Here is a 144,179-nt window from a genome sequence, read left to right as displayed (position 1 = left end):
ATCACAGAGCTGCAAGGTGAAAAGGGCAGGTCTGTCCTTTATCTCTAGGATCTTTCCTTCTATCCCGCATTCTGCCATGACCCAAGTTAGAATCGGAAGAGGCCACCAGGATCAGCTGGTCCAATTCTCTGCAATCTGCACCAAAACCATTTCTTTATTTAGTCCAGTATTTCTCAACCATGGTAACTTTAAGATGTATGGACTTCAACTCCCAGAATTCCCCAGCCAGTATGCTGACTGGAGAATTCTGGGAGTTGAAGTCCACACATCTTAAAGTTACCATGGTTGAGAAACATTGGACTTCCAGGGGAGGTTTGGCGAATTGAAGGTGGCTCCACAAAAGCGGAGCCAATGACTGTGGCAAAGACAAAGGAACTGGTGAGTAGGCTGGTTACTTGGAACCTCTCTGGATAAGGAAATGATGGGAGATTGCCCACATGTGCTCCAGATGGGTATTTCTGATGAGGAGACCTCAGGACAGTGGTTTTCGGTGGGTTTGAGCACCTGGAGACAACATGATTAGCCATCTCGCTCACAACTGCGGTGGAGCCTTTTAAAGGATACTAAGATCACAAACCTCACTTTCTAATCATTTTCAGAAATTGCCTATTAACCATCTTAAAGCTAGTAGAGGCCTTCGGAATGACAATTTTGAAAAGTCTTCATTAGGTGACTTTATCTTCAACTCTGACCAAAAGAAAAATTAATTATGAGCTTAAGAACTTTAAAGAATTTGAAATAAATAGCAAAAAGCTAAATAAGATTTTGATCTAAGAAAGTTATAAATGGATTAAGGGTCCAGGTAAATTTGGAATATTGATTTTTTCCATAAGTTTTTGGAATTAACTATAAAAAATAAACAGTGTCTTATGGGAAACAGACTTATTTTGGCTATCCTGCTTATTGTAAGTCATAATAAAGATGTGTTGGTTTTAGAAACTGGACACTAGAGTGGATTAAAGATTCTAAGGAGAAGGAAAAAAAATACAAGCCTGTTCCTGATGTCGGTTAACACTGGGACTTACAAAATGACATAAAATGTTGTAACATTGGAAACATTAAAGGAGATCCTTGAAGAATGGAGCCAGAAATTAGTAACTACAGTATCAACATGCCAGTAATGCTGTCTGCTTCTATGGATTAACTGTGTCCCAAAGATGTTAATGAAGGAATGACAGATGTAGAACAAATTTTATCTGACAAAACAGAGAAAATACCAAAAGTGAAACTACAAATGACAGGCCAAGAGAAAGATTTGGAAAAGGACCCTTTACTGGATATACAAAAGAAACTGGCTGAAGTTCTAAAATTAAAAGGGAAATACAAATGATACATCAAGAGAATGACTGGAAAATGTTTTCTTACTGGATCTATAAAAGAGGCTTGTTAAAGCCTTGAAGAAATCTGTGTGATGGGATAAAGAAGAATTGAAGAGAAATCAAATCCTACAACAATATTTGATTGAATTAAAGATTAAGACTGTTAGAAGTAAACGTTGGTTTATTTAATCAAGGTTAAATAAGACAATTTTTTTTCTTGCAAACTTCTGGCAACCCTTTATGGACTTTTCGCTGACACCAGGATCGAAAAGTTGATGTTTTATGGATTTGCTTATAGATAAGGGCTGGGATATGGGATGAAGAGATACCTGTTTGTAACCTTATAGGGGTGTGAAGAGTTATTAAATTTGTTTATTCTTGTGGTGGTGAAGGTTGGAAGAAATTTCTTTATGTATTTCTTTTATTTTTCTTTATTATATTCTTTCTTTTCTTTTTCTTCTTTCTTTTTCTTTTTTCCTGCACTTTTTGTTCTTTTTTTCCATTCTCTTCTCTTTCTCTAAGTTTAGTTTGTATTAGTTTTTACTATTGTAATTAACATTCTTAATAAAAATTATGTTTAAAAAAAACCAATGATTTAGTCTTTTATTTATTTACGATATATACTAGTGTATAAGCCCATCCGCAGATAAGCTGTCCCTTGGATTTTTAACCAAAATGCCATGAAAAATGTGCCACTCATGGATAAGCTGACCAAGGGTCAGCTTATTTGTGAATGGTGCTTAAAAAAAGTAGTACCGTATATACTCACGGATAAGCCTAGTTGCGGATAAACCAAACCCATTTGGGGGGGGAGGTATATTTTGGCACCTAAAATTCTCATCTGCCAATATATATGGCAATACAATTTAGAAGCCACCTGACTCCAAATGGGTCTGGGTGGTTCATAGTTAGAAGAAAGTAAAAACAAAGAAGAAACAGATCACAGGCAAATTCCACACAACAATAAAAACATCCTCAGGGGTTCAGCCACTGCTCTGCCCCAAGTCCTGGGAGAAAAGCCAAGTTTTTAAGTGACTGTGGATGTCAACAGGGTGGGAGCCGTGTGGATCTCTGGGGAGATGCGTTCCAGAGAACAGAGAAGGCAACCTTCCTGTTTTATTCAAGGGAAAAACCATCCATGAAAAGCAGCTGTCTAGCCCGTTCTCAACACACACACCTGAGATGGAGAGCCCACAACTCTGATGGCAGGCTGTTCCTCTGCTGTCTAGAACTTAACTCACAGGGAGCATACCCTCATCCAGACTCATTTCAAACACATCCAAAGTTCATATGTTACTCCTCATTTCACTGGGTGATTGGTTCCGCTGTAGAATTATTTTATTGTTAGGCAGATTTTTTTTTTGTAACATTCAGTTGCAATCCTCCATTTTCCTTCTCACTGGAATTGCTTCCCATTGTGCAATTCCAGTCCATAGTATCTGCTTGGTCAGTTACTCCTGATATGTTGGAGTTAGGTTTTACTGTGGTGATCTTTAGTAGAGTGTGATGCGTTAACAGAAGTATTCAATGTACCAGCCTGTTTGGTGTGAATATAGCTATTAGAAGAGTGAATTATGCTAAAAAGAGACGAGAAGAATGATTCAGACTTTATTTGGTTGTTAGGCCTTGCTGTGTGATGCATTGTTAGAAGAACAGCAACAGAGTGTTGGAATTATGAGGGATCAACTCAGCATTTTTTCATAAGCATAACGGGGTCGCTCTAGCAAACGCATCTCTATTGTGCGTGTGGGATGTCACATGGGTCACCTGATTTCCACTTCCTCCTCCTTCTTGGGCTTGGGGATTAACAATCTCCATTACCCTTCTGGCACACATGCAAGCAGGAGGTGCTGCAGGAATGCAGCCCTCCCACAACCATCTTCTGCTACCAAAGGACCAGTGATGATTAAGTGCTTTCTACTATGAACCTACCTGTATCCAGATCTACTGAAAGTAAGCTATCTCTATTTTCTTCATCTAACTACAGTGCAAAGACTGAATTTATTTCTGAATGTAATTAAGCTTAATGTGCAAGTTCTCTTTTGGTTCATGCTTCTACTCAGCAAGATTGCTGTTAGCTGCTTGGAGTTCTTTTGTTAACATTTAAAAAACTCCATCACAGAGCACCCCAGATGAACTTCTAGATAAAATATTGGCAAGACATCAATCTCATCCAGATGAATTGTCCAGATGACCTGGAAGACTAGAAGTTTCTTGGGGTTTCTCCATCAACTGCTGCTGTTGACCTGGGTCTCACCTTGTTGGACTTCTTTGCTTCTATCCCTGCTCTTCCAAGCTCTAGTTGAACAGGTCATTCAACTAGTGTCTGAAGCTGCTGCTGAAATCTATTAGACAGAACTGTTCCCTAAATCCATACAATCATAGAACTGTAGAGTTGGAAGCAGCCACATGGATCATCTAGTCCAGTGTTTCTCAGTCTTGACAGCTTGAAGATGTGTGGACTTGAACTCCCAGAATTCCCCAGCCAGTCCACACTGATTCTAGTCCAATCCTCTGCTGTGTGCAGGAAACCCAGTTAAACCATTCACGAGAGGCAGCTGTCCAGCTCTTTTTAAAAACCTCCAGAGATGGAGAATATGCAACTTCCATAGGTATATTGTTCTACTGCTGTTCAGTTCTTGCTGTCAGGAAGTATTTTCTTATATTTAAAGGACATCAAGATAGCTGCCACCCATTATTCCTGGTCCTAGTTTGGTGGCAGTGGCAGGGCCGCGACTAGGGTCTGTGTCACCTGAGGCAAACATGGATTCCACGCCCATTTTGGCGCCCACCCAGCGCTCATTTTGGCGCTCCTCCAGTACTGGTTGCCCCCCCCCCCCAGTTGTGGCCCTGGGCAGTGGAAGAGTTCCTGATCATCTGCCCCATGGAAACTTTTTATGAATCTGAATACTTATGTCTCCTCCCAGTCTTTTGTCCCCCAGTCTGAACATCCTCTGTTGCTTCAGCCTGTCCTCACAAGGCATTCTGGGAGTTGAAGTCCACTCATCTTAAAGTTGCTGAGGTTGAAAAACACTGGTCTAAACCATCTGGTTTAAGAAGTAAATTCTCTGGTGCCTATAATACAATAAAAATAGAAATGTAGGAAAAAAGAGACAGAAGCCTGTTTGATTAAATGCTGATGAGGTTTCCTAGGCCTGGCTTAATTCTACACTGGGGCTTGAGAAAATCAGGGGTCATATAAGGTTGTAAGTATATTGCTATACCTGCAGACAGCTGTTAGAGGCATCCTAGTTTGAGAGTGTAACATCATGACCAGCCCCCCAGCTGTCCAGTTTTATGAGTCCTGTTCGTAGCAAGGAGGCAATATAAGCCTCTAGGTTGCCTATGCAGTAGAGCCCAGTCATAAGAATGACACAATAAATAAGAAAGTATGATCTTCTTTGGCCAATCTCAGAGACACAGAACCATGGATCTTAAACCATAGTTCCTGACACTCCCTCCTATTCTGAGCTCCTTTTCCCATAAATTTCTTCTGCCGTGGATTCCTGTTTATCATTGTTCTGAGTTTTTTAAAATTCCTTTTTTTAAAATCCAAGATAATTTTTTGACCATACTCTGCTTTGGTTTCCATTAAAAATCAAGAACTCTAACATTCTGTGGCCACTTCTCCCCAGTGTTCCTCTTCTACAAAAAAAGATGATCATCCCTTTGGGTTTAGACATTTACACCCTTATATACTGGGTAGAAATCATTTTATTTCTCCCAGCCCTTGATTGTTTTGATTAATATCTTACTGTTCCATACAGTCAAATTACTCAAGATGAACTGTAACTAAATTCCAAATTGAAGAAAGAAGAAAGGTCCACAAGTCATTTTCTGACTCTTTGGGGGATGCCGCTTTCGCGACATTTTCTTGGCAGACTATAGAGTGGGATGGTTTCCATTGCCTTCCCCAGTCATAATTACCTTTCCCCCAGCAAGCTGGGTACTCATTTTACCGACCTTGGAAGAATGAAAGGCTGAGTTGACCTGAGCTGGCTACCTGAGAATCCAGCTTCCGCTGGGACCAAACACAGGTTGTGGGGAGAGTTTCAGTTGCAATACTGCTGCCTACCACTCTGCACCCCAGGGGGCTCTTTTAAAATTCCAAATTAGAAAATTAACAAAATATATTACAAAGGTCTGGCAAAAGAGATACTTCTTGACTGCTGTTTTAAAAGCAGAGAAAGAGGGAGACCAAATCAACTCATGGGAAGGCAGAACTCGGTACAACCAAAACAGCAGTAACAACCTCTCCCAGCAACACAATTGAGAGATGGAAGCCTGGTTAGATAGATAACCAGGTCTGACTAACAAAAGAGTGTTCACAAAGAGGCTGGAGGGTCACCTGTCAGGCATGGTGGATTCCTGTATTAGCTGAGGTGGAATAGATGACCTCTAATATCCCTTCCAAATCATACATTCGATAATTCTAAGCAGCAGCATCTATGGGAAGAACTCAGAGTGACTACGTCAGTGTTATGGCATCAGAGCACATGCTCTGTCCCTTTTCTATGTGTGCAGCAATGTCACATGGACACCCAAAAGGGGTGCAGCTTGTGGTGTGACACTGCTTTCCACATTTTGACCAAAGCAGCAAGATCCTACTGATTTTAAACGAGCATTACTGGCATGCTGTTGCTGGCATGCAGTTCAGGAAAAGGGATAAGAGATTGGCCAACGAGGATGAAACTATCATCAAGTGGACAAAATTGGAAGACATTGGCCAGAAAAATTCTTGTGCTGATTTGGATGCAAAGGGACAACTATGGAATAGAATTGAAGCAGAAATGTCATTTCTATTTGTCACAGCAAGGAAAATGTTGCCCCCTGTGCCTGCTCTCTAACTAGTGTCCAGGGTCTAAAAATGCCCTTTTGTGCCCTTTACGTGGTTCTTAGCTTGTAAAATAGTTGTGGGTTGGAAGGCCTTCTAACAGAGTGAAGCCATTAGTGAACAGCTAGGACCACTGAATGGAGCAGAGCTTAACACAGCAAAATATGTGCACAGAAAAAGAATATTATCTAAAATAGCATTAATGAGCATGTTAGAGAAATATAGGCTATTGATCTTACACACTTAGCCCACCCAAGCATGAAGAATTACATACTTAGACAAAGTACATTCAAAAGTAAGTAAAAGGAGTCTTACTGATTTATTTGGTCCAGTTACATCCATCCAGAAAAGATGATTTCTGTTCTTCTTCTGTCCCTAAACTGAATTAACTCTTAGCCCTCATTGCTGCTAAGAGCTGCATGCAGAAAGGGGGAACCTCCTGATTCAGGGCCCATTGCATGTGGCCCAAGATGGAAGGAACACAGAGCAGCATGGTTCCTTCCTTCCCAGATGGTGAAGAAGGAGGAAGCAGAAGTGAGGAATGTGGGAGGGGCAACAAACAGCTTCCTCCAGAAGCACACGGAGAATTTGCATCCCAAAACAAACTCATCCACATGCTAATGAGGCATGCTGATTTGGTGATACCTCCAACACAGAGGACTGTCTTCCAACAGCCTTTCATCCAGGGCTGTGACCCATGGCCAACTTAATTGAGGAAAAGGGGTCTAGGGAAAACGGCTGGAAGAATGGTTGATTCCTGCCCATATCTAACCTTTGCTGCATAAGGCAGCTACCCTTCCTGCTTCTTTTAAACCATCCTAATAAGATGCTGGACCTGATTTTCTCTAAGAACTTATGCTGATTTGGATGCTGATTTGCATTTTTATTTTTTTTTCTCACCCTAAGATCACCAGGGCTGTGGTCAGTTGCACAGAGATGTCACTGGCACTTCCAATGCCAAAATGTTCAGTCCAATTGTTTTTGTCAGGATTGGATGGGATTTGGGGTTGTTTATATAAAATAAGGGTGGGAAGCCTCCCAGAGACTTAGCATCTTGGGGTTAAAACCTAAGTCATAAATAGGTTTTCAAAAGACCTCCCTCCAAAAAAATCACACCACCCAAAACTGCCATGTTGTCACTGAATTTGGCAGTGCTTTCCAGAAATGTTGCTTTGGGTCCTCCAAAATGTTGCTTTGGTTGCCAGAAGTGACTCATCACTTGACTAGTGGCGTCTGGTTCTGAGGAGCCATCAGGATTCTTCATATCTTTTTTTCCATCACAACACCACACCACAAAGGCCCTCTTGTTTGTGACTGTTTTAGAGGGCGAGGAGGAGGAAGGGCTGGACAGGACATGGTTCCTCTACCCTGTTTGGCTTCTGTGCTGAAAGCAGAATCGTGTGTGCTCTTTAGGTAACAAACATTACTTTGGGTCAATTCCATCCTCTGTCAAGAGATGTGGCTGACGTCTTTCAGAGGGTCCTCTGAGACCAAGTTAGCGAAGGGGAGGCAGTGCTGGCCTTGTTTTGACCAAGGGGTTATAGCTGGCTAGAGCAAACCAAACAGAGAAAGAGGAAGCATTCCCTGATTCCCTGATAACAATACTTCTCTCTTGGAAAGGTGACTGTGTCATGCTAACCCATAACCACCAGCTCTTCCAATGAAACAGGAAGGAAGCTAGGAGCCAAGTGGGAGGAAATATTAATCAGAAGTAATATAAACAGTTCCAGATGTATTTCCCCAGCCAGCTGAACCCAAAGGCTGAATGGTGAAGTAACCAAGGCAGTTGATGACTTGATGGAGAAGAGTGCATACACTATGGCCACCCTGGGCCTGGAGGCCAAGGATGGCCTTCAATCAAAGCGGGATTGTGGCTTCTATATGAAATATTTCTTCCTCTTCCTCTCCCTCATCCAGTTCCTTATCATTTTGGGATTGGTACTCTTCATGATCTACGGCAATCCCCTGGAGGGCACCGAGAAACACCTCAAGGGGCTGACGAACCAGCTGCAGGAGAGCGACAAGAAGATCAAAACCCTCAGCGAAGAGATTGGCAAACTCAAACGCCAGGTTAATGCCACTGAGAAGGATGCCCGTCTGTTACAGACTCAAATATTCAAGTTAAACAGCAGCTTGAGGACTTGCAATTATGAAAAGGTAAGTCCTTGGGGAGGAAGAACATAGAGACAGATGGCCTTAGGTTGCAATGCATGTCAGCCTTTTTATATCCATTTATAGCCATGAGGTTGAGTTCCTTTTCCAAAGGCAGGGAAAAAATGATAATAAAAGCACAGACAATGAGGATGGATTATGAAGTATATGGGAGGCTGTCTATTAAATAGGGGAATATAAATTAATTAAATGGTGATATTTCTTTTTAACCTGATTTCATCTCTTTATGGAGTTTGCTGTTATTTCTGGTGACAATTACTTGCTTAGGTGTAAAGCCAAATCTTTCAGTGAAGGTGAGGGGTGGGGAGAGACCCTTTTATAAAGGCAAGGCTGTTAGTCGTGATGGCTATGTTAAACTTCCACATTCAGAGGCAACCTCTGAAGTAGAAGATACCAGAGAACAAATGCCAAGGAAAAGTAGTTCTTCTGCTTTGGGCTTTGCCATTGTTGGAAATAAGATGCTGGGCTGGATTCTTTCAGCTTCGGAGGACAGCACTGGCACTCAACCAGCAAAGCGTGTACTCCACACTGCCCAAAGCTGTTCAGATCTTTCCTGCAGACTTTGCCCAGTCCTAAGAACTTCTAGGATCAAACCCTTACTGACAAGCAAAGCTCTTGATAAGAGGGATGGCATCTGGGATGCTTCAGAAGACAGAGTTCAAGTAGATTGACTCCAAGAGAAGGGATACACAGACCCATGGAAAATGACCAGCTCCTTGCATGAGAAGGTTAAAAATCTGGTGTGGCCAGTTTCAGAACAATCTTCTCCCAAGGAGTGGAGAATGGCATTTGTGGGAAAACAGCCCATGAGATTGCCTGGGAAATGTGGGGTTTGTGCCCAATCAGGCCTGGAGGAACCATTGTGACTGGTTGTTTCCCACTGCATTTCTCTGGAGACAGTGACTTCTTCATGTAACCTGTGACATTTAATTTGTGTATGGGTTGTATACTTTTTGAATGAGATTCTATATAAACCATAGGCTTTCACAACCACAGTTGTATTCATGTGCCTGTTGAGGCTGACTTAATAGATTAATTTCTTAAAACTCATACAAGTCATTGGTTAAAGTCTATTTAATCAGAGGAGGCTCCGAAGATGAGAGCCAGAAGGCTGGAGGACAAGCCAGTGGCTGTTCTGTTATTCCCTGTCAGCTACTAAAGAAACTTAATGGTCTTTCCATCCTTCTCCAGACAAAGCTGCAACAGCAGCAGCAGACCAATACAGCAGCTCTCTTAGCAGCAACCGATTGTAAATTCAGCTTGCAGCTTGCGAATATCACTTGCGACGGTGAGTATTGCAAAGCCATCTTTAGTCCTAGCGCTGTAACGCATGCACAGAGACTTAAGTGATCCAGTCTACAGGGATGTTTTTCTATCTGTATCTCTTTCTGATTTCTCCTCTCAGATAGAAAATGCTTGAGACCTCTTTGGGCTGCCTTTGAAAACAGTTCAAGAGGTTTGTTTGGTGCAAAATGTGAACCTTTGGATGGTGGGTGGGCCAAGAATCCAGAGAACTGGTTTTATGCCATCTGTAAGCGATGCCGATAATCTTCCACTCCCAAACTCTGGTTCTGACCATGCCCTTCTCAATAGCATTATGTGAGGCCATTGCTCTAAAAAGTGACTTAGCTCAATTATATGTAGTCAATATTTTTAATTTTTTTCTTCTGATTGCAAAGAAATCTGTGGTGGTGTGGCAGAAGAAGAGGTTTCTTTAATGCACACAACTGTGTCCAGTTTGCAATTTTGACGGGCTGGCTTTTGTGCTTGTCTCATGCTCTGTTCTACAGCGAAAGTGAGTTCTCTGGAGAAGCATCTGGTGGCCTTGGAGCTGAAGAGCCAGATGGAGCGAGACAACTTAAGCCGGGACAGCAAGTCCTGGCAAGAGAAAGCCAAGAAGGCAGAGAAAGAGAAGAATGAATGCCAGCTAGCCAAACTCCAGCTGGAAACGCGGGAACAGAAGTACCAGGAGCTGAAGTCTATAGTGATGCAAGAGTTAGGACCTGTTGTTCCGAACCTGAGGACTTCAGCGGAGCAGCTGTTGACCTCCTATGAGATCCGTGGCTGTTACCGACACGAGATTGAAAGCACGTTCCGCTCTGTCTTCAGGAATCTACAGACCCAACTTGAAACTCTGGCACAGAATATCGACCATAAGGTCAACGAGGTGACTCGGGAGGTCGCCTTGTTGCAAAGCCAGAAGGCTGCCTGTAAGCAAAGCTTGCAGGAGCGGGACCAGCAGATCAGCAGCCAGCAGCAGCAGTGCGAGTGGCAGAAACAGGCCCTCCGAGAAGCCTATGAGTCTCAAATCCAGCAAATAAAAGGCGAATACAGGAAGGTGTTTGATGAGAATGAAAGCCTGAAGCAGCAGCTGCAGCAGACCAAGCAGGCCTGCATCAGCATGAGGGTAAACAAAGACTCCAACTTCTGGGCAGAGTTCAGCCCCTGGCATCCCCACTAGGCCAGATCTCAGCAGCCCTGAGATTCTGGAGGCAGCTGTGGCCAGATCGAATAGATGGCCCTGGGCTACAGAGGCATCTGCAAGGGATGGGGCCTGCCAAAATAACTTCAGGATGGTGGCTGAGGGGTGGGCCCTCAATTGCATAATGGCGGGTACCATCGTGACCTTCTCACCTGCCCCCAAGATGTTCCTGGGTGGAAGGACTGGTCTGAGCAAGACTAGGAATCCAAGCCCAGGAATACCTCCTCCTAACAGGAAGAAAGGATTCGGAATAATTTAGGGCTGGGGCAGGCTAGCATTGAAGAGCTATAGATGGTTTGTAGAAATAAGCAAATCTGTTTAAAAATCAATTTTTTAGGAAATGTCTGTTTGATCTTTTGGGTTTATGTTAATCCAGCATCTCTGCTATCCTGTATCTCCCCCCACATTCCACTCACTTATATTACCTTAAAGACTTAAAGAATTTTCTAAATCAGAAAAGGGGTTTAGTGGTGGCAATAGTACAATAAGGGAAAAGAGGAAACTAGGAGGGGCTGCCTCTGAATTTGGAAAATGCCACAAGATTTTTGTAGAATTTCAGGAAGCTAAATACTTCTTCATTTATTACTGGCACGGATGGGGAAGAACACATGTAAAGTATAAAACAAGATAACCTTTTAAGAAAATGAGTGCTGGGAAGTCAAACAGAGGTTTTACTTACTTTCATTTGTTTAGTCTATTTCTGGAATTAGAGACCAGGCTTAAATTGACTGGCCTGATTTTTACAACTACATGACCTTGCTGTTGAAATTAGGAGATGAATTGCCAATTTTGGGTGGTGTAATTTTTCATTAAAAAAATAGACTTGCAGTGGGTGTATTCAGGTTTTGGACAGCTTAACGTGCCTACTATTCTAAATGTTAAAAAAAAAAAAACCAGCTCCCTGAAAATAAAACACACAGGCTCAAGGCTTTAAGAGGCCGAATCGTGGCCACTTGTCACAAAAAGGTTGGTGATTTAGAGCCATCAAGTCAACTAGAGCAGTGGATTCAAGATAGACCAATAAACTTCACACTGCAGAATTCTCTTATGGAGCTCAGTGCTACTGCGCAGATGCTTACAAAAGGAAATTAGGTAAATTCATGGAGGATGGCTTTTAAAATTAGGGCTAAATGGAAATTCCATGTTCAGTGGCAGTCTGCATTTGATGGCCAGATGTTTTTAGGCAGGGAGAGCAGGTAAAGGTCCATGATTTGATTTGCTTTGTACTTTCTCAAGTCTGGCTAGTGCTGGACTCAGCGCTGGATGAAGTGGACCTTCAGTAGATCTTACACTTTCCAAGAAAATAAAGCATACTGTATTTCTCTTGAGAATTCACACAATAAAGGAGGGAGGGTTGATATTCCTTCTTCCTGGATCTATGCATTCCATGCATTTTATTAAAAGAAACCAACACAGGATTTGCTTGTTCCATAGATGAATACTTTAGCTCCAGGCAACACAGGTATGAGGAACCCGTCACCTTTTGGTCTACCTAATCCATTTGGCACCTCCCAGAGGAATTTTGGGAGCATGGGAAGTCTTGGGAATCCTGGAGGAGCCGCAGCAAACTTTAATACCTACAGCAATCCAAGCGTTTTGGGGAGGGCAAGTTCACCTGCTCAACCAAGTTCTGGGACTCAGAGAAATCTAAGCCCTGCTGGTAAGTAATCCTTTCCTGGAAAGAATTGTATTTTATTTATCAAATTTTATCACCGCCCATCTCCCTCCTGAGGATGGGGGTTAGTTCCCTAAGATGCCCCTAACCGGCCTGAGAACTCATGTCCTGCTGCTCCCAGCTGGAGATCACACCTTTGCAGGATAAAGGAAGAGGCTCAACACTTTAATGTGAATATATTTAAGACTGCAAGGACATAATTATTGCTTCTGCTGCTAGCAAAGTGTAAGATTGCATTATCAGCCTTATGAGCCTGAAGGGTATCATCTTATATAAGTTTCCTTCAAGGTACTGGTGATTTGAAAGTGAACTCCAGATATTTAAAGTCCTTGGCTTATTCTAAAGAGATACTGCTTATTTTCCTGCTATGATTGCAGTTCACATGCCTTTTGGTAAACAGTAGTTATAAACCGCCCAGAGTCCCCTTTTCGGGAGAGATGGGCGGTGATAGAAATTTGAAAAATAAATAAATAAATTTTTGTTTTAAAATAATTAATGACTAGTTTTTCCTTACTGCAATATACAGCAAGGGCTTGAAGGCTCCATCTTCAGTTTATTTAGGTGACAAATGGGTTTTTTGTGTCATTGGCATACAGAGGAATAGAGACAATAGAAGGTGAATTTCATTTTTTTTTTTACAAAAGTTCAGTTATGGAACAGAGTTTGAAAAGAGAGCTAGGATTCACCTTGCTTAACCCCTTTTTGGATGGGTATTGGGGCAGAGATATCCCCAAAGCTGGCACATCTTACTCACATGAAGGTGTTTCCATGTAGCATCATAATTAGATGAAGTAGTCAGAGATTTAGGAGAGGCTGACATTTTTGCCTGTAACCACTTTCTAGAGATTGAATCAAAGGCTATCTTTAAATCAGAAAGGCAGCATAGAAAGCAGAACAGATACTTTTCTGCCGGGCAATGCAGCGCAATATGATGATGAAAAATTGACCAACCCACCCTAAGCCCAGGTTGCTTCTTTGCCACCGCATTGTCTTAAAATAGCGTGTCACCTAGCTTCCCATGAAGATGTAGGGCACAATTTACTAGCAAAAATTTGTCAGCTCAGTCTTGTCACCTTGCATGTAAATCAGGACTGGGGTAGATTGACCCCACTCCTGAGGCAACTGAAAGGGATCACCACTATCAGTAAATAGAGAAGTCAGTACTGTTACCCACCGATCAGAGTTTGTTGTAAAGAGTTCAGCTTGGATCAGATTTCCCCACCCCACCCCAGTGCCCCCATAGCTGAAACCTGCAACTGCAAGCAAAGCTAAAGCTCTCAGCAGTGGACACAGGAGGTCAACCAAATAAAGCATTCTGCAATGAACTTGAGAGGGATTGGATCATGTATAACATTACTAAATATAGCATAGTTGTGTTGAACCCATATCTCAGATGAGATTAACCTACCAACCCCAGAAGCACTTTTGGAAAAAAGGTAGGCTGCAAGTCACCAAATGCTGTACTTACCTTTAATTGATTGCTCCAGCTGAGTCTCCTGCTTTTACCTTTCAAGTAAGACCTTATAGAATTTTTCCAGATCAAGTATCGCATTACTCAGTGTCCATAATTATAATTAAAGGATCTATAAACTGCAATTAGTTTAGCTTTGACTTCAACCCATTCTTGACTGTATCAGGATTTTGTTTTACACTTAATTCTGCTGTTCTTAACTGGAATCTTAGCAATTAGGTTCCTAGGTGCAAAATGTGTAAACCTTCTGTCTCATCTTTTATGCCTCAATGAGTTGTTAAATTTGGGAAACTATTGGTGAACTAAAAAGATGGGTAATAGCCCTTTTAAATTTTCTGTACCATGTAATTTGATAATTCTTCTCCAAAAAGATTTTCTCTGCACAATTATGTTCCAGCCAGCTAGTTGTCATGCTGGAGACTAATCTTGCAAGAAGTATGGGAATGATTGCTGTTAGGGTGAAAACAATTTTAAAAGGAGTAATCTTGTTGGTAAATTTGGGGATATTATTGTATAATCAATGGCACTAGTAACTGTAAAGCCCCAAAATGTGAATTCTGCCCTCAGGAGGTCATTCAATCAACCCATTTAGACTAGATTGAATTTGGTGATCAATTATTTAGCTCAGCCTTTCCCAACCTTTTGATGTTGGAAGAACCCTTGAAATATTTTTCAGGCCTCGGGGAACCCTTGCACATTCAGGCTCAAATGTAAGCCAGAAGTTACAAAATTATTATATTCATTTCACGGGTAGGCCTGTATATATGCATTAACAGTGTTCTGAAACTGAAAATAAAGAATGAAACTTACCTCTTCAATGTGAAGTTGCCCAAATTTGAAATAATTTTCTAAAGAAGTTGTGATCTCCCAGGGAACCCCAAGGGACCTCTTATGGAACCCTGGTTGAGAAACCCTGATTTAGTTACTATATTTATCCCCCACTTTCATTCTGGAGCTCCAGATGGTGAACATAGCACTTACTCCATCTGTTTTTTCCCATAACAACCCTCTAAAATAGGTTGGACTGAGAGAGAGTGACTGGCCCAAAGTCACCCAGGGAGCCCCTGTGCCTGGGGGTGGACTTGAATGTAGGTCCCTTCGCTCCTTCCCTAACAATACCATTCTGGGTCTCCATGTAGACAAACCACACATGTACACATACAGTACATTATTTATTTATTTATTTATTTATTTATTATTCGAATTTTATTACCGCCCATCTCCCCCAAAAGAGGATTATTAGCTCCTTTATTGTTTGCACAGTAGAGCCTAGAGAGGAACAGACCATTGGGCAGATCTCACACTACTGTACAAAAATGAAAACAAAGGATTTCATTATTAGGGCCCAATCTAGCATTAAAGCTACCAGCAAGAATTAAATTAGAATTTGGGTACATTAAAAACAATTCCACTTTGATGATACCACTTTGATGGCTGAAAGCAAAGAGGAACTGAGGAGCCTTATGATGAAGATGAAAGAAGAAAGTGCAAAAGCTGGCTTGCAGCTAAACCTCAAAAAAACCAAGATTATGGCAACCAGCTTGATTGATAACTGGCAAATAGAGGGAGAAAATGTAGAAGCAGTGAAAGACTTTGTATTTCTAGGTGCGAAGATTACTGCAGATGCTGACTGCAGTCAGGAAATCAGAAGATGCTTAATCCTTGGGAGAAGAGCAATGACAAATCTCGATAAAAGAGTTAAGAGCAGAGACATCACACTGACAACAAAGGTCCGCATAGTTAAAGCAATGGTCTTCCCCATAGTAACATATGGCTGCGAGAGCTGGACCATAAGGAAGGCTGAGAGAAGGAAGATAGATGCTTTGGAGCTGTGGTGTTGGAGGAAAATTCTGAGAGTGCCTTGGACTGCAAGAAGATCAAACCAGTCCATCCTCCAGGAAATTAAGCCAGACTGCTCACTTGAGGGAATGATATTAAAGGCCAAACTGAAATACTTTGGCCACATAATGAGAAGACAGGACACCCTGAAGAAGATGCCGATGCTAGGGAGAGTGGAGGGCAAAAGGAAGAGGGGACGACCAAGGGCAAGATGGATGGATGATATTCTAGAGGTGACGGACTCATCCCTGGGGGAGCTGGGGGTGTTGACGACCGACAGGAAGCTCTGGCGTGGGCTGGTCCATGAAGTCACGAAGAGTCGGAAGCAACTGAACGAATAAACAACAAAAAAACAATTCCAATAGATAATCCTCAAATCAGTTGTTATTAGTTTGGTTTGGTAACTTATATAACAGAAAATAAATGTTAATTTCAAACTAGTGGCCATAGCCAGATAATCACCCATGACTGGGATGAATAAAAATCAGGAAGAAGGAGAAGAATAGAATAAGATTGTACTCCAGGTAGCTGAGCCATTGGAAAGATTGTAAAAAACTGAAAATTGAGGGCTTCCATCAGTTTAAGAGTGTATAAATGCAAGTGTCAATGATTTATTCAATTTAAGCAATAATTTTAAGCTCTTAGAATAGAGTGAGCCATGTAGGCTGGAAAGTATTCCAATCTCTTCAAGCAGAGTTTTAACAGTTGACTAATCTATTAAGTGACAATATTTCCTCAAAGATCCCCAGCTGAATTTCCTGTAATGGATCTTGCAGTATGTCAGAGTCTTTTATCAGCAGAACCTGTGGCTTAAATTTTCCAAAATCTGTTTAAAGTGCTATTTTGAAAAGGAAAGTGAAAGGGAGATAGGTAAAGAAACAGACGACCAACCAATAAAGCAGAGGGAGGCTCTTCAGCAGCCCATCTACAGGATTTAATTCTTGTGTGTCTTTATCAACTAGCTCAAATAATACTTTTCCCCAAGAACAATAATAAAGGAAGATGGTCCTTTCACAAACAATTTTTTTTCCTCTGATGCCTCATATAGACTTGGAAAAGGTGGACTGACTTCTATAAGTCTATGATGGTTGATGAGTGCACCATTCGGAGACTTGAAAGAAGAGGTTAGGGACAGATCGTCATGGAGAAAATCTATCTACGTGGCTGCTAGGAGTCAAAAATGACTTGATGCCACATAATCAATCAATCAATCAATCAATCAATCAATCAATGATGGTTATAGAATTCTGCTAAAATTTAATTGTCTAATTAAGCCATTCATGCTTCTCAGGATGAGAATGTATTTAGCATTATTTCAGATATATCCAAGTTGTGTCTTTGATTCCAGCATGAGACCATTCCTATCAGAAGTGAAATGCTAACCTAATTCCAATTTTGTTACACAGGAATAGGAATGTAACTAGGATTATCTTGAAGGAAAGAAGCAAGATTAGCCCTAAGACCCTTTAAAACTGGCTCTGCTTGTACATTTCCCTAAGGAAAGCTCTTTAAAAACTTGTTTAGTTGACTCCCAAAGAAGGAACAAGCTGAAATCTTCTGAAGGCTGGAAGACTTGAGTCAGTTTTGGCATGGTTACATACAAATACTGCTCCTTTTAAAGCCCTATTAGACTCCAGTTTTCAACCACAGAGCACTGAGAATTAGCTCCTGCAGCCCCAAACTTAAAAGTAAATATTAATATGACTGCTTGCAAACTGGCAGAGGAAGACACCCCTAGGCTCCCATTAGCCAGTCCTAATCTTTATACTGTACTATTGTCAGTACTTAGTCACTTGAGCTTCATTAATTACGACTCATAAGGATTCTTATAAATCTGTTTAATGAGCGAAGCATCTAGCACAAGGTAAAAGTTGCAAATGGCGAGTTCCCGCACGTTCTACAGTTTAAAATCACAACTTCCCATCTTCCCCCCCATTGCCCACCGAATAATGCAGATGGCCGGAACGGTCTTTCTTTTATGACCTTGGGCCAAATGTCTCTAGCCCGAACAATTCAGTTCTCACTCCAGTCCATCTCCCCCTCCTGTCTGGTGGCTTGCAAGTTGACACAGGTCTTCAAAAGATGGATGTGCTTCCGATAAGGTGTTCTGGGAACATTTGGTGAGCATGACAACGACATCATGATTTTCAAGTGGTGCAATGGTAGGGCAGAAGCCAGCTAAAAAATGTAATTAAGAAGATACTTGTCCAAAGTTTAATATACCCCAGTATTGGAGGAAAAGATAACATGGCAAGGAGCACAAGCCAAGCCCCCCCCCATTAGCATAAATGCTAAAGTTTGGAGCCCTGTCCAATTGCCTTGTGTTCGAAAGACATTTTGTCACTTGCTTGGACCTTCTGCTTGAGAATTTGGAAGTGACACTTATGGAATGACTCTTGGATGTTCAACAGGAGATCCTGCTGATCTCCTGGAATGAAGCAAGAGGAGCAATTCTTCCATCATGAACTTATTTGATACAGTTGACAACTTCCTCTGATAAGTGATCTGAGAACAGGGTAGTAAAGTTAAATGATGTTCATTACAGACCACCCCTAGCTCAAATCATCCCAGATCAGCCCAGGTGCTGTAATTTTGGTCAAGTTCAGGCCAATGAGAAGCATAACTGACACCAGCCCCTAAATGAAAGCAAGGGCAGTAGAGACACACTGGGATTTATCATCACCAAGAAGTGTCAAATTGGGGAATGGAACATAGACCAGCTCTCAGTTTCTCCAGGATAGTCAGTTTTCTGATCCTTGTCCCAAATTAAACCACTGCCCTGAGTTCATTCCCAGTTTTTCCTTAATGTAATATTTAAAATGTTTGAGTGTGAAGGCTAAAATGCTAAAAATCCAAGAATTGTCACTTTGATTAGAATGGTCTTCTGCAACCTGGTGCCTTCCAGGTGTGTTGGGATATACCTGTTGAAGTTTTTTCACCCATATATTTTGGAGTGGGGAAAAATAGGTCTCGTGCTTGCGATAGGAAGGCTGATGATCCTTTCATTAGCTTGCGCAAACTTGTATCTGCTTTTTCTTTAGAACAAAACAAATTCCAAGAGATCTTGAAGGCTGCTATGGAGACTGGAAAGCTACCACACTCAGCACCGGTGAACCCAGTGGGGCAGCCCAGGTACAGTTATGAATCCGTGTTTTTCAAGTTTCCTATCAGTGGGCAGAACCAGGTTAATTTAAGTGGGTTAGAGAGCAGAGTTTGTGCAGCGGCTGGTTGGTTTTGAACAGAGGCAGGAGTATAAACAGTTGCATAAAAACATAGCTCCAGCCTTAACTTGAAATGTTTGGTCTCCTTAACAATATTTCCGAAACTGACTCTGAGGTTAAAAGAAAATTAGGAACAAGCTTGAAAGATAGCAACTAGGGGTCTTGGACAGCTTATGAGAATGAAAGCCACACAGTGTGATGATACCCATAATCTCAGATCTTTTCAAAAGATGATTGAAAATTCATGGAGGGGGAAGAGAAAGGGGATTGGATCAGTTCAAGGTCATTCACTATGATAGCTAAGCAGACTCTCTGGAATCAAAAGCAGACCATCTCTAAGAGGTATTGAGAAAGGAAGAGCTGTAGAGTACATACACCACTGTTTTTGTGGGTTTCCCAAGAACATGCTGTGAGGGACAGGATGTGGGATCAATATCAGTCTTGGTATGTGTCCAGATTCTAATGACTGGTCAAGTTATTTTGACAACCCCCTTAATTTTTTCCCTGTGTTTTCCTTTTTTTCTCCCAGCACCTAAAGGAAATGATGACAAAGGCAATTAAGAATCCAAAACAGCCTGGGCATAAGACTGAAGTGTTGAGTGGGGGATCCATGACTGGAAAACATTCACCTCTGTGGAAAGACTTCAAGCAGCAATAGGAAAGAGAAGCCCTGAAGGGCTCGGCAGCAGTGGGGTGGACACCAAGTTGGTCCTGCCCTCCTCTCTAACATAACTGACATTAATTCTAGCTCAGTCTTGCACGCTGCTGTCTTTTACTGATCCAACATTGGCTTCCTTCAGTATTTTTGGGACCATTCAAGTATCTTATTCTTTCATCTTCATCAGGTCGAGGGTGAACCCTCCACATCAGTCATTCTGCCTCAGACTTCCTTACTTGTAGAGTTACTGTGAGGATAGAATGTGATCCATGAAACATCAGCTAGGTGAGATATGAATGCAATCCGTAAATATTTTCAGTGACTTCACACAGCTACTACACTCTTTCAAAATGAAAACGAAAAGGATGGAAATTGTAAGTGCACCCTTCACATAAATTAAGCAGCATTGCTCCTGCAGTTTTGTAAGATACTATGGCATACTTATGTACATAGCTTTATGTAGGCATGCACACATATATTGGAGAAGTTGTGTTTCTCTTGATTATTAGCTGGGACAGAGACTTCATGCTCACCACTGGCATCTGATTATCCGGTGCTCAGGAACAAAATCTTTCCCTGTGCTGTTCCACCACAGTTAATTACAATGATGCCAGATAACGTTATCTCAATATGACCCTCTTTTGGGGTTTCTGGTGGCATCAGGCTGGCCTGGTTAGAAACAGGACAGTGGCCTCGATAGACCTTGGTTTGGTCAGTAAACCCTTCTTACATTTGTTCCATTATAATAACAAAAACTTTTGTGGAGGAAAAAAAATGCTATTTGCAAAATATATCCCATTCCAATGTTTAAGAGGAGTAACACGGGCTATGGAAGGTGCACGACTAATAAACATCATACAAAAATCTAGCAGGATCAGCACTTGATTTTGATAGAGCTGTGGGTTTTGCCTCTTTTGACACTCATTGGAAAGTGAGTTATTTATGAAAAGGAACAGGAGTGATCTAAGATTACAGCATGGGTTGCTTTTGTCAACTTCCCCACCTCCCACCCACAAAAATCTTTATGAAGCAGGACAGAATTTCAGTTTTCTGATGGCAAGCAGGATTTCTCGAAGAGAAATTCCAAATAGGGCAAGAGCAAAGTGCTGGAAATGCAGACTTCCTTTCTAGGCAATTGAGCCACGTGGATTGCCTTGGCTCTGTTTATGCTGGGAAGAAGAGATGAACACTCCTCCCCCCTCTGCATTCCTTTAAGTGCTGCTGCTGCCCTCTCTCCTCCCACCCCACATCCTGATATTGGAAGCAAAGCTTTGATCACTGTTGCTGCATCAAGAGAATATCTACTGTGGTCTAGGAGGATCAAGGTTGCTTCTGAGAAAATCTGAATCTACATGCACAGATAAAAGCAGTATCAGGGAAGGAATCCAACACTGAAAAGCTGGGGTTAGGGTTTTAGAAAGAATTGCCATTTTGACCACAGTGTGGTTTGCTGCTAAGCCATAATGAGGTTTCCTTGGCTTTGATTTAACCGTGAATCTAGTCATTGTGGTTTGTAAAACACGTTAATATATTATACAAGCCCACCTAGTTTGGGTTTACCTGTTGAATAAACCATGGATAAATAAAACAAGGCTTAGGGTGCTCTGTGAACATAGCCAGAGCTTCCACCCACCAAAATTTTATTTATTGAATTGAATTGATCTATGGAATTTATGTAGCTGCCCATCTCATCCATGTGACTCTGGGCGGCATACACGATTAAAACACAAAGCTGAACAATCAACGTAATTCAAATTTAAAACCAGTGAAGAAACTATGGACATTGGGTGGAGAAAATGTGAGATGGAAGAAAGGAGGAAGAGATGAGTGGGCAGCAAGGAATGCAGGCCAACAGGAGCTTCCACTACCATCCTCTGCATGCTTTTCCATGCTTCTCTTAGTGTGTCAAAATCTGCAAGATGGAGGGTGCCTTGATGCGACTGAACCCCCATCCCTTTTGTACATGTGTGCAAAAACCCGCCATCTTGCCAGTTTTGCCCCCTCCCTCCATGGATGCCTTGGACACCTGTGCACACCCATCTAGCTGCTTGTGAGATGTGAAAAGAGGAATTGGAATCGAGTTCCTCTTTTCAAATCTTATAAGCAGCTAGATGGGTGTGCACAGGTGTCAGAGGTATCTATTATGCAAAAATACCACCTGAAAACGTTTTGTCTGGATGGCCACACATGACCACTTGTTGGGGAAGGTTGTATATCCCCTGTGAATTTGCAGAATTGGTGTGTATTTCTCTAGTTATTGTTCAGCCTTTAAAAATAACCGTCTCAGGTGCAGTGGCAATGGGGACACCACTGGAAGACCTGAAGGATCAGGTTAGGGACAGATCGTCGTGGAGAATAGGAGGCCTGGGGCATCTATGTATTCTCTAGCAGTCAACGACGACTTGATGGCACACAGTCGATCAAAAAATAACCATGGGGAAGTTGCTCAATATAAGACTATTTGCAATGCAAACATTTGATTCATAAAACAAAGTGTGTATACCACCACGCAGGTTTAGTATCTCTTGGGGCACAAATTTCTCTTCAGCCATAGATCAACAGCACATCATTTTATAGAAATTCTAAGTTACTGTATAACACCATGTAAATTTCAGTCCTTTTAACCACATATTTTTCCACTGTTCCATCAGTACGTTGTGTCCAAAGTTCTCAGTCTATTTTATCACACGGTCCTTCCCTGGTTCTTCTTCCGTTTCAAAATTCAGTAAAAGTTTATACATTTTAGCAATGACATGTTCACCGTTTGTACATAGTTCAGTTCAGATTCCGCTGCTCATTTCCAAATGTCCTATTACCTACCTTAAATCTTTCTCTTAACTGAGGAGATGGAATATTTTAAGGAACATTTAAAAAACACAGACAAAAAAAAAAAATCCAGATGACGTGCTTGCTACTGGACCCCTCCTGCAGTTATTGGCGTCTTCTTCCCTTTCCATAGAAAATGCTACTTATAAGTTTTTCCTCTCCTGCCAGGTTTTGGAGAATGTAAGGTCAAGCTCCTTAGTAATGTTCATTCAAGCAGTCAGACAGGAAAGGGTCCATGACCTTCATTGTTCTTGCTTGCAGCAGAAGTCTGGTGTTGCCAACAGATAAAGAATGCAACCCTCCCCCTCCCCACTTTTCTCCTAGAAGGAAAGATGCAGTTCAGAGTGATTGATGCCTCCTTTTCAGGGCCCATCATGTCTGGATGAAGACTAAATATTGGGAGGCCTAGGGCAGGGGTAGGGTAGAACCAGAAACAAGATTGTTCTGAGAGCTGCTAAACTTTGTTTCCAGATGCTTCAGAGACCGAAAATGACTCTTCCCTTGTTTTTATTTATTTATTATTATTATTGCATGATCTCACTTTGCTACATGCTCCAATCTTTCTGAAATCCAATTTTAATGAGAAAAGTACTGCAAACACGTTACAGAAGTGTAGTGGGTTCCTTGTACCTAGGCTAATTTATAGTTTCTTTTCCACCACCGTGCAAACAATGTGCAAGCATTCGTATTTTTGTGCAGTGTTTCACTGACGTACAGGTGATGTAAATCAAGACTGCTTTTAAAAAATTACCAGTACTGACACAATGTGCAATATATATTTGCATTATGATTATTTTTGTGTGCTATTTTTCTAACGAACCCAGGCATTCCTGTTCTCATAGAACACCATACAAAAATACCTTCATGCAAAGTTTGCCTTTTTTAAAAAGAGTTCATTAATGTGTGTGGCTACAGCAACAGCCTTGCTGTGTCTCCCCTGCCATCTCAGCCAAATCAAAGTGCATACTGTCCAAAGGCAGCCCAGTTATTTTGACAAGAGGGAGAAAATTTCACACCTTCCCTGGCAGTAGACATGCAGTAATAAAAATCAGATCACTACCAGCTGTTACTTGAAGTGCCACATCGCCGGTGGTTTTGTCATCCTTATGAATTTCTCTCATTCCCTCTTCACGTTTTGGTGGCCTGAAGTTAATTTAGGTAATTATATTTACCTGAAGTTAATTCCACAGGTTAATGATATTATGAAAAAAGGACCTTCCTTTTAACTGGGCTGAATTTCTCCAACATTCTCGTTTGCTGGATGACACCATCGTTGTTTGTATATTGATAGTCTGACAGACAAAAAAAGAAGCCTTTTTATTTTCTCCACTTCTGACATAACCATGCACTTACGTTCTCCTTTGTTTGCCTTTAGTAGCTGACAGCTGCTAAAGAAAATATACAGGCAAATTATTGGCTGAGCCTCCAAGACTCTTGTTACGCTTGTAAAACCATGAAGGAGAGAATGTTCCCACCAGACTGTCTTCCCACCAGATTTCCTGTTGCATTGTTTGTGACTAAAGATTGTGAGACCGATTGATGGTGCAGGCATCAGTTGAGTGATTAATTATTTTGCTATTGTGGAATCCTTCTGCTTTCCTAGTTGCATACTGGCTGAAGTCTAAGTAATGCTGGAAACCCTTCATTTGTCATTCACCTAGCCATGATGATCCTTTCCTGTTTGTCTGAACTTCTGTCATCTTTATATATAATTATGGGGATTTGGTTGTGATAAGTTGAAATGTTTCTTGGGGGTGGTGGGTCTGCTTGGCCCTCCACCTTTTTCCTTTCTAATGACTCATAAATTGTAGCAATATCTGGCTTGCCTTATGATGTCCTGAGATAAAAATAATAAAATGGAATGGAACAAAAGCCAGGATGTGTTTAACGAGACATGCTCACGCAGACCCCCCCAAGAAAAGAGAGAAGTAGCTCAGTTATGGCAGATGTCCTTCAGAGCCACTATAAATAATATTTTACAAGTCTCTGTTTCCTCCCAAGAGTTTGCAGTGGTATGAAGCGGGAAATGCCTGCCTGGTCTTCCTTTCTCCAGGGCAGAGGCCCCAAGTATAGAAAATGCCATCAAATGCCCCAAGGCAAGGCACAGAGCCTTCATGAAAGCTGGTGCAGTGCTTCAAACCATGATCCAAGAGGTTGTAGGGTTGATTCTCAGCCCCTTCTTGTTCCATTTGTCCCTTCCCAACAAGCAGAATGAGATGAACCACAAAGACTGTAGCAGGGGTACTGTCACCCAATAAATTCGTAGCGTTAAACTAGCCATCAATTACAATATGCAAAACTGAAGAAACAACAGCAAGATCATTTTACAGATGGCCAAAATAATGGGATGCAAAGTGCTGTTGACACACTATTATTGGCAAATATCAGAGCATTCATGTTAAGTATAGAGGGAAGCCAATGCCTTTTAGATGGGACTGTTGTTTCACAGAATCATAGGAATGGGACTCACCCCCTGCCCAGCTAAGGTAGGAATCTTCATACCCTGCTATATAAAATCTCCAGAGATGGAGCCCTACGACTTCAGGAAACCAAGGCAAGTGGTTCCACCACTTAATAGCTCTCTCAGTCAGGAAATTCCTCCTTATTTCAATTTTGGATCTAACTTTGTAAAGCTTCCACGTGTAGATTCTTAATCCTACTCCTATTCCCTATGGAGCTATGGAGGATAAATCCCCACCCTCTTCCTAGGGACAGCCCTTCAAGTAACTACCAGGACTTCCCTTAGCCTTCTCTTCTTTAGGCTAACCATACAGTACACTTTTGACAGTTGTGAAAAGGAGAATGTAAATAATAAGAACAGATAGATTGATATAAATATAAACAAAATGAAATAGGCTTTGCTAGTATGACGGACTCCGTTGGGTCTGACTAGCAGTGGTCATTTCACTGCAGCAGAGCGCAAGTAAACCAAATTTCTTGACTATGGGCACTCCCATTAAGTGGCTGCCACGTAACAGAGGGCAAACTGGTGGGCTTCTGCCTCTCCCTCTTCCCTCCTGCCCACCCCCACTTTTTACCACCTCAGCTTAACATCTTTTTCCAGCAGATGGACAGATTTCCAAAGCAAGCACTGGGTTGCAGCTACCCGTTTTTAGTACTTCTGAGAACCAGTGACATTCTCAGAAATAAAATGGGGGTGTTGTAGCATAGCAGATTCCCATTTGTTTATTTTCTTTGATTAAAACAATATACAATGATACCAATAAATTAAAGAGGGACAAGGGCACTGGGCAGACGCCAGAGGATGTGTCGGTTCCCTCAGGAATTGTGTGGCTTATTCCTGGCAAAGTGGAAATGACAGGAACTCCACAAAGAACAGGAGATCAAGCTGGAGAGAAAGCCAACTTCATCAAGTCATAAGCCAGGATTGCTCCCGAGAGCCGGTCCTGCTTAATCAAAACATGACATGCGCACTTCAGAATAAATTGAACCTCACTGTTGAATGTTGGGGTGGGATGGGACCTTGAGCTTTTGATAAAGAAAAAAATACAGGAAAGAGGAATAAAAGGGCATGGATAGAAAGAAAATGTCGCTTTTCTTGCCTGCTTGTTCTGGGATGCTAATAATAATGTGAAAGTGCAAAGCATCCAGAACAGGTGCTTTACACCAGTGTTCCTCAACTTGGCCCCTTTGAGATGGGTGGACTTCAACTCCCAGAGTTCTCCAGCCAGCATGCTGGCTGGAGAATTCTGGGAGTTGAAGTCTACCCATCTCAAAGTAGCCAAGGTTGGCAAACACTGCTTTAAAGCACAAGTGAACCCAGATGAAGCCTTGCAAAAACCACGGCTCCTTTAACGATCCATGAAAGCAGTTATGTCTTCTACCAGGCTTGCACAGCTGATTCAGGAGCAGTTCCCAGCTGTGTGTGTGTGCATGCACAGCCACAATCCTGTGCATCAAGAATAACCTCTTCTGGATCCTTTGCACAAACATCATAATAAGAGTTATTATTATTATTAACCTTTGGGGAAACTATTTTCTCTTGCACGCCATTAATAGTTTATGCATGTGATGGTCATGCTTCATTGTTATGGAATACTAGAAGGACAGCCAACTTTATGTTTATTTCTTTATGATAAAAGGATAAAGGAAAGGACCTGTCTTATATTTATATTCTAAATAAATCTGCTTTCTGGAGGGTTTCCTTCCTGACAGGGAAGTTACTTACCTTGAGAAGAAAAGGCAAAAATCCTTGAAAGTTTTGTGAGACAAATCACTGAGCAACAACTTAAACTGAATGTCCAGCTCCTGCCTCTGATGAGGAGAAAACCGCTTCAGAATCTGAATTTGCAAGTGGCACAAAACGTCTGGCAACCCTTTCTAGCCAGGGTACAACTGGAGATGCTGAGTTACTGGCGTCTTCTCCTGGAGGCAATTGAAGCTACAAGAGGAAAGACAGAATGCTAGGGGAAAAATGTAGACAGGATCAAGCCTTCTCAAGCAGAGGATTTAGGCAAAACACAGGAGATGCCTTGCTCTGCAGATTTAGGCCTGCCCTCTGACATCTGGTGTTTTGAATCCAGATTCCTCTGACCTCTTCTTTGCCTATCTGAGGGTCTGTGATAACAAGCATATTTGAAGAGAGTTGCAAATGTCTGGGTGGCCAAATGGGTTGAAAAGCAGGTGGGCAGGATGGATCTGCAAGGCAAGGAGGAGACTGGACGGTGTGTGGAATCTGGCAAACAGGGGGAAGGGAGGGACTATCTGGTTCCTAGTTGCCCTAGAGGTTTTATTCAGGATGGGAAATGAATGGGGGGCAGGGGCTGGAATCACCCAGAGCACTAGGCCCAATAGGCAAGCCACCCACATGATGTCTTGCCATGTTGGGTGAACGCAGCCAAGGTCTGAAATCAACTCCTCTATAGCTCTTAAGCACCAGAAAAAGTTGGAAATTGGATGGGAGCATCGCGTCTGGAAGCCCTGGGAGAAGTGGCTGCACTAGAGGTGTCTACAGGGAGGGGGTCAAAAAAGTTAAGATAGTGGCCACAACCATGCAATCAAAGCCCACCATCAAAGCTTTGAACCTCAACTTTTTTGACCCTACCCACGGATACCCCAGGGCTGCATACAATCAACAGGAAGGGTAATGAAGCATAAGTTTGTGGCTTTGGATAGCTGCTGGAAGAATGGCACACTGGCTTGGCTGCTTCTACTGCCAACAATAACACAGGAAGAGTATTACACAAATTAAGCTGTTATTTTACAGCAGGGATTCTTAACCTGCTGAGTAGATTTCAGGGGCTCTGTGAACTTGGATGGGGAAAAATAACAAGTTTATTTTCACTAACCTCTACCTGAAATTTAGCTGGGAAAGGGTCTGTAGGTTTCACCAGACTCTCAAAGGGGTCCATGGCACAGAAAGGTTTCAGAGGGTCCCAACCCCACAACATTTGAAAATCCCTGGCGTCTCTCTTTGAACCAAACCTTGGCTATTGAACCAAGATGGACATGGCTACGAACAATCGACTCTCTTAGCTGGGTACACATCTCAACAATTCCTACCAGCAATTCCTAACCAGCAATTCCATATTGCTATGGAATATGAATCATCTAGAGCAATTCCAACTATGAAACAGGATACTGCCTCATTCAAACTGATAAGGGATACAGCCAGCACTAAGCATCTTGTTTTAAAAGGATCCTAGAAGCATGAAGGATCTGTGTTGTTCTGCTGTAGGCTCCCTAGCCTGGTCAAGTACAGATGTGCTGAGACCACAACTCGCAAAATTCACAACCCACCTGACAGATTCTTAGCACATCTAGAAGGCACCGGGTTAGGGAAGGCTCCTGCAGTAGACACCAACTCTGCCCCACCCAAGGCTGGAGGGAGATGAAAATCTGCTCCCCAGGAAATATCTGCTTCCCAGTTGTCTTTATGATTACAGATGGGCCCAGAGCCGCCTGAGAAGGGAAACTCCAGCCAGACGCTTCCTGATTTTTCTGCTCAGCGTCCAGCAGCAGGAAATGTGGCTGTTTTCCCAGTGAGTCTCGAGAAGCCTTGATGCAGAACAGTCTGCCAGGAAGCAGAGAGAAGCTGAGTGCGTTTGGTGGCCACGGCCTTTTTTTTTTCCCAGATCAATCATGTGGGATTGATGAATGTGTAGGTGGAGAATGAAAAGAGAACATTGGAAGCAACACTCCATCCAGACCTTGCTGAAAAACCTATTCCAAGCCCACCTTGGAGCTTCACTGAAGGGCATCTCTGCTAAGGTTACTGAATAAAACACAATTGGCTGGCTTCACAGATTGTGCTAGCAAATGTTTTAAAAGCCACCACGGCTGGGTGATTGTAAGTCATACTAAGATATGGGAAACAATCAGTAAGAAGAGCATTTCTGGATCAGAAAAAGGATCTTTCTAATCTAGCATCCTGGTTCCTGTAATAGACACCCAGATTCCCACCCCCCCTACCCAAAAGTTCATATGTAGGATCCAAAGACAGTAACCTTTCCTTCATCCCCAGCATTTGATACTCACCGGTAGAACGCTGCTGAACACGAAGTTCCTTTTCTGCTACCACAAGAAAAACTACTAATAAACTTAACTATTTGCCTGATCCCTTTTATGACCATTTCACCTGTAAACACAATTCAGTTCTTCCTTTAAGCTTCAGATGATTGTTGAAAACTTTATTCCAGAAGATATTATGCTGCAAAGCTGGCCAAACCACTTAGCCACTTGCTCAGTGGGAGAGACCAATACTTCATTTGGAGAGACCACTTCAGCATTTCATTTATCCTTCTGCAAAAATCCTTTCCTCATCACCAGTGTAACTTCCAACCCTAAATCAGTGTTTTTTCAAACTTGGCTGGGGAATTCTGGGAGTTGAAGTCCACACATCTTAAAGTTGCCAAGTTTGAAAAACACTGTCCTAAATAAAGCTTGCATGGCCGCCTCTCCCTTAATCTTCCACAAACATTTTAACTTCAGAACCACCTTCAGCATCTGGGTGGTGCCACATGCTGACTCGTTCTTAGCTTGAGGGTCTCCTTCACTTGCCAATACAAAAGTCCTTGAAGATGACTGCCAGGAGCTCTTCGGTCCCCACTTGGCCCGTCAGCCGTCCTAGCTGTCGTCGCGCCTGCCGCAGCTGCTCAGCAGCTAACACAAGATCCGTAGGCTGGTACTGAGCAAAGCATCTCAGGGCCTCCAGGCATTTCTGCAAGCTAAGCTGGTGACGTGCTTGGGTTGGACTCGGGGAACCAGTCCGGGGGTCGCCACACCTGCAGGGTGAGAGGATGAGATTTGCAGTTCTTAAGCAGAAGATTTATTGACTGACAGGTATGGAATTACGCTGGGGTGTTACTTGTATTAATAGGAAATGTGCAGCATCTGAGCATCTGCAGCCGAGATACACAGAAGAACGTCTCAATAAGATACAGCATCTTATCAACCTTTGTCAGCCCTCCCAGGTAGACCAGACAGGGAACGTGACCAGATGAGCTACTTCTACTTTATTGTGAGATTACATTAACAGAACCTTGCAAGTCTGAAAGTACAAATCTCCTGCCATCCCTTTTTACCACCTGATCAGTTAGGGCAGATCCTTTCTAAGTTTCTTCCTCTGTCTGTTACTCAGTTATGGGCTCCTCCCTCTTTTATCTGATTGTTCCCCAGGCAGCCTCTCCCCCCTCCACCCCCATCTTCCAAGGTCATCCTCACATTCCATTACAACATGTATGTATGCCTAAGGTCCAAGGTTCTATCCCCAACTCCCAGCACCTGAAATTAAGAGATTATCTCAGGCCACATCCACACAACTTCTTTGATGTACTCCTCTCCCATTCTGGAGCTGGCAGGAAATCATGCTGCCCTTTATTCTGCTGCCCCCACAGTGCACCCTTACCATGCACCCAGAACAAGCACTGTTCTCTGTACAGCTTTAATGCACAACATTCTAAGGACCATGATTGGCAGTTCCCTCATCGGATATTTCAGCCCCGCCCAACATAATCCACCATGTAAAAAGTCTCTTCCAACTGGTGGGCATGATACTCTGGTTACTCTGCACAATGCCATTTTTTTCTTCTTTCCTTCCAGTCATACCATTGATTGATTTGACGTATTTTTTCCCCTTATAACTATGGGTCAACTGCTCAACCATTTGACCACTAGGTGCCAGTAAAGAGTCTGGTGCATTTCATGGTTGCCAACTGGTCATCATCTGGATTTGGGTGCCCAACCACTGGGTAACATTTGCTGAAGAACTGGAGTCTGAGAAAGGGCTGTGCTTGGGGATCAGTATGGAAGTTGTAAACTACCTAAGAACATTACATGAGGAGAAAAAGTGAGGATTCAGGGTTTCCAAGGGAGCAGCAACTGCTGGCAAGGGAATTCCCTGCAGCAGAAGTACAAGGAAGATTAGTTTTTTCAATCACACTTGTTAATCCAGGAGCAAACTACTCAGTTTCAAGCCTTTGCATTCTTAAATGGACAGATCCATTTAGAAATGAAGAAAACAGATGTCAAGGTTAGGGTTCTAACCTCCTTTGCAACCCAATCAGCACTGCAGAACAGCAGCACTGCTCCAAACCCAAGGAATAGATGGAAGGGAGTGGTTCCCCAGCAGACCCACAGACCAACTGGGGCTGAGCAGATTACCCCGACCCCACAACTGGGTCATTTCAAGCCACCTCCTTCAACAACCATGGATTGTCCAGATGGGAAGTCTTGAGCTGGGATAAGGAGGAAAACACCACCTCCAAAGCAGAAGATCTAAAGCTATCTTTGGACTGCTGTCCTGAGCATGTATCCTCAGGAAACAATTAGTAAGGCATCTTTGTCTTAGGGCAAGGAAGGCACGTGGATGCAGCCTCAGACGTAACAGAATACTTTTAGGAAACAACTCCATTTATGAATGGAGGTGCTCAGCTTGGGGCTCATTTTTGTCCAAAATATAATTCTGCGCTAAGAAAAGAAAAAATTGCAAAGGCAGAGTGAGAAGCTAAACAGGGCTCTTGGGAATAGGTTCCAATTCCTCTCTCTCGGTGCTCTGATACATGAGGGGGGGTAGGTGGGAAGGATAACTATTAAACATAAGGAAAACTTCCTTTTACTGTACGTGGCATAATTTATCCCTATGAGAGATTTCCATGGCATGAGAAAAAATGACATTTTTCTCCTAACGGCAAGATTTTGTCTCCCTAAGAACAGCATTTTTTTTTCAAAAACATCACAGAAAAATCCATATTGCATAAGTAATGCAAGTCATGCAGTTTTTAAATATACATTCCTTACAACATATATATCCACTCTCAGTTCCCCCCCCCCGCCTTCTATTTTCCTGTTCTCACATGTGTGCCAGCTGTTCCTGCAAGGCATTCAGGAAGGCCACAATCCCATCTCCAGTTTTGCAGGACAACAAGTAGGCAGGGCCTACACCTCGTCTGTCACAGGTGATCAGGAGATCTGCTTGGTCCTCTTCTCCAAGTAGGTCTATTTTGTTCAGAACCAGAAGATAGGGCTGCGTCCCATTTGGCTTGTTGGGAGACAGGACATCTACCAGGGAGAGAGCCAGGTGGTCAGGCTGCTGAGCTGCTACTTTCCCATCCAGAATGACAAGAACAAGGTCAGCATCACGCACCCTACAAAGAAATTTAACAACAATAACAAGGCCTTAATTCTCTCCTAAGCTATACCAGCAAGAACTTTTGCAAGCTTCCTGAGTATAAGCTTCAATTCCAAGAGCCAGCTTAGGGTTTATTGTAAGAGACATCCCCACTGGAAGGATGCAGCTCATAAAGTAGCTAAGGCCTTTTCTACAGTGGTGCCTTAACTACTCCACGTGCATACATGGGGTAGAAAGGAAGCCAGCTTGAGAAATCCCTTTCTGGATTTCCACCCTTCCTGTCCTAACAGCCAGGAACCAGGCTGAGACAAGGAATAGGTCTCTAGTGTTTATTACTGCTACATTAGACAGAAAATCCTAACAAACTGAAGAAGCGTGGGAAAAACCCAGACAGATAAACCCCAAAGGTTAAGGCGGGTCTGATCTGTGTCTCTTTGAGTGGCTGCTTAACTCCTCAGTACTACGCATGCGTTTTCCCCCCTGGATAGGGGCCCCCTCCTGCTCGCCATCAGTACTCATGACACTTCCTCTGTTTTGAACATCGAGACGGCCAGATGTTCTGTCTGGACTGCATTTATCATAGTTCCCAATTGATGGATTTTTCTCCTGCATCCTCACCCTAAGAAAGCAAGCACCAATCACTTTCCTTTCGTGGGAAAGTGTTTGAGGTCATGTGATTTTCACTGTTAGCCTAGTATGCTGGGGAATTCTGACAGTTGAAGTCCACCCATCTTAAAGCTGCCATGTTGAGAAACACTGACCAGGTTAAAAAAGATGGGTCCAGTGTTTCACTGTTCCATAAGTGAGCTTCTTAAAAAAAAAGTCCAGCTTTTCACTGTTCCACTGGTCAACTTATTAAAAAAAAGAAAAACCACCATGGAGGGCAGCAACTAGTGATTGCAAGGGAGGGTGCATTCCTGCCACAGTACAATGTAGTTAGTTGTAGTAGACATCTAAGTGCTGCAGGCAAACCAAACAGCAGTGCTTGAGCTAATATATCGGAAACACTACTTTTGATGTGCAGCAGGAAGAGACAGACAGAGGCTGCCTCCCTGGGAGAGAAGGGGTCCAGGGACAAGTAGAAGATGAGGTCATGCAGCCTGGCCCCCGTGCAGTTTTGGATTTCAGCTCATTATTCTGATCAGGCCTATGAAACCTGCTTGCTGGATCAGATCTCAAATCTGTTTAACTTGGCTCCTAGACCATGTTTTTGCTTGTGCGTAACCACAACAGAAGCATATCCTGGCAACCTGTTTGCTCTGCTGTGTCCTCATGAGATTGCCTCCCTTTCATCCCCAGCCCATGAGACAGGCCTAAGTTGTCCATAGTGGGACTGCAGTTAAAGTAGGGTTTACCTCCTTATTCTGACACACTTCAAAGGCAGCTTCAAGATCCATAAGATCTGTTAGGCTTTGTTAGGCATTACACTGGGGACCGCAGTGACTGGGGATGGAAGCAATCAAAGCAGGAAAGGGATTGATGAGAAAGACGGCCGATTTCATGCCAGTAAAGTTTTTTCCTGACACAAGGATGGACGGATAGCGCTGTTCCTCAGCAGAGGGGAAAGACACTTAGACAACCACAGTTAGTCATAACTACTCCATGAAATCTCTAGAGACAGTTTACCTTTGTTGGCAGACTCATTTGTTATAGCCACCTAGCTGATCACTATTAGAAACTGGATGCTGGGTTCCCTTCTTACATCTTCATGTCATGCATTGCAATATTTGCTGGGTGGCGAAGGATGGCGAGGGTAGGGCCCAAATACTGCTCCCAATGTATAACCCCCTCCTTTTCTGACCCCCCCCCTTCCACAATTCCTTTCACCTCTGCCGAGCCCGGCTCACTCCTTCCATCTCAACCACATCTGTGGTCTCTCGCAGGCCTGCTGTGTCACTTAGCACCACAGGGAAGCCACCAATGTTCAAGGCAGTCTCTACCACATCTCGCGTGGTCCCCGCCACTGGAGAGACTATAGCTGTTGGCTTTTGACCTAGAATGGGAAAACTGAATCAGTCAAAAAGGGGAAGAGAGACAGTGGCTGCATTCACATAATATGCTTAGCGTGATTATTGAATTAACCCACTTGCTGGGTTCATGCAGTATAATGAACCATAACCTAACCCAGTGTTTCTCAACCTTGGCAACTTGAAGCTGTGTGGACTTCAACTCCCAGAATTCCTCAGCCAGCCTGGCTGGGGAATTCTGGGAGTTGAAGTCCACACAGCTTAAAGTTGCCAAGGTTGAGAAACACTGATCTAACCAATTGTCTGGGTACTCAAAACAGGCTAACACAGCACCCCAAATACAAGATTAACAAGATTCTGTTTAGAGATCCAGTGATATGGTAGGGACGGTGTTGAACAAGGGAGACCCAGGTCCAATCCACCCTCATCCTTGGAAACTCATTGGGTGACTGTATGCCAGTCACTCTCTCTCAGCCCAATCTCTGTCCCAAGGTTGCAGTGAGAAAAATTGGAGGAAGGAGTCTTATGTCCCTTCTTAGAGAAACTCAGGGTATAAATTAATAAGTATTATGTGCCTTCTTAAAGAAAGGCAGGGTATAATTCTAAGGAACGAACAAATACATTCACTGAAGGTAGCATGTTGCCTGAGGCTGCTAGGTTTTAGCTCACTTGGTTAAGCTACGTAAATTACTCCAAGCCGTACGTGTAAACTATGTTTAAGATCTTACACTGTATTTAAGGTCTCCTTGTGGAGACCTTATACGTAATTCTTGGAAGTAAATATGATTCTAATTCATTTTGCAGCATGCTCATTTCCTTTTAGAGTTTTTTGTAAAACTTAAAATAACATTGGGATGAAAAAAAAGCTGTGAGGGAGTATCCTTGTATTGGGAACCCCAGCCATTAAGAGTTTCCTGGACTATAAATGGTTGCCACAACATAGAAAACAGCGATATGATTAGAGTCTCCCTTAAAGTTGGTGGACAGGAATTCGTTTGAAAGACATCAGAAGACGTTTCCAATGTCTGGCAACCACCCTCCTTAAAATAATTTAAACAATTAAAAGTGAACTCTCCTTGACTATTTATGTTTTTATTAAGAACATTATTGAATTTCTGGAATAACATAAAGCTACTCAAAATGAGTCTCTGCAAAAGGGAAAGAAGGAACTTCAGGGAAAGATCTTAACAAGCTTTGGGTGAAAATACATTTGCTTTGCACATTCTTTGTTTGTGGTTTGTTAACTATTCTCATATCATAGCCATGTTGACCTTTGATATTCTGCCCAACAGAACTTCCTCTGATGTGCAACGGAGAGGATTTCAATTTCTAAAAAATATCTTTCCTATCTGACAGCTAGCCTTTACTTGCCTACAGTTCTTAATAATTCATTGTATTTATATTGTAGCACACCCCATGGGATAGGTTTGGGTGCAGTGGCCACTTGCACCACCATTCCCTTGAAACTGTTACTGATTTGGGACATATAGGTGTGACACTGTTGAGAGTCCTGCTAGTTTCTCCTTCTAGCCCAAGACTGAAAGAACGGTAAAGCTGCTCACTTTTCACCTCCATCTAAAAAATAGCCAGCTGACAGGTTGGCAGACTAAAGCAGTGCTTTTCAACCATTAGAACTTTAAAATGTGTGGACTTCAACTCCCAAGATTCCCTGGGCTGGAGGACCACCAAGAGTTTCATCTGACATCCCTCTTCCAGTCCGCCAACCTATCGGCCAGACTATTTTTTTGACAGAGGCTTATCAGTCTTGCAGAAGACCGACAGACAGGTTCACCATTCTCTCTGTCACTTGGGCTCTCAGAAGACCAGTAGACCTGTGTTCAGAAGCAGCTGTCAAAGGAAGAGATGAGTAGCTCAGACAATAAATGTCAGTATGTTAAGAAGGTTGTGCCTGTTGTGGAACCAAAAATGGTTTGTAAAGATAGGAAGGGATGAGAAATACTGTGAATGGTATCAGTGTAAAAGACATTTAATTAGATTTTGTTTTCTTTTTCTTATCTCATCCCTTAATTCTTTTTTTGCTTACAATTTCTTATTCCTTTTTAGTAGTTTTGTATAACATTGCTAAAGCAGTCTTAGGATTGCTCTTCTTTGTTAGAACAGCAGTGTTTTTAAATGGACTTCCTTGTTATTGTTTTATTTCCTTGAATTCTCTCAGAGCAAATTGTAGTATTGTTAATATTCTAATAATAATTTTTTTTTCCTGAGGAATCTTTTACATGCTTTATTATTAAACAAAATTAACTGATCAGGAAAAAGAACCTGAACTTTTCGCTAGAGCAGAAGACATATATACAGATATACAGATATACATATTTAAGATGAGCACTTAGAAAGCTTGTATTACCAAGAAGGGAGAGGATACTCAACCATGTGATCACAGCCTTTAGACATAATGCTGTCAGTATCACATCAATAAAATATTGTACTACACTATTTCTGGAAAATTTGATCCTTTTTCCATACTAAATTGATGTTATGGGGTAATCCAGACACTAAAATTGATTTTAAAAAACTATTATAAGAAAGATTTAGATGGATGCTGGGATTTTTACTTAGACCATGATATTGATAGCTTTTTATTATTTCATATTAAAGAACAAATATAATTGTCTTTGTGCCATTGACTGGCAATATTTACAACCACAAAATTTATTCTTGATTTGGATCACTGCCTTTTCAGTTTCAGAGATTATTCAAAGTAATTACCAAATCTTATGATACTACAAACCCCACAATTAGTCTATATAATAACAACTTGTTAATAAATCAATTTGATATGCACATTTTAAAGAATGAATCGGATAATGAGTGGGAAATCTCCATTTTGTCTAATCCATAAGAGGCTGTCTTAATATCTGTACCAACATTTCAATAGATCTTAGACTATGGCTTATCAACAAAAATATTTTGGATTTACTGCACTCCATCACATTTATACTAAAGAGGAATGAGTAAATCTTTATGTTGTTGGAGTTGTAATGAAAATAATGCTTCTTATGTTTTGGTGACCTAAAATCATTATATTCTGGGAAGAAATCATTATTTATTTCGCAGAGTCAGGTTGTAATGTTTTCATGTCCATATTCTTTTGAATTACGTAATATTCAAATCAAGAGCTGGATAGTGGAAAGGGATTCTTCATATCCTTACAACTAACAGACACGTTCTTCAACACTGGGAAGACAAACTTATGGCCCCAGTTATTCAGTAGACTGGATGCTACTTGCAATTTATGAACAAGTTGCTTACAAAGATTATCCAAAGACAATTGTAATAAAATATGGTCCCCCTCTATTGAAACTTTAAAGTATATATATGTATGTGTATGTACAGGTAGTCCTTTACTTATGGTGACAGTTGGGACTGGAATTTCCATCACTAAGCGATGCAGTCGTAAAGCACAACTGCATCCCTTAGCAATGGCAATCCCTGCAGTCCCAGCTACTGTTGTTAACAGAATCCCACGGTTGTTAGGTGAGGCAACTTCCTTCTGGCTTCCCACAACCAGGTGAGTGCGGAAGCCAGCAGCAAGTTGCAATTCCCAGGCAGCTTGCAAGCAGGCCAGCAGGCGCTAAATAGCTGCTGCTGGATGGGGGAGGGTGCGAGGGGATGCTTTGAAAGGGAGCATGGGGGGCCAGGAGGTGCACGAGGGTGCAAGGGAAGCAAGGCGAGTGTCAGGGAGGGTCCAAGGGAATGCGTGAGGGTATGAGGAAAGCGGGGTGAGGTACACAAGGGTGCAAGGGAGGCACAGGGAGGGTCAGGGGGGAGGGGGTGCGAAGGAGGTGCAGCGAGGGTCAGGGACTGTGTGCAATGGTGCAAGGGAGGTGCAGGGAGGGTTCATGAGGGTGTGAGGGGGTGCACAAGAGTCATGGAGAGGGTCAGGAAGGGAGGGTGCGCAAGGGTGCACAGTGAGGGTTAGGGAGGGGGTGAGGGAGGGAGGCGCGGCTTGGCTTGGGGAGGGTGTGTGGGGGTGCACGAGCGGCCGGTGTGAGTGCAGAGGGGCTGGGGGATGGTGCGCAGGTGGGTGAGCCTTACCCCAGCGATTTGCAACCTTCCCTGCTGGCTTCCCCATTGACTATATACACACATATATACTGTATGCAGTATATACACACACAGACACACACACACACATATACAGTATATATACATGCATGAGGTGCCTTTTTCTTTTCTACTATTGTTTCATTTCATTTCATTTCATTTCATTTCATTTCATTTCATTTCATTCATTCAGGAATGTTTCATTCATCATTTCTACTATTGTTCATTTCATTCTGTTTAATGAAATTAAGGCAAAATAAAAAATTAAAACATGATTGCCGCCTTCAGGGAGCTCATGCTGTAACTGTTCCTTTGTGTTTATGGTCTTAGCCTTGTTGTTCAGGGCCTTGGGAAGGTGCCTCTTAAAAGGTGGCTTTTCAACCTTTCAGCAGAATACTGAAGGACTCCTGCCTTCATCCGCTGACCGCTCTCCGACCAACCACCCACCCATCCCACTTTCCCACATGCCTCAGTGCTACTCACACAACTGGTTGAGCAGGCTGCTCTTCCCAGCATTAGCAGGCCCTGCAATCACGACATGGACCCCATCCCGCAGCCTCTCCCCCCGACGGCCATCTTGCAGATGCTCCCTCAGCTCCTTCTCCAACGCCACGACGGTGTTTTCCACTATGGAGGAAAAAAGCCCCTCGTGAACCCTTTTTCCAAAATGGCGGATGCATTTGCCATCCCTTCCTCCCCCATCTGCTTCTTTCCAATATTTTCCCCTCCTTGCCACTGTTGTGAAGGACTAGTACCTTGCAGGGCCTGTTTCTTTCCTGGAGCCTGTTCACCAAAAGGCAACTTGGCTTCAGTGAGTTTCTAATGGTTTTTTCTTCGGACAGAGAACAGACACAGGGGTATGCAAGTAGCAGGTGTCTCCAGGGTGTGGTTGAAAAAGTCAAGGTGGTGGCCACAACAGTGCGATTGAAGCTCTGGGTGTCATGTAAACAGACAGTGCTTTGATTGTGCCATTGCAGCTGACATCTTGCCTTTTTTGACCCCGCCCTGAGGACCACCCCCCAAGCAGAAGCAAGGCTCACCTTGAGCAAGAACGTCGTCCTCGATATTGTCATCTTCACTGAAGTCGATGTAGGCCTCCAGATGAGCCAGGGCCTGCAGAAGAAAAGGACTGAGAGCTATTTTTCTTCAAGGGAAAAGGGAAGGAGGGGGAGAGGGCTGCAGAGAAAGGATATTTAAATACTTATTGAATATTTGATGATTTTTCCACATAAATGAGTAATATTCTAATCTAATAAATGAGTCTGATAGCACCTTTTCCATCTGGCAAATTCTATTAAAAGGCATAAGGTTTTGTGAGCTGATGGCAACTCCTACATCAGTCTAGTCCAGTGTTTCTCAACCTCAGGAACTTTAAGATGTGTGGACTTCAACTCCCAGAATTCCCCAGCCAGCCATGATGGCTGAGGAATTCTGGGAGTTGAAGTCCACACATCTTCAAGTTCCTGAGGCTGAGGAACATTGGTCAAGTCACTCTACGCATCAGATGAAGCATACAACAGTACCCCAAAGTTTATGCCTTTCAATCAAATTGGCTAGTTGGAAAAGGTCCTTCCAGACTCCTCCTAATTTTTCACCACTGCAGACCAACACGGTTCTCCTCCTACAATGCCTAAACAAAGAGTCAATATTCAACCATTTGACAGTAAAAGTACAGACAGTCCTTGCTTAACTATGGTAATTGGGACTGGTAACTCTGTCGCTAAGCTACACAGTTGTAAAATGCTACATCATGCAACTGCACCAACTTACGGTGGCAGTTGCAGCAGTTCCGGTTGCCATTGTTAAGCAAATCCCATGTGGTTGTTAGGTATGATGTTACATGATTTTCATTTGTAACCTTATTCTAGCCTCCCCAGTGACTGCTTGTCAGAAACCAGCAGGGAAGGTCACAAATGGTGGTCATGTGACCACAGGATACTGAGACGTTGTAATGGAGAACCAGTTGCCAAGTGCCCAAGTCCCACTGATGTGACCTCAGGGATGCTGTGACAGCTGGAGCTATGAGGACCAGTCGTAAGTCTCCTTGTTCAGCACCGTTGTGAACAGTCACTGAATGAGTGGACATTAAACGAGGACTATCTGTACATTTGAAAACACAAAAGCTATTTCTCCATGGCCGGAGAAGAGAGAAGGAACATCAGCCATCTGATGGGACTCAGGAAGCGGACCTCTTCTGTCATGGCACCTACCTCTGGAACAGCATCCCCACCAAGATGCAAATGTCCCCTATGGGGACCTTGTTTAAGCAAGGTTTGAAGACTTGACTCTTCCCAGAGCCCTGGGTTACAGAGTGTGGCAGACCCCTTTTGGGGAATGTGTAGAGTTGAGGGTTATGCTTTATTAATCTCCCTGGATGTCTATCTTTTTTTGCAGGGGGCAATTATAACATTTTCAATTCTTTTTCCTAGTGGATGCTACCCAGAGTTATTATGCAGCCAGACAGTTTTAGAAATTTGACAATAAATAAATCTGCAATGTTCCAGACAATAAAATAAAGGAATAAATAGTATTTATTTTTAAGCAAGATTCAGACATGAAAGAATGGTGTTCCCTTTCCTTCCTATACCCATTCGCACTTTAGAGCAGTGTTTCTCAACATTGGCGACTTCAAGGTGTGTGGACATCTTGGCTGGGGAATTCTGGGAGTTGAAGTCCACACATCTTCAAGTTGCCAGGTTTGAAAAACACTGCTCTAGCATACTGAGTAAGAGGGTGAAAGAGATACGGACCACATTTTGGGGCGGAGATATTGTCTGATGCATAAAGTGACTTAACCAATGTTTCTCAACCTCAGGAACTTTAAGATGTGTGGCCTTCAACCCACATACCATTCCAGGTTTTGATCAAATCACAGCAGCACCTGCTAGATATGTCTGAGCTACTTTGCACAATCTGAGAATGTTGATGAGTGGCCTGAAAGCTTGAGCATTTTATGCTGTATTATGCTTTCTCTGGCTATGCTTAGCTCCTTTTTGTGTAGACGTCTGGAACAAGACATGAATCATTTGGAGAGTTCATGTCTATGACTCTTAAAAAGGGAAGGCAAAATCCATGCCAAAAAAATTCAAGTTTGGACCCTCTGCTTCTGGAGAACTATTGTGCAGCGATTTCCATTCCATTTCTGAGCAAAGTTTTTGGAAATGTGCTATCTGACAGGCTTGGGCAATGCCAGTTATTGATTTGTCTCCCTCCTTTCTTCTTAAATACTACCCATAATTGCAACAGAGAATACAAAATAAACATCAAACACAGAAATTAAAACAAATGCACACCTTGCCAACAGTTAAAAGCCTGAAAAACTAAATGTTCTTTGGTGGTCCTTTTAACGGCAGAAAAGAGTGAGAATCAAATGCAGTTTCTAAGGGAATGCATTCATAGTTGGGGATGAAGGAGGGAAAGACCTTCTCATGCTTGCCAGATTTTTTTTAAAAAGGGACTGCTCTGAAAATGTTAACATCTGGACAAGTTCAGATGTTGAAATGCATCAAAACAGCACTTTAGAACCTTAAAAAATGGGAAAGGCTGACAAATCTACAAGGCAGATGTTTGTGTGAACTGAGTAGCTGGGCACATGCATTGTGCTGGGGCAGTTTGTTTACACACAGCTGGCTGGGTCTGCACAAGACATTTAGCATTAAATGGGGACTAGGGCCTCACAGCTAGGAAGGCTCCTTCCATTGTAATCACCAGTCCCACCTCACTTGGCAGTGACACCGGAAGAAGGGCCTCTGAGCATGAGACTGAAAAGCTGAGGCAAGTAACTATGGGGAAAAAAGCCCTTCTTTTCTAAAAAGAAATAAGTCAAATTCTTGGGGGGAAGGATACTTAAATTGTCAAGGGCTACTGGATAGGACTTGTACATATTTCATCTTAAGATTCAGAAGCAGAAAGCTTCTACAGATCAAACAAAAGCTATGGGCCCCAGGTCTTGCTTGTGGGCTTCATGGAGGCATCTGGTTTAGCTCCTGCTGGAAGCAGAAGATGGGTCGGGAGGGATCTTAATATTCTTTTTATTTCCTGAATGTCACTCTGCATGCAACCCCTTCCCCTCTTCCTTCATCCAAATGCTGTGTACTGTTTGTAGAGCCATAAGAAAGCAAACTGACATGTGCCGGTTTTCTAAGACTTCTAACCACACCCCAGTCCAGCCTGCTCCTTGCCTTTGTGAGGGTGTCACTCCAGCGCTGATAGAGCCGACCCAATTCCCCGTCCATCTGACGTAAGGCCTGCCGGCGCTGGCCTTCCGTCTCAGCATGAATCAGGTCTGCTAAGCCTTCAGCTCCCGTGAGGTCTAGCTTGCCATTCTGGAAGGCCCGTTTGGTGAATTCTCCAGGCTCAGCAAAGCGCAGCTCAGGAAGCGCCCCTGAAACCAGGAAGAGACTTTCATGTTGGGATCCTCTACTGCTGCCCCAGTTAAGAGGTAACGTTCCCTTGCACCACTAAAAAATGGCTGCTGGAAAGACGAATTATGGCTGCTCAGAAGCTAGCCAAAATATTGAAGGACCCACCCAAAGCATTCAAGACGCCGCTCATCACAGCTGGACCACCATGCACATGGAACTCAGCACTGTCCTCTCCTGTGAAACTACCTGGCCCTGAAGAAAAAAATAACAAAATTTGGAATTAATTCTCCCTCACTCCAAAGAGGGAACAATAAATTACAAGGTCCATTCAGTTCCTCAGAGGAAGGATTCTGCTTCATCCAATCAAGAAAGCTTTTTCTGGTGGCTCAAAAGATACTTCCAAAAACTTGACAAGCACCTCATAAAAGTGTCCGTGATGGGTATTCAAAAACTGACTGCCCTCGAACTGCATGGTCCTTTAACCTATCCTGGCTTAGTCACTGAGACTAAGATAAATTCAGGTGGATGATGGGACTTTTTAAGCCAGTGACCAACAACATATCCTCTGGCAATGATTTAACCACATTAGGTAAAGAAATAATTTCACCCATCCTGAATCCATCTCCAAACAATTTGATCAGAAAACACTGACTTTTGGTACTGTAAGAAGAGAAAAGTGTCTCTCTTTATAATTTCTTTAAAGGGTTTTACCAACCTGATTCGAGCAGGAAATGAAATCTCTTCCCTTCCAGGAAAGGTCTTCAGGGCTTTAGAAAAAGAAAACATAAATGGAAAAATAGTTTAAGTTGGTAAAACCCTTTAAAAAAATTATAAAGAGAGACACTTTTGTTTTGGAGCATGAATTTGCCCAGCCTTCAAATCAATCTTAAAGAGTGTTTTCAGAGGCTTAACAGGCTAATCAAAGATAGTGGGAGAAGAGGAAATGGGCCGTGGAATATGGTACAAGAAGCAGGGTAGCAATTAATGACCATACAGTTATCCCAGGGCTACCCATCCAATTCTGGAACAGACATTCTTCCCTCAATCCAGCACTAGAAGATAAGAAGTCAAATTGTGTGGGATTTTGTTTGCCCAGATGGTGTAGAGGAACTTAGCTCTTGCCTTGAGAAGGAAGTGGAAGAGGTGAAGTGGTTGCTCAGCCCCAAGAAAGCAGAAAGCATGAGAAAGAGATTCAGAACAGCTCCGCCTTGATCTCGTTGTCCTTAAAAATGCGCCAGTGAACGTTTTGGACAGACAATCAAGATTCGGTTAACATACCCTATGAAAAAGAATAGCATTTCTGGAATCCGGGTCTGTTTCTTGACCTTACTTACCTCAAAGGGCTGACAGATGGCCAATACCTTACTTGGACTACAGCAATTAGTTCTACATGCAGCTGCCCTTAAAGACCACCTGGAAGCTTGCAGTGGTTCAGCATGCAATGGCTTACGTAGTAATGAACCTTTCTAGATTTACTAAATAACTTCTCTGCTCCAGGAGCTGCACGAGCTGCACGTCAGTTTCCAGGTGCAATTCAAGACACTGGTTCTTACTTGTACAGTCCTACCTGGCTTAGGATCAGCTTATGTTCAAGATCACCTGCTCTGAAATGAATTTCCCCATCCAACGGGATCTGGAAGAGAAGCCCTGCTGACTGTCCTGTCCTCAAGAAGTTCAATCTGCAGAGTTTTTGCAAAGGTAGAATTCCCCTTGTGGAATAACATGCAAAATACTGCATATGGACCACTGTTTCCCTCGAGAGCTTCCACAGAGAAGTGAAAACATGGCTCTGGCAGAAAGCATTAGCGAGATGTTAAGCTTGCGATCTGCCTGTTGGATTGTGTAGTTATGGTTTTCGGTTTGTCTGTTGCTTTAATCCTTACTTTTGCTTTTTGTTGCTCAGAGCCATTTGGAGTGGAGTGGCATAGAAATATCAATAATAAACACAAATAAATAAACAAGACAAAATCTATACATTCCAAAGGGCACCACTGAAAATGATCACCCAGCAGAATTTATTGATTGGGCTAGGAATGAAAGGAGTGTTATCAATTCCTTTATCATGGCAGGTAATTTGCTCCATTTTGTAAACTGTTGGGTTCTTGGTGTTCTCTGAGCTTGGCTGGCTTTCTGCAGATGTTTCATCACTAGGCTTGTTAATATCATCACTCTCCCATGCCCTGATAACATTATCTAGACTGGTCATGAAATGTCTGCAGAAAAACAACCAAGCTTAAAGAATACCAAGAACCCTGGGTGACACAGATTCTCTACTGCTGGAATCTGTAAATTGTTTGGAGGTTGTTCAGTCTGAGAAATGACCTCCTTCTAGCCTAATTAAATTTGACATATTTTGTGTGGCAGCCTCATGCAGAGGGTCTTGATCTGTCTCAAGTTTTCCCTCAAAGGAGATCATGTTGCATTAACTGGTTGATTCAGCTGAACTCGGCCGTAACAACCAACTTTCTTCAGAGTGACTCCAGAATGAGCCTTCTTCCTTCATAGCTAACAAGATCCCATCTGAATGTTTGACTGCTATAACAACTTAGTGCAAGAATTACAAAAATTACTACCCCAGCGGAACACAGCTGAGCATAAACAGCAAACAAAAAAGTGCTTATTGGAAATAACAAGGTCCACAAAGCTAATGAGAGCATAATACCACTGCAGGATCTTTCCGCTGAAAGATAAACAACTATAAACAACTGAAATGGGCTGCTATGAAGGATTTTGGGGACTGTTTGGTACAAGCAGTGAAAAACAGGGAGTGATTTTTTTTTTTAGCATACTGCTTAGGTCATTCTAAAAATGGCACTATTCCACCTGAAGCATTTTAAAGAATTGTAGAAACCTAAATGTTTGGATCCAAAAAGCCATTTGTAGAGGACCTACCAATTTGGCTGCTGATCTTGACTGCAGAGGTTAAGGACTTAATTGCTCATTTAAGACCAGGGAAGGCTCCACAATGATTCAATTCCTGAGTTAATTAAAAGTAATTCAGCTTGGTGGGCGCTGATTTTGGCTTCCCTGTTTATATTTATAGCTAAACATGCCTGTACGCCTAGCGATTGGGGGCTTGCAATGATAATTCCCATCTTTACAAAAGGGGGATGATTAACAAATTACAGACTCCTCCGTTCGCTTAATTAACTGAAAATGTGATGCCAGACATATATAGATTGATTGGAACTGGAGAGCCTCCTGGTGGAGAAATAAGCTGGCTTCCAAGAAGATGATTCTACTATCGACCAACATCTAATACTTAACAGAAATGTAGTCAATTGTAAGTAGATAGTGGATCATTCCACCCTCTCTCTGTATGCAGCCTTTATTTATTTTGAATTGGCATTTGATTACGCTGATCGTGGTAAACTGTGGGAAAGCTGGAAGTCTCAATAGAAGAATGCCCGTTACTGTTAACATGAACTCTTCATGAAGACAGATGACTGAAAATTAAATGTGATTTCCAGAAGCTTTTAACATCTGTATCAATTGAAATAGAGTTAAGCAAAACTCTATTCTAGCTCCATTATTTTTAATTACTACCCATCTACCTTGGTACCTATCTAATATAGACTATCATTCTGCTACCTGTCCAGAGCCTTCAAGAATGGGTGATATATGCACATAAACAAATCAACAGAGGGGAATTAATTTCTCCTACTGTAATGCAGCTGTATTATCTAGGATCCCTCTCCGACTCAGAAGAGCTCTGAAGACCCTTACACTAGGAGAAACTAGGAATAAATTATCAAAAGACTAAAATTATGATCTTTGCCAGGAGATTTACTGGGTCATCCAACCGAACAAGTGAGATGCTTCAAATGGGGGGGGGGGCTGTTTTCATGCCTCTGGCACTAGGAAGGTACCTTCTATTTTCTTAAAGTGTTCAGGGGAGTGCCTCTATTATTTTAAAATTTACATGATCTAAAGATGGAGGTGATGTTCCTGCTGTCCTGAAAATATGTGAAGTAAAGATGCTGGTAGTGATGCTTAAGGTGCTGGTGGGGGGGCTTTTCTCTAAGGCATGTCTGTTTAAGAACTGCATTCCAGATTTCTGTTGGGTCACAAATGCTGGTTTGTGTATACATTTGCTTCATTTATCTATTTTTCCTTTTACAGGTAGTCCTCGCTTAACGACCACAATTGGGACTGGAATTTTGGTTGCTAAGCAAAGCGGTCATTAAGTGAACCCAACCCAATTTTATGACCTTTTTGGGGGCAGTTGTTAAGCGAATCACCATGGGCATTAAGCAAACCACATGGTTGTTAAGCGAATCACAGTTTCCCCACTGATTTTGCTTGCCAGAAGCCAGCCAGGAAGGTCAAAAATGGTGATCACAACCACATGACATTGCAATGGTCATAAATTACCAAGCACCCAAATCGTGATGTGATCGCGAGGGTGCGACGGTCATAAGTGTGAAAACTGATTGTAAGTTGTTTTTTCCAATACCGTCTTAAGTCTGAACCATCACTAAACGAATGGTTTTTAAATGAGGACTACCTACATTAACATGTGTGTGTGTGTATGTAACTACAATGGAGATTTTAATGCTAAGTAATCAGCTTAAGATCGAAACCTTTATCATACAACAAATACTTTGATGATATTTGCAGTGGTTCTTTTTTCAATGTTATACTCAATGTTATGCTTGCAATATTGACATCTTAAATTGTAATTAATATTGATAGAATATTTTTTCCTCTTCTCCATTTTCAACACTCTAATTTATCTAAATAATAGATTGTTAATAATAATAATAATTCAATTAAGGTTGTGTGAACATTACTGTATTGAAACAATACAGTGTATTAAGATGGATAATGTCCTGACTAAGCAAAGACCACACCGAGACGAGGAGAAAGTCTCTAGTGTTTTATTTACTGCTATTGTAGACAGAAAATCCTACCAAACTGAAGAAGCGTGGGAAAACCCAGACAGATAAACCCCAAAAGTCAAGGCGGGTCTGTTCTGGGTTTCTTTGAATGACAGCTCAAAGTCTCTAAACTACGCATGCGTTTTCCCCCCTGGATAGGGGCCTCCTCCTGCTCACCATCCATACTCATGACAGGTAACAACATAAAAAAGGATAAAAAAACAAGAGCAGCTATATGAAAAAAAAATGCTGGCTTGCATCCTGAGGTGGGTGTAGGGAAAGTGGACGTTAGTATACGGGTGTTGATATTCAGTTACTGACTAAATGACCCTATTTCCCTTTGGGTCCAGCCCCTCTAACACTGGAGGACAGATTCCAATCCACTGTATACGAAAGCAGTCCCAGATGGTGAAATTAGCATCTTTAAGATTTTCTCCTTCCTCCTGACCTCCATTGGATGTGAACAGGCCAGCTCTGCTCAGAAGACTGATTTAAGGAGACCACCAAATCTCCCTTTTAGGATAACCTGTGGAGTATCTTACACAAGCAGAAGTCCCAAAACACAGAAGGACTTTTAGGATAATGTACTGTAATGCTGTTCTTCAGCTGTTTGAGAGAGAGGACCTAGACCAGCGTTTCTCAACCTGGGGGACTTTAAGATGTGTGGACTTCAGCTCCCAGAATTCCCCAGCCAATGCTGGCTGGGGAATTCTGGGAGCTGAAGTCCACACATCTTAAAGTCGCCCTGGTTGAGAAACACTGGTCTAGACAGATCCCACACTCGGAATACTGATGCTTGTGAGTTGTAGCAAATAGAATCCACTGAATATATATTTTTTCAGTGTTTGCTCCATAAAGACATTTGCAGAATTCTTCCTTCCCCAATTCTTGCAAGGTCGCCAGGTGGCGCAGAGGACAATATGTGGCAACCATTCATAAAATGGGAAAAGAGGAGAGTGTGAGAAAGAAACTCAAAATGGCCCCATCTTGACTCTTTTTGGTAAAAGAGGGAGGGAAGGAGAAAGGCTGTCAGGCTTTCAAGATTGTGTTATTATAGACTATATCAATAAAGTTGCTTGCTTGCTTTAACCATTCAGTCGTGCCTGTCATGAGTAAGGATGGCGAGCAGGGGGCTCCCATCCAGGCTGTAAAGCACATGCGTAGTACTGAGGAATTAAGCAGCCATTCAAAGAGACACAGATCAGGCCCGCCTTAGCCTTTGGGGTTTATATGTCTGGGTTTTTCCCACGCTTATTCCGTTTGTTAGGATTCTGTTTATGTAGCAGTAATAAACATTAGAGAACTACTCCTCGTCTCAGCGTGTGTCTCACTGTTAGGACAGTGCCAGACTCTTCATGACTTTATGGACGAGAGCTCTCCATGCAACCCTATCAAGCGCAGCTTCTTTCAATTGCTGGATGTTCACCTTGGTATCTGTTCTGATGGTGTCAAGCCAGCGTATTCTTGGCCTGCCCCTTCTTCTTGTTCCATTAACAATTCCTAGCATCACCGACTTCTCTAGTGAGTTTGCACATATGACATGGCCAAAGTAAGTCAACCATAGTCTTACAATTTTGGCTTCTAATAATGTATCTGGTTTTATATGGTCCAGCACTTCTCTGTTGGTTACTCTGGCTATCCGTGGTAAATGTAACAATCTACGCCAGCACCACAATTCAAATGTGTCATTTCTTCGGTCATCCATTCTTACTGTCCAACTCTCACACCCATATGGGAAAGGCCATTGCTCTAGCCAGTTTGCCTTTTGTATTTAGGGTGATATCTTTGCTCTTCCAGATCTTATTCATGCTGACCATGGCAGTGCAGCCTCAAGTTATATCATATATATATATATGATATAAACACACACACAAACACATGTATTGATATCAATAAAGTAGAATTCCAATATTTCTTTTGGATTTGTCTCAAAACCTGGTCTACCTTGAAGGGCTGACCTCGATACTGAAAGTGTAATAGCATTTCTCTTTCCCTCCCTCTTATACCAAAGAGTGTCAAGGTGGGGCCATCTTGAGTTTCTTTCTCACACACTCCTCTTTTCTCACATTAAGGTCATATTTTACTAGCAGTTGCCACATCTTGTCCTCAGGGACAGCTCCGTACTCCCCTATAAGTGGTGGTCAAGCCTGATTATTTTCAGATTAACACAGCCTTTCTCAACCTTTTGACCCCGCAGGAACCCTTGAAATATTTTTCAGGCCTCAGGGAACCCCTCCACATTCAGGCTCAAACAGGCCAGAAGTTACAAAAGTATTATATTTGTTTCATATGTAGGCCTGCATATATGCTTTAAGTGTTCTTAAACTAAAAATAAAGAATGAAACTTACCTCTTTAAGGTGAAGTTGCCTGAATTTGAAATTTTTTTTAAAAAAATCATGATCTCCCAGGGAATCCCTAGTGACCTCTTGTGGAGCCCGAGGGTGCCATGGAACCCTAGTTGAGAAACCTGGTCTAACATATCAAGTCTATAACATATCAAGCCACTATCTTTTGTGCAGCAGTGTGTAAAATCAGTCAGGAAGCACTGTTAGCAGCAGTAGATCAGATGTGGACCATTCCCAGATTTTTATGTACATGTTTTTCTATCCTGCCTTTATTATTTTTATAAATAACTCAAGGCAGGGAACATACCTAATACTCCTTCCTCCTCCTATTTTCCCCACAACAACAACCCTGTGAGGTGGGTTGGGCTGACAGAGAACGACTGGCTCAAGGTCCCCCAGCCGGCTTTCGTGCCCAAGGTGGGACTAGAACTCACAGACTCCTGGTTTCTAGCCCATTGCCTTAACTGCTAGACCAAACTGGCTCATTATATTATTTTATATCCTATACTTCCATTTTGTGGTTTAAAATATTGATCATAATGTTTATATACAGACACTGGTGTTTTAGCATTGCATGTTCACCTCCTTCCTCCAGGGCCAGTCCCAGTCAGTGTTAATAGGGGAGGAGAGATTGGGCCCGTGGCCCTTCCTTTGTGGGGTGCCGCAGGGTTCAGTACTCCCTCTACTCCTTTTTAACATCTACATGAAACCGCTGAGTGTGAATATCCATCTCCATGGGATGAGGCATTATCAATATGCTGATGATACTCAGATACACATCTCTGTCCCAGGGGAAGTAAGTGATGCTGTGGCTGCCCTCTACGGGTGCCTGAGGGCTGTGGGGGCCTGGATGGGGAGCAACAGGCTTCAGCTGAACCCTGGTAAGACAGAGTAGCTGTGGGTTAATGGCCCCTCAGCTCTTAGGAATTTGCCATCTTTAGTTCTGGATGGGGTTGCACTACCCCATTCAGACCCAGTGTGTAACTTGGGGGTCCTCTTGGACTCATGACTCCTGCTCAAAGAGCAGGTGGCAGCCATGGCCAGGAGGGCCTTTGCGATACTTCATGTTGTGTGCCAGCTATGCCCTTACCTGGAACGAGAGGCCCTTCAAACAGTCACTCATGCCCTGGTCATCTCCCATATAGACTATTGTAATGCACTCTACATGGGGCTACCCTTGAAGAGTATCCAGAAGCTTCAACTGGTTCAGAATGCGGCCATGTGGGCAATTTTAGGTGTTTCAAGATCAGCACATATAACACCTTTGCTCCGTGAGCTGCATTGGGTGCCAGTTTGCTTCCGAGTCCAATTCAAGGTGTTGGTTATCACCTTTAAAGCCCTACATGGCATGGGTCCAGGCTACCTGAGGGACTGTCTCATCCCCATTACATCAACCCGTCCCACCCGGGCAGGTGGAGAGGGCATGCTATGGACCCCGTCTGCAAGAGAATTCCATCTGGCGGGGTCCAGGAGGCAGGCCTTCTCTGCAGCGGTTCCCGCCCTTTGGAACATCCTTCCCCTGGAAGTGAGGTTGGCCTCCTCCCTTCTGGACTTCAGAAGAAAATTGAAGACCTGGTTTTGCCACCAAGCTTGGAGTGGGGAGAGAAATAGCCATTCTTGCGCTGGCTGGTTCCCTAGTCCTGCTGGGGACCAGCCTTGCCAGCTTATGGACTAAATTAGATCTGCCGTTACTTGGATTTGACTATATTTTATATATTTATTAGTTATTGGTATTATTTATGATTTTTATTGAATTTTAAATTGTTTTTACTGTGAACCGCCCAGGATCCCTCCTTGTGGGGGAGATGGGCGGTGAAAAAAATATGATAAATAAATAAAATTAGTAATGCTCACTTTCACTTGTCTTTTATATTTCATACCTCACTGAAAGGTTATTGTTTTATGCTACCATAGTTTGATCTATGACCAAAATAAAGATTTGGCTGGCTCACTTTTAAAGTCAGTTAGATTTGTAGGTATTAGAGACAAGGCTTCTCTGTGTTGGTCAATATTTGGGGAATTCTTCTCATTCTGCAAAAATGGTTAGCCCTTAATTATAGCACTCCAAAAACAATTTAAAACCCTGCTTAATTTTTTTTTAATATTTTCTAAATGTGATGCCAGTAAAATGCCATGCTATTGAAGCTTCAGTACTATTTTATATTGGTTTATTTGTTTATTTATCAAATTTATATAGCCACCCATCTCACCAAAAGCAACTCGGGGTGGCGTACAACACTATTATATTCATATTTATATTGTGTTGTATTTCAGCATTCCTTCCTCTACCCCCATATTTAGTTTTAGAGCACATTTGCTAGTTGATGTTACTGTTGAATGATTGCTATCTACTCTAGGTGGATGTGGATTAACAGTCATGTTTATAAATATGTAAAATAAATAAAAATAAATACAGAAATGGGTAGCTGGAACTCTATAACTGATCAGCTGTATATTTGATATATAGAATCATTTTTTTAAAAAACCCCACTGAAACAGGCTTTTCCTCTTTCTTTGATCCCTCCAATAAGCATCCATAGTCAAGCACTTTCACATTAGGACCCTGGCCCTGTAATTTGGAAAAAAATGTTGGATTTTTTTTTTTACATAAATAAATCCTATTCAGTTGAGTGGGACATTGCCAAGTCAACAGAGAATTATGTATCAAAAATTTGATAAAGATGTAATGTTGAACAATGATCCATACACATATGCTTGGGCACTTTAAAATTCTAACCTGGGAACCACAGTACAAGGCCCCGGTCCAAGAGTTCAGAAGAGCTGGGATCACAGATCCTACGTAAAGTAGCTGTTCTTGGAGGTGGTAGCTCCTTTGCCCCCGTCATGCGGAGCAAGGCTGAACAGCTAGCTGGGCCGCTGGTTCGAATCACAGCCACTCCACATTTTCCTTGGCCTGAAGACAATGCAAAGATGGTGTCCCTCTTTGCAGCCTGGCAATATAACCTGACAAACAGAGAGGAAAACGTCAGGGTATCCCAGCCTGATTGGATGGGGGCACTAAATAAGAACAACGATGGGAAGACCTGAAGGACCAGGTTGGGGACAGATTGTCATGGGGAAAATCTATCTCTGTGGTGCTCCAAGTCGACACCAACTTGATGGCACTCAATCAATCAACCAATTTAACTGGTGCCCCTTGGGAAGCTTGTATGGATTTTACCACTGTCCACAAAGCTGGATGTGCTGATGAGACAGAAGCGGTAAACAACTTGAACCTCACATGTTTGGTGTTCATGCAGGCAGACTAGATAGATAAAACCTCAATGTTGCTTATAGCAAACAGAATTTAAAACCAACTACTGCATATCAATAATGTGACCCAACAGCAACACAGCAGCAAAAGCTGCCTTTTCTATTTCTTTCCAGAATAAGAAATGGAAGCTAAAGCTTATTTTGCAATTCCAGAGTTCAACCAACTCTTGACTGACTTTTTTCATAGGCCTACAGTTGCTATGACCCAGTGCCATCATCACCCCACACAAAACATCCACATTTTTTATTATAAATTCCTGCCTTGGGGCAGCTCATAAACCCAGAGATATGGTAGTACTTTTTCTCTGTTGGATTTTTCTCTATTGGAAGGGAAGCTGCCCTACTCAAAAATAACTAGCACATATTTACAGTTTCCATTATGCACAAACACATACACACAAAGAGACGCTGTTGCATGTAAACACATTGTTTCTATTATTATTTATGCCATTGCTATATCCAAAACAGACAGCCAATCTTTCCTGATTCCAAAAAGTAGTTCAGACCAAGTTAGTGCTTGGATGCGAGACCGTAAGGAAATCCCAAATCTGTAAGACAGACTGGGAAACTGGGGGAAAAAAAACATAACAGAAGGCACCAACACCCAACTGCTTTAACTGAAGAGATTTTTATTTTTATTTTGCCAGAAAACTACCTGGACATTTCTTGTCATTAAATCATTAAGAGTTAAGCTCAAATCAAGGGAGATGTTTCCATTTTTCTATCCAAAGGGTACTAATGGTGGCAACATAGATCTGGCACATTTAAGTTTAATAAGAAAAATGTTAAAAGGAGGGCTCCCTTCCTCCATCTCATTAAGGAAATCATACTTCAGCAATCACAGAGGTCTTAGCTAATTAACAAATGAATCAGTTGAATTTGCATACAAGTAAATACAGACTCAGCAGGTGAAAGGATTAGTTTTGGATGGTGCATATATGGCAGATGATATGGTCAACATTTTCCAAAAGGAGGCATTTCTTAAGATGATATTATTTTATTTTTTATTGAGCATCTCTAATTAACTAATTCAAAAGCATTGTGATAAAGTGATCAAACACTTGATCAAAAGTGTTATGTTAGCCCAAGTTACTGGAACCCAAAATTGACAGCAAATTTCCTCCTACCTTGTAGGATTGTTGTGAAGATAAAGTAGGGAGGGGTGGATACTTAACTACTGCAACTTGTGATCTCCAAAAGAAAAGTCTAGATACAAATTTGATAAATAAATACAATGGGTCAGTGATGCCAATTTCAGATTCTTAGATGAGGAGGAGAATAAAATAAAATATGCAACTGTAATGGTATGGGGGAGTGACCCTGGGACACAGGAGGAAGAGCCACAGACTAGGCAACAGTCAGATAAGAGGCAGCTGAGCCAGCAGAAGGAGTGGGGGTGTGGCAGGGACCCTCCCTAGTTTCTTGGGCTATAAAGGTGACAGCGAAGAGATATACTTTCAGACTTGCAAGATTCTCTTAATGTATCCTTACAATAAAGACAGAGCTAGTACTCCTGGGTGTGCATCTTGTCTGGACTACCTCACAGGGCTGACAGTAACACTGTGTCCCCACCTTTCTGCAAGGAGTTCCAGAGAAGCATATATAATTTATCCTCACTGCTCTCTTGCTGGGAAGTTAGACTGAAAGTATGCCTAGACAACATATTATGGGCACTCATCAACTCTGCACAAATGGGGCTGCCCAGTCCACTCTAGGGAGCTCTTGACTCTTAAGTCCTAGAAAGCTGGTCAACAGAGAAAGTGAAATATGCGTGTGAAGCTCTTACAACGTGCAAAGGCGCCTTTCCCTGTTGGATTCCTGCCTTCCATGCAGCTGTTAGAAAGGACTGACCCTTATAGAGGAGGCGACGGTAAAGCAGGCAGAATGAACAACTCTGTCCGCAGGGAACCGCACGCCAAGCAAATCACCCCTTCTCAACGCCGCCCCCACGTGCCTTCCCAAAGGCGGAACTTAGTACTTAGAGCCACCCACCTGCAGAAGGGCTTGAAGATCCTTCCATTTCTTACAGGCAACAGCCTTCTCTGCCAGGAAAGCCACATCGCTCCCAAGAAGGAACTAGAGCAGAATCCTCACTTTTCCCCGCCAAATGTCTCCCCAAGCTCCATCCTGTCCAACCTTCTCCCCTCCGCAAAATCCCCACGCTTCCTTTGCCCCCGGACCTGACGTTCGCTTTTGGCTTCAACTGAGGGCAACGTGCCCTTTTGCAATGTGACTGGTCGAGAGGGAAGGGGGAGGGGCTTCGGGGCGGGGCGCCACGTTCTCCCAGTACTGCGGAGTCTGTAGGGTGCAGTCTTGTATGTCCTCGTTACCTTCGGTGTTTATTTCAGACCGTTTACGCAGGCGATAAACAATATGCAGAGTAATCTTGCCTAATTCAACAGAACCTTCAGCTTTTTTTTTTAAAGGTGAGGTTCTTCTTGGGCGGAGTGTGCAGTGTTTAAAAAATTAATCCGGAGAGGCGAGACGATGATCGAAGAAAATATTAGAGGGGGAAGGACGCCGAGAGAAGGATTTTTCAATCAAAACGCGGCTGCTGTTGGGGAGAAGGGGGGTTAACAGGCGCTCTTCGTATGCTCAGGTGCAGGCTTGTCTTGCATTGCAGGCAGATTCTGAGGCCAGTTAAGCCCTCTGTGCATCGCGTCCCCAGGTGGAAGGGGCATGCACGCGTCGCAAGCTGAGAGATGACGTAGCAGCCTTGCTCCGCGTGGTGGGAAGCTCTTTGGAGGTCCCTGGCAGCAAGTAGGTAGCCCCGAAATAGAAGAGCAGAAGCCGGTACAGTTTTATTGCTGATGTATTTTAGATCTGTTACTACAATACTACGGTGCACTTTTGGCTCGAGCCGCCACGTCGTAGCACCAGGTTCCCCGCAGCTCTGGCTGTTTGCTGCAAGAAAACGCACGTAAATCACCCTTCCGCAAAACAGCCGAGCCTAAGAAACATGAATTTTATTATCCGAGGTCTCCTCTGCCGCTCGGCGCTGCAGGAGAAGGATGCTTTGGATCTTTTATCTTTTCCAGGCTTATAACCGCGGAAGTGCCGGCCTAGGACGCGGCCGAGCGGGAGCCGGGATCCCAAGGTTTGAAACCGAAAGCCTAGGCGGATTTAATCTGGAATTTGCCATTAATGCTGCTTGTGGGCCCCTTGGTAAAAATTATACATTTGCCAAAAGTCCCCCTCCCACTTGAAAAATGCAAATGTCATAGTAGTGTGATTTGGGCATTCCCTTTTGAAAACACACAAACTGGAGAGTAGAAATGAGGCAGATGCTGGCTGGGGAATTCTGGGAGTTGAAGTCCATACGTCTTCAAGTTCCCAAGGTTGAGGAACACTGATTTAGGGGATGATGGTTTATTTATAATAAAGGAGCTAGTGTTTGGGATGCTTAAAATAGTCGTTGGCCCTGATTTAATCTCTGATGCAATTCACATGCATCATATCATGCCTTAGGCTAGCTGACTTGGAATTCTGGGAGTCAATAAGCTGGAGAAAATGTGCTCATCTGACTACCATCCCATAACTATTTTCCTCTGCAGGCTTTATTTGTTTTGCTTATTAATTTTATCATGCATTTATTTATGCTTTCCCAAGGAATTCAAGCCGCATCCCAGTTTCTTCACCTCATCCTATTTTATCTTCACAACAACCATCTCAGGAAGATCAGACTTGAGAGAAAGTGACTGGCCCATAGTGAGCTTTATAGTTATGAAAATTTGATCTAGAATCTCCCTTTTCTACTCCAACGCTCCTTTTTAAAACTTGCTCTTTTTTTCCCCTGCTTTTGGCTTTACTGTCCTATATTGTGCTGTGATCTTATCTGTGAGTACATTATACAAAAAGGATTGATGTAAAGTTGAGCAAAAATTTTAGGAACTTAACTAACATCTGCATGACAAAGATTCTCAGTAGGTGGCAGCATGAAGCCAACCTTGGCTGATCTTAAAAAAGCTAAGCAGGATCAGACCTGTGAAGTGCTTGGATGGGAGACCACACAGAATCCAAGGCTGGGCAAGGAAATAAACAAAGAATAGCTGAAGAATATAAAGGCAAGCTGCTTCCACGTTGTTGCCAAGAAAACAGCATGGCCGTAGCCTAGTAATTAACAGACATCAGGTATAATACAGGGGAGATGTTTTCTCAACCTTGGCAACTTGAAGATGCGTGGATTTCAACTCCCAGAATTCCCAGGCCAGCATGGCAGGGCCAGTTATTTCCCTATTGCAGATAGGGGCGGAAAGCTTTTATGCCTCGTGACATTTTATGTTCCATGATAAACTGCAGGGTAACAGGAATTTAAAAAAAAAAACCCTGAGTGTCCAGCTTCCTTAACTTTTCAAATTATTTTGGGAGCAAGGAAACAAAGAAAGAGTCAAGGCAATTGAGATGAAGCTGTGCCATCAAAACTGAGATAGGAAAGTGTCTAATTTGGGAAAGTGTAAATCCAGTGGAGGGCACAAACAATCTGGGTTGGTTTTTCTTTTTAAAACAAGTAGAAGCTGCAGCCAGGACTGACGCGGGTACTGATTATGTGTATACAGTACCCTTTTAATACTATGCCATTACTAAAGAAGAAGATAGATTTTTTGCCTCAACGTCTATTTTGGTAGCTTTTCTATCTCCTGTGAAGGACAGGGCTTGCATGTTGTGCTATTTCATGGTTTCCTTAATCATGGTTATCAAATAATCCATGACTGGCCATCTGAAGCTAAAATCAAATAACACACATCACAGTTTCCTGAACTAGGCCTAAATATGGCCATTACTTCAGAAAATGCTCACAGTGACTCAACCAGGGAAACTAGCCTTGTTATCCCCATTATTCTAGACCAGTGTTTGTTTTTTTTAAACTTGACAACTTTAAGATGTGTGGACTTCAACTCCCAGAATCCCCCAACCAGCAAGATTGGGGCAATTTTAGTGCTTTAAAATGAACTAAATGAACCATTAGGAAATCTATAATGTTTTAAGCTTTGTGTTCAGTGTTTTTTTGCTCTTTTAATTGTGTTTTTTTTCTGAGCTGCCTTGAGCTGTTAAAGGCATAAGTTGCATACAGATATTTAATAAATAAAGTGGATTGCCTGTAGAGCTACCCAATGAACGTGTAGCATACTGTAAGTGACATTAGAACCCAGAATTCCGCAACTGGTATCTTTGGAGGGGGGGTTGTGACTAAAATAGGTCTGGCTGAAATTCTGATGGGAACTTGTTAGTTTCCTCCTAATTCTAAAAGATTAGCAATTGCTGTTATACAGGCATTTATGATGTGGGGAGGAGAAACTAATAACCAAACATTGTCACAGAGCAAAGGTTGGGATGCAAGTATGAAAGGCGGAGTTTGCATCAGATGAAGCAACCAGTTTGGTGATTGTTTATAGTGTACCAAATGCCTTCGTACTGCAAGCTTCTTTGTGTCCAAAAGAAAGGCACACTGTGAGTGTGGTCAGTGGAATTAAATAAAAAGTGATATGTGGTTACAGTACTTTCAAGGAACAGAGCTTCGCTTAGCAAATTTGGACAGTTATATGCTTATTATTATTATTATTTTAAAGAAGTCCACATACATTAGAGTGCAAAGCTTTTAAACAGTATTTCCAAAGAGCTAGCTGTGTTAGCACTGGCCTCTGTAACAAGACACGATCATGTAAGAATGCCAGCATACCTGTCAGGATGTCATTATACAAAGAATGCAATTTAGTATTTGCATCACAGCGTGATATAAATACATAGATCACATTATTTGTATTATGACATCATAACAGACTGGTCATCATTTGTCTGCCCTTTTACCTCCCCCCATGCGTGTTAAATGATAGATACCTGTGTTACCTTGACATTTACGACAGTATAATACAGTAGATTAGTATGATGCTCTAAGCTTTTATGCACTGTAATGCACAAAATCTTATGCAATATTATATTGGAAAAACTATATTACATGGGCAAAACTAATACTCCTTTGAGTCATGCTTGACTCCTGAGAGCTGCATGGTCATGGCCATTTAGTTTTTGTGGCAGCAATATGGAAGTAGTTTGCTACTGGTTTTTCAACTTCCCAGTCTAGGGATTTCCTGGTGGTCTTCCATCCAACTACTCGGTAGGTTCAATCCTGCTTAGCTTTTTTTGATATCTGTCAAGTCAGCTGGGTCTTAACACCTATGATATACAGTGTCTTGTTTCTGTGGCTTTTGAAATTATATCTACACCAGATGAACATTGCCCCATTCTTTTCCAATTAACTGGTGTTTTCCGGCTTCCTATTCAGCAAAAAGCCAGTGGTTTCAAAGTGGGACACCCCTATGGTGACTTTTCTTCACTTCCTTCACATTTACTCTAAGGTACTTTATAAGGCTGTTTAAAAAAAATCAGCATAAGGAATGTTTATCTCTAGTTACATCTGTTCTGGAAGGACTCTAGAAATAACAGCTTGACCTTTAGGGTATGAAGTAATTTGAAGTCAAGACAAGGCAGGAAAACAAGGCTGGAAAAGGATATGAAATGTAAGGATTTAAGGGAAGTGGGCTAATAGGTGGGGTGCAGATTAAAGAATTCCCTGAAAGAATGGGATATCAATCTAATAATCCAATTTTAATTCAAAATTGGGGCCAAAAGGCTGTATACCTTCCCCAATCTGCTTTTCTGTAGATCCAGCCACTTTTTAAAAATCTTTTACTGAAAATCAACAAACCACCACAGAGATAGAAAACCCGTAAGAATTCTAGTAGAGCCCCTGAAGTATGTTGAGCATCATTTTTTTAAAGAACAGAGAAACCTCCAAATTGCTCCCCTCTTGCAGTCTTCCTAAACTGTAATTTGTGGGGTTCATTCTCACAAGATGCAACAAACACAGATGTGGGGGATTTAACTATAAAAGGTTCAGTATTGTAGCAGAAGAGAGATCTATCCTCAGCTATTTACAGGAAGTAGAACATCCATGTTCAGAGGCAGCCAATCTCTGAGCTCCCCAGATATGGGAACAGGTGACCAAAAAAAACAAACACCTTTCTCTCCATTTGTCATTACACTGCACTGTTCTCAATCGTGGATTTACTGTTTTCATTTTGATTCTGGGCTCTGGTCTTTGTCCTGGTTTAACCTCCTGTTCTTAAAGGCTGCGTTTTATTTTTATTTATTAATTTAACTGTTCCTTTATTCCACTTCAGCTAAAACCCAGTAATATCCATTATTAGATAAATTAGTCTGGGATGAAGTTTGTAGAGCAGGAGGGGACAAATTCAATGTATATTTAAAAGACAAAATGAGGAGAAATTATCTGAGATAACTATCCGTGTGCTGTGGAGAACGGGGAAAGGGTTTCAGTTCTGCCAGAGGATCCCAGTTCAACCCCAGGCACGCTGCTGGCAGATGGCGCTCGGGAGACGCAGGCCAACCAGATTATTAAAAGCTCTGGGCTGCCTCTTTCCCCCCTCCTTTGTCCCTCCTTCTGCGCGCTGGCTCGCTCGGAGGCGCTTTGGGGCGCTGGATGCGTTAGGGAGGGCCATCCGCGGCAGGTGCGGCTCACCTGGGCCAGGCAGGGGAGCCCCCTTTCAGGCGTCCGCCGCTCAGCCCAGCCCCGATGGCGCGCCGGCTGCCGCCTCAGCCCGGCTCCCGTCCCGCGCTCGCCACCCTCCTCCCGTCCTGGCGGCGGTGAGACCAGCCCCGGCTGCTTTCTTGGCTCGGATGAGCCGCCCGCATCCCGACGCCGCACTGCGATGCTGCTTGCGTGGTGCAGCCCTCAACCTTGAGCTCAGGAGCCGCGATGCCGGAGACCGGAGCGGCGGGACCGGCGGCGGGCGCCCAGGAGAACAAGCGAGGCGGAGGCGCGATGGACGGGGAGGCGGCCGCGCCACCTTCCACCGGGGTCCTGGGTGAGTAGGCGCTGCCCGGGCTGCTGTCCCGGGCCGTGTGATGGCGATGGCGGCGCGCGCGGGACCGCGGATAAGCAGGGACCGCACCGGCGGTCTTTCCGCAGTCGGAGCGGGCGGCCGCGGATGTTGCCGAGCGCGGACTTTTTCGAAGTTGGGGAAGACTGGAGGGCGGCTGCGTCCCTTCCATTCGGCGCCCGCCCCGATGGAAATACCGGCTGGGGGGCGCCGGCTGGGAGGGCGCGCCCGTGCGCGCGTAGAAGGGGCTGCAGTCGCGCCGTCGCCGCCGCCGCCAGCCTATTGTCTCGCAACCGGGCGTGACTTCCCCCGACCCAGGGAAGCCACCGACTTCAGGCGACGGATGCGGGGGGGGGGCGTCCTCGAGAGCTTTGTAGGGAGGTGGCTGGGCGCAACGCCCGGCGCGCAGCCACGGGCGCCTCGTGGAATTGCGTGCGCGGCCGGACCTGACCCTCGCTCTCCTCCGGAGGTCAGCCGGTCTTCGGGGTGCAGGTGGGGGCGGCGCCTTCCCCCCTTCAACATTCCCGTCCCACCGGCGGAGGCCGCGGAAGACCGGCCCTGCAGGTCCACTGCGGCGGAGGGCATCCGCGCCGTGGCTTCGGATGACGCCGGCACCGGGGAGGCTGGTTTCGGCGTGGCCGTGGCGAGGGGGCCATAGAGGTCGCGCGAGGGACTTGTAGGGCGCGCATCGGCTTTTCCCAAACCGGCGCTTTCTAGACGCGCCGAATTTCAACCCTCAGATGCAGGGCTGCGGGTGATTGGACTTGTAATCGAGCGCGTCCGGAGGGCGCCGGTTCCGGAACGCTGGTGGGAAGAATCCTGAATTATTTCTTGAGATGGTGCTGAGAGAGGAAACCCACCCATTGTAGCGGGGACGGGACTAGATAGGAAAGAAGGCCTCTTCCTGCTTCCCTGTACCTGCTGGAAACCTCTGGGCAATTTGTCTTTTTTTCCCCCCTCCCCGCTTTGGCCCATTTCCTTCTCTGGAACCGATTATTTGGATAGAAAGAGACCTCAAGAGTTGCATATGTGTGGGTGGGTGATATTAGAGACTCTTGAGTTCATACACTTAGATATTTTAAAATTTCTCCAAGAGGCTCACTGCTGGTCCTGCAACCCCAGTGACCTGCCATATGTGCAACAGTGTTTGAGTCCTTGGCCAGTTTTGCCCCAGTACAGTTTAGATATAGCATCCACCACCCCCAGCCACCCACTCCACACACACTTGCTTCCACCCCAGCTGTTGTCTTTGGATAACTGTTCTTCCTGGAGGAAAAGCAGGATATAAATCTAACAAATAAAACAATAAGAATTATTTCTGTCACAGGCCTAACCTTTCCTTAATATCCTCAAGGTTAGTGTTGGAAAATCTGGGAAGATCTTGGGGCAAATCTGTGGAAAAGGCTTTGGGGTGGGAATTCTCTGTTTGAGAGGTGAGACAGATCATCTGCTGCCCATATGGGTTGGGAGTACCTGCAAGAGAGGAGGGACAAGAGGCAGGTCATTGTACTGTATGGATCACTCGGGATGTGTCTTGCTCCGCCACCTTCACTGGTATCCAGTTCCCACCGTTTTAATGCAGCTTTTCCCGATCTGCTGCCCCTTCACTTTGTTGGATTTAAGTGCCCTTAATTCCCAACTAGTATGACTTTAAGCAGTATTTCTCAATCTTGCTGGCTGGGGAATTCTGGGAGTTGAAGTCCACAGATCTGAAAGTTGCCAAGGTTGAGAAACATTGCCTTAAGGTGTTGGACTTCAGCTTCCACAAACTACAGCCAGTACTGAACTGAAATCCATGTAATAATTAAAGCTAAACACATTGGTTGGATTCATAAACTGTTAAACCACAGTTTTTTTAGCCACAATGAGTTGAATAAAATACACTTGGCTGGTTTTACACCATACGTTGAATTTTTAAAAACACTGTGCTAAACCACTGGTCGTTTTAACCATTATTTGTTACATAAGCCACAATGGATGGGTTCTTACAATATGTTAAGCCCTAAGCTATGGTTGACAAACTGTAACTGTATCTTATACCTGAAAAGCCAAAACCCCACAATCCTGTTATGGTTTAGTGCAGTGTTTCTCAGCCTTGGCAACTTTAAGATATGTGGACTTCAACTCCCAGAATTCCCCAGCCAGTTGCCAAGGTGGAGAAACACTGGCGTAGTGTAATATGTGTCCAAAGTTTAAATGTGGCCGAGTTACATTAAATTGCCCAGGCAGAGGTACATCTGGATTTTGGAGAGAAGAGAGTATTTTATCCTTGTCTCATCGGATGAAGGGATAAAATGCTCAACAATGCTAAACAGCTATTTCTGACGACAGAGCCTCAGTAGGATTATATTACTAGTTCTCTCTTACCCACTTCATTTTTTGTAGTGGTTTTTCACCCCCCAAAGGTCACCACATTTATTTAGTTCTGTGAGTTAGTGAAGGAACTATGTTCTCAGAATAAAACAGCCCAGAATCAGGCTACGTAAAAAGAAGAAGTACAATTTCTTGGGCAGAGATTTTGCACCTGAAGATGGATGCTTGATCAAGAAAGATAAGTTTTGCAGTTGCTGAGCTGCCTACAAGAATGTCCATGCTTGCAGATTAATTGAATCCTCCAATCCTTTGGGTTGATTTGGCCCAGAAATATGACTTATTAATATGTAAATTAATTAATGTCACAAATGAAATCTATTGGTGCAAATAGGAGAACGCTTTCATTACCTAGATTCTAGCTACTCAAAGGTACGAAAATGCTTAACTGGTGAAATAAAGCGTAGCAGCTGTACTGACACTGTGCTGAGCTTGGTTGATTTTAACCTTGTGTAACATTTTAGTGGCTTAGTGTTTTGTGAGAATCCTGGCCTTTTGGTTAAGTTTTGATTCAATATATTGTGTGAATCCCAAAAATGAGTTAACTCGGGACTCAGGTTGAGCATGTTATGTGAACCCAGCTATGCTGTAGAGAGTTCATTCACTTCTGGGTTATAACTTAGCTGTTCCACCAGAGCCTGCTGGCATACATGTGTGTGTGTGTGTGCATGTGCATATATTCTCACTGTAGTGCCAACCTCGGCCCACACTACAGCTGTGCCAAGGAGGTCTTGGGCACCCACAATGCCCAGTCTGTTCTTTTCATTGCCTAGAGTCAGTGCCTACAACCAGTAAAGACAGGACTCCTTTGTGAAAAATCCCAGTTCCTGTTGGGCTGGCTGAGATGGGGGGAGAATTTTTAAATCTTGTACCATTTCATCCTTTTTCCAGAATTTTCCAACAAGGGAAGGCGACAGCCTTGAATCTGATTAAATGATGTTGTGTAACATCTTAGTGTAGCCCAGTAGAAAAACTTGTGCAAACTGTTAGTCTGGGGAAGGACAGAGACACCCTGAGAATTAGGAAGAGAGAAATAGGGACGGGTGTTTTATGCTGCAGATCTTTATAGCCTGACATCGCCAGCTCCCCCTGGTACTTTGCCCCTTATTTTATAGCATTATAATGTAGACTGCCCCTGCACAGGTGGGTTCCATGTGGGTTAGATATCCTGAGGAATAGCTGTAGATAAATGCCTTAGCTAAATGGATCAGACCAAAGTCTAAGATCTTGCTTTTGATAACAGCTAAACAAACACTCCCCCTCTCCCGTCAGCAGTTGGTATTCCAGAATGAAATAGAGGACCCATCCTTAACAACTTTAACACTGATGCCTTCTAGATATATTGGACGATAATTCCAATTATCTGTGGGGATGCTGGTGGGCGTGGTGGGAATTGTTTTCCAGCATATCTGAAGGGCACCAGATTGGGGAAAGTTGGCTTAAAAGTTTCCAAGAGATCTGCCAAGTTGAAATGTACCCAACATACAAGGAACATCTACTAGATCTGTAAACAGGATGTCTTGCATCCTGTTTCCAAAATGACTAGCCAGATGCCTCCAAGAAGCCATCATCAAGACATGAAATTCACCAGCCTTCCCTGTGTTATTTTCCTGCACGGATCTGTTAATTGAGAATAGCTTGCCTTTGAACAGGGAATTTCATTTATTTGCTGTCACAGTACTGTATGAGCATCACTGTGGCTAGCTTTATCTCTGACATTTCCCGGTTTTACACAACTGAGCCTCACCCAGATCAGAAAGGAATTTAGCCCTTGTTTGAAACTTAGCCCAAATCGGCAGTAATCAGAATATTGGAATCTCAGAAGGGGGCACATACAAAATTACATGTCCCTTAGCATTTTAAGTCGCTTCAGCGTAATGATTTCTGAACCAAACTTCATGAAACAAAGAAGAATTTTGTAGAGCAGCATGTTGCGAGCCACAAACTGAAGAGAGAGGCAGCTTAGAGTTCTCCAAGAAGTATAACTTTTTAGAAGAGCATGCACTTAATTTACAACACACTCTGCCATAAAAAGTGATGGTGGTTACTATACATAACTAGATACATTCACATTCATAATCTAGCTTTCAGTCTTTCTGGTCTTGAATATTTTCCTGGCCTAGGAAGCTTTTTCATCTAATCCATGCGGGCTGCTCTTGTATTTATACAAAGGGTTAATATCAATTATATCAAGATCGGTAGACACAACCTCCATATTTAGACATAGTATACCTCTGAATACCAAATGCTGGGAGCTGGGCCAACAATGTGGGGATGGGAGGGAATGTTACCCAACACTTTGTTCTTGCTATCTTGGAAACAAATAATGCTCAACAATGCTCCCAGGTAGTAGCTGGCTGGTCCATTTTGCCCTTCCATAATCTGTGGGCTCCTGACAAATTGGGACTACAACTCCCATACTTCCAAATTCATGCTGACTAGGCATTCAGAGAGTTGTAATCCAATACAGCCAGAGAGCACATGATTCGGGAGAACTGAGTTAGATGGATCTTTGTCCTTTGATTTGAGGGACCAGTTCTGATCATAGCTATAAGCCATGATTATTTCAAAGCTTCCATGGGCAGAGGCAGTGTATCTCTGCATCTGAAATGCTGATGAATATGCAGGGGGTGGCAGGGTAAGCTGATTTGATTTTTTTGTGTTTTGTTTTGTTTTGTTTTAATTATGGCCTTTCTGTGGCTTTTCAGCATAGCCCTTATTGGAAACACTGATGTGGCTAATCTAGTATGAGAGATAGCCTGGTATAGAGGTTAAGGCGGTGGACTGGGAATGGGGAGCCGCAGGTTCTAGTCCTCACTTAGGCACAGAGTCACCTGGATGATTTTGACCCAGTTTCAACCCTACACGTCTTGGAAGGGGGTAATGGCAAACCACTTTGCAATGTTGCCAAGAAAACGGCATGGACCTGTCCACAAAGTTGCCAGATTGACTTGATAGCACCAGAAATTAAAAGGGTGGTTTCTCTTTCCCTAGTTTTAGCCCAGCAGCGAAACTTTTATTTCTCAGAAAAAGGACCAGATAAAACTATTGCAGAATAGTGAGGTGTGTTTTCACACTCCAGAGAATTCTTGGACCCTTTCTCTAGGCTAGCCACTGAAGGAGACAAGTCCTGCTTGTTTTGACATGTTTGCTTCCAGATCCGCTAATCTTTGTATCCCGTTGGCTTTGGGCCAGGTTCTGCCCTTCACACCCATTTTCTGCTGCTGCCCATTCCAGTCTAGCTGGATTCTTACCACACAAGCTTCCAGTCCTCGTTGCTACATTTCATAGAATCCTGGAAACATAGGGTTGGAAGGGACCTTGGAGGTCTTCTAGTCCCACTCCCTGCCCAAGGCAGGAGACCTCATACCATCTCGGACAAATGGTTTTCCAATCTTTTCTTGAAAACCTCCAGTGATGGAGCACCCACAATTCCGGGAGGCCAGCTGTTCCACTGCTTAATAGTTCTCACTGTCAGGAAATTCCTACTTGTTTCCAAGTTGGATCTCCCTCTGACAAGCTTCCACACATTGCTTCTTGTCCTACCCTCAGGCACCGTGGAGAATAAATTGACACCCTAGATTTGTTTGGCAGCAATAAGCTAACCTTTCCAGGTTGGGTGCCCTCCAGATGTATGGAATGACTAGCTCCCGAATACTAGTTGAGCATCCAAGGAGTTGGTGTTCTGACACATCTGGAAAGCACTCTGTTTAGACCTACAAGTGTTCCTGGCTGGAATTCTACCCTTGGACCAATTTTGGCAGAAGCATTTCTGAAGATGATGATTAAAGGAGTAGTAAATTGCTTTTATAGCCAACTCTTCTCCAAAAAGATACTTCTGTTGTGTGACTGAAAGAGAACTAGATACCCAACCTGCAGCTTCTTGAAGGAGAGGTGGGGAATAATAAATAAAATAAAATAATAAATAAAATAAAATAAAATAAAATAAAATAAAATAATAAATAAAATAAAATAAAATAAAATAAAATAAAATAAAATAATAAACAATAGACCCTAGCAGTTTAGTAGGGGTAACTTTTTCACTGCTGTAGCAAAACTATTTGCTAGATTTTTCAGCCATTCTAAAAATCTCTAAAAAGCTATAGATTATTAAGGCTTATCTTCCTATGCTGCTAAGTAGTGTCTCTTTAAAATAGCCAGCCCTACAATATGTTTCTCTGTTGGAATTTACATGGCAAGCCCATGTGCTTAGGAAACACGCATGACATTCACACATGCAAGGAGTTTACTAGAAAGTAACTGGCCTTTGTTGTCTCCAGCCCTCTGGCTTTGTGCAGCCCACGCAAACATGCCACAATCATGGCCTTTCTGTTATCACCAGCCATGGATATTTCTGCAGAGGTACGCTTGGATCCTATCAAGGGTCTTTTTTCCTCCTTACATGCTATGCTGCAGATTCTGGGAATCAAGCTTCATCACATCGCGCTGGGGAAGGTTTTGCTTCTGACACATTATCTCTGATGTGAGGCAAACCAAATTCTGGTTTGAACTCCTGCTGCCAATTTTGGACATTTTATAGCTTGTTAGTGGACAGCAGGGACTGTAGATCAATGGACTCGGTATATGCTGAGAACAGCCAAAACTACTGGGAAATCCATCATCGGAGGTGGTTGCCATAGAAATGTCTAGTTTCAAAATTCCCACTCCCTCCCCCTCCCCGTTTCTCCATCTTTGCAGCGGAGATTTCCCAATAGTAGGTGTAGGTAAGAAAGCTGTTGCTGGTGGTGTCTGGCTGGTGCTGTCTTGCAACGGGGTAAAATGGACCCTTTTGTGCAAGCTTGTGGGGGGGAGCGTTATCTGCCCATCAGAATGAACCAGAGAGAAAGAAAATCTGAGTCCCTTGAAGAGATGGGAGTTTGCATGAAGAGGTGCTGGTTTATAGGCCTGCCACGATATTTAGCAAGAACTGGCTAGCACTGCCCCCACCCCCCATGCCTTTATTCTGATGGTGGTGCAAGAAGCAGCCACTGAACAGGTAAAGCATTGGTACATATTACAGGTTATTAAAATATTCTTGCTTTTGTATGTATTTCTCTAAAAACACCTTTGTTCCTTTTGGGGAGCAAACTCAATCTGCAGCAGAGCGGTGGACTTCCGGTTTTGATAGACTGTAAATAAAGCCCAGCTTGAGGTGGACTGGTATGGGAAATACTTCACCTGTTGAATTTTTGCCTGAGCATATGTGTGGCTGTTGAAAGCCTAGGCACAATACTTTTGCAGAGGAGAAGATTAGCAGCCCTGTGGAGAAGGCGCCAAACATAACCGGGGCCCAGTTTGGGGATGTCAAAGAGGAAAGGCAGACTATTTAATCTAAATTGTTTTCTACCAAGCTTTAGCATTCCTACCCTCCTGTCAGGCCCATACTTAGGCCTTACTCCTGCACTGAAATGTTTCAGCTCCTACATAACCAAAGTGTGTGTGTGTGTGTGTGTTTATTTATTTTCTATCCCACCTTTATTATTTTTATAAATAACGCAAGGTGGCGAACACACCTAATACTCCTTTTTCCTCGTATTTTCCCCACAACAACAACCCTGTGAGGTGGGTTGGGCTGAGAGAGAGGGACTGGCCCAAGGTCACCCAGCCAGCTTTCATGCCTAAAGCAGGACGAGAACTCTTATACCACACCTGATTGGCTCTTGGGCTGAGAGAGAGCGACTGGCCCAAGGTCCCCCAGCCAGCTTTCCTGCCTAAGGCAGAACTAGAACTCTCGGTCTCCTGGTTTCTAGCCTAGCACCTTAACCACTAGGCCAAACTGGCTCTGGTTTATAGATGGTTTCCAGCAAAGTGAGAAACTGAGATTTCCCACAGGAGTCCAACTTCTCTCAAAACATGCCCTAATACTCAGGTTTCCATGGAATCATGGGTGGCCCCCAGTCTTCCTTCTTGGCATGCATTAAAAAATTAATAACATGATGAATAGAAATGTATTTTTACCAATGTGCTTGCATAGGCTTGTCTGAGCAATTTATTAATAGATTTGCATTGTTCATTCAGAATTTAATTTTGTACTGGTTAAGGTTGATGGGTTTTCTATCATACTAAGAGCATAGGTTCTGGCTTGTTCAGTATTTGTTTCTAACTGTGGCTTGGTGGGACTCACAGAGAAGCTGCATTCTCCAGCCATGTGCCTTCGGATTTTCTGAACTGCAACTCCCATCATCCTCAGCCACGGCGAACATTCTTGTGCTAGCTGGAAATAATTGTAGTCTAACTTAATTGGAGGGTGCCTGATTGGGGAAAATCTTTCCCTGTTATTTTCCCTGACATTTGGTGTTCAGAGAGACGGTCACTGAATATGAAAGCTCAGGTGGCTTTCTAAGGTAGGGTAGCTCTTGATAGTACTAATATAAGCCCTGCTGAATCAGACTTGGATGGTGTGCCTAGTCCAGCATCCCGTTCCAACCTCTTAAGAAAGACATCAACTATCTTCCTTGTTTCCTTCTCCCCAGCATTGGTAATCAGCTTATGACCATGCATGTCAAAGAAAGGGCACACCGTAGACAATCTGGGGGTCAGCTTCCCAAGGGCCCCCAAGAAGTCTCACTGGTACAAATTTGCCAAATTGCCATTGGCTCTGGTCTGTTGCTCTCAACAGCAGCCCCAGGAAGACCTTCCTCCCCCTTTGCAGCTTGGGAATGAGAGGCAGATGTGCTGCCAAGTCTCTTATAAGGTGGGATGCTGGGTCAAAGAATCTCAGAAGACCATCCTGAGATTCAAAGAAAAGGAAAGGTGGGTCTCTCACAGGATGGAAAGGAGAGGACATCCAAGTCTCATTTGAATGCATCTCAGCTCAGTAAAGATGCAGGTTCCAAATGCACTCAATTATTCCATCTGTACTTCTCTCTTCACAGACAAGCTGTTTGGGAAACGTCTACTGCAGGCTGGGCGTTACATCATGTCCAATAAATCGTGGATGAAAACGGTCCCCACAGAAAACTGTGATGTGCTGATGACTCTGGCAGGTGTGTGGGGTCAGAGAGGTGGTTGCCGTTGATTCATTCCAAGTGTAATTAGAATTGTGATTTTAATTTTCTCTCTACACCGCCGTCTAGTTCTGATTGCTGAGATAGCTGAAGGCAGTGTTTTTCAACCTCAACAACTTTAAGACGTGTGGACTTCCAGAATTCCCCCAGCTGGTGCTGGCTGGGGGAATTCTGGGAGTTGAAGTCCACACATCTTAAAGTGGCCAAGGTTGAGAAACACTGGCTGAAGGTAATCTTCCTGGACGTGGTTCCCTCAAGGTGTTGGGCCTTCCATTCTCAGAATTCTGTGGCCAGGATTCACAGTGACCAGGTTAGGGTCAGATTCAGATGATCAAATGTAGGGCTGTGTTGACACATTGCTTTTATAACTTTTTCCCCTGGCTGCTGTGGGTTTTATGTTTTTTGTATTTTTTTTAACATGGTTAGCCACCCAGAGTAATGTCTTTCAGATGGCCAGCCATATAAATCTAATAAATAAATGCACCAAACTGTTTGGTTTAGGCTTAACAGGTTGGATGGACCCATCCAATTTTAAGTCATTGATTAAACCATAATTTAGAAAAGGCTTAGTGAACCAGTCAGTGGCCATTGTTTGTGCAACATGGCTGGTTGAACTGGAGAGGAGGTGGGAACAGCCTAACCACAGCTATCTCAGCTTTCTAAACTGGAGCCAATTTTTAACTAGGTCACTTTCCATAAGAAGGCTAGTTTTTTTTTTTTAAATCCAAGGATGCTGAACCAGGTGGTTGACAACAACCATAAAAATACCCCACAAGTCAATCGCAACAAACAAGCACCTGAAACAAAGTCATTGAAGATCAAGCTGTTCACCAAGTTTAGCAGAACAGCTCCTGTTGGGAACGGCATCTGCATGTTCAGGAATTGTCTGCTGCAAAGCCAAGAAAAAAAAAAGACCCACTCAAAAGGTGCCAGAATTACTTCTGGGGGAGCTTTCATATGTAAAGCTGAGTCAGGATTCTCTAAACCAAATTATAATGGCTTGGATCATACATCGCATTAAGCTAAAACCAACAAATGGCATTACGTGCTGTGAGACTGCCTATCACGCTAAGCCACAAAACAAGTTCTTTATTTTGGGATGATTATGATATATTTTTATCCTGCCTTTTTATAGATATAGATAGATATATAACCCAAGGCAGCAAACATACCTAATACTCCTGCCTCCTCCTCTTTTCCCCACAACAACCCTGTGAGGTGGGTTGGGCTGAGAGAGAGGGACTGGCCCAAGGTCACCCAGCCAGCTTTCATGCCTAAGGCGGGACTAGAACTCACAGACTCCTGGTTTCTAGCCCAGCACCTTAACCACTAGACCAAACTGTCTCTCAGTTTAGGTGATGTATAGAACTAAACCCGTGTGGTTTAGAAATTGGTTTGTGGATTACCGATATGTGTGAACCAGACACTTAGGATTAATTCAAGGGAGCATGGTTAAAACGGACCATGACTTAGCATGACACATGAGCCCAGCCAGGGTGTCAGAAGTTGTTTTTCGCTTCCTTCTGCTAGCCGAAGGAAGAAAGTTGAACGTGCGCTTGAAAGGAGATACCGACCCAGGACGGCAGCCAAACTGTAATGTAGTACGGAGGTGCAGGGAAGGTGGGGGAAGGCACTTCTGTGCTTTAGCTTTCAGATTCCCTTTTGAGTTGCTGCCAGTGAGGAGGCACTGACAGACAGACAGACACCATTTGGGAGAAAGGAGGTTGCATCACCCCAAGGCTGTTGCCGTCAGAAATGCAGCTAAAAACTAATTACTAATTGGGTTGTGCAGATCTGCAGCCACTGCTGCAAAGGATTATCTGTTGTGACATTTGAGGATGTTCTGTAAGGGTAATAAACCCACACAGGCATCCACAAGTCTGGAGCAGGCCCAAAGTTCTCAAAATCGATAAATCACTGCTTCTGTTCAATTGTTTTGTTCAAGGATGTGCCTTGTCGTCCACTTTGCAACCTTTGACCGATGTCTTCAAGGTGCCAGCTGCCTTCAAGTCCTCTAGCAGTTAATTTGCTAATGGGCAAATTGATGCATCTTCTCTGTACGATGCAGGCACATCCGTGCAGATGTATGGACAGGAAGGCATCATGCAGTAGGCACCCAGCTGTTTTAGACTAAGTTTTGCTGCAAATGCGTATTTCAGTCAGAGCAATAACCTACTGGAAGACAGTGTTTTGCTAATGCATCCTTAACTAAAAAACTGATGACACTTGGTTTTTCAATAGGCAGAATAAAGAATATAGGACCTAGCAAATAAAGAAGCCATTTAACAAATGTATGATTGAGGAACATACTACAGTCCATGATACTGTATAAGAATAATGGTGTAATTAGCATTTCCTTCTAGAAACACTGGTTGATACAATATTGTTTCTTTACCATGAGTTAACAAACATTAACCCTAATGCTATGAAGGGAAAACATCAAGCAGGCATGTATCTATATGTGACATTTGTTGTGTGGATAGATCTTGTGCATCTTAGTTGCAAGATTTTAGCTGAAAGTCAGGAGAAATTCTTGGTCCAAGTGGTTCATTAGTGGAACTAATTACCCAAAGCAAGGGTGAAGAATTTGAAGTTCTTCCAATGTAGCTGAACTGCAACTCCCAGCATGCTTCACTATTCATGGTGGTGGCTTGGCCCCATCTGGACCTAGAGAGGATTTCCCATTTGTTTATTTAGAGAGGATTCCCCATTTATTTATTTATGCATTTATCAATCAAATTTATATGGCTGCCCATCTCACACAAAGTGAATCTGGGCAGCGTACAATAAAACCAACAATTAAAACATTATACCAAAGCCATTTAAAACAATTAAATATCAATAAAAAAAGGTAATGAAAGGAAACACACCAGAATATTATACATGATGCAGCCAACGCATGGGCTCCCTGTTGGCAGGGGATACCCAGGCTTGCTGAAAAACCCACATTTTAAGGGATTTTTTGAAGGTCACAAGGATTGGGGCCAACCTCATCTCGGGGTGGGGGGAATGATGTTCCAAAGGGTGGGTGCTAGAAGACTTCCAGCAGAGACTGGCAGCCATCTGATAGGTTCACGCTAAACATCAAATCCAAGCACTCCATATTATGGCTTAACACAGATCTCTAAAAAACATACATTCATGTAAATGTTGTGCAGGGTTTCATTTAAAAGCATATACAGTATTCAAGTTAACAAGGTACATGTTTTGCCCTGAACAGAAGAATTGTAAAAAGAAGCTGGTGTGCATATTTGTGAGTAAAGTGTGACACAAATGTACAAAGCTGGAATGGGTTCAAGGACTAAACTACTTGTTGTGTTCATGGATTTATTTTTGTGAAAGAAGAGAGGTGAGTGTCCCCCTTCAGAATGTAATGGGAAATTCTATGCTCTCTATAACTAGATCATGCAAGTTGTTCATTAGAATGCAATTTGTTCACTATAAAATGATATGTTCAAACAGTGTGATAGAAAAGGCAGCAGCTGAGTTCACATGACATACTCTGCCAGGCTAAAATGGGTTTTGGTGATCTGTGATTTATTGTGCAGCAGGACCCCAACTCCGCAAAGGATCGTTACCTTGTCGTGGTGCTGGAGCTTGAGCACCTCAATGATGCCATGAGCTAAACCGTGAAGGGCCACCCAAGACGGGAAGGTCATGACAGAGAGGTCAGACTAAATGCGATCCCTGGGGAAGGTAATGGCAACCCACCCCAGTATTCTTGCCGTGAAAACTAAATGGATCAGTACAACCAGAGATATGTCGGTATACCATCGGAAGATGAGACCCCCAGGTCGGAAGATGGTCAAAATGCTACTGGGGAGGAACAGAGGATGAGCTCAACTAGCCCCAGTCGTGATGACGCAGCTAGCTCAAAGCCGAAAGGACGGTTAGCGGCCGACGGTGCTGGTGGTGAACGGCGAATCCGATGTTCTAAGGATCAACACACCATTGGAACCTGGAATGTAAGATCTATGAGCCAGGGCAAATTGGATGTAGTTATTGGTGAGATGTCAAGATTAAAGATAGACATTCTGGGCGTCAGTGAACTGAAATGGACTGGAATGGGCCACTTCACATCAAATGACCACCAGATCTACTACTGTGGACAAGAGGACCACAGAAGAAATGGAGTAGCCTTCATAATTAATAGTAAAGTGGCTAAAGCAGTGCTTGGATACAACCCCAAAAACGACAGAATGATCTCAATTCGAATTCAGGGCAAGCCATCTAACATCACAGTGATCCAAATATACGCCCCAACCACAAATGCTGAAGAAGCTGAAGTAGAGCAGTTCTATGAGGATCTGCAGCACCTACTGGACAACACGCCTAAAAGAGATGTTATTTTCATCACAGGAGACTGGAATGCTAAGGTGGGCAGTCAAATGACACCTCGAATTACAGGTAAGTATGGCCTGGGAGAACAAAACGAAGCAGGACATAGGCTGATAGAATTTTGCCAAGACAATTCACTCTGCATAACAAACACTCTCTTCCAACAACCTAAGAGACGGCTTTACACATGGACTTCACCAGATGGACAACACCGAAATCAGATTGATTACATCCTTTGCAGCCAAAGGTGGCGGACATCTGTACAGTCGGTAAAAACTAGGCCTGGAGCTGACTGTAGTTCAGACCATGAACTTCTTCTTGCACAATTTAGGATCAGACTAAAGAGATTAGGGAAGACCCACAGATCAGCTAGATATGAGCTCACGAATATTCCTCAGGAATATGCAGTGGAGGTGAAGAATAGATTTAAGGGACTGGACTTAGTAGATAGGGTCCCAGAAGAACTCTGGACAGAAGTTGGCAGCATTGTTCAGGAGGCGGCAACAAAATACATCCCAAAGAAAGAGAAAACCAAGAAGGCAAAATGGCTGTCTGCTGAGACACTAGAAGTAGCCCAAGAAAGAAGGAAAGCAAAAGGCAACAGCGATAGGGGGAGATATGCCCAATTAAATGCAAAATTCCAGAGGTTAGCCAGAAGAGATAAGGAATTATTTTTAAACAAGCAATGCGCGGAAGTGGAAGAAGACAATAGAATAGGAAGGACAAGAGACCTCTTCCAGAAAATTAGAAACATTGGAGGTAAATTCCAGGCAAAAATGGGTATGATCAAAAACAAAGATGGCAAGGACCTAACAGAAGAGGAAGAGATCAAGAAAAGGTGGCAAGAATATACAGAAGACCTGTATAGGAAGGATAACAATATCGGGGATAGCTTTGACGGTGTGGTCAGTGAGCTAGAGCCAGACATCCTGAAGAGTGAGGTTGAGTGGGCCTTAAGAAGCATTGCTAATAACAAGGCAGCAGGAGAAGACGGCATCCCAGCTGAACTGTTCAAAATCTTGCAAGATGATGCTGTCAAGGTAATGCATGCTATATGCCAGCAAATTTGGAAAACACAAGAATGGCCATCAGATTGGAAAAAATCAACTTATATCCCCATACCAAAAAAGGGAAACACTAAAGAATGTTCAAACTATCGAACAGTGGCACTCATTTCACATGCCAGTAAGGTAATGCTCAAGATCCTGCAAGGTAGACTTCAGCAGTTCATGGAGCGAGAATTGCCAGATGTACAGGCTGGGTTTAGAAAAGGCAGAGGAACTAGAGACCAAATTGCCAATATCCGCTGGATAATGGAAAAAGCCAGGGAGTTTCAGAAAAACATCTATTTCTGTTTTATTGACTATTCTAAAGCCTTTGACTGTGTGGACCATAACAAATTGTGGCAAGTTCTTAGTGGTATGGGGATACCAAGTCATCTTGTATGCCTCCTGAAGAATCTGTATAACGACCAAGTAGCAACAGTAAGAACAGACCACGGAACAACGGACTGGTTTAAGATTGGGAAAGGAGTACGGCAGGGCTGTATACTCTCACCCTACCTATTCAACTTGTATGCAGAACACATCATGCGACAAGCTGGTCTTGAGGAATCCAAGGCTGGAGTTAAAATCTCTGGAAGAAACATTAACAATCTCAGATATGCAGATGATACCACTTTGATGGCTGAAAGTGAAGAGGAACTGAGGAGCCTTATGATGAAGGTGAAAGAAGAAAGTGCAAAAGCTGGCTTGCAGCTAAACCTCAAAAAAACCAAGATTATGGCAACCAGCTTGATTGATAACTGGCAAATAGAGGGAGAAAATGTAGAAGCAGTGAAAGACTTTGTATTCCTAGGTGCAAAGATTACTGCAGATGCTGACTGCAGTCAGGAAATCAGAAGACGCTTAATCCTTGGGAGAAGAGCAATGACAAATCTCGATAAAATAGTCAAGAGCAGAGACATCACACTGACAACAAAGGCCCGCATAGTTAAAGCAATGGTGTTCCCTGTAGTAACATATGGCTGCGAGAGCTGGACCATAAGGAAGGCTGAGCGAAGGAAGATCGATGCTTTTGAACTGTGGTGTTGGAGGAAAATTCTGAGAGTGCCTTGGACTGCAAGAAGATCAAACCAGTCCATCCTCCAGGAAATAAAGCCAGACTGTTCACTTGAGGGAACGATATTAAAGGCAAAACTGAAATACTTTGGCCACATAATGAGAAGACAGGACACCCTGGAGAAGATGCTGATGCTAGGGAGAGTGGAGGGCAAAAGGAAGAGGGGCCGACCAAGGGCAAGATGGATGGATGATATTCTAGAGGTGACGGACTCGTCCCTGGGGGAGCTGGGGGTGTTGACGACCGACAGGAAGCTCTGGCGTGGGCTGGTCCATGAAGTCACGAAGAGTCGGAAGCGACTAAACGAATAAACAACAAAGCATTTGATTTGAACCAAAGCATTATGTTAATCCATAGTATGGTTTTATTTGGGCAAAATATGTTATATGAACACAGCAATTCTTGTTTCATTATCCTGGTTTAGCATGTTGTCTGAATCTATCCAGAGTGTCTGTATTCAGGGATTATATTGTGCAATCATTTTGCTTCATTTATGAGGCCCAGATGCCACTGTCTTCTCTTGTAACTTTCCTCTCCTCTGGGTTTTTTTTTCCAGTTTTTTCCTCATAGCACAGAAAATCCATTAAGTAGGGAAAGATGGAATATCTTTACAATGACTTATGATTGATAGCACTAACTGCTCTCTATTTAAAAGCACATACTCACCCTGAACAATTTTTTATGCTCATTAATGACATTAATCTTCTTCATATTAATATTAAGATTAATAGCTGCCCTTCTCCAAAATAAGCTTGCAGCCATCTTGGTTATGTTCATAACTAGATCATATGTGACCCATCCGTTAATTAAGGGGACATAAATACCATCACAGAGAAATGACAGTTAGAAACTTCAAGAGTGATAGAAAGACACAAAGTTTTACAGGAGAACTGGAATGAGAAGTAATATGCCGGTTCTTTTTCTTTACTACATTAGAGCATCAGAAGAGGCTGTGCAGGTTTTAAACTGCAGCAGTGGGAGCCAATAAATAGAATGATTCACGGAAAGTAAGATTGGCAGTTCACTGTCCTGGCAAAATAAGTACTTCGTTCTTAACTGGGTTGCACTCGGCCAGCATTGCAGCATACTTCGGGGATGACCCTGAAACCATTGTCACTAGAGGCCTACAAAGCTTATTAGAGTTATAGTCTGGCATGCCTCCAGGACTCAAGAAGTATACCTAGCATTCTTTCCCCTTCCTTCTCGCAGTGACAATCCTGTGAGGCAGGTTTTGCTGAGAGACAATGACTGACCCCAAGTCCACCGGTGAACTTCATGATGAAGATGGGTTTGATCCTGGATATTTATTGTGGCAGATATATTGGGCACTAGAATCTCCCAGGGCAGGAATGCTGACAGTGTGAATAATCCACCGTGACCTTGCACAGAGATGGGAAGCATAATGCAGGGCATCCACTAAGCTGTGGAGAAGGAGGGAGGAAAAGGTGACATGGTAGACATTGAAGGTTATTTCATGGTAGCAGCAGCCATAACTGTCAGAAAACGATCAACTGTTCAGGGTGTCCAGCTTTAGTGGACAATAAAGATTCTGCATTGGCCGTGCTGGGTTGAGAGTCTGGGAGACTTTAGCTTAGGTCTAGCCAACTGAAAAAGAGCGGATTCTGACCTTGAACACTAGGCTACATTTCCGGGTGGTTTGCATGCTCAAGTTATTCCATGGCGAGGACAGAGTCGTTTGGCTGCTGCAATAGCTGTGTCAGGTTTGACATGGGACTTGCTTTATGCATGATTTGAAAACTGCGGTGAATGCAACAAACAACAGCAAGTGATGTGGCCAGCTGCTATCATAGAATACCATTGTTGAAAGAACTCCACTGATTGCCACTTTGTTCCTGGGCTAATTGGAACCTAGAAAGCTCTGTATGAGAGAACACCTGTAGACAGCAGCATCCGCAGAGTTGCGTGAATGTGTCAAAACTGGCAAGATGGTAGACAGAGCATCACCGTGCAAGCTCCACCCACTTGCACTGTGTCACTGCCATCTTGCTGATTTTGATGGACAAACCCTTGGAAGTTGCTACCTGTGGGAGATACTGTTTGACGTCAACCAGGAAGAAGGTCTTCTGTGTTGTTTTGCAAGTTGTTCAGCGTGTACATCATCTTGAGCACTTCTTTATTCTTCTCAGCATTTGAGAATTAGTGACAGTGCTGCCACATGAATGGATGGCCACCAATAAGGTTGGTTGTTACTGACATGGAGATGCCATGCCTAAAAGCATTCAGAGCTAGAATGGGTGAAATGTTGCGGCATCTTGGTTTCATGGAAACTGATTATGGAATCCAGTGGAGATTATTAGAAGAGGCAAATGCCCTTGGCAAGCTCTTACATTTCCAAATAGGTCTGGGCTGCAGGTGAAGCTGTACCTTCTTACAGAGATTAATTCCCTCTGATCTGGGGCAGTGCAAAGTTTACCTTGAGGTGCCCATTCTGAGATCCTTTATTCAGTTATGTGTATTTTGGACATTATTGGCACAGTAGCAGTGTATTAGGTTGGATCTGCTATTGAAACAGCATCAGCAAATCATAGTGGCCACCAAATTCAACAAATGGCTAATAAATACAAAGCATATTCTGTAACAGCCCTTCTTCCAGCCCTAAGTGGCATTGCAAATTGTTCTATTTTGCTGCTTGGCAGGGCTAACCCTGGGTAAGACTGTTTATATAAATAATGATTGTATGCTAAGGCCTGGGATTGCCACACATCTCCCATTTATTTTCAGTCTCTTGGGAGTGTTGATCTTACCCAATGTCATATTTAGCATTATTTATTACATAGGGCAGACTTCCCTTAACTGGTGCCTCCTAATTATAGCTGACCTGTAATCCCCAGAAGTCCCAGCCAACATAGCCAATGATCAGAGATCCTGGGAGTTGTAAGTCACAGGTTTGCCACCTCTGCCCAAAGGCATTGGTACCATGAATGTGGGTGTGTTTTGTTAGGCATGAATGAATGAATGTCACTACCTCCCAACGGGAGGAAGGTTGCAAGCTCAACTAGTCTTTTTTTTATTTGTCAAATTTTGCCACCGCCCATCTCCCCCCACGCGGGGACTCTGGGCAGTTTACAATAAAAATAAAAACATTAAAATATAGTAGTATGTAAATAAATATCAGATATTAATATAAATATAGAGTAAAAAAGATAAAATCCGGATGGCGATGACAGTTTTAATGCCGCTCATATATATCTAAGGCCATCTTAGGGTGCCAGCCATCCCCGGGAGCAACTGCCTCCCTTCCCACCCCAAGCGAGCTGGCAAAACCAGGTCTTCAGTTGTTTCCGAAAGGCTGCAAGAGATGGGGCCTGCCGTACCTCTGTGGGGAGGATATTCCAGAGGGCAGGAGCTGCTGCAGAGAAGGCCTGCTTTCTGGACCCTGCCAGATGAAATTCTCTTACAGACGGGGCCTGCAACATGCCCTCTCTGCATGATCGGGTGGGATGGGTCGATGTAATGGGGGTGAGACGGTCCCTCAGGTAGCCTGGCCCCATTCTATGTAGGGCTTTAAAAGGTGATAACCAACACCTTGAATTGGACCTGGAAGCAAACTGGTACCCAGTGCAGCTCGCGAAGGAGTGGTGTTACATGTGCCAATCTTGGGGCACCGAAAATAACCCACATGGCTGCATTTTTGACCAGCTGTAGCTTCCGGATACTCCTCAAGGGTAGCCCCATGTACAGCGCATTGCAGTAGTCTATATGGGAGATGACCAGGGCATGCGAAGGGCATAATTAGATTTTTAATTATATATATATATATATATATATATATATATATATATATATAATTAAATACATACATGCATACTGTGTGTAAATTTATATATTATATTATATACACATATTAAATATATATATATATATATATTTAGATAATTTTTAAAAATGCATAATTAGAAAGCATCCATGTATATCTCATCCTGCCAGATACAACGGATGACCACACATTGCTATGGCTGCTGAACCACATCCGCTTGGGGATCCCAGAGCTCATCATCCAGATTCGGCACCACAGGCACACCCGGGTCTACGCATTCTTTGTCACAGCAACTTATGAAAGGTAAGTCCTGTTGGGGGTTGGCATCAGGGATGGGTGGGATAGATGGATAGGCAGGTTGGCAGCAGGGAATGATGGGCAGTAGAGTCAGAGAGCCTGGTAATTTAACTAATGTTGGAGTAGGCAATATAGGGATAGTCTAAAGCAGTATTTCTCAACCTTGGCAACTTTAAGATACGTGGGCTTTAATGCCCAGAATTCCCCAGCCATCATGACTGGCTGCAGAATTCTGGGAGTTGAAGTCCGCATATCTTAAAGTTGCCAAGGTTGAGAAACAGTGGTCTAAAGACTTGGAGATAGAGCAAAACTATGAAAATGGATATATTTTCCAATACCACATGGTGCGGGCTTATACGGAGTCAGGCTACTGCGCCATTGGAGCCAGGGTTATCTTCTCAAACATCAACATTTCTCAAGGGTCTCAGAAAGACCATTTCTATCCTATCACCTTTTCAATTGGAGGAGCTTGGAGCTGAACCCAAGAGCTTATGCATGCAAAATGTGGGACTTACAGGAAAGATGGCTGAAAATATATTCTTTCCTGGGACTTTTAATGTGGGAAAGACAGCGCAGAATGCAACATAGGTAATATAATCTGTGTTGTTCTTGTAATCTCTTTGAGGTCACCTGCTAAGTCCAGCTTCTCCTTAACCAAAGTAAAAATAAAATGCTAAAACTACCTGCCAAGTTACAGAAAGCAGTATGTGGATCCTACTCTATTTAATGTTGTAGATCAATCTTTCTCATTGTGGTGTCTTCTGGTTATATTGAAGGACACCAGCTTGCACATGGCTGGTGTGCATACATCAAAATCAGTGCAGGAGATAAGCCACATTGTTCCAGCAAATACAGAACGTAAAACCCAAAACAGGGCAGAACAGAACTTGGGATCCTCCTTTTAAACTTCCAGGACCTCCAGCCAACATAGCAAGGGGAAAGGAATGCTGGGAGTTGTAGTTTAAAAGCATGAAGGGCCACAGGTTCAGCATTCTAGTTCCAGGAGCATTTCCTTAGGGCCTTTCCCCATTGCTGAGCTGAAGTGTTTTCCATCCATCTTTCGGTCAGCAAAAAACTTTACAGGCATGAATTTGTCACTCCCCTAGCGAACAGTTCTTGCAGACTTCCATCAAGATCATCTTCCTAATTCTCTATAAAACCTAAGCTGGAGAGATGAGAAACTCCAGGGTGTGCCTCATTCTCTCTGTTTGCCCCTCTCTTGGCAGTTTGCTCCGGGGGGCAGACGAGATTGGCTTGCGGAAGCCCGTGAAGGCCGAGTTTGGGGGTGGCATGCGTAGTTTCTCCTGCGAGGAAGATTACATCTACGAGAACATAGAAAATGAACTCTATTTTTTTACTTCTCAGGTGAGTTATCTGGGGCAGGGAAGAGCAGAAGAAAACTTCCTTCCTTTGGGTTCTGGTTGCTGTTTGGTAGGAAATCAGTTGATTAATAAGGGTCTCTAAAGATGATCCTGCTGGGTTGAACCAAAGATTTGCTAGGTCAGACCAACTCCAGGATCCACAAAGGCCTGCTGCTTCAGTGCTCTCAGGAAAGGAGGACAGAGACCTCTGTGATCTGTCCCCAAGGACCTGTTTTTTATTAAGATTTTGCCACTATGCACAGAGGCTCTGCAGAGTCCTTGCAGCTAACGGGCCCCCATTTCTCTTTCTACAGCTATCTCAGTTAAGACCCAGGGGTATATGCTCATGCACGTCCCTGAAGCTTTGGACGAGGCATCTGAAGTCCCTACGAACATTGCCCACAAATTGCAATGTTTATGGAAGGCACTGAGGGAGGATCATATTGACAAGATTGCATTCATTTAATTTGAAATTCAATAGAATTCAGCAGAAATGAAACCAAATGTCATTCAAGGCCAAGGATGCCTCATGGCTAGGCTTGTCATAATCCAGACCTCCAAATCTGATAGCCTAATTAGCACAGTATGTCAGTTAGCCTAATAGGCAAATTCGCTCACTTTTGAACACAGAGATCACATCAACATCCCCCCATGGCTCTCCTTTCTTATCCCATGTTCTTTCAGGTCTGGACCCATTTTTGATTGCTTGGTCTCAACAAGTTTTCTTCCTGCTTCTGGGATCCCTCGGGAGTGTCCTCCCAGCCCCTCATTGCTTCTGTTGTTCATTTTGGGCTTCCTCTTCCAACTCCTGATCTTTCCCGTACAACGTACAGCACCAAAACTCAGGCAGAACCAAGGGGAAAGGGCTCAGTCTGGGTCAGAGGGCACCCCTCTCCACGGCCCCAATAGTTACACTCCGATGCTCCTGGCTGATAGCTCCATCACATCTTTTGACGGGAAGTTATGCAGATCAGTTCTGCGCTGCACAAAGGGACATTTCCTGCACGGACAGCTTTGTTGACTGGGGTTATTTCCTCGGTCCTGAAACAGTTTGTCCTCTGTATTTGCTTTGGGTGGAGTTGGGTGTCCCAGTTCACAGCTGGCTGGAACATTGCAGTCCAGTCAAAGAAAATTAATGGCTTTCAAAAGAGCCATAGGTGCACAGTCCAGTCATGGACATGCCTTGAGCGAGAGGTTGGTGACCCAGACTGTTCACAGCTTTTCTGCCCTGCTTTCAGGAACGCCAAAACATCATCAGGTATTGGCTGGAGAACCTGCGGGCCAAGCAGGGTGAAGTGCTGCACAACATCCACTTCCTGGAAGGGCAGCCAATCAGTGAGTGGGGACTGGGGCCAGGAGGTGGGATGTACAGAGTGCTGCGCATGTGCTGGTTAAAACCAGGACTGGGTTTTTTGCACAGGTTTCTGTGTTGTGCTGAATCTTCTCTGCGCTGTGCCTTTTGCACTTGTTCAACACTGGCAAATTCTGCTTTTGAAATGGAATATTTATTCATTTATTATTCAAATTTATGTAGCCAGCCGTTTCATATGTATGATTCTGGGTGGCTTACAAGCAATTAAAACAAATACAAAAACAACAAAAAAGAACAATACAACAATTTAAAAACAAGGAAAAAAAATAAAAGCATTTAAAAACCATAATAAAATACATAAAACTCACAGCTGAGGTAGTCCCATTCATCAAAACAGTACAGCCCCTGCACCACTCCACCACATTCCCAGGTCCCCATGCCCGTGGGCAAAACCATGTCTTCAGGGTCCTGCGAAAAGCCAGCAGGGGATATAGAGGATGCATTAAATTAAAATAACTAATCCCATAAATCCAGGTATGCTCATGTGCATTAATTTGGATTGTTTTATCTGTGATCTATTTTAACAGAAAGTGGTTGGACTGGGGTCAGCAGTTAGAATATGTGGGCCATACCTGGCCCTTTGAAGGGAAAGTCTCAGATCCTCACCTGTCAACCTTGAAATAAAACTGCTGTGACTGGAATTGTAAAAGTGATTGTAGCTGAACATATTGGCTGGGATGGGCACCACTGCCACTTCTTCCTTCCTAAGGGGCACCTTGCAAATTGAATGGTTAGAGCAAGACAGTCTTTAAAAGGAACATTTAATATGCACTTGCCAAATTAGATGCTTTTGTTCCTTACAACCCCTGCCCCCCAATTCCCATGTTCAAGCCATCTCTGAAATCGATCATGCTGAAAAGAATTTTAATCAAGTGAAAATTTAATTAGGGCAAAGTAGAGAATTGCAAATGTAAGAGAACAGAGAAAGTTAACATAAGAACATCTGTCTTCACCTTCCCTCACCCCTGGACAGCTAAGGCACCATTTAAATATTCAATGGAAATCACGTAATACAAATTTCCCTGAATTGTGGCTCCTTCATTTGGGGGAGAGGGGGGTGGAGGGGGGCTACGTAACTTAAAGCACCCTTGCCAACTTAAGAAAGCTGAGTAGTGCTGTAAACTCTGAGTAATTTGTCTCTCAATGGCTGGAAATTTTGGTTACAGTATTTGCATACGCAGGTAGTCCTTGCTTAACAACCATTCGTTTAGTGACAATTCGGACTTGCGACAGTGCCGGGAAAACCAACTTACGATTGGTCCTCACACTGACAACTGTTGCAGCATCCCCAAGGTCACATGATCACAGTTTGGGTGCTTGGCAACCAGTTTGCATTTATGACCATCGCAGCATCCCATGGTCACATGATTGCCATTTTCAACCTTCCCAGCCAGCTTCTGGCAAGCAAAATCAAAGGGGAACCATGTGATTCACTTAACTCCTGCGGTGATTTGCTTAACTGCTGCAAAAAAGGTCATAAAATTGGGTCTGATTCATTTAATGACTGCTTCGCTTAACAATTGAAATTCCAGTCCCAGTTGTGGTCATTAAGTGAGGACTACCTGTAAGAAAATCAGATAACACTGAATAGAAGGAAAGTAAACAGGAATTGGTACCTAGTTCAAAAATGCAAATAGAATAAAAAAGAGGGGCGAATGTGAGGAGGAATGATAAAGATGTGTTGCTTATTATAAGAGACTGAGCATTAGGACCAACCACACTATATTTTTTCAGTCTGCCTTCATAACTGCTGTCAGGAATGTCAATGTGCATAAAAAAGAGGCAAAACTTTGTTCATCTTGACTATTTTTTACCATACTCTGCAGACACTCTGGGTATTTCAAGTATTCACTTGAAAGGAAGATGATGTTGAATTTAAAACAGTCACCCAATAAAAGAGATTCAGAAGAAAAAACTGCTTATCCTCCCGAAGTCCACACAACCAATCCTAACCCTGCTATCTTTTAGAAAATCCATAAAACTTACCACTTTCAGCAGGCCCTGGAGCAAAGCAGTTTTATCACCCCACACTGATTCCAGTATTTTATTCCTTGGTTCTTGGGGTTTTCTTCTCCAATATACAGTAGTAATATATCTATTGTTTTGCGCCGTTTGTCACTGTTTCCCACTTGTTTTATTGTTCTAATAAGTTGCACGGCGCCTAGATTTGCTTGGACAATTAAGGCAGCTTATAAATTGAACAAGCGAACAAAGGAAATCTGGATAAAGATTGCCCCTAAGTATGGTCTGTTGGAAGGCTATAATGCAGCTCAAATTTATTATTCTTTCTCATGTCTTTTTTTTTTTTGCATTCTGAGATCAATTGTTCTCTTTCACGTTGTGGTGTTTAAACTCAGAGCCCGCTCAAGTTGTACTGATTGTCCGCTTGCACCAAGTGACCAAGCATGCCTCTGGGCCTGACTTATACATAGTTGGAAAATAAAGAGTGAGTGGGGGTAGCCTCTTGTTTGAAAGAGTTTACACCTGTAAGGGAAAAAAGACATAGGCAAGCCATAGCAGGCCAGAAGAACTACTGTAGTGAGGAATCTTCTCACCTGTTTGCCTTCCAGTAAATCATTGCTGTTTTATGAATACAGATAGTCCTTGACTTACGACTACAATTGGGACCAGAACTTCTGTCACTAAGCGATGCAGTTGTTGAGTTGCGCCTGATTTTATGACCTTTTCTGTCATGGTGGTTAAGCGAATCACCATGGTTGTTAAGCAAATCACACAGTCATTAAGTGAATCTGGCTTCCCCCATTGACTGCTTCTCAGAAGCCCGCCTGGGAAGGTTGCATATGGTGATCACGTGACCCTGGGATGTTGCAACCATTGTAAATACATGCCAGTTGCCAAGCACCCAAATTTTGATCACATGACAGTGGGGATGCTGCAAGGTCATAAGCGCAAGGACCGGTTGCAAGTCACTATTTTCAGCGCCGTTGTAACTTCAAACGGTCATTCAATGGTCGTAAGTTGAGGACTACTTGTAGACTGAAACAGAACAGCCCATTGTAGCTACTTGAGATGAATACTCACAGCACATTCTCAAAATTCTGAATGGGCCTTCCAGCTGAAAAGGGTGGCCCTCTTCTTGCCCCAGAGTGCTTTTTCAGATTCGGTATATTTGTGGCATGTGGCTAGCACAGTGGCTGTCTGCCCAGGGACGTGACCGACAATGGCAGTGCCAAGGAATGGAGCCCAGGTGGCTATTATTGGTGTGGAGAACTAAAGAGAGATTTCTGGGCTTTTGCTCTGCTCTATTCTTCTTCCTTCCTTCTTTTCACAGTCCCAGAGCTGGCTGCTCGTGGTATCCTCCAGCAAGTCTTCCCCATCCACGAGCAACGGATTCTGAACCGGCTGATGAAATCGTGGGTACAGGCCATTTGCGAAGCCCAGCCTTTGGGTACGGCCCCTTGACTCGGATAGGTCCCGGGGCTTTTGTGATGCAGAGTTGCACTTGGTTAGGACGACCAGATCTGCTATAATCCAGGCCAACACGAGATGGCAGTAAAGAGTTATTTTCTGAATCTGTTTGCCGCCATCTATCCATTATTCAGATCTTGCCGTTCAAATACAGTAGCCGTATCAGTGGACAGGCTGAAGCTGCACATCGTTTTCTATGTGTGTGGAGTTGCCTTGATACTAAATATGAAAAAGGATGCTTGATGGAAGTGTGTGAGGGGAAAAAAATTCCTGGAAGATAATTATTGCTGCAAAAGATGAGGAAGAGAGAAAGATGTAGATAGAGGAAAAGAATAGTTGGAAAAAAACATAGTCAAAGAGGATTGGTTAAGACCAAAAGAGGCCAAGAAAATGCAGAGCAATTTCATTGGAAATAAAAAGTTGTTTTGGAAGAGGGAGAATGGTTAGAAGTTATACATAAATGGCAGCAAACTACATGAATGTATGCACTTTGGTAAAATGTTTATTTCTTTATTCATTCGTCAAATTTATATGGCCACCCATCTCACAAGAAGTGACTCTGGGCAGCATGCAACAAAGGTATAAAACAATAAAAATGTCAAAAAAAAACCCCAGTGATTATTAAAAAGTTTTAAAAGTATATACTATATATCAAATTTATATGGCCTCCTGATATATGGAACATGGGAAATGGATGGAGAAGTTTTAAGTGCAAATGCTGGTAGAAGGATTGTGGGTAGCATGAAGCCTCTTGTGAGGAATCTTTGCCCTTGGGAGAAAGTAGTCAGAAGGTCGCAGCAAGAGGTAGCATCTCTCTGACCTTGGTTGACCTTGAAAAAAGCTGAGCCGGGTTGTATTTGGGTGGGAGGTACTCCACAGGCTAGACTGGGAAGTCCAAAAATATTTCAGAAGAAGTTAATGGCAAATCACTTCAATACTGTTGCCAAGGAAACAACTTGGACATAGCCCTGTAATTGCCAGAATCTAGCTCGACTCCCAGGTAAGCTGTATCTTTTCCCTCCAAGGACCTTCCTGGGATAGAAGTACATCAGCAGCCATCACATTCCTGTTGAGTACACTTTAGACCAGTGTTTCTCCACCTTGGCAACTTTAAGATGTGTGGACTTCAACTCCCAGAATTCCCCAGCCAGCCAGCTGGGGAATTCTGGGAGTTGAAGTCCACACATCTTAAAGTTGCCAAGGTGGAGAAACACTGCTTTAGACATTGGCAGGATGTCTAAACTTCTCTTCTAAAACTTCACCAGCTGAAATGTGTTGGAAATTAGAATGGCAGCCAGTAAAGTTGCTGCAGTGTGGAGTCACATCCTTCATATAAATGGTTACAGTCAACAGCATGGTTACAGCATTCTGAACAGTCTTGAAAGACAGCCCCATGTAGAGTGCATGCAGTAGTCCAGACAGGATGTAAGTTAGGCACTGTACTTCTGAATTTGCTTTCACATTACCTGTGCAGAAAGAGTGTTTGGGCAGAGAAGTCCCAGGCATTAGAAACAGTGAGGAAAATGAATGGAGATAGGGTTGATGAGTTGACAGTCACTTGCAACTGGCATGGGCTATCTGACACCTGAGGAAGAAGGCCATTCTTGTTCCTTGCTCCTTTGTCATGGTGGCAAAACACAGATTAATGAAATGTAATTCGCTGTTTGATTGAACTGAGTAGCTGAGTATCTCTGTAGTAGCACAGCTTCAGGAAGGAGTGACCTTGTCTAGTCTTTCACATTCTACCCGTATCTTCTCCTGAAACTGCCCCTCTTCTCCCGCCAGATGAAATATGTGACTATTTTGGTGTGAAGATTGCCATGTACTTTGCATGGCTGGGCTTCTACACGTCAGCCATGGTTTACCCTGCTGTGTTTGGCTCCCTCCTCTACACCTTCACAGAGAATGATCAGGTGAGGGGTTGAAGTGCATAGTGATGGCACGGTGGCATTCTGGACAGAGGGAATTCAGACATCAATATCCATTAGAAGCCCCTTAAATACCCTGCACGTGTCGAACTATAATGTACAGTGCAGAGAAATAGTCGATATTGTTGTAACACAAGCCAAATGTCTTGCACTTTAATTGTTATTATTGATGGAGATGGAGAGAAGGAAGGAAAGAAGTAATGGAGTGAGAGAAAGAGAAAGAGTGAAGAGGAATATATGCATAAACCTACAAGAAATCTGATTCTCAGCTTGGTTAGGCAGAAGTAGAACAAATTCAGTGGCATCTGTTCCCAAGTAAGTAAACATAGAATCATAATTACATTCCCACCGTTGACTTGTGGACCCCTCTGCCCCAGAATTCAGGGATCGTTTTCACGTCTGAATGAAAAACAGCAGGAAGGGGAAGAAATTTAACAGAAAAGGAGGGTTTTGAGGGCAGAGGAAGAGGGGAGGATGGAGGTGTCAGCAGGGTGGAAAAGGAAGAGGGAGGACTGGTTATAAGAACGAGAGAGCTATGGAAAACTGTTTGGGGTTTAAAAGGCACTCAGGCAGATTGTTTGGCATCCTCAAAGGGAGCAGATTATGTGGAAAGGTTGGATAAATAAAGGCCCTTGTTAGGGGGAAAGAAGGGCAGAGAGAGAAAAAAACAAAAGAAAGTGCTGATCTACAGCAGGGGTGGATAGCTGTGGGCCACACGCCACCCCAAAACTATTTTTTGCCGCCCCTCCACCCTTCAATAGTTCCCCTCTGTCTTTGCTACCAAGGATGTCCATGCAGATGAAATTGTTGCTGTTGTTAGTTGCCGTCGAGTTGTTTACGACTCATGGCGACCCTCTGTATAACAAAATGAAATGCTGTTTGGTCTTGCGCCACGTGCCTGACAGTTCCAGTATTTGCATCCATTGTTGCGGTAACTGTACCAATCCATCGCATTGAAGGTCTTCCTCTTTTCCGCTGGCCCTCGACTTTACCGAACACGATGTCCTTTTCAAGCGATCAGTCTTTCCTGATGATGTGCCCAAAGTATGAGAGTCTAAGCCTGGTTATCTTCGCCTCTAGGGAACATTCTGGTTGTATTTCTTCTAAAATTGATTTGTTTGTTCTTCTGGCAGTCCATGGTATTTTCAGTAATCTTCACCAACACCACAATTCGAATGCATCAATAATTCTTCTATCTTTCTTTTTTAATCTTCCAACTTTCACAGCATATGTGGCAACTGAGAAGACCATGGTGTGAGTCAGACGCACCTTTGTTTTAAACTGATGTCTTTGCTTCTGAAAACTTTAGATAGGTCTTTGATGGCAGATTTTCCCAGCGCAATACATCGTTTGATTTCTTGATTACTACTTCCCTTGGCACTGATCGTTGATCCGAGTAGCCTGAAATTGTTGACGACTTCAATTTCTTCTCTGTTTATTGTGACATTATTTATTGGTCCATTTGTGAGTATCTTCGTCTTCTTCACTTCAGGTGTAGTCCGTATTGCTGACTACAATCTTTGATCTTCCTCAGCAAGTACTTCAAGTCTTCTTCACTTCCAGCAAGCAAAGTTGCATCATCTGCATATTGCAGGTGGTTAATGAGCCTTCCACCAATTCTGATACCCCGTTCCTCTTCTTACATTCCTGCTTCTCGAATTATTTGTTCAGCGTACACATTGAATAAGTAGGGTGAAAGTATACAACCTCGCCACACCCCTTTTCCAATAAAACACTATTTAAGCTCCGTTCAGAATGCTGGAGGCAGGGAGGATGGGGAGGGTCCTTTTCACAGATTTGATGCTGCCTAAAATCTCGATAAAATAGTTAAGAGCAGAGACATCACACTGACAACAAAGGCCCGCATAGTTAAAGCAATGGTGTTCCCCGTAGTAACGTATGGCTGCGAGAGCTGGACCATAAGGAAGGCTGAGCGAAGGAAGATCGATGCTTTTGAACTGTGGTGTTGGAGGAAAATTCTGAGAGTGCCTTGGACTGCAAGAAGATCCAACCAGTCCATCCTCCAGGAAATCAAGCCAGACTGCTCACTTGAGGGAATGATATTAAAGGCAAAACTGAAATACTTTGGCCACATCATGAGAAGACAGGACACCCTGGAGAAGATGCTGATGCTAGGGAGAGTGGAAGGCAAAAGGAAGAGGGGCCGACCAAGGGCAAGGTGGATGGATGATATTCTAGAGGTGATGGATTCGTCCCTGGGGGAGCTGGGGGTGTTGACGACCGACAGGAAGCTCTGGCGTGGGCTGGTCCATGAAGTCACGAAGAGTCGGAAGCGACTAAACGAATAAACAACAACAAAAATTGCCACCTTTGCCTGCTAATAATCACTGGGAAATTGTAGACTCAACTGAGGAGCCAAATGCATGCAGACAGGTGGAGGGGTGGGTGGAATGGGAACTCATCTTTGTGTGTATATTTTACGTCTATGCACATATAAGCCTACAGTAGTCCTCGGCTTACAACCATTCGTTTAGCGACCGTTTTAAGTTACGATGGTGCTGGAAAAAGTGACTTATAACCAGTCCTCGCACTTACAACCGTTGCAGTGTCCCTGCAGTCAGGTTATCAGAAGTCAGGTGATTGGCAACCAGCATGTATTTATGACAGCTGCAGTGTCCCAGGGTCAGGTGATCGCCATTTGCAACCTTCCCAGCCAGCTTCCAACAAGCAAACTCAACGGGGAACCATGTGATTCACTTAATGACTGCTGCAAAAAATGTTGTAAAATCAGGTGTGGTCACGTGATGCCTCACTTAACCACTGAACTGCTTAACGACAAATTTTCCAGTCCCTATTGTGGTCATAAGTCGAGGACTACCTGTATCTATCCCTGTCCCCTAAATGCACTTCCTAGATTCCCTGCAAAGATTTCCAATTCCTCTGCTAACAAAGAAGGAACAGGAACACACAGCTGAAATTTGCAGTGAGTGTCTGCCTGAAGGCTTACCCTGTTTGCTGCTTCTTGATCATTTATTGCTTCAATGTCTTTCTTGCCGAGAAGCCCCTAATCCTGTTAGGCAAGGAATTGCAAAGGAGCAGCTGGAAGAGGGTGAAGAGACAAGCGTCAGCATTTTCAGCATCATCGGCTCCTAAATAGAAGGACCCATGACATGCAAGGATGGTGCAGGGATAGATAGAAGGAGAAGGTTTCTTTTGCTCTTTCTGTGATAGGGAATCTGGCCCCTCCTGGTGTTGCTGAGCTATAACGTTCAGCGTTCATCACCATGGGCCATGCTGGGTTTCTGTTTGTTTCTTTACTGCTGTTTTATTGCTGTATTGGCTACTTTTCAAAGATATCTTTGCCAGGGCAGCTGATAATTTTGTTTAAAAATCCTGATGCAACTCTGGTTATTGGGTGATATAAAATTACAAGAAATTAATGAAATCATAATGAAAAACACAAGTAGAATAAAACAATCCTTAAAAAAACCCAGTTAGAATAATTAAGAAGAAACTAGATGTTTGCCTTAAAAACTAGTTGGGGAATTCATGCATAACTCCCCAGGAGCAGATTTCTGGAAAATTGGGACATTAGTAGAAAAGCCCCTGTTGCCATTTCTCACTACCCAAAGAGGCTTTTGCTGAAGGACCATAGAATTGGGCCTCAGCAAAGGCATCTGGTACAAACCATGATGAATGGAAAATGCAAATGGAAATACATGCATTGTGATGTCATGATAAAAACATGGTCATCTGTAGTTGTAGCATGATACTGCATGCAAATACGGAAATCAATGGCTTGGGCCATGAGGTCACAACACATGCTTTGTCCTCTCCTCCTCCCCCCATGGATGCCAGTGGGTCTCAGCAACTGATGTTAAAATTCTGACAAGTTGAGATGGATGCAACTGATCCCTAAGTTGGCCCCATCTGTATAGGCTACAAAGGTTAAAATATCTTTTCTTTGGGCCTGGAACTAAATAGGCTGTGAATATAGATGTGCTGAAAAGGTGTGATATGATCAAAGCCCTGAACTTTTGCATGTCTTTTGCTCTAATGTTCTGCCCAATGAAGCTTTTTGTACCATCTTCAAGGACAGCCACCCATTGTGTGTTACGCTTTTGACAGTTGATCACAAGATTTATTGAAAAGGGAATAAAGACACAGAAATCTCAGTAACTGGATTGCTTTCACTGTAGAATCCAATTTATCTTTCAGCTTGTTCATGTGAAGACTTTTTCAGTTTTTTACTAGCAGTGCCTCTGTGGATAGACAAGGAGGCTAATCAATCACCTGATAGCTAAGGAATGTACAAGTGGCACAGTTGTGATTCTCTCCGAGGCTCTAAACATACCATTACATGGTGTGTATTACAGTAACATCAAGACCTGTGTCACTTAAGGCAAGATCACAAGATCTGCCTCCTCCCAATACGATCATATTTGGCAAACCACCTGAAGCTAGGCAGAAATAGAACAGGGAATGCCTGAAATCAGTTCGAGTTTACTGGATCATGTCAAAGACCCACTTTGTACTATTCTGTTGGCAGACAGCCTTATTTCTCTACAAGGAAGACACACAGAAACAATAAGCGTCCTTTCCATCTCCCTTCAGGATCTTGTATTCAGATCACCTGCCTCTGTTCACAGAGATTCTGCTTGCTATCCTGGCTAATCATTTGACGCATTCTTTATAATTTGTCAGGTTTTTTAGATGTAGCCAAAGGACCCTAACTCAATCTATGGCAGATCCATAAGTTAATTAGTTCCTGTACATTTTACCTATCCATCCTCCATGGACATGTACAAGTCCATTGTCTTTAAATGATGATCAGACGTTAATGGGGGATGGATCTAACATCTATTAATCATAACAAACTAAGTAGATGAAAGCTATCTAAGCTGAAACTTTCATTCCCGCTGATGAGCTTCCGAGAAACATCAGTCCACTGGTGAACAGGATGCTGGATCAGATGGATGATTTGATCTGTTCAAAAGGGATCTTGTCTTTCAATCAGTTGCCTCCAGCACCCATGGCTAACAATGGACCCTCCAAAGGCAGTCTACCTTTATTAGGGTAAGTTCCTGTATTCTGATCTACCATGATGCTTCTGATCACCAACCAACCCTAAGGATTCTACCACCAAGACAGTTCCTATTTTCTGGCTTCAGAGAGAAATTTTTTTTTTTTTAAATAGTTACTAGGTGTGAGTACGACTGACAACAAAAGGAACCTCTTTGTTCAGAGGAAGTCTCCCTGAGATGTCAAATCCGAGGGGTGTGCAAAATGTTCCCATTTTGATAGGTTTCAAGTGCAGCATCCTGTTCTGAGTAGAATGGGCTGTCTGGAACACTTTGAAAAGATTTCAAGCTCAAAAAGGCAAGCCGGAAACCCTTGCATTTGCAGTCCAAACAGTCTGATGCTCAAATCAGCATGGTTCACACATGAAATGGGACATGTCTGAAATTTTGTGTTAGGAATGTTTTGGAATGAAATGTTTTGCACATTACTGCTGAGATATAGAGGGAAGGGCTGTTCCCTTAATGTTTTGCAAGACATATCTGGCTGGCCATTGTGGGAAAATGAATTTTGAGTTGAATTACAGAACAAGATCACTGGTTTTTAATATTCTCATCCCAGGAGAATTGTTTTCTCATCCCAGGGTTGATTTTTCTGAGTGATGGATGGCTGCGAAAGGTAACCCTACTTAGAAGCTGATAAAACAGTGGCGTTTCTGGTCCTCCTTTGCCCTTTATTAATCACTCCTTCCCCTCCTAATTAGACAAGCCGGGACATCTGCTGTGTTATATTTGCCATCTTCAATGTTATCTGGTCCACGCTGTTCCTGGAGGAGTGGAAACGCCGGGGAGCTGAATTTGCGTACAAGTGGGGAACTTTGGACACACCAGCAGAATCTATTGAAGAGCCTCGGCCACAGTTCCGGGTCAGTGGTGTTTGATCTAGCTCAGGAAAATGGTGTTAGGCTGGGGTGGGGCTGGGGGTGTTTGTGTCTTCGAATCAGGTTGAACTTTGACCTGGGATGAGCTTGTAGTGGAAGGTCCACAACTGGTAGCCCTTATGTCAGACCTGGCTTATTCACGAGTGAGCCTCTTGGCTCATTAGTCACCAACAGCAGCATTTTATTTCTTGAATTCAAGGAGAAAATACAAATAAAAAAAAATGGGGGGACGAGGTGTCTTTGGATAAAATCTCAGAGTGTCACACGGATATCTTGACATTCAAAGCCATCCTGTCTGTCAACCTCTCATTTAACTCAGGATTCTCTGTTCTGCTCTGCTTTCCTAACTCCTGCCTATTTCTGAGGTTCTTTGAACTGGAGATTTTTGGAACTGAGTCTGAGGCCGAATCTGTGTGCAGATTAGGTAGTTTTCCACTGAACCGTTGCCGTGGGCTTTCCTGAGTTCTAGGAAGAGTGGAGAGAAGGTGGCTGGAGGGAAAGATGCTGCAGATGGAAACAGCAGATGCATCGTAGACAGTTGGAATGAGGAGGGGGACTTTGCACCAAGTTCTTCTGAAACCACTGCAATGACATTGGCTTCCTGCAGACCTCCACGCAGTCCTGGCTCACGTGACAGCCGGCACACGTCAGTCTGTGCACAGGAAAGCTTTTCTGCTGCAGTCCGCTGTCACTTGAGCAGTATCTCAAGAGGGCTTATGAAGAGATCTGATCTGAGGATTATTCCCATTTCATGTTAGGCTGCCCCATGTGAGGAAGTGGCCAGGTGTTCCTGGGATTATGGGAGGAAGGAACAAGACAGAATTCGCAAAAGTCTGAACTTGTGAACTCAGAGTTCACAATCAAAAACAGATCCCCGGTTACACTGGCCTATCTTCATTGTGGGAGCTTTGATTAAGGTGGAGAAAGTCTTATTTTGTTCAATTGCTAACCTTTGCCCATCAGTAGACCAGAGACCTGCCTACTACCTACTTTAAAGGAAACCACTCAAAGTGGACCTTGGTTGTGTCCAACAAGGTTCTCCTTAGGTTTTTAAATGAGTACCTATTACTCGCAGGAGTGAGAAAACTCTATACATCAGGGCTACAGACATAGGTTTGCCTAAAGGCCTAGATCCAGGCCCCCCCATCTAACCCAGTTAGCCCGATAAACTTAGCGAGTAAGGCTTAGGTAACATAAATGTATGATGTCATTTCAGCAACTCTTCTTGATTTCTCCCATCTCTCTGTGCAGGAGGAAATGGGAGCCATTGCTTCCCTACATCCTTCTTTACTTTGTGTGGCATATGCCTCTGCTCAGTGAGACAAATGTGTATCAGATCAACCAGCTCAGCCAGATGCCACCTGATGTGATGCTTGATCAGGAAACACACTGGGCAGTTCCTGTTTGTCACATGTCCCACCCTTCCCTGGGGGAGAGAAAAATAGAGCGCAAGCAAAGTGGACAAAAATCTGCAGGTGCATCTATAGTTATGATGGTAGGAGTAACAAAAGCAGGTAATGCTAGAAGCTGGTATGGCCCTCCTCAAGGAAATGCCTTAGGGAAGGCCGTACCAGCTGCGCCTGAAAGATGATCCCTTCTCTATCCAATAATGGAATTGCCCAGCAAAAGGCATTTTTCCTCCATCTTGCTGAACTGGCATCATGGTGTGCATGAGCATTCTGGCAGATGCTCTTTAAAGCATCAGCAGTGCAGAGAAGCATGGAAAACATCAAAGTCCCATCAGGCCGTGCTCCAAAGTAATCATCCCGTTCTTAACTGCAATGATGAAGCAAGGGGTTAAACAGATGAATTTGAGATCATTGATGACCACAGAGCTGGGACAATTGTTAATTTCACCAGACTTCACAAGTGTGGTGTGATCAGTCAGACTTAATGTGCAGCTGAAGGACTTGGGGAAGTGGCAGAACAACCAGCTCCTCTTGCATCAGTGTGGGTGCGTTGTGCTGATCATCTCAGCTAGCATCATGAATCACAAGGAAGCAAGGGAAAACCACACAGGAAGAAAAATCCTCAGTTTCTTTTTCTAAACTAGTAAAAAAGAAGGCAAATTAATTAACTGTTTGAAAAAGGAAAAGGATTTCTGCATTCCTGCTGGAGATCTTCTGTGACAAATTTAGCCAAGTTTTAATTTACTTGCATATATAATCCCCTAGGAAATTTCCCTTTATAGGAAAACAGCGGGTCCATAACAAAGATTGTTCAGCAACTTTGTCTGAACTAGGTATTAATGAGATATCAGCCAACTTCAGGCCACTTTTAAATCTGTCATATGCTTCCCTAATACTAAAACAAGATCAGTAAAGGCAGTCCTCACTTAACGACCACAATTGGGACTGGAATTTTAGTTGCTAAGCAAAGCAATCATTAAATGAATTGGCTCAATTTTACGACCTTTTTTGCAGTGGCCATTAAGCGAATCACCACGGTCATTAAGTGGATTACGTGGTTCTTAAGCAAATCTCGTTCCCCATTGATTTTGCTTGCCAATGGCAATCATGTGATCACGGGACACTGTGATGGTCATGAATGCAAACCGGTTGCCAAGTACCCAAATCATGATCATGTGACCGCGGGGACACAGCAATGGTTGTAAGTGTGAGGACCAGCCGTAGGTCGTTTTTTTCCAGCACCGTTGTAAGCCCGAACTGTCACTAAACAAATGGTTGTTAAGCGAGGACTACCTGTAGTTGTTCTCTTGGTCCTGTAATGAGCCTAGGAACAGTCCCCAAAGAGGTAGCTCTTTGTGACGTTAACCTTGCCATCTTCTTTCCTTGTAGGGTGTGAAGCGTATCAGCCCAGTGACCAACGCGGAAGAGTTCTACTACCCACCGTGGAAGCGGCTGCTCTTCCAGTGTTTGGTGAGCTTGCCCATCTGCATCTTCTGCCTCTCCTTTGTCTTCCTTACCATGCTGGGCTGCTTCGAATTGCAGGTGAGGTGTTCCTGGGATTGTGGGCAGAAAGGGTCCTCAATCCAGTCCAAGTGTGTTTTCTCGTTTGCTCTTTACATCAGATCTCCTGGCAATTCCAGGACTCCCATTCATCACACAATGCTGGCCTTATTTGCCCCAGCCCAAGATTTAAACAGTATTATGCTGACCCTTAATGCTCTGGAAAGAAAACAAGTGCTTCAGCCACCTCAGAGCCATGATGTGTAACTTTTATTATGCTTCCTGCACTTTCAGGGAATCTTACATCTTATTCAGCCTTAACCAGTCACTTAGTCCTGCGGGGGAGGGGGGCATATCTTATGAGGGAGGATAGGAAATAATGCCATTGGCTGCTCATAAGCCAATCACCATCCTCAGAATATTCTCCCCACCACTACTAATGAGGACAATGCATTTTGTTAGCTAGTCACGGCTGCAGTGTGAATTTAGGGCGGCATATCACTATCCTAGCAAATTGATATTTTGAGACAGCACAGCTCTAAAGCAGTGTTCCTCAACTTTGGCAACTTTAAGATGCATACTGGGTGGGGAATTCTGGGAGTTGAAGTCCATGCATCCTAAAGATGTTGGTTGAGAAATACTGCTCTAAAGGATCCCTAGAGATGCAAACATTCACACCATTAATTTGCAATGGTCAGGCGTGGTCTGCATATTGCAACTAAAATCAGCCTGGCTGATGTGGTCATCTCAGGAAAAGCAGTAATTCGTGCTCTGCTTCCAGGAAGTGAGAGGAGCTGAAGCTAGGAGGTGTACCCGTTTTTTGGAACAGCCCCTGTTGACATTCAACTTGCCCCCATCCTGCTGTCATTCAGAAAACACTTAAACTGAGCTCTTTCGTGGAGCATTTCTAGGCTGAGCTGATGCCCTCTGAGTTGTTTGGGTTATTGATTGAATGACAGTGTTGATCAAGTGGAGATGTGTTAGTAATTCATTTTATTGATTGATATTGATTGACTTACATTGTTACATTATTACTTTACCGTGGACGTTTATTTTTATACAATTACTTTCAATGTTTTAAATGCATTTTGTTCACCACCAGGAGTCTTAACTGAAATAAGGAAATATAAATAGAATGAATGAATGAATGAATGAATGAATGAATGAATGAATGAATGAATGGATGGATGGATGGATGGATGGATGGGTGGGTGGGTGGGTGGGTGGGTGGGTGAGTAGGTAGGTAGGTAGGTAGGTAGATAACTTCATTGATGGCCAAACTAGCTTAGATTTTCTTTTTAGAAAATGCTCAAATTCATGGAACAGAAATAGTTGAGCAACAGCAATTGGTCATGATAGAAATAGGGAACCTCTGCCTTTATGGAAAGTCATTTCTATTTACTGGTTTGAGGTGCAATCACGGCTATCCAATTTGTTTCTTCCTCCACCTTGATCAGGAATTTGTGCTGAGCATCAAGGAGCTGCCACGCCTTGTGCGCTTCTTACCCAAAATCATGCTGGCCGTCATCGTCACCGCCTGCGATGAAGTCTACAGAAAAATTGCCTACTGGCTAAACGACATGGGTAAATATCCACACTGCACATCCTCTGATCCAATGGAAATTCTGAAGTTCCACATTTTAGGTGAATGGAACCTTAAAGGGATCAGAGGAAGCCTATTGACTGTGTCCAACCTCGGAGAAAGGTGGGCAGAATATGGGGATGTGCAGAAACGGTCTAGGTCAGTGCTTCTCAACATTGGCAACTTTAAGACGTGTGGACTTCAACTCCCAGAATTCCCCAGCCAGCCATGCTGGCTGGGGAATTCTGGGAGTTGAAGTCCACACGTCTTAAAGTTGTCAAAGTTGAGCAACACTGGTCTAGATGGTATGTGACTGCTCCCCAAATCGGGGAAAGGCCCGCAAGACAAAGAAGAGCAGAAAAGGGAGGCAAAACAGCCAGTCTCCAGTTGAATGCTGTGAAACTAAGGACGCTGAGCATCCCAGCACTTCTGTGAAATCTAGGATTGGAACAACCTCAAAGGTTTCGGCTTAGGAACCAAAATAAAATAAAGTTTTGCATGCTAGTGGGCACTCTCTCTCCCCCTCTATCATGATTTGAATATATATTTTGTTTGGGGGAAAATTGCTCTCACTGTGGCAAACACCCTGTTTTCAGAGGTACAGCAGTAGAAATTACTTCCAGCAGTTTGATTGCAATGTGTTACTTTAACACTTAAAATAACTGATGAAGATAGTAACTTCTTCTAAAGAGCTTCTAAATCTGCTTCTTGGAAAAAACAGATTTTTTTTTTCTGGCTTGGTAGAGCCCAGGTTCTTTGATAGAATGGTGAGGCTTCCATTAGGAAAGATAGAGGAGCACTGCGTCAAAAGTTCCTGAAGTTAAGGCTAGGCAGGAGGGGACCCTTGCTTTATGCACGTCTTCTGACCTTCTCACTGGGACTTGCCTGGTGTAGGATACGGTGCTAGATGAGCCCACTTGGATCTGATCCGGCAAGTCTGACCATACCTCTCAAGTGCCACCACCACGTGCCAACTATTAGAGCAGTGTTGCTCAACCTTGGCCACTTTAAGATGGGTGGACTTTAACTCCCAGCATTCCCCAGCCAGCATGCTGGCTGGGGAATGCTGGAAGTTGAAGCCCACCCATCTTAAAGTGGCCAAGGTTGAGCAACACTGTATTAGAGAGTCAGCCTTTCGGCCCCATTGCATAGACAGCAGATACTGGTCCATATCGAATCCTCGACCATAAAATACATCATGAGATGTAAAAAAAAAAAAGTTACTACTCAGAGAATGTTGGCTAGGTATGCCAGTATTCACTAAATTGTTGGCACAGGGTACCCAAAGAGGTGGACTGCTGCCGTTGAGAAGCCAGTTTATTCTGGTTTTAGAAAAGATCCATCTAGCTCCAGAACCACCATGTTCTACCTCCTCACCTCCTTCTCATTCCTTTTCCTTGCAGAAAATTATCGCTTGCAGAGTGCCTACGAAAAACACCTCATCATCAAAATGGTCTTGGTAAGTTGAATCTTTGAGACCCCTGTCCCAGTTCTACCAAGCAGGACGCAGTCTCAAAAATCCAGCAGGATGAGTTCCTTCAGACATTCTTCCGATGACTGGCTTTCTTTGGTGAGCCTCGGCAAGCAAGTCTCTCCGTCAGCAGGACTAATGCTGCTATTTACGGCTGCTGACCATACTTGTCCACCAGAATTTTGAGGGTGATTGGGTGTGCAAAAATGTCCACTTCCTCTTCCTTTATCTGGAGTTTTTATTCTCAGTGAAGGCCATTTTGTTTTGATTGAGCATTTTTGTTAAATGATTCGGGCACAGCCCCTCTGTCAAGTACCCAATGCTAGAGACAAACCACAGGATTGTCTTTATTTTGTTACATCAGCTCGCTCTCTTACTGCTTCTCTTTCTCTCTCTCTTCTTCAAACAGTTTCAATTTGTAAATTCATACCTAAGTCTTTTCTACATTGGATTCTACCTCAAGGACATGGAACGCCTCAAGGAGGTATGGCATCGGTGAATCTGGGCGGTAGCAGCAGAGGGAAAGTGGGAAGGGGGTAAATTACAGTGGGCTCCATTCCAACCAGAAGTAGAGTGTGTCCAGGCAAATGCCATTTTTATCAGGATACATTTAGCACTAAAAATGTCCCTAGGGTATCCAGAAAGTTGCATCCCAAAAAGCCAAGGATTATCAGCCACTTTGAATCCATTCCTGACATGGTTTTGTTTCTTTTTTTTAACGGGTTATTTTAATTTTTCATGTTTTTTCTCTCTCTCTCTCTCTCTCTTTGTCTCTCTGTCTGTCCATATTGCCCTCCACAGCTCCTGCTCATCTTTTCTCTCTTCCAAAGCCTAGTGCGTCAGCTTAAAGACGCGGTCCTTCCCTCCATCACTCTCCAACTCCACCTCTATCTCATCTCCTTTAAGGGTTTGCTGAGTTTTTGCTGGCAGCTGGGCATCTCCAAAGTAGGATCCCAATGACGGAGGGAGTATGGAAGGGTGGGGGTGAGGAGCAATAAGCAGTCTGCAGGAACCTCAGCTTTCATCCCATTGTTTGGTCCGACGCATTGCAAGAAGACTTGCTTCCCCATTACCAAAAAAAAAAAGATCAACTGCTACTGCTCCCACCACAATTTACTTAGGGTTGGCCAGAAATGATGGTCGTGAAACCAGCATTAAGGCTGAGTAGGCCTTCAGAATGGAAAGCAAAAAGGACTTTCAGAGTAATTGGGTGCTTGCAGAACACCTGCCTGCAACTCTTTCAAGGAATTCTGACTTTTGGCAGGGTTGTGTGGCTGTCCTTTACAGAGAAACCTGTAAATACTGGGAATAAAATACTGGGAATACTGGGAAAAATCAGGTTTGGTTTAAGGAGTTGTACCTCTAGAATAGTGTTTCTCAACCTTGGCAACTTGAAGATGTGTGGACTTCAACTCCCAGAATTCTGGGAGTTGAAGTCCACACATCTTCAAGCTGCCAAGGTTGAGAAACACTGCGCTGGAGCATCTTTTTGCCTTTGATCCAAACTGCTGCTCCACCCTAAGACTTAAACATCCTTCAATGTGAAATCACACATATCAAGCTACAGTTTTATGGTCACTTTCTGAGAGCAACTCCTACTAAGTTTATTTCCAAACAATCAGAATTAAGATTAGGGTCACGATTGCTACTTTTTGATTGCAGGGCATAATGAATACATTTGGACCAGTAAGAAAGTTCCTAAACTTGCATGCATCTGCATGCTTAATATTAGATTTATTTCAACTTTCTAAAAGACAGGTTGGTTTCAACAAAACTAGAATCCTAGGACTTTCATCTAGTTCTGTTATTTCAGTTCCTGCTTTATTTTTTATTATATCTAGATAATGCGGACTCTAGGAGAGTTTAGTTTCAGACCATTGCACCTTTTTCATTAAAAAAGATGTTTATAATTCTTTCTAAATAGTAAACTTTATAACCTTGCTTTTTTCTCCAAATGATGATGATGATAGATTTATATCTGCAGACAACCTCAGCTAGAAACATAGATGAAAGGAAACTAGAAAAATAACGTTAGCATTTGATGTTTAATCTATTTAAACAGTTACTTTTAAGAGGCAAGTGAATCTAGTGTCTAAATAATTTACAAACATTTGCCTATTTCTCACAAATATATTATTTTGACTTCTTTATTTCTGAAGCTTAGAATCACAGAATGGAAGGGTTGTAAGGGGTTTTAGAAATCATCTAGTCTAATCATTACAGCATCCCCAAGGCCATCCATCCTTGTTTCAACACCTCCAGCACAGGATAGTCCACCACCTCCTAAGGCAGTCTGTTCCATTGTTGACCAGTTTTTACCATTAGGAAAAATTTCCCAATGTCCAGCTGAATTTTACTTTATTTATGTTATTATTGAAATTTAATTACTTCCTTGTAATTTAAAGCCACTGTTTCTAATCCTGTCTTCTGGAGCAACTGAACAATTCTGCCCCATCTTCTCTGTATTAACCCTTCAGCATGAACATTACCTTTAATTTAATTATTATTCATACAGTTTATTTATTTACTTGCTGGCTAGGGAATTCTGGGAGTTGAAGTCCACACATCTTGAAGTTGCCAAGGTTGAGAAACACTGCCTTACAGTAACGTTTATAGAATGGCCAGCTATTCAACTCCACAGGGTGAATAGCTGTTGCTACTGAGGAATAGTTTGCTCTAGTGGTTAAAGTGCTGGGCTAGAAACCAGGAGCCTGGGAGTTCTAGTCCCGCCTTAGGCATGAAAGCCAGCTGGGCGACCTTGGGCCAGTCACTCTCTCAGCCCAACTCACCTCACAGGGTTGTTGTTGTGGGGAAAAGAGGAGGAGGAAGGAATATTAGGTATCTTCGCCACCTTGAGTTATTTAATAATAATAATAACAATAATGGCGGGATAAAAAAATCTAAAAAAAAACACAACTGAATGAGAGAGAATGACAGATAGGGAACACCTTTTCCCACCTCATTGGCCAAAATGGATACTTTAGTGTATTTAGTGTATTGACCCATCTCATGGCTCTCTCTCGGTGCAATGGGCAGAAGGAACAAAGCTGGGAACAGGATGGAGGAAGAGCCGCTACTAAGACAACTGTTAGGTAAAAGAAACCTGAGTCCAGGGCAGAAATGTAATCTGAGAAAACATCTTAGACAAGACCCTCCCTAGCTCTTATGAAGATAAAGGTGGAGGGGAAGCACATTCACACTTGTAAGATTCTGTTAACATCACCTTATAATAAAAGTAGTGTTGGCCTGCATGACTTTGGTTTCCTAGTCTGGTCTACCCTGAAGGGCTGATCCCAGGATGCCTTTCTCTTCCCTCCTGCCTCTTTCAGATGCTGGCTACACTCCTCATTACCCGCCAGTTCTTGCAGAATATTAAGGAAGTCTCTCAGCCCCACCTATATAGCAAGTTCAAGCGTGGTGACTTCAGTATGCACAACCTTCGGGAGGTGACCCACACCCTCTTCCGCCTGCTGACCCAGAAATACACATTCACCACATCATATGGCACCAAACCCCGGCATCCCAGGCACGGTGACTCACCGGCAGGCCACAGGCCAGAGGTCCATGAGGCCCCAGAGGGGGTGGCCAAGGGGGAGAAGAAATGCCTCAATGGAGGGTGTGGAGTGCCTGAAGAAGAGGATGAGGAGAAGAAGGAATCCGACTCAGAGGACGAGAGCATCATTGACTGTGGGCTGAAGCTGAAAAAAGTGAGCTTTATTGAAAAGGCTGACCGCAAGTCAGGAGATCCCAGTATAGAAGAGGTGAGCTTCTTGGAAGAAGGGAGTCCCACCATGGTGGAGAAAGGGATGGACCCGTCCTCCGTCTTTGAACTGTGTGAGGACGATGATGAGAGCGATGATGCCTCAGAGAGCCCATTTAAGGACCCGCCAGAAGCTAAGGAGCCAGCTGTTATCATGCGGACTCAGAGGCCGCGGGTGGGCAAGAACCCCACAGATGGTGAGGAAGAAGAGGAAGATGGTTATGAGAATCGAAGACATGCCAGGACCTCCTGGATCGATCCCCCAGAGGAGAACTACATCACAGAGCTGGCCCAAGCCGAGGTGGAGAGCTGCATGAAAAAATACGAGGTAAGCCCCTTGTGTGCTGCTGTGACTAGACAAGCAGGCTATCTGTGTGATGATTAATTAAATTAGTCTGATTGATTGATTGATTAATTAATTAATTGGTGTTTGGACCTTTCTTAAAAACACTATCCAAGTGTTGAAAGACCAACGGTGAGTTCTGGAAGTTAATCGTGTTTTCTACAGTATCTTTGGAACTTCTTTATGCAAAGGGAAACAATGGGACCTCAGACAGCAAGAGCTAAACTTCAGAATAAAAGAAGTTTAGAAAAGAACAAACAAATAAAGCGTTTTATGGGCATTTTAGTTCTCTCTTGCACATACATACCCCAGACATCCCAATGTTTTGATCCTGCCCCAACCCAGGACACTTTCCAAGATTACCAGGAGATGTTCATCCAATTTGGCTACGTGGTCCTCTTCTCGTCGGCTTTTCCCTTGGCTGCCATGTGTGCCCTGATCAACAATATCATTGAAATCCGGAGCGATGCCTTCAAATTGTGCACGGGGCTTCAACGGCCCTTTGGGCAGCGGGTGGAAAGCATTGGAGAGTGGCAGGTAAGCCTGGCTTTTCCAATTTGATGCATGCCGACTTGCATGAAGGTAACAGTCCTCCCCTGTTTGCCATGGAGAAACTGATATTCTAAGGTAGATTGCACCTGATTTTGGAAGCTCTATTTAGTTACCTCATAGCCATTGATTGACAGCTTGCTCTCGCTCCTCTTCCACAAATGAGTGTTTTTCCCCCTTTGGTGAAAATCATCTGGCCCGGTAGCCACTGGCATATCATGTGGCAGTGAGGTCCAAAACTACACGTTGTATGAAGGACACTTCCTTTGGCCTGTCATTACTGTTGGTTCCCTCAGGTTTGCTTTTGTTGTGCTATATGTTATACAGCTTCCCCCCCCCTTTTTTTATATAAGAACTTTATTAAAGTTTTGGAAAAAGTTAAAATACAAAATACAAAAAAGCTAAACTACAAAGACAAAGAAAACTTTGAAAGTGCAAGAATAGCAGAAAAATTAAGGAAAAGGGGACTTCCGACCTTCTCCAACACAGATATAAGTACTTTTAAAATAATATCCTGCTCTTGTTTAAACTTTAATCAACATTATTTCTATAAAAACAAACCCATTAATCATCAAAACCCAAAATCAATACTTCATTTTTTTCAGTAACAAGCAAACAGCCCAAAAGCAGTTTCCAAGTAGAAAATACAGCCCTTTTTCCCGAGTTGCTAAAGCAGATGATGATTCTTAAGTCAGACACTGAAAGTGTCTCATTTACTCAAAAGGCCTTTTTTCCCCTCTCTGCAGAAAGTGATGGAGGCAATGGGTGTCCTTGCCATTGTGGTGAACTGTTACCTAATAGGCCAGTGTGGGCAGCTGCAGCGCCTTTTTCCCTGGCTCAGTCCTGAAGGCGCTATTATATCTGTGGTGGTGCTAGAGGTAAGAGTGTGCTCAACTCATTCCTCTCTTCCTCTCTTACTTCTTTAGTGTACTTACATTTTTAAACTCTCTTTTCTATATATTTCATATTCAACCAACTACCGAGGAAGAGCAGGGGACAATTAGAAGTAGCACTGACACGTGTTGCTGGATTAAAGCCATAAGGATGCCAGCTGGCAAAAGGAACCCTTGATGCTGCAGATAGGGATATTATTGGTATGTGGAAGATCAGAACCAGGAACCGAGGCCAACTTGATGTGGTCAGAGCAAAAATGTGAAGACTGAACAGTGATCTTTTGAGAATCAGCCAACCCATGATACTGGCTTCACATCAGAGGATCATCAGATCTTCTACTTCGGATAAGAATGTCATAGAGGAAATGGTAGTGATCATAATTAACAAGAGGGGTCAAAATTAGTGCTCGAATACAACCCCCCCCCCCAATGAGAGAATGATCTTGATTTGAAATCAAGGCAAACCAGTCATATGAACTCTGGGCAGCTAACAACAGTCAACAAAAACAATATAATAAAAGCTGCTATAGACCAAACTGAAAACAAAGTTAAAATTAAATATAATAATCAAGGCACTATATAATAAAATTCACCAACCCAGATCCAATGTTTACAGCAAATACCTTCTTTCATGGACTTCATCAGCTGGACAAGACCAAATCAAATTGCCAATATACTCTACAAGCAGAGATGGAAGAGCTCAATTCCAGCCTTTCTCAACTTTTTGGCCCTGGAGGAACCCTTGAAATATTTTCCAGGCCTCAGGGAACCCCTGCACATTCAGGCTCAAATGTAGGCCAGACGTTACAAAATGATTATATTTGTTTCATGGGTAGGCCTGTATATAGGCATTAACAGTATTCTTAAATTGAAAATAAAGAATGAAACTTACCTCTTTAATGTGAGATTGCCTGAATTTGAAATAATTGTTTAAATAAATCGTGATCTCCCAGGGAACCCCTAGTGGAACCCTGGTTGAGAAACCCTGGTCTATTCAGTTAGCAGTTACAAGATCAGATGCTGACAGTGGTTCAGATCACAAACTCCTTGCAAAACTGTAACACCAACTGAATAAAACGTATAAAATCATCGAACTAACAAGACACAACCTGAGGAGTATTCCACAGTAAAGCAGTGAAGATAAAGAATAGATTCAGCGGATTACATTTGATAAACAGAGTGCCTGAAGAACTCTATCCTGGAACTCATGACATCATTAAAGATTAAGCAAACAAAAATAATCCCAAAATGCAGTAAGCCAAAACAAAAGTGGTTGTCTGCTGACATGTGGAAAATAGAAGAAATGTGGAAAACAAAATAGGGACAGAGGAACTTTTCCCCAAATGCTGAGTTCCAGAGAAAAGCGAGAAAAAACAAGGAATTATATCTAAATAAGCAGGTTGCGAATAATAATCAAATGGAAAGAGCAAGAGAATTATTTAAGGAAATTACAGAAATCAGAGGAACCTTTTATGTAAGTATGTGCACAATAAAAGAGAAGAAGGCAAAGATCGAAAACAGAAAGAGAAGAGATGGCACAAATATATGGAAGAACTGTACAAGAAATTGGTCATACGTACAAAGACATTCTGGGAAGTGAAATTAGATTAGCCCTAGAAAATGTTCCTAACAAGAATGCTGCAGGAATTGATGAAATACCAGGGAAACTGTTTTTAAACAGTATAAGATGATGCAGTTAGAGTATTGCGTGTGGCTTGTAAACAAATACGGAAAACAAAACAGTGGTCAAGGGACAGGAAAAGACAGACAGATAGCTAGATAGCTAGATAATAGATTCTAGTTCCTAAAAAGAGCAGTGCTAAGGAATAAGGGTTGCACTCATTTTACCAATCTTTACACTCAAGATTATGCAATCCAGATTTCAACAAAACATAGAACAAAAACTGTTAGATATCCATGCTGGATTCAGAAGAGGCAAGGACACCCAAGACAACATTACTGAAATCCATTGGATAATGGAAAAGGCAAGGGAGTTCTAAAACAATATTTAAACAAAGATTAGGCCACAACAAAGTACGGATGGTCCTTAAAACCATGGGCATGCCAAGCCATCTCATCTGCCTATCAAAGAATTCGTGTGATGATCAGGAAGCAATAGTTAGAACAAAACATGAAGCAACCAAATTATTTGAAAATGGGAAAGAAATGCACCAAGGTTGGATATTGCTGTCTTATTTAACTTATAATCAGGCTATATGAAACGTACTGGAGTAGAAGAAAGAGAAATTGGAATTAAAGTCAACATCGACGTCCTCAGATATGCTGATGACACTTTGAGGGCTGAAAGCGAAGAAGATGTAAGGAATCTCTTGTTGAAAGCCAAAGAAGAGGTGGTCTGCTGCTCATTACTAACAAACAAGGCAAAACCAACCCAGTGTAAGCCAGCAAAATGAGTAGTAATGGACATTATCTTCCTAATAGGCTCAAAAATTCACAGGGATGGGGATGATAGGCATAAAATAAAGAGTAGCTACAACCTGGGAGAAAGTTTATAAGAGATCTGGACAAAAAAAAGTACAGGGATGACACACTAACAACAAAGGTACATATTGTCAAGGCAGTAATTTGCCCATTTGTAAGTCACAGCTGTGAAAGCTGAACCATCAGAAATGCTGAACAAATTAAAATGGATACCTTTGAACTGTGGCGCTGGAGAAAGTTGTTGAGAATACCTCGGACTTCAAGAAGAACAAATCATTCAGTGGTCAGGCTGCTTATTGGAAGCACTAAGAATGAAGTCAATTAATTTTTAATTTTTTTTTGAGGCTACCCGACTTCCAAAGACTCTGGGCGGCTTACAATATTTAAATACATGTTTAAAAAATATATACAACCACCCAGACACAACAACAACAACAACATTCAAAACGATTTGTCGGGGGCTCTGGAAACACCCTAACCCCAGGCCTGGGAACAGAGCCAGGTCTTAAGACCCTTCTGGAAGACTTGGAAAGTGGGAGCTGTATGTGTCACTGGGAGTATTTTGGACACATCGTGCAAGACAAGAGTCACTTGCAAAGATTCCGATGCTTGGAAACATTGAAGGCAATAGGAAAAGAGGCCAGGAGAAGACGGGAGGACTAGATACTATCGCTGACGTCTCACGCGTACAAAAACTCAGAGTTGCAGTTACTACTAAACAGCCCTGGTGAAATAGTATCGGTTACATCACGAGGAGTTAGAAGCAACTGAACAACTATCTGCTTCCTGTCCCAGAAGTATGCATTATTCGCAGATCTGAGTTCAGCAGTCTCACTTTGAGTTAGAATAAGATCTCATGTGATAACACTGAACAGTTGAAAGATACCAGAAGTTAATTAAGCGTCAGTGCGCTTGTCCGAGACCTTGCAAGATGTGGGCCCATTTTTTAAATTACATCTATGGTTTTTCATTTAAGGCAGTTTTGAGGGATGCAGACACTATCTGGAAGTGAAACAGATGCCCTGGTGCCTGCAGGTACTGTCTGATAACCTTTTATTGTAGGTGCTCATGCATTTTTATTATTTCCTGTAGCTCATTTTGCTATGTAAGTTTCCATATAAACAAATTAGGTGAAAACTAAAAAAAAAACTTCTTATGGTAGAACAAAAATGTTGATTCTAGTTTGATAACTGTTTATCCTAGAAACACTCATTTCTTCTAAAAGAACCTGTTCAGTGGTATTCTGTGTTGCTGTGTGCTGAACACAACTGCTTTCTGCCCCTGTCCACCCCACTAGAAGACAAGACCAGGAAATCAGCTCCACAGGAAGGCTAAAATTACTTTTATTGAGGTTGGCTGGAGTAACAGAATCTTGCAAGTCTGATGTATGCACTGTACCTCCTCCCCCTTCTTATACTCCTGTGAATTAGGGAGGTGTCTGTCTGAGCTTCTTTCGGATATTATCTGTCTGAGGTGGACTTACCGTATATACTTGCATATAAGCTAACCTTTGAATTTTTAACCAAAATACCATGAAAAATGTGCCACCCGTGGATAAGCCAATTGTGAAAATTACAGCATTTCCAGGGTCAGCTTATCTGTGGGTGGCACATTTTTCATGGTATTTGGGTTAAAAATTTGAGGGTCAGCTTACCCATGGATGGGCTTATCCACAAGTATGTATGGGAACTTTAGAAAAATACTACCATATATACTTGTGGATAAGCCAAACCAATTTTTGGGCGCGTTTTAGCAGCTAAAATTCTCAGCTTATCTGCAAGTCTATTTGGTAAGCGTGACAGAGCTCGAATATCTCCGCCAAGGTCATCTTCCTTACTCTTTAGAGCCCGTCTCTCTTTCCTCCACAGCATTTTGCCCTTTTGCTCAAATATATCATCCAAGTCGCAATTCCTGATATCCCGGCCTGGGTCGCGGAAGAGATGGCCAAGCTTGAATACCAGAGGCGGGAGGCGTTTAAGGTGAGTCTCACAACAGAGCAGCACAACTTGGGGGCTCTCGTTTTTGAATAAACACGTATTGGCTCTCCTTACATGACTTTACAAGGTCAGGGTAAGCAAGCTAGCTTTTTAGAGCTTTTACACTGTATTTGATGCAAAGCATTGCTGTCCTGCCCCAACAGGGACTCCCATCTTCTGCAACAGCATCCCCCCAGACCAGTGTGTCTCAGCCATGGCAACTTTCAGATGTGTGGACTTCAACTCACAGAATTCCCCAGCCAGAGTTGAAGTCCATGCATCTCGCCCCAGAGATAAGGATGGCCCCCTCTCTCCTAGGGCTCTGGAACTCTCTGAAAACCTGGCTTTGGTCCTAGGCCTGGGGTTGATGGATTAGAGTTTCTCTAGGGCCCCTGTTTGATTTTTGTTGTCTGTAAGATTATTTTAGTCTGGGCTCTTCCATTTGGTTTAAGGTTTTTTTATCTGTTTTTTATGGTTTCTCAAGTATGCCGCCCAGAATCCTTTGGAGTTGGGCAGCTAATACATTCAAATAAATAAATAAATAAATAATAAAAGCTAGATTCTTGGAAAGTCTCACTAGTCAGTTTGTTGAAAGGAAAATGGGTCATGTTAAAAAATCCTGGAAACTGGAAATGTGTACTTTAGCCTCCATTTATCAGTGAGTATGCTAAGGTGGGGCCCCTTTGATCCCTCTTTTTTTTTAAATAAAAGTTTTATTAAGTTTAAAGCAAAGATAAAACTAAAAAAAAACTACAGAACTACAGAAGAAAAGTGAAAAAAACAGAAGATGAAAAAAAGATTTTTTAAAGATATTACAGGATGACTTCCAACTTTCAACAAGAATATACAGCAATTTCCATAATTAATCCCTTACTCTAAATCTAACCAAAATCACATTATTTCTGTAAATCATTCCATTAAAAACAGTAAAAACAATTGCTCCTTCCCCTTATATATAAGAAAAATTAACAAATATATAAACCTCCAAATCAACTCCCCCCCCAAGGAACCCATTTATTAAATATTTCCTTCCTACCACTATTCTACATATTTCTGGCCACTGTAATAACAATCAAATTATAAAAACATTTAAATTGTCTAATTTTATACTTAATATTACTATAACAACCTTAACCCTATAAAACCTTAAAACAAACCTGCTTTAAATCATTAAAGAAAAAAAGAAATCAAACAATGATTAATGTCAATCTAAATACATATTCTATGATTAATGTCAGTCTAAATACATATTCTAAAATAAATCTTAAAAGATTAAACAAACTTTAAAACCAGTAAAAGAAATCTTAATCCAAATCTTTAAAGAAAGCCTCAGTCCTGACTAAGCAAGGACCACGCCGAGACGAGGAGGAAGTCTCTAGTGTTTTATTACTGCTATAGTAGACAGAAAATCCTACTAAACTGAAGAAGCGTGGGAAAACCCAGACAGATAAACCCCAAAAGTCAAGGCGGGTCTGTTCTGGGTTTCTTTGAATGACAGCTCAAAGTCTCTAAACTACGCGTACGTTTTCCCCCCTGGATAGGGGCCCCCTCCTGCTCACCATCCGTACTCATGACAGCCTCAATATCAATCTACATACATTTTCTTAATTTCTTAACTGGCTCTTGATGCAGGGGGGAGACGTTGCCTCCCACCTGCCAGCTATGGGGGGAATGTGTATGTCTTCCGGCCCTGCAGTGTTTTGCAAATAACAGTTCCCGTTCTCAGATAATTCCGTTTATTTCTTTGCAAAATACCTATCATTACGTTTCATTAAAAATGTGACATTTAAAAAACAACTCAAGCCAGCAAAGCATGGAGCATCGTGGCTGCTTATATTTTATTTATTTTTATTTGATTTATTTGCTTTCTATAGCCGCCCGTCTCAGCAAGTGACTCTTGACTATACGATGGCATGCATGTGCACATGCTATTTTTGAAAGGACGTGTCTCTGTCCCACAAGCTCACCCTCTGGATTGGAATGACAATTCATTATTGAAAATAATGGTGAGAGGATAGAGCCCTAGGCCCATGAGTTTACGATCTCAAAAGGGACACAGAGTCTTCAGAGGGGAAGGGGGAAAGCCGTCGGAGGCCACAATAAATAGGGCAATTCGTTCTTGTGTCATTCCTCCTCCCCAGAAACACGAGCGACAGGCCCAGCACCACTTCCAACAGCAGCAGCGTCGTAAACGGGAGGAAGAGGAGCGCCAGCGCCATGCTGAATATCACGCCCGAAAAGAACGTGAGAGCAGCCGGGAGGAAGGCAAGGCTAATGGTGGCGGGCAGGACCCTGGACACAAGAAGAGTCAGCCCAAAGGGAAGGGTCCAGGAGGGTCAAGCCACGGATCCGAGAAACCCAAACGGCCCAGCTCCCTCCTGGCCACCAACAATGTTATGAAGCTCAAGCAGATCATCCCTCTACAGGGCAAGTTTTTATCAGGGAGCACGGGGGCAGCTGCCGCTGGGACAGCCCGTTCACCCCAGTCCCCCACTAGTACTGACAACAAACTACCGGGGTTCCTTAGTTTCAAGTTCCTTAAGTCCCCAGAGACAAAACGGGAAGCCAACACTGAGAAGGTGCAGTCGCCCACTAAGCCTTTCAACCCGAGCAAACTGTTCAACTTCAGCAAATCCGAAGGGGGCAATGGGGCTCCTTCCCTGCCACGGCCCGGCCCTTCGGCAGATGCCGGTGAAAAGCCTTTGGCCAGCAGATCGCACCTCAATGGGTTGTTGGCAGATGAGGAGGTGTCTGAGGAACTGGAGATCCGAACAATGGTGGAGGAAGAGGGGCCCAGCCACAGACTCTAACCCCCTGGTTGGGTGTGAGAGCTGGGAGGAGCAGAGGACAAGGCCTGAGCTGCTGGTTGGTTCTTCAAGCAGAATTGGGGCGGCCTCTGTGTTTAATTCTGAGAGGTTTGCTGGGTCTTTCAGCCCTCTTCAAGGCAACTTCAGGGTAGTAATCCCTTGCTGAGATTTACATCTGGGAAAAGAAAGTTAAAGAGAGGTTTGATGACTTGGACCTGGAGACCCAGTTCCAATATTGGTGGCCTTTGATCTAAGTCATATTTCTAACTGAGGACTCCAAGAATGAGGAAAGCAAAGGTACCACAAGTTAGAAGCAAAGGATATGAAGCAGGGCGTGGAGGGGGCTTCCACTAACTTTTAACAGGTTGAGTTACATGTTGTTCTCCTCCCCACCTGTCCTTTCCCTTATTTTATCAGGGCTGAGACCAGGAGAACGTTCTAGCCCAGATCAGTTTTCTAAATCTTAACACACCTTCAGAATTGATCCCGTTCCTGGGTGCTCGTCTGTCTTTAACACGGATGGATCACACTGCTAAAGTTAGTGCAGTTTCTTCTTTAAGAAGTCATGACCTTTTGAAAATATCGCTGATCTTCGCTGGAGTGTTTTTATTTTCCCTCCAGAGTTTTGCTTAGCAAGAGCCCCTTCAGAGTGGTGTTATATACAATTTCAGCAATGGCTAGTGTAGTCTTTCCCTAGATGTAAATATTTCTAAGAGACCCACAAATACTAGAATCTGAGGCAAGGATGCTTTGCATTATTTTTTCCTCCTTCCATTAAAATCAGAGACGCTCCCCATCCAACCCCCTTTCTGCTTGAAGAACAGCCTCATGTGGCAGCAAGGCAAAGGATTTTGAGGAGTCTGGAAGGGGTGGAGGAAAGATGGAACCATTGTCCATGCATGATTGACATTTCTTGCACTAAAACTGAAAACATGGTGACTTCACATTTCTGAGACATGAGGATTCAAAAGCTGTGGCAGCCGATGCTAAAACAAAACCTAGAATTGGGACAAGTATCATTATGAGTTCCTGAAACAAAGATCTACCACATGTTTTCTTTTTACAAAAATCAGTGGTTGGGAAAACAGAAAAATAAAGGGATGGGAGACACAATCTAATTTGGAAGGAACTAGGATATTATTATTATTATTATTATTATTATTATTATTATATTATTATTATTATTATTATTATTAATTTTCTTTCAATAAGGACCTTGACCTGTGACAGGCTGTGCCAAGGAGGAGATTTTTCTGAACTTGCTGCTTAACAGGGAAAGCAGATAAGTCGAGCTCATTTTTGATGGCTACGTGGACAAATCCATGCAGTTGTCTTGGCCAGAATATGGAAGTGGTTTGCTGTTGCTGACACCTTCTGAAATACTTCTTTCAAATTTCGAGTCCAGTGAAATTTCCTGGTCATTTCTGTCCCAAATTTATTTATTATTTATTATTCAAATTTTGCTACCACCCATCTCCCCCAAAAGAGGGACTCTGGGCGGTACTCTGGGCAAGTCCAGCCTTGCTTGGCTTTTTAAAGATCAGAATCAGTTTTAGGTGCATCCACTTGCTGGGATGAGAAGGAAGAGTTTGAACTAAAAGATAAAAAATCCAGAATTCATACTGGAGTAAATGGGGGTGGGGGGGCAGGGAGGGAGAATGGAATTTTTTGCCATTAATTTGTTTCAAGTAGGTAATAGCTCTAGCTATAATCTTAGGGAGTGTTTTAACAGTTTGGAAATGGGGTGGGGGTGGGCTTGTTTATCAGGTGGTGTCTGTTTGTATTTTTGCCCTGTGGGCAAAATCTTTCACAACTGGGCTAGAAAGCAAGGGCAAAAAAATCCTCCTTTGATCTGGCAGCAGCTTTTAGTATGTAGATCACTGTCAAAAGTGATCTTATTTTGTTCCTTTAAAAAACAATTGCACCCCCCTGCAGGCCAAAAATAAAAAGCATCCCTTGATTTCCAGCTTGCAGAATCCTTGAACGTAGTTTTGCTAAGCGGGAAGGGATTGCCAGAGAACAAGCACGGCCTCCTCCCCTGTTCACCTAATGGGAAGTGGCAAGCTTAGCACCGCAGTTGCGTGGCAGCATCTCAGGGGAAAACTGCTTTGTTTTTTCTTTAATAGTCCAGAGGAGTCGGTCGCTTTGCAGGATGGAAAAGAAGTGACTTCTTTTAGAGGGATTTCTCTATCTTCTACACACAACCCTGTCCTTCTGTGGAGCAAATTACTGTCGGCTCGATACGTAATTGACAGTACGTTGGCTCCCCCAAAGCCATTGCAGTGATCAGGTTTGAGAGGGATTTCCGACAGGTGCTGGCCACCTTTCTGGCCTGCTCCCGAAAAAGCCCCTCAGAGGATTTTCAACCACTAAATCCTCCAAAGGAAGGGGGGGGGGGAAGCAGGCCCTGATGTCTGTCATCCAAGTCGCTGCTTTGTCCGGTGGCAAAGCCACACGCTGGCCTAGCTGTAATTTCACCCACACCAGAATGCAAAAAAGGAACCGACCTGCATGGCTTTGATGCTCAAAGCTTTCCCTTTTTTTTGTGGCGGCATCACTTTCAAGCTGTTTTGCAAGAGCAATAACACAATGCTAGCAGCAACCCAGGAGGGCTTCTGTCTGCCAGCAGCTTGCCAGCTCCATTGATGGAAGCCAAGGAAATAGTCATGGGAGAAAGACTGGTATGTTGGCTTGGACTCGTCCTGGAAGCATGTGGGTTTTTCAACATGGCTTTTCTGTCTTCTGTCAGGTTGACAGAAGAGAATCCCACCTGCAGGTCTTAGCTGTGACACCAAGGATTATTCCCTTTGTTGACTTCCATGCCTACAGTTTCATTCCCTAGCTGAAATGGGCCACTTTCATTCTGAACAGTCGGAATACTAGACGCCATCGAGATAATCCATTCTCTTGCTTCTTCATTGCCTAACCATGGAATGTGTTTTCATAGTGACCCAACATTCATTAATATTTGCCATGTCAGCCAACCAAAGCTTAGAGAAGTGGGGAAATTCACGGAAAGGCCCCATTTGAACGCACCAAGAATCCTCACAAGCTGGAGATGAGGTAGGAAGGAAGGTGCCCTTCCCCTTTGGTGCCCCGCCGATTCTGCAGCTTCTACGGGCCAACTCAGATTTTGATCTCAGAGCACCTGTATCAGCACTGGTCTCTTTAATATCTTACTCTTCTGAGCAATTAACTGTACCAGAGGACTTTTTTTATGGGAGGAAAGCAAAGGGGACTACTGTTTTTATTTATTTGCTGCATTCTAATTTATGTGACTTGAGCAAGGAGACAATGAAGGTGGGAGAATCTCAATTCCTTTTTAAGTTATTTTTGTCATATTTTTATAAATTTGGCAGAAATGCAATAAAACTATATTTCAACAAAAGGAATAAAAGTGGGGTAGGGTGGGGCTGACACCAAGGGCTTCTTCAGCATTTATTTACACATTACCCTCGCTGATCATTTTTGCTGTACTCAGAAGATACACTGCAAAGTGATGGGGGGGGGCTCATATCCGATGAAACCTATCAACTGTGGTTTATTCAACATACCATTATATACATTGTGGTTTAGCACAAGTGCAACTCAGTTTTGGCTGGTCCACAGAAAATGCTATGCTGAACTCAAGCCACATTACGGCTTGGTGCTGCAGTGTGTGAAAGCAACCACTGCCTTTAAAATTCTACTTTTTAAGGCAAGTAGTAAGGTTTCAAGGTGGCTTTAAAAATAGCTTCCTATTTCCTGAAGTTTACTCTGATTATATGTGTATAATGTATGAGTGTGTGTGTGTGCCTTCAAGTCAGTCTTGATTCCTGGCAACTGCCTGGACAAGTCCCTGCAGGTTTCTTGGCAGTTTTTCAGAAGTGGTTTGCCATTGCCTTGTTCCTAGGGCTGAGACAGGGTGACTGGCCCAAGGGCACCCAGCTGGCTTCATGCCTAAGGTGGGACTAGAACTCACTATCTACCCGTTTCTAACTGGTGCCTTAACTACTACACCAAATTGGCTCTCTTAGAAATATAACCAAGTGTTAATTCCGTGTTGGCAGAGTCATACTCTGCAGCTGCTTAAAATATCCTTTGGTGACCCTGACCCAACTAAAAGCAGTCTGGCTTCGTATCTTATGCTAAGCAAGGGACCTTCTCTAACTTTTCAGAGCACATTTCAAATTTTGAGAGTATGGTACATGTTCTCGCAAAATGGCTTTGGGGAAGAGGCTGCCTACTCACAAAGTGGTTGACATGAAGGATGTTTAGTTGTTCATGCAAATGCAATTTGCCATCTTTTCTGCTGGAGCTGGCATTTTGCTGTGCAGTAAGCCCACTGCTCATTTCCTTAATTAAACAGTTTTCCAAAAATTGTTGGGTGACCTATGGAACTTTTTGGGCCCTAAGGAAGGTGTTCAGGTGCACACCGGCAATCCTGAGTGTCACACCATTTGGTAAAATATCGCTTTGTTTAACTAGAGGTACCAGGTCTCAGCTGCAAAAATCTGGGCAGCCAGTAATTTTGGCTGTAATCTACTAGTCATCTATGTGTTTGCAGTCCTGATCTAGTAGCCCTAGCTTAGCTATTAACAGATTTGTCAGATCTTGGGAGCAACAGACAAAAATCTGTTCACCATTTTGATCATGTCCTATCAAAGTCAGTGTTGACTTTTAGCAACCACATAGACCTTTTCCAGAATGATCTGTCCCCAACTGACGATTCATTCATTTGGGTTCACTATACATATAAACTCCATTCACATTTAACAGACGTTTGGGTTTAGCTGACCCCTCTTTCCTTCCATTAGTCTGCACAGCCATTGTGGCCTGGTTCATACATACATTCATGGTTCATGGATTGTCCTACCAAATGGAAGCTAAAGAATAGTTACAAGATGACATTAATACACAAAAATATAACAAGAAAGCCCCCCCCACCCCCAATCTCTGAGGGTGCTCTTTTTTCTGTAATTTGAAACTAGGATCCTGTTGGCTTTCTACTATGTAACCTTATAATTAAAAGAACCAGCTATGAATTGGGCATGCTATGACTCCAATTTCACAGTCACATATTGCCATGGTTCATATACTAGTTAGGATGTGTTTTAACCATAGCTGACAACCACAGTTGAGTGGGTTGGCAAAATACACTAAGCTGTAAACCAGAAGGGCACAGCCTGAGTTTCCAGGCCGCATGCAATCCTTATACATACAAAATTCCAACCAAATCTAAATTAACTAAAAAAGTTGTTTTACTTCTACATTTAAAATTTAGAAATAAAAAGTACAGTCTCCAGTGGAGCAGTCTCCACTGAGACCAAATATGGTTTCTTGGATTAGAAAGTATTGCATATACATAATTTGAAAGCATCAATACAGTTTCCAGAATTCACCAATCCACACCATCATTTGACTTAGCGTACTGTTTGAACTAGGCCCATAAGGGATTTTTCTCCCTGATCTGTATTTAAAGAAGATGCTAGTTTATTACTTGGCGATGAAAACATTTGGATACTGCTTTTCACTGTAAAAGCCTCACCACAGTTCACAACAATTACAAAAACGATTACAAGGTGAAAACAATCTACTGAAAGAACTAGGGAGTTCTACCTGTTGAGAAAAGGCAACATAAAAAGGATGCATTTTTAAACACACCTAAAAGATACTGGAGTTGGGGTTTTGAAGAGTGCAATCTGGAAGTTATTCTACAGGACTAGCACTAACCCAGAGACCGACCACATCGACACCATCCTGTGACAGCTTGTTTGAATAAGCAATTACAGCACCTTTAGCTCCAATAATTCACCAAATCTCTACATTCTTCAGAGGGCACTCCTTTTTTTTGATGATTGTCCCTGAACTAAGTCAACCTGCTTTGATGCAAAAAGACCAAGAGTGTAGTCACACAGCCTGCTTAACCAAGGAGCCAAAGAATATTGGCAGAGTATCAGTTCTGCAGCAGCACTACCAGTTACCGAAACCCACCAGTCATTATTTCACTTGTATGAGAAACTGGAATAGTTTCCTTCTCATTTGTTTTGTTCTCATGGGACAGGCAACCTTAGAGAGAGGCTGCCAATTAGAAGCGGCGGCTCCAGCCCAATACACAACCACCTGACTGAGCTTAAAATGTTCAAGCATCACAGAATTAAGCTCTTCGTTGCACAAAATTGGGATTAGCAACCTTTTTTCTTTCAAATCTGTATTTCCTCTGGGTAAACTGTTGCAGGCCATGTAACAGAATGAAGAAGTGGTTGGGTCCAGAGCTTTAAAAAAAACATGATTAGAAATGTGCAAAATCATTTTTAAAATTAAAATGTTTTGACCTTAAAATATTCCAATCTCAGAATGGGTATTCTGCAGTTTGAAGCCTGTACCAACCTTACTAAGAGTGTTCCAACTTCAACTTAGATTTAGGTAAATTTCAAAATTAACGCTACAAGGTTCTGACCTTGAAATGTTTTGCACACTTCTAACAGAGACACACATTCTCTGACACACACATCTCTCTCTTCCAAGCAGCAGGCTGCAAGATAGGACACTGAGCCCTTACCAGGGATCTGATTTCTTGCATCAAGGATGTGCAACTAATCTGAGAACTGCAGGCAGCCCAAGAGATTGATGCTGCTGGACCCCACCCTAGAATTTCCAACGGAGTTTTTTTTTAAACAAATACTCATCAAAAGTGGTGAGAAATATCCTGCTTTATTCTACTTGAAAAGTTGCACAGAACTGGTCCATTCTAAGAGTGGTGCAAAAGAGATGCAGGGCAAGCCAAAGTGGTGTTTTGCTTGCAATCTACGCCAATGCGCTAACGAGTTCCGGGGGGGGAGCCAGAGGGTGAGGAAGGAGGAGACAGGCCAAAGATGGGAACATGATAACACAGCATTTGCCAGCAAAATGGGTAAGATCTCTGCTAGAGACCATCAGCTGAAGAAGGACCGTTGCAAACAACCTGATCCCCCACCGCTGCTGGAAAACGGAAAATGGTATGCAAGTAGGAACACACCTGGAGAAGGATGGGAAAGAAATAAGCATCCCCCTTCCAAGTTCTTCCTGTTACAGAAACAAATGTAACTCATGACACACCAGTAATTGTACAGCAATTGTGAGATGGAAACTCTCAATAATGTGAACAGAGGAGAGGACACAGGGCGGGGGGCGGCTGTCAGCCTGAACTGAGCTCCTTGTGAGATCAGCTCGCCTTGTAACAGAAAAGGGGTAGCCACAAGAGTGGATTTTTTTCATTTTTTAAAAAAAGCATTGATCACAGATTAAACATCATTACTTTCTGACTTGCTCTGACCGAGAGAGAGCGAGCACACGCATAAATAATACAAAAAATGGATGTATACACACAGAGAAAAAAAAACCCACACAGGAAGCGCCTTTAAATTTTAACACAGAAGACTGGAGAGAATTTTAAGTGTCCTCATTCATATCTTGGCTGTCTGTCCGGGCAATTTTGCAAGGCGGGGCAGAGTTTTCGCCTTCTATTTCCACTTGCTCAGGATCTCTTTTCTTTGCCGCATTCTAATAGGGAAAAAGGCAAGAAAAGTTAGATTTGCCTGACTCCCTCTCACTCCCAGCCCCCCAAACTTCTCTCAAGGTTTTTGAAGCTGGATTCTCTCCCAAAGCAAGGACAGGCTCATGCTGTCAGTTTTGCTTCCACTAGACTTCTGACAGTACAAACAAACAAGCAAAAAGTGGTATGGTTCGCTGGACGCCACTGATCTCCTATCCCAAGTGAGAGTCCACTAGAGTTGGGCGACTGTAAGTTCTTTTTAACCTGCTCTCCTCCATTTAACAGACATGCACTACTGTAAGATTAATAGCTGACAAGTTTTCACAAAACCCATACCTTTTTGTCCCACTGCTGATGTAGGTAACGCAAGAGTATATTTGTCTTTTCTGTGACAATTACTGTTGAAGAAAGACAAAGAAAACTAATCAGTACAGAACGAAACAAATCTACAAGAAGGCACTGCAGGGTTCTGGAATTTATTGACTGCAGGATTATGGGAGACGGAGAGGGCTTTATTCAGCAGAACCAGGGGTGGAGAGGGGCTGTCACTCAGCAGGAGAGCTCACCTTTCACACGCAGAAAGCCACAAGCCTGATCCCCGGAGACCGCATCTCCAGCCAAAAGAAGGCAAGGAAATGATTTCCACTACTCAAGATCTTAGGGAGCTTATATCGGTCAGGGAAGGCCCATCATAGCTGAGGAGAACAAACCGGCCTCGCTCTCGTGGGCCTTTAACCACACGAACACTTGATCTGTCTGCAGGGCTAACCACACAGATGGCAATCAAAAAATCCGGAGTGGTAAAAACCTCTTGACTGCTATGTCATACAAGCTACTGCCTGATTCTGGCCACAGGAACAGCTGGTCCCATCAGGAGTAGGAGGCCTTCTATAAAGCTCACCCCTTGCCACACACAGACTAAATAATGAAAACAATAAAAACCCTGTTCCAACTAGAAGGATAAGGCATGGAAATACTGCACCAATTCTTACAGTTCTCTTCCCACTCCTTTCCTCTTTTGTATTACGCCTGTTAAACACAAGCCTGCCTGTAGCCATTCACCTTTTCATACCTTTACAGCATGTAAAAAAGTCAGCATTTTTCTATCTGCATAAACAGCAGTGCCATACCATGATCTTAGGGAGCCAGTTTGGTCTAGTGGTTAAGGTGCTGGCCTAGAAACCAGGAGTTTAGTCCTCCCCAGGCACGAAAGCCGGCTGGGTGACTTTGGGCCAGTCCTCCTCTCTCAGCCCAACCCACCCTGCAGGATGGTTCTTGTGGGGAAAACAGGAGGCAGCAGCATTACATACACCACCTTGAGTTGTACAAAAAAAATAGCAGGATACAAATCCTCCTAGTTTAAACTAAAGCTCCCTCTAGTCTCACATTTTGTTTCTTATCAGCCAGATGTCTTGGCAAGAAACCCATATACAAAGGCATACAAGAAACCTCTTGCCTATTGTTTGTCCCCAACATCTGGCATTCCAGAATACCATAACCCTAAACATGCAGACTTCTTGACACATGGGGGAAAAAAAGCTTCAAAACAATTCAGACAGGGATATTGATACATACTGCTTGGTATACAAGGCACGAGAGAATCAGATGACCAAGAATCCTGACCTGCCGCCTGCTCCATACTCCCATGGACCACTACCTTCTTCTCTCACCCGAGCTACATGTCCCTATGCAAGGTTTGCTTACGCCTAGCTTAGCGGTCCCCTGCTTTGCTGCTTTTTGCTCCAAGTGTTGTTCTCTCTTAGCTCTAGCAGATTAGGCCTACAGGGCATTAAGGCACAACTTCTACAGATGACAATGCAAAAGCAAATTTCAGATGTGTACTGGCTTCCCAAGCAAGATTGCTCTGAGATAATCCAGCTGTGGGGAACTGTTTCAGACGGATTTTGCTTCTCGAGCTCCTGCCTTCTCTACAGAGCCTGGAATGGAATTCTTGCCCCCTCTGTCATTTTGGCTAATGGACTGATGCTAGGCACTGGAAAGAAAGAGACTGTTCCTTCTTTTAGAAGAGTGGAAAGACTGCATACTATTGGGTCATTTCCAGTGAACAATATAATGCAGTGTTTCTCAACCTTAGCAACTTTAAGATGTGTGGACTTCAACTCCCAGAATTCCCCAGCCAGCATGCCAGCATTCTGTTATTATAGCCTATATGCCAAGGTTGAGAAACACTGATCTAGTGCAACCTTCCTGAACTGGCTAGGAATTCTAGGAGTTGTAACCCCAACATACCTTCAGGGCATCCAGTCCTAAGGAAAGCTGATCTAAAGCCTGTTGGAATTTGCCAAGAGTTGCTGGATCTGGCTGGCCTCTATTTGGTCCAGAAAGATGTATGTCACCAGTCCAAGTGTACCAGAAGTGGTCCAGCCTCAAAACCGACCATTCTGATCTCATTCTGAGGTTGGAACATGTACATTAGAAATGGCTTCAAGGTTGGAATGCTTTGACTACAAAGTATTTTGCCTATCTCTGTCACTCCCCTCCACCCTTCAGGAGAATGACAGTTAATGTGGCTTGTACTCCCATCAGAGCCCTGATCTTAGGATGATATGATGGGATGTTGCCCTCAAGAGTCCTCTTCTGTGTTGCAGATGCAATCTGCTCCCTGATTTACTAGAGAATAGGTTGCAAAACAGAGCAGGAGAACAGTTAGAACAGAGATGGCATAACGCTTACTCTGAATACAACCCAAGACATGTAACAGAACATTTATGAATGGCTTCGAACAGCACTTTCTGCCTCCACTGCATAAAGCGGTTGCCCAGCAGAGCTTGAAAAATAAACCATTACAGTCACATTGGAACTGGAAGGTAGCCAAAGTTTACAAGGAAGGCACTTTGAGGGTAACGAAGCACTATGATCCTCATATTGGATTTGCTACATGGCTTGTGGAAATGTCCAGACCACCATCTGGTCCAATTATATAAGGTCTTTGTGGAGGCATACAGAGATAGTCTTGAAGAAAGTATGTGGGAGCTATTAGAAAAATAAAAGCTTACCCCAGAAAGACAGGAGGGGTGAGAAAGAAATTCCAGATGGGCTCACTCTGACTCTCTTGGGTATAAGAGGGAGGGAAGGGAAACACTTTCAAGATTGTTATTATGTGTCTGCCAGTCAATCTTGACTCCTGGCGACTGCCTGGACAAGTCCCTGCAGTTTTCTTGGCAAGTTTGCAGAAGTGGTTTACCATTGCCTGCTTCCCAGGGCTGAGAAAGGGTGACTGGCCCAAGGTCACCCAGCTGGCTTTGTGCCTAAGACACGACTAGAACTCATGGTGTCCCGGTTTCTAGCTTGATGCCTTTACCCGTAAACCAAATGATAAAGGTCATCAAAATGCTTTGTGCGTGGAGCAGCTGGCTACTTATTTATTATTTATTTATTCAAATTTTTGCCACTGCCCATCTCCCCCCACAAGAGGGACTCTGTGGCCCATGCCTCAACCAAACTATGCAACTTTCAGATACTTCAGTCCTTATTTCTTCCAAATATAGACCAAAAATGCAGTTGTTCTGGGCAAAAGTGCTGCAGGGAGTAGGGGAGTAAGAGCAAGGGAAAAGCCATGCCTGAGCTATTTCCTTGGTGACAGCGTTGATGCAGTTATTGATGGCAGATGAGAGCAGGAAAGGTACAGAAATTGATGAGTGATTTATTGCTGTTGTTGCTTTTTACTGATAAATGTTTATCATTATTTCATATTAATAATAATATTGATAAATAAATAATTTTAATGTATTGCAACCTGCCCAAAGTCTTTTAAGTTGGGCGGGCTATAAAAACTGTACTATGACAATATATCAAATCAGGTGGCACCGAGCGATGTTTGGGGGCAGGTGGGTAGCACACGGACCCTCAAGAGAAGAGATGGGATGCACCAACCCTGCTGTATTCATCTTGTAAAACCACTCCAGAAGGCCTGCAGGTTTTGTTTTGGATAATTGAAGCTGATCCTAAATGCTTCAGCAGAACCTTCCAAATGGGATGGCATGTGCAGATTCAAAACAGAACGTATTTTCCATTTCATGCACATCCCTAATCCAGACAAAGTGGAATAGGATCAAAAAGAGCTACAAGGATGATCAGGGTGCTGGAAATTAAGTCTCATGAAAAGAGATTGAAGGAAATTGTTATGTTTCACCTTGAGAAAGACAACGGAAGAGGTAAATGAGAAGGTGTCACGAAGAAGATCAAGACTGTTTTCTATTACCCCAGAGGGGAAGACAAGCAATAGTGGTTGTAAATTACAGGAACGTTTTTAGGAACTATTTCCTACAAATAGGAAGAGTTTAACAGCTAAGCCAATTACTAACAGGAGTGGTGAGTTTCCTTAACTGTATGTGCTCAGCAGCCATCTGTTTTGATTGCTTTAATTTGGATTACAGTACTGGACTTAGCCGGGACGGCCAAAATGGCCACATCCAACTTGGTGATTCTGTGCTGCGAGACAGGCAGCCATGCTGGACATCCATCCTGACCTTTTGGCAACTTTCAATACCATCAGAAGAATATTTTGCTGGAGCAGCTCTAGAGGGTAGGACTAGAAAACCGAGTAAAAGGATGTTGGTGTTTTAAAAAAATAAGTCATGAAGATCAATAAAACAATCATGCAAGAAAGTGCTGTTCAGGAACCTCTGCTTAATTCCATGGCAGATGGGCTGCAGGACCCTAAGGTCCATCTTATTCATTACATTCTTTAACATCTGTACTACCCAGGAGCTGCATACAGCCCCCAAGTTGACTGTTAATTTAAAAATCAACTGATTTCTGCACTCTAAAGTGTATTTTAATGTTTTAAAATTGATAATGCACCTACTTTTGGATACAATCCTCTTGCCTAAGTCCTAAGTGACTTAGCTTGAAAACAATTGTTCTGGCTTAATTTGTATGACAATGGATGAAATGACCTAGAGGATATACAATGAATTGACAGCAGTGTACTGATGACACATGCTTGTATTTCTTGTGATCTTGATCAGGTAAAGCTGCACAAGGCTGAAGTAATCCTAATTCTATCCCATAATTTTAACTTGATAAAGATGGTTGATGTGAACTGCCTATTTCCTGTCTTTTACTGCTATGTTTGAAGGATTTTTCCACTGCACATATTTTGTATACCAATCCAACATCATAAAAATAAATAAAAGTATTTCTAGCAAAGAAATATTAAAATAAAGTTTCTGTATGCAATCCAAATCTACCTCATGGTGCAAAATAAAAGAGTAACTGTAATGAGCTATCTCCTTCCCACAACTACGGGCTTGAAAGAAGCATCTAGCTCTTTCAGAAGAGAGTTCGAGATTAAATACTGAAGTTTTGGTCTGACACCTTATAAAAAGGTAAATTTGAACAATACAAATTACTTCCACTTTAATTGTTGAGAAATATAAAGTACACAAACTTCACACACACACACACACACACAGTAACAAATTTCCATTGATGGTGGGCAATAACAACAAAACCAGGGAGGGACTTACTCTGTTCTGATGGATATTCCCGTGTTGGAAGATAAACTGAAGGCCGTCTGTTCTGTAAATAATTTTAGAAAAAAAAAGTTATGCTGTGTGTAAGAGGCAGTTTGGTCCGCATGTTGTTAAGCATTCAAGTTGCAATTGTAACTGAGTATTTATTTATTTCTTACAAAATAAGAAAATGGTAACATTCCAAACACATCTTCAGGGCATCAGATCCCAAGGAAAGTTGACCTAATGTCTGTTAGGTCTTGGAGTTTTCTAAAGGGTGCAGGATCTGTCAGGTCCCTGCTTGATTCAGAAAGCATTCCTTCACTCCCAATTAAGTACAGGCTGACCATTTTACTTACTTATTAGATGCATATCCCACGTTCATACTAGAGAGCAAAAGGCAGCATACATACCACTCCCTCCTCCCCTTTCTCCACAATAACTCTGTAAGGTAGGCTGGGTTAAGAAAATGACTGGCCCAGTCACCCAGTGGGCTTCCAATACTGAGAATGAGCTAGAATCTGCGTCTTTCTGCTTCTAGTCCAATACCTTAATCACCACCACACTGTCTCTTAACAGCCGCAGGCAGCTATGCAAACTAAACAGACTACATTAGTCTCTGCTTCTAGACAGTTAAAAGAAAGATCTGGGCTGACTCCTGAAGAAAGGCATTCAATGGCTATATTTTGTTGCATTCCACCTCTCTCTTCCTTTCTTTTTTAAACAAGCCTGAAGCAGATTGTTTGGCAGTGACAAACTGCTTAAAATATTTAACAGTATCTTTCCACTGGAAAGTGTTCCGACACATTTTAAATGGATGGGAAATTCCAGACTGATAGTAATTTAAGATTTCAGTCTTAGGGTTTTCTTCTGCTATAGTCCATTCTCCTGATTCTACCTTTGATCAATTCCAAAAAGAAAAGCTCCACTTCCATTTCTCAATTATCTAGGGGTATGAAACACATTTTACCCAAGTTCTATTACAGGTAGTCCTCATTTAGCGACCACAATTGGGACCAGCAACAAATAATTAAGCAAAGTGGTCGCTAAGTGAAACCATGAGCCTGCTTATTATCTTACTTCAGCTTTCTTTTGCTTTACAGACCTGCGAAGGTTGTAAATGTGAGGATTGGCCACAAAGTTACTTTTTCATCACCACTGTAACTGTGAACCGTCACTATCTGAGGCAGTAGCTAAATGAAGACTACCTGTAATCAATTACTACTAGTTTGTTTTGGAACTTTCTTTTTAATTTTTTGCATTATTGCAATATGAAACTGATATAGATTCAGAATTTACAGAAATATATGATTTACATATATACACAGAAAGAAAAAGGAGAGAAGTGACATCTCAGAAAGACTATAGCTGTGACTATATTGCTTCTTGGCCTTTTGGCTAAGATCAAGTGTAGTGTAGTATAGCTGTGACAGTTTAAAAAGAAGTTAATCTTTTAAGATACCACAAGATTCTTTCTTATTGCAATAGCCGATCAGTTACTCCTTTGGAAAATGTGAGTTTTTTAAAAAAATGTATTTACAGAAAGGAACAAAAGGTAATCAGCTATTAATACACCTCCTTTATTCACTTTCCTGTAATATATACAGAATTTGATCTGCAAAACTAAATCCTTCAGAGAGCTTTCTGCCATCTGTATCTACTGTAGCACCTCTATTCAAGAAAAGGATCAGCCAGCATACATTAAGAAAAATACAGGGTTTAAACATGGGCATGGATAATTAAGCCTCCAAGACTGATGTGTATTTATTGATGATTTGTGTTGTCCTCAATTGCCATTATCTGTTTTTATTATCTTGTTTATTTGTATTGAGTTTTTTACTCTATGTTGGCCACCAAGAGTCACTATTGCGAGATAGATGGCCATATTAATCCATTAAATATATCAATAAATAATCCTTGGTCTGCATGAAACCTTCCAGACTCCTGGGAATCAAGAAAATGGCCAAATTTTCCAGATCAAGTTTTGTTTTTTCCTCAAAAAAAGAAAAAAGAAAGGGGGGGGGTTAAAAATGGGAGTGAGAAGTCCCTAAGAGGCAAACTGCTCCAAGTTCTCCCCTTCAAGGAGTTCTCTCCCCAAGCCTCTCAAATTCATCCAAAATTGTGATGCCAAACTTTGACTACTTTGATGCTGAATTTCAAAAGAGGAACCTAACACTATTTCTGGAAAGTTTGAGGGCGTTTACACTTGTAAATTTTTATGCCCTGTCCTGGTGGGGAACAAGAACTGTTTACTTTTCAAAGGCTTCCAACTCCCGTTTGAAAGTCCTAAAAAACAGTGTGAAAAAACAGCTCACCCGCTCCAATAATATCACCTGTAGATATCTGGGAGTGAACTGCAGTCCCTAATCCTGGAAAAGTTGCCCACCACACAAGATGAATAGCAATAGCCAACATGGTCTTAGAGGTACCAACGTGCCTCCAGAAAACATATCTCTTGATACCAATCAAGCTTTTCATCCCACCTGACTTTTTTAAAAAAATATTTCAATAAGGACAAATAAACAGGATGCTAACATGCTACGTATCAAAGCATAACATGCTACATACCAAAGCATCAGCCTCTAGCATCATAATTACCTGTGGCAATTACTCTGGAATGGTGTGGACTTAGCCTTCTGGAAAACAGGTACTTTGGAACAACATACTCACCATAGCTGATATTATGTGACTGGGTGCATCATTTTCCATGGCAGCCATTCCCATTATATGTTCTCAAATTTCTAAATGCACCCACAGACAAAGAAGATTGCCTACCTCTAGGACTAGCTTAATAAACAGTTTTTTCTTTACAAAATATGTAGAGAGAGATACAGAAGCAGTGTATTAGTAGGATCTCTATGAATGCACCTGGAAAAGCTAGCGACCCTACAGTATTGCCATAAAAATTTTGCCCAGCCCCCAAAGTACCATTCTCACCAATTTACAACCAAGAGGAAAAATATACTTACTGATGCTTTGCATACAGAATCTGCATGGAATCGGCTGAAGTTGCTTTTGTTATAAACTGGCAACCCTTTCAGAAAGTCAGCCTAGAAGAAAGAAATTCCAGTCACAGGCAAGTAGACTAGATCTCAGGATCTAAAGGAATGCCCCTCTGGTCACAGATGGGCTACATCATAGACTAATTTTGAGTAATTTTAGCAGCTAGCAGTGGGTATTTCCCTTTCAAAGAAGGAACTTTATCCTTTAGCAGTTATTTCTCACCATCTAATTTTCTTTGATCCCCCATCTTCATAACATTCTCTAAATAGATCTGGCTTCAGGGCACAAACAAGCCACCTGTTTCATAGGTAACTCTTAACTTGGATAAGCTGTTCCTTCATGGTGCCCAACCACTCTCCAGACATAAGGGTAGACAGCAGCAACCATGCAAGGGGGAAGGGGTGAGAATGGAACAGTAACCAAAGCCAGGATCAGTAACCAAAGCCAGGATCGTATTCTTAAAATCTGAAGCTCAAGAGGAGCCCTCTAACTGTGCTCCCTAACTGAATAATATACCCTGCATTGTCTGTTTAAACAGAGCCTAGACAGCCAACTGTCTGAGATCCTTTCATTTAGATTCCTGAACTGAGTGGGGTTGGATGCCATGGCCTAAATGCTCCTTCCAGTTCTGGGACTGAATTAAGTACAGCGCCCTAGCAGAACCCTATCCAATGAGCCTCCACCCCAGGTACATGCTTCCTCTCCCCATAAACACCCCCCAAGGCAGAGGGGGGCTGGACGAGAAACACCTCCTCCTCCTCAAGCGTCTCCCGGCAGTGTTCAACCCAGGCAAGGACTCCGGACCTTTCCTGATCCACAGGTGAAATTACTACCCGCGCCCGAATCCTCCCATTTCGAGCGTTTCCGCGACCCCCCTGGCAAACCCTCCAGACCCCTCCCTCCGAAACGTCCCAGGCTTCCCTGCCCCCTAACCCCCACCCCTGAGGGCCGGTAGGTTCAGCCCCGCCAACGTCCAATTTACGGATGGGGGCCAGCACGCAGGGCAGAGCCCCCGTATACTCCTCCAGGTCTCCTCCCACCGCCGGGTCCCGGCCAAGCCCTCACGCGCACATCCCAAATTCCCCACGAGCCCCCCAATAAGACCCTCAAAAACCTTCTCAGCGCAAGCCCGTCGTCTCACTGCCGCTCCTCCGCACCCGAGAGCCCCAGGCCTCCCCGCCCCCGGCATCATCCCGCCTCTGTACAGCGCCGGGCACACATTCCTCCCGGTTTAAGACCACCACCCGGCACGCCCCCTCCCCCGGGGAGCCCTGCCTTCCCCCTGAAGGGGAGGGGACACAAAGCCGTGGGGGCTGCTTCCATATCTAGGGTTGGGAGTGCCCACCTACCATCTTCCCCCACCAGGCGCCTCCTCATCAACTTCTCATCCTCCTCCTCCTCCTCCTCCTCCTGGGTTCCCTGTTCGGCCACGCCCCATCGGAAAGGCCATTGGGCCTCCTACGGCAGAAGCTGAGGCGCCATTGGCTCATATCGACGTCGCTCTGAAATGAACGCCCACCCCCCTCTATCCCTCCCTCTAGGCAGCTACGGAAGAGGAAAGGCGAAAAAGAAAGACGGAAGCAAACCCCGGATGAGAGGGGCTTCCTCCGTGGCATCGTGGGAAATGAAGTTGCTCTGGGAAAGGGAATCGTAGTTCTGTTTTCCATAAACCCAACCTTCCCCAAATCTAAGTGCCTATCAGGGGCCTTGTTTGGGATGTCTGGGAGTTGCAGTCCAACCTATTTGAAGGATACATTTAGACAAAACTGGAGGCGCCTATTGCCGCCTTTTCATGCTTGTAAAGTTCTAGAGCAGTGTTTCTCAACCTTGGCAGCTTGAAGATGTGTGGACTTCAACTCCCAGAATTCCCCAGCCAGCAAGCTTCAAGCTGCCAAGGTTGAGAAACACTGCTCTAGAGGCATTTTCCGGTTACTGTTGGAAATAGGATATTGATACCTAAAAGGACTTGGATTACTTAAGCACGGGCTTATTTATCCAGCTCTATTGATCCATGTTGCAGTGAGATTTGGTAATGGCTACCAATTTAGATGATGTAAAAGAGGACTAGAAACATGTATAGAACTTTAGTTTACCAATTAAGTGGTAGTTGAGTGGCTATACTGATGGCTGATACTGATGGCTATACTATAAAGGACTTCCAGAATCAGACAAAAATATGTAATACACCATCCTCTCTGGGAAACAGTGGGAGATATTATTCTCCAGTCTATGTCTGCTAAAATTCCAGGATGCATCTTGTAACACAGAATTTATTTATTTATCAATCAATCAATCGATCAGTCATATTGGTGTATATAGCCACCTATTTTCACCCAGGTCTTCAGGGAGGAAGAATGAGGTGACTCACTTCATCGCACTTGCAATCTATTGATTTTATTGTAATTTCTTTGATTCTTATGAGCCTCCCAGAGTTGTTGAGAGTTGGGTGGCATACGTTTAATAAATTATTATCATCTTTCAGTTGAGACTCTGGGTGACAAATAGAGGATTAAAACCAACAACCACATTAAATAATAATACTAACAAAAACGTAACAATAGCACAATGGCTTCCAAGGACAATCCAATAAAACTAATATGATTGTAGTTGACAAGTTGACAAGTATTGACAAGTTCACCTAACACCTAGGCCCAAAGGAACATCCAGGTCTTAAGGACTTCCAAAATGCCAGCAGGGTTGGGGCCAAGCAATCTTGAAAGTTATGTAGATGGGCAGGCTTTTCTAGATAACAGCATGTAGCCAATTTTGACTGTTCTCAGAAAACTAGGCAAGGACGGACCTGGTTAGCACTTGGATGGAACACCACCAGAAATCCCAGGGCTGTGGATTAGATTGGGAACTAAAAAATTAGATATATCCTGGAATACAACATTAACATTTTATTTATTTATTTATCCATTCATTCGATTTATATAACCACACATCTCACATATGTGACTCTAGGCAGCTTACAATAAAATACAAAAAATATAAAAAATAAATTATCAGTCAGAGATCATCCAACCAATTATCAACACAGCCAGGAGACCGGCTCTGTCACATGCCCAGGGCCCCAGACTTGGACACAAAACCACGTTTTCAAGGCCTTACAGAAGGCCAACAGGGACGGGGCCAATCTAATCTCAAGAGGGATGATGTTCCAAAGAGGGAGGGGGCATGGCAGAAAACGGGGCTTTAGGCCCTAAGACCTTAGAGGCTTTTTTAATTGTATATTCAAGGCGATGTTGATTCTTAGCAACCACATAGATAGATTTTCTCCAGGATGATCTTTCCATAACCTGGTCTTTCAGGTCTCCCAATGGTGCACCCATCTCCACCGTAACTGAATCCATCCCCCTTGTTGCTGGTCATCCTCTTCTTCTCTTTCCTTCCACCTTTCCCAGCATTAGAGCCTTCTCCAGAGAGCTGGGTCTTCACATGTGTCCAACCTGCCTCCACCCACATCAGGTTTCTCTAACCTGGTGCTTTTGGTCAAGACATCTGGAAGGCACTAGATGGGAATGAATGTCTCATAACAACCTGTGTAGATCTTGCAGGTTTTGGACCTGCTAAAATAAACTTTTCTATGATAGCAGTACTCTGACACGCTCTGTCAATGTAAACCATACCAGTTCACTCTTTTTACTGAATTGATTTTTTTTAAAATTAGCAATTGTGCATCTTACATTTTGCTGTAAGCTACTTTAGATGTTTTATAGAAATGTAGGCAATTATAACAGCTCTTTTGGGAGGAAGAGCAGTACAAAAAATAAAACCATCAAATAAGGGAAGAACCTGCTGCGATGAGGGAGACACATCTCAACTGTAATTGCCTCTCAAAATTGCATTTTAAATGCATCATTTTGAATATTTTTACAAAACGTGTAGTGGAGAAAATAAATCTAACAAATTAAATGGAGGCTGCACCTTCTTCCCTCCCTCTCTTTTAGACATGACCAGGTTCAACTCCAGTTCCCCTCTTTGCCTAATCCACTCAAAACCAAAGGGAAGCCCTAATAAGGGAATTGCAACACAGTAGCAAGATGAGAAACACCAACATTCCATCCTCAATCAGCCTGATTATCTCAACATTCCATCTCATTAACAAGGGGCTCTGCTGCTCTCCTGAAAGGGCCACCTTGTCTAACAATGGAAATAACCCCAGGCTCATGGACAAGAACCTGCCTAGCTTCCCCAAACTGGCCAGCAAATCAGATCCCTAGGATTTCCCACCTTGTAGCCCTCAACTTCTATAAAAATCTTTGCTTTCCCACCGTTTCTTGCAATGATGGTTGAGTACCTGTTTTACAAGAGGGACCTTGGACAAAGTGTTGTGCTCTGAACTTTTGCGTTTTTCACAACCAAGATATAAATCTAAAGAAAAAAAATAATACTATATGAAAGAAGGAACAGCAGCTTTTCCAGAAAATTAGCCACTTTTAATAATTACATCTTAAACACTCACTTAAAAAAATAGGACATGCTTATTCATTTTGACATATGAAAAAGGTTTATTCTTGAAGAAACAATCATAGATTTACATTCAAAACAGGAACTGCTATAATCACCCCTGGGTGCAAAGGATGCCACATGGAACTATGTACCATGTTTCAGCAACATAGCAAGAAAAGGAACAAATGCATCAAGCTTCCAGCTTTGTTTGAAAGGGTGTCACCAGAGAAAATTTTAATGGGTTAGAGATTTTCTGCCTTTCAGCATCCGCCGGAGAATCACTTCAATCCCACTGGCTGTGCGGATACGTTTAATCCATCCGTGTTTGTGCTTTCGCTTGATATTTGATGGCTGGTATTCATTGCCCCGGCATTTTGGACGAATCTGCTGGTAGTTCCATGCCACAACTGGCCTAGGAACACTTTGGAAGGCATTGGCAGACTCTACTGACCGACAGGAGATAAGGATCTGTTGCCACGGGGTGGAAAAGGCAGAAGTGATTCCACGTTGCGAGAAGACAGAGGTAATCATTCTTGCATTAAGGAGAGAGATCTGGAAATGGAAAGAAAATCAAAACAGTGAAGAAATATTATTGTAATCTTCAACATGTTATTCTGCTCTTCCTCTTAAGCTCTGAATGGAATGGATTTGGAGATAATTACTAAGGATTCCACGGACTGCAAAAAGCTTCAAACAAAGCTGGAAGCTTGATGCAGTTCTAACAGTTCTGAATCAAATACAGGCTTCCTACAGGAGATGACCACACAAGCAGAAACTCACATCGCTGTGAGTCAGCTGGTGTACAAATTTAATAAACAAACAAGCATCTTAGGGTCGATGATGCAAGTTGATGAAGGACTGTGCTCAAGACTTATGTCCTGTGATTGACCTGCATTAACACCTGGAAGAAAGACTGCTTAGAGAAGCTAGCTCTTCCTATTCATAACAAATGTCCAGCTCCAACCCCTATCAGATATTTATTTCCCTCTTTTACTTAATCCTCATAAACATCTAACCTTCCTTTGCTGATGCCTAAGCTAAGTAACTCTGGGGTGGAGGGGGAAAGAGAGGTTGCAGGGGCTATAAAACTTGCCCAATGAAAGCAACCCCATTGTGAGTTGTCCCCACCCATGGCAGATGGAGGAGGGCCCCCTGATGCTGTAAGTAATTAATGGGGATAATTTAAATAAGCATGATGCTGTTTGTTTGGGTCCTGGCATCTCCTTTAATGTCCTCCTGCTTCTGTATCTGTCCTGCAAATTCTAAATTAGCTGACAACACAAGAATTTCAGAGAACAACATAGAAGGGGAAGACAATGGATCAGGGTATGGATAGGATAAAAGGGTTTACTGGAATGGCCTTGGAAGAGCTGCGAGTTATTATAAAACAGCAATGAAGAATGGTGAGCCTTTGTCCACATGATCACAGAAGTACCCAATTTGACAGCATTTACTGTAACTAATAAAAAGAAGTGATGAAGAAAGAACCATGCTAGGTCCTTTCTTGAGAACGGCCTGCCTACCTGTAAAGGCAGCCTGAAAATTTGGGTTTCTTTTCTGAGAGCCAATTTCAAGTCCACTCACCATAAAAACAAACTGGTGACTTCCCAAGCCAGGGCCCTCTCAGTTGTGGCCCCCTTCCCAAGGGGGCATTCCTGTTGTCTGCATTTAGAAAGATAGCAAATTAGGTTTATGTTGGCAACACTTTGTTCCCTTAAGATGATGTTATGCTGTACCTACTCTCTTAGCCATTTAAAACTCTTTCACCATGATTGCAATGTATTTCTACTACAGCGTTCAGTTATGTAGACTGAAAGCAGCCATTCACATTTTAAATATTAACAGTACTAAGGGTTATAGTGACACAGGGCCAAAGAATAGCTCTAACTGGAGCAAGATTTGAGCTCTGGGATTGTGTGATAAAACACAGGCAATCTCATCAAGTACTTTATCCAGAAAGGATATGTATATGTGGCGCACCACAAATCAAGGACATCATTCATATCCTCTTTGACTGCCAACTATATGCTTCAACCAGAACACAGCCTTACAAGTCGTTAATTGACAGGATAACCCACTGAGACCCCATCAGTAAGCTATTTTACTTCATCCAAGGTACAAACACATGGAGAGTAAGAAAGACTGCCAAGTTTATAGCTAAAGCCACTCAACTGAGAGCTTCCTATCTAGATCAGATTGGGATCACTGCCAAGGGGATGATCTTACCTGATTATTCCACTGAGTATTTTTCATATCTCAATACACAGTATTATTTTATCTTATTTTATTTGATATGGTCATTAGACTAACCAATAAGCCATAAACTGAGCTACTGAGGGGAAGAATTTCTTAGTAATTCTCTGGAGAGACAAGGCAATTTACCTTTGTCTTGGAAACCTAATGCACTGGATTCACCAGGCACATGCTCAGAAGTAAATGCTGTCTGCATGGAGAAATGTCGAAGCATAACCCACCTCACACTCATTGCATCTTCTTCAGTACAGTAACACTGCTTTAACAAAAAGCAGTGGTGTACTTTCACAGAGGCTTCCAACACGGAAACAGTCCCTGTACATGCTCAGAGGGCCTCTTATGTCATCCAGATCAGTGTTTCTCAACCTCGGCCACTTGAAGATGGGTGGACTTCAACTCTCAGAATTCCCCAACCAGCCATGCTGGCTGGGGAATTCTGGGACTTGAAGTCCACCCATCTTAAAGTTGCCAAGGTTAAGGAACACTGGGCTAGAATAAGCAACAATCTGTCCTTGAGACTTTAAGCGGGCGAGGAGGCCGAGCAAAGAAAACTGGTAAGACCCACCCGCTCAGCTCTTCGGATAGTGGAGAGGGGCCTCTTTAGTCCCAGCCGCTCCTGGGCTTCGGCGGGACTGCCTTTCGAAGCGCAGGGCTCACCGCGTCCCGCAGAAGCCCGAGGGGAGAAGAGCCCCGTACTTTGCGGAGAGCCCGAGTCTGCAGCGGCCGTTTCCCGCTCGCCTGAGGCGCCTTCACCCACTGAACGACCACCCTCCGACCCGAACGCCCGTACTTACTTTATCCTGAAACGGAAGTCCTTTTCAAACGAAAAGGTTAAACGGAAGGGGCGGTGATTCGCTGCGATATCTTCTGGGTAATGTAGTTTTCTCGTCCAGATGGAACGGCAACGCTCGTTTAGCTTGTAGATACCGGAGCTCAGAGAAGAGCAGCAGCAGCAGCAGCAGCAGCATCACCCGCTATGCTAGGGCAACTGCTGCCATCTAGTGATAATTCCTATTTTAGCAGCCTAAATCCGGTAGCCCAAACCGAGCAATACCTGGCCTTTATTAGGCGCGTTTAACCAAGGGTGTGCCTTGCCGCCACCGCGCCCCTCTGCCTAAGAAACAGTGGGACGTTCCCCAGAATTCTTTGCGTGTTTATCAGCGCTGTCTATAGAGAGATATTTATCAGTTATTACAATAGGATAAAATAAATGTTATATTTGTAAGAATCAGAGAGAGATTATGACTCAATCAACACAAACTAGTACTTGCACTCACCAGCTTGCTTTGGGACAAATGAGTCTGTGGAATACGCTCCAGGTGAATTCAGAGCATCTTAGGATTTCTCCCTGCGTGGAGAGAAGGAAAGGTTACCTTAAAAAGCTTTATGTTAACTTACAGGCCAGCCAATTCCCATATGACTCTGGGCCACATACTACTAAAAAATAAATATATATTATATATAGATATGCACACACAAACATACAAAAGATACAGTAGACCTAAAGAGAAAAGTGATCAAAACAAGCAAAAGAACAAAAAGGGGGTTCCACAGATACATATCCTCAGATAAGTGAATATATGATTTTATATATATATATTGAAGCCCACATATCTTAAAGGTTGAGAAATACTGCTTTAGACTATCCCTATATTGCCTCCTCCAACATTAGTTAAATTACCAGGCTCTCTGACTCTACTGCCCATCATTCCCTGCTGCCAACCTGCCTATCCATCTATCCCACCCATCCCTGATGCCAACCCCCAACAGGACTTACCTTTCATAAGTTGCTGTGACAAAGAATGCGTAGACCCGGGTGTGCCTGTGGTGCCGAATCTGGATGATGAGCTCTGGGATCCCCAAGCGGATGTGGTTCAGCAGCCATAGCAATGTGTGGTCATCAGTTGTATCTGGCAGGATGAGATATACATGCATGCTTTCTAATTATGCATTTTTAAAAATTATCTAAATATATATATATATATATATATTTAATATGTGTATATAATATAATATATAAATTTACACACAGTATGCATGTATGTATTTAATTATATATATATATATATATATATATATATATATATATATATATAATTAAAAATCTAATTATGCCCTTCGCATGCCCTGGTCATCTCTCATATAGACTACTGCAATGCACTGTACATGGGGCTACCCTTGAGGAGTATCCGGAAGCTACAGCTGGTCAAAAATGCAGCCATGTGGGTTATTCTCGGTGCCCCAAGATCGGCACACGTAACACCATTGCTTCGCGAGCTGCACTGGGTACCAGTTTGCTTCCAGGTCCAATTCAAGGTGTTGGTTATCACCTTTTAAAGCCCTACATAGAATGGGGCCAGGCTACCTGAGGGACCGTCTCACCCTCATTACATCGACCCATCCCACCCGATCATGCAGAGAGGGCATATTGCAGGCCCCTTCTGTAAGAGAATTTCATCTGGCAGGGTCCAGAAAGCAGGCCTTCTCTGCAGCAGCTCCTGCCCTCTGGAATATCCTCCCCACAGAGGTACGGCAGGCCCCATCTCTTGCAGCCTTTCGGAAACAACTGAAGACCTGGTTTTGCCAGCTTGCTTGGGGTGGGAAGGGAGGCAGTTGCTCCCGGGGATGGCTGGCACCCTAAGATGGCCTTAGATATACATGAGCGGCATTAAAACTGTCATCGCCATCTGGATTTTATCTTTTTTACTCTATATTTATATTAATATCTGATTTTTTTTTACATATTACTATATTTTAATGTTTTTATTTTTATTGTAAACTGCCCAGAGTCCCCGCGTGGGGGGAGATGGGCGGTGGCAAAATTTGACAAATAAAAAAAAGACTAGTTGAGCTTGCAACCTTCCTCCCATTGGGAGATAGTGACATTCATTCATTCATGCCTAAAAAACACACCCACATTCATGGTACCAATGCCTTTGGGCAGAGGTGGCAAACCTGTGACTTACAACTCCCAGGATCTCTGATCATTGGCTATGTTGGCTGGGACTTCTGGGATTACAGGTCAGCTATAATTAGGAGGCACCAGTTAAGGGAAGTCTGCCCTATGTAATAAATAATTACTGGCATGTGAAATGAGTGCCACTGTTCGATAGTTTGAACATTCTTTAGTGTTTCCCTTTTTTGGTATGGGAATATAAGTGGATTTTTTCCAATCTGATGGCCATTCTTGTGTTTTCCAAATTTGCTGGCATATAGCATGTATTACCTTGACAGCATCATCCTGCAAGATTTTGAACAATTCAGCTGGGATACTGTCGTCTCCTGCTGCCTTGTTATTAGCAATGCTTCTTAAGGCCCATTCAACCTCACTCTTCAGGATGTCTGGCTCTAGCTCACTGACCACACCGTCAAAGCTATCCCCAATATTGTTATCCTTCCTATACAGGTCTTCTGTATATTCTTGCCACCTTTTCTTGATCTCTTCTTCTTCTGTTAGGTCCTTGCCATCTTTGTTTTTGATCATACCCATTTTTGCCTGGAATTTACCTCCGATGTTTCTAATTTTCTGGAAGAGGTCTCTTGTCCTTCCTATTCTATTGTCTTCTTCCACTTCCGCACATTGCTTGTTTAAAAATAATTCCTTATCTCTTCTGGCTAGCCTCTGGAATTTTGCATTTAATTGGGCATATCTCCCCCTATCGCTGTTGCCTTTTGCTTTCCTTCTTTCTTGGGCTACTTCTAGTGTCTCAGCAGACAGCCATTTTGCCTTCTTGGTTTTCTCTTTCTTTGGGATGTATTTTGTTGCTGCCTCCTGAACAATGTGGCGAACTTCTGTCCATAGTTCTTCCAGGACCCTATCTACTAAGTCCAGTCCCTTAAATCGATTCTTCACCTCCACTGCATATTCCTTAGGAATATTAGTGAGCTCATATCTAGCTGATCTGTGGGTCTTCCCTAATCTCTTTAGTCTGATCCTAAATTGTGCAATAAGAAGTTCGTGATCGGAACTACAGTCAGCTCCAGGTCTTGTTTTTACCGACTGTATAGATGTCTGCCACCTTTGGCTGCAAAGGATGTAGTCAATCTGATTTCGGTGTTGTCCATCTGGTGAAGTCCACGTATAAAGCCGTCTCTTAGGTTGTTGGAAGAGAGTGTTTGTTATGCAGAGTGAGTTGTCTTGGCAAAATTCTATCAGCTTATGTCCTGCTTCGTTTTGTTCTCCCAGGCCATGCTTACCTGTAATTCCAGGTGTCATTTGACTGCCCACCTTAGCATTCCAGTCTCCCGTGATGAAAATAACATCTCTTTTAGGCCTGTTGTCCAGTAAGTGCTGCAGATCCTCATAGAACTGCTCTACTTCAGCTTCTTCAGCATCTGTGGTTGGGGCGTATATTTGGATCACTGTGATGTTAGATGGCTTGCCCTGAATTCGACTTGAATCATTCTATTGTTTTTTGGATTGTATCCAAGCACTGCTTTAGCCACTTTACTATTAATTATGAAGGCTACTCCATTTCTTCTGGTGGTCCTCTTGTCCACATATTTTATATATCGACATACATATACATATATACATACATACATATATATAAATCCCTTCTCACCCTATGGGTGGTGTGTGTCTTCCTCAACCTCGGGTCCTCTACCAGAGGCCTGGGAGTTTGAGGGTTCTGCGCAGGATCTAAGCTGTTCCTAGCCCTGCACTCTTCTGGACTGAGGGCTCTGATGTTGCTCCTGGGATCTGTTGGAGCCCCTCTCCCAGCTTGGGGGTCACAGCCCCGAGTGCTCCTACCACCACTGGGACCACTTTGGCCTTTACTTTCCACATCCTCTCTAGTTCCTCCTTCAGGCCCTGGTACTTCTCCAGCTTCTCATATTCCTCATATAATGTTACCATTCCTAAAAATTCACAATGTCAGGGATTCATATACCCTAAGCCAGAAAACATAGGATTCTGCATTGTACTTTACTAACAATGCTAAGTGGATCCCAATATAAGCTCTGCAACTGGAGACCAGCACAATAGCATCTTCTTCTGCTCATTATCTCTCTCTCTCCCTCCTAAAACTTACATCTGCCCTGGCTCCAGAGAGGTAGGTGGCTAATTTTTTTTTCTGTGTCAGAAGCACCTACCAAGGCACTACAGCTGTTAAGAGTTAAAATGCTGCAGCCTCAACACTCATTATATTACTGTAATAAACTCCAACAATTCTAAATAAGATAAATTACACTAATCTCTATCTCTAAACCAACATATGGAAACAAAACTGTCACCAGAAACGGTAACATTCAAAAATAAGAGAGACAATATTTCCTTCTTCAGTCTTATCATTTTGTTCCCATCTTAAAAGTATTGTAACTATTTCACAGTATAAGGAGATAAAAGATGAAAGAAACTGATAGATAATAGTTAATCGAGACATCGAGTTCTCTGCAGACTGGAGTTCTTATGCCACTATTTATTTATTTATTTTTTAAATAAAGTCACCCTTCAAAGCAAGATTTCCCAGTGCAGTTCAAAACATTCTAAAATTAAATTTTCATTTGTTTATTTTAAACAAAGTAGTGATTTTGTTCTTTATACAATGTATAAACAGCACAGATAACAGACTTACAAGTCTAGAATATACACTATAGTGTACAAAATTAAAATATTAACATATTAGTAATATATTAAAAGACCTAGAAGTAAGAATTATCTTACTCATTCCAGAATGTCTCTGCTGTCATCAGCACTGCTTTGGAATAGTCACTGTAGCAATTTTATCTTGATTTAATGTAATTCTCCTTTTTCCTTGGCTTTTCTTAGCCATTTGACTTTGCTATGTACCATTTCTCCTCTCAAAACTGGGTCCTCTGCTGGGTGTGGTCAAAAATGTCCAAATGGTGGCCACAACAGTGCAGTTGAAGCTTGGCCTGTTTTTCTTGTATGACATGCCATTATGGTCACCATAATGACGTTGACGTTTGACGTTTCTGACCACACTGTGGGGACCCCTCTGTCTCAGAACCTATATGTAACACTAACATGTGCTCTTACACACTGAAGAAAAACTACTGGCTCAGCGCAGAGCTCCCACTTTGTGCATAAAAGGTCCCAGTGTCAATCCTCTGTATCTCCAGATAGAACTGGAATGTACAATGCAGTTGCCTGAAATCCTTGAAGACTCGAGATATAACGCCAGTCATTGTATATTCTGAATTTTATGAATCAAGTATCTGGTCTGACTGAAAAAAAATCTGCTTTCTACGTTCCTCTTTAAAGACCCATTTATTTGCAACTATGACAGTGAGAATCTTACTTTCTCTGTAGAGCGGTGTTTCTCAAGTGTTTCATCGCTGGCTGGGGAATTCTGGGAGTTGAAGTCCACACATCTTAAGTTGCCAAGGTTGAGAAACACTGCTTTAGAAAAATGTCATGCTTCGCTTCAGCAGCAGAGCGCAGAAATGCAGTCACTAGCATCCCCAGGTATTTAATTTGTTTTTTACTGCGTTGGAGTTATATGCTGCTCCAATCAGGCCTGGTTCTTTCCCAGTGCTGAGGAACAACCAGAACCCCTATGCACTATCAGTTCCCAGGAGAGAAAAGAACAACATAGCCAAGGTCACACTGAAACAGCCAGATCTTGATGGATTTGTGAAAAGCTAACAGAGTCTAGACACTTTTGAACGTTGATGTTGGAGAACACTCCTGAGAATACCATAGACAACCAAGAAAACAAACCAGTGGATCATCAAGCAAATCAACCCAGAGTTCTCACTCGAGGCACAAATCACAAGGCTCAAATTATCATCTTTTGGTCATATTGTGTGAAAACCTAGTTCTCTGGAGAAGGCACTAATGCTGGGAAAGGTAGAAGGAAAAAGAAGAGGATAACCAGCAGCAAGGTAGATGGACTCAGTTACGGTGGTGATGCGGGCACCATTGGAAGACCTGAAGGACCAGACTGGGGACAGATCCCCCTGGAGAAAAATTCTATCCATGGCTAAGAATCAAGAGAATTATATGATGGCATATAATCAATCAACAGAGACCGGGCCTATCCAATATCAGGGGGAATGCTGTCCCAAAGAAAGGGGGCAATGACTCAGAAGGCCCAACCCAGGGAATCCTGCAGATGGCATTCCCTAAGGACAGAGACCTGGAGGGAGCCCTCTCTAATTATTTTTCAGATTTCAAAGGATGGGCAGAGTCCATAGAGAGAGGCCAGTCCCACAGGTACCTAGGTTCTGAACTGTGAAAGGTTTTAAGCATTTGAAGGCCTCACACCTGGTTATCCACAGGACAGTATCTTAGGTCACCTGCAGTTTCTCCCATGACAATTGCCACCCTACCACTCCTGCTCTGAGTGAGTGGCTGATGCCAAACCCAAAACCCAGGTGGGCAAAATAAGTGGCTGCTCCATATCTCCCAAGGAAAGTACTTTATGCACCTGATGGAACTTCTTCCTTAATAATTTGATTGTCAGCTTCAAATATTGAACATTGTTATGATTGGTATAAAAATAAATGCAATCATAACAATGTTCAATGTTTGCGTCCCTTGAAGTTGACAATCAAATTATTAATCATCAGCACCTTTTTGTGAGTATTGTGAATATTTGAAAGTTCTATGTGCAGTAAATGTGCAAATACCACCTGGAAGAGCAGGTGGTAGCCACAGCTAAGAGGGCCTTTGCACACCTTCAGGTTGTACACCAGTTGCGCCCATTCCTGGACTGGGAGGCTCTGCTCACTGTCACCCATGCCCTCTGGATTACTGCAGTGCCAATCGAAGTGAATATTTGTAGCTCAGGGTTGAACTGTGGAGTCCTTGGTGCTCTCTGAGCCTTGCTGTTTTCTTGCAGATGTTTCATTGCCAGACTAGGCAACAGATGTTGCTAGTCTGGCAATGAAACGTCTGCAAGAAAACAACAAGGCTCAGAGAGCACCAAGGACTCCACAGTTACTGCAACGTGCTCTACATGGGGCTGCCCTTGAGCATTCAG

General features: G+C 43.0%; 4 protein-coding genes and 1 pseudogene across 7 annotated transcripts; 3 read left to right on the top strand and 2 right to left on the bottom strand.

The window, feature by feature from the left end:
• The first annotated feature begins 7,888 nt into the window (after positions 1-7,888).
• On the top strand, positions 7,889-20,539 carry PLVAP (plasmalemma vesicle associated protein). The gene is made up of 6 exons (XM_063290697.1): positions 7,889-8,310; positions 9,517-9,613; positions 10,116-10,732; positions 12,242-12,467; positions 18,834-18,924; positions 19,543-20,539. The coding sequence occupies exons 1-6, from the start codon at positions 7,951-7,953 to the stop codon at positions 19,547-19,549; spliced, it is 1,398 nt and encodes a 465-aa protein (XP_063146767.1). The 5' UTR covers positions 7,889-7,950; the 3' UTR covers positions 19,550-20,539.
• Positions 20,540-29,126: 8,587 nt separating this feature from the next.
• Positions 29,127-55,144, bottom strand: GTPBP3 (GTP binding protein 3, mitochondrial). Its single transcript, XM_063290696.1, has 9 exons — positions 54,974-55,144; positions 52,446-52,672; positions 42,648-42,734; positions 42,300-42,502; positions 39,159-39,231; positions 38,602-38,745; positions 33,914-34,079; positions 31,812-32,102; positions 29,127-29,741 (listed from the first exon to the last, which is right to left on the bottom strand). Exons 1-9 carry the CDS (start codon positions 55,039-55,041, stop codon positions 29,510-29,512), a joined length of 1,491 nt encoding a protein of 496 aa, XP_063146766.1. The 5' UTR covers positions 55,042-55,144; the 3' UTR covers positions 29,127-29,509.
• Positions 55,145-60,447: 5,303 nt separating this feature from the next.
• On the top strand, positions 60,448-115,924 carry ANO8 (anoctamin 8). Of its 2 annotated transcripts, XM_063290704.1 has the most exons (18): positions 60,448-60,864; positions 70,125-70,235; positions 80,664-80,796; positions 82,017-82,155; positions 83,390-83,486; positions 86,816-86,932; positions 88,738-88,865; positions 94,624-94,785; positions 97,599-97,751; positions 99,167-99,293; positions 100,695-100,750; positions 101,172-101,246; positions 101,564-101,707; positions 104,092-104,850; positions 105,211-105,402; positions 106,161-106,292; positions 110,618-110,728; positions 112,867-115,924. In XM_063290704.1, exons 1-18 carry the CDS (start codon positions 60,756-60,758, stop codon positions 113,533-113,535), a joined length of 3,414 nt encoding a protein of 1,137 aa, XP_063146774.1. In that variant the 5' UTR covers positions 60,448-60,755; the 3' UTR covers positions 113,536-115,924. The 2 variants fall into 2 exon arrangements, with proteins under 2 accessions (XP_063146774.1, XP_063146775.1); XM_063290705.1 differs by lacking the exon at positions 101,564-101,707 and having other exon boundaries at positions 60,449-60,864.
• On the top strand, positions 96,417-96,848 carry LOC134488339 (small ribosomal subunit protein uS8-like; annotated as a pseudogene).
• Positions 115,925-118,980: 3,056 nt separating the features above from the next.
• Positions 118,981-131,013, bottom strand: DDA1 (DET1 and DDB1 associated 1). 3 transcript variants are annotated; one of them, XM_063290695.1, is made up of 6 exons: positions 130,875-131,013; positions 129,492-129,572; positions 126,538-126,589; positions 122,306-122,360; positions 121,382-121,443; positions 120,977-121,053 (listed from the first exon to the last, which is right to left on the bottom strand). In XM_063290695.1, the coding sequence occupies exons 1-6, from the start codon at positions 130,875-130,877 to the stop codon at positions 121,028-121,030; spliced, it is 279 nt and encodes a 92-aa protein (XP_063146765.1). In that variant the 5' UTR covers positions 130,878-131,013; the 3' UTR covers positions 120,977-121,027. The 3 variants fall into 3 exon arrangements, with proteins under 3 accessions (XP_063146763.1, XP_063146764.1, XP_063146765.1); XM_063290693.1 differs by lacking the exon at positions 122,306-122,360 and having other exon boundaries at positions 118,981-121,053; positions 130,875-130,988; XM_063290694.1 differs by lacking the exon at positions 130,875-131,013 and having other exon boundaries at positions 118,981-121,053; positions 129,492-129,541.
• Positions 131,014-144,179: the final 13,166 nt, after the last annotated feature.

The sequence above is a fragment of the Candoia aspera genome, chromosome 1, assembly GCF_035149785.1.
Source record: "Candoia aspera isolate rCanAsp1 chromosome 1, rCanAsp1.hap2, whole genome shotgun sequence".
NCBI lineage: Eukaryota > Metazoa > Chordata > Lepidosauria > Squamata > Boidae > Candoia > Candoia aspera.
Note: the sequence above shows the minus strand (reverse complement) of the source record. Positions and strands in the feature narration are given on the sequence as shown.

Bases quoted from the DNA above. Each gene is read 5' to 3' on its own strand.
- PLVAP (XM_063290697.1), top strand. From the start codon at position 7,951: ATGGAGAAGAGTGCATACACTATGGCCACCCTGGGCCTGGAGGCCAAG. The intron at 9,614-10,115 runs GTGAGTATTGCA...TCTGTTCTACAG, and splicing joins TGCGAATATCACTTGCGACG to CGAAAGTGAGTTCTCTGGAG. The intron at 12,468-18,833 runs GTAAGTAATCCT...CTTTTTCTTTAG, and splicing joins GAGAAATCTAAGCCCTGCTG to AACAAAACAAATTCCAAGAG.
- GTPBP3 (XM_063290696.1), bottom strand. From the start codon at position 55,041: ATGTGGCTTTCCTGGCAGAGAAGGCTGTTGCCTGTAAGAAATGGAAGG. The intron at 42,735-52,445 runs GTTAGAATTTTA...TTTTTTCTTCAG, and splicing joins CCTTGTACTGTGGTTCCCAG to GGCCAGGTAGTTTCACAGGA. The intron at 39,232-42,299 runs GCAAGGAGCAGG...TTTCTTCTGCAG, and splicing joins GGAGTGACACCCTCACAAAG to GCCCTGGCTCATCTGGAGGC.
- ANO8 (XM_063290704.1), top strand. From the start codon at position 60,756: ATGCCGGAGACCGGAGCGGCGGGACCGGCGGCGGGCGCCCAGGAGAAC. The intron at 60,865-70,124 runs GTGAGTAGGCGC...CTCTCTTCACAG, and splicing joins ACCTTCCACCGGGGTCCTGG to ACAAGCTGTTTGGGAAACGT. The intron at 97,752-99,166 runs GTGAGGTGTTCC...CACCTTGATCAG, and splicing joins TGGGCTGCTTCGAATTGCAG to GAATTTGTGCTGAGCATCAA.
- DDA1 (XM_063290693.1), bottom strand. The intron at 121,444-126,537 runs GTAAGTCCCTCC...TTTCTTCAACAG, and splicing joins GGAATATCCATCAGAACAGA to TAATTGTCACAGAAAAGACA. The intron at 121,054-121,381 runs GTATGGGTTTTG...TTTCCCTATTAG, and splicing joins ATCAGCAGTGGGACAAAAAG to AATGCGGCAAAGAAAAGAGA.